Source organism: Pantherophis guttatus, chromosome 3, assembly GCF_059756535.1.
Source record: "Pantherophis guttatus breed Tessera chromosome 3, ASM5975653v1, whole genome shotgun sequence".
NCBI classification, from domain to species: domain Eukaryota; kingdom Metazoa; phylum Chordata; class Lepidosauria; order Squamata; family Colubridae; genus Pantherophis; species Pantherophis guttatus.
Window position 1 is genome coordinate 203,369,705 of NC_142065.1, and position 144,179 is coordinate 203,513,883.

At 42.0% G+C, this 144,179-nt stretch overlaps 2 protein-coding genes across 12 annotated transcripts in view; both read right to left on the reverse strand.

Moving 5' to 3' along the window:
* Positions 1 to 4,981: 4,981 nt before the first annotated feature.
* Positions 4,982 to 114,173, reverse strand: CYRIB (CYFIP related Rac1 interactor B). Of its 6 annotated transcripts, none has more exons than XM_087890889.1 (13): positions 113,698 to 114,173; positions 49,913 to 49,987; positions 40,097 to 40,130; positions 27,580 to 27,662; positions 25,744 to 25,865; positions 23,392 to 23,497; positions 22,831 to 22,967; positions 20,549 to 20,626; positions 20,334 to 20,450; positions 18,772 to 18,851; positions 13,571 to 13,697; positions 9,402 to 9,476; positions 4,982 to 5,137 (listed from the first exon to the last, which is right to left on the reverse strand). In XM_087890889.1, exons 4-13 carry the CDS (start codon positions 27,650 to 27,652, stop codon positions 5,078 to 5,080), a joined length of 975 nt encoding a protein of 324 aa, XP_087747015.1. In that variant the 5' UTR covers positions 27,653 to 27,662; positions 40,097 to 40,130; positions 49,913 to 49,987; positions 113,698 to 114,173; the 3' UTR covers positions 4,982 to 5,077. The 6 variants fall into 6 exon arrangements, with proteins under 6 accessions (XP_087747015.1, XP_087747017.1, XP_087747014.1 ...); XM_087890891.1 differs by having other exon boundaries at positions 49,951 to 49,987; positions 113,698 to 114,008; XM_087890888.1 differs by lacking the exon at positions 113,698 to 114,173 and adding an exon at positions 84,830 to 85,116.
* Positions 114,174 to 119,778: 5,605 nt separating this feature from the next.
* Positions 119,779 to 144,179, reverse strand: part of ASAP1 (ArfGAP with SH3 domain, ankyrin repeat and PH domain 1) — a 194,109-nt gene continuing 169,708 nt past the window's right edge. For 4 of the 6 annotated variants that reach the window (XM_060681834.2, XM_060681835.2, XM_060681836.2 and 1 more), the window contains 6 exons: positions 140,810 to 140,980; positions 134,698 to 134,764; positions 131,396 to 131,454; positions 128,949 to 129,400; positions 124,418 to 124,540; positions 119,779 to 122,887 (listed from right to left, as the gene is read on the reverse strand). In XM_060681834.2, coding sequence (XP_060537817.1) covers positions 122,813 to 122,887; positions 124,418 to 124,540; positions 128,949 to 129,400; positions 131,396 to 131,454; positions 134,698 to 134,764; positions 140,810 to 140,980 — 947 coding nt within the window. In that variant the 3' untranslated portion in view covers positions 119,779 to 122,812. The remainder of the gene's footprint in view (positions 122,888 to 124,417; positions 124,541 to 128,948; positions 129,401 to 131,395; positions 131,455 to 134,697; positions 134,765 to 140,809; positions 140,981 to 144,179) is intronic. The other 2 variants (XM_087890894.1, XM_034422309.3) reach the window with 1 other exon arrangement.

Here is a 144,179-nt window from a genome sequence, read left to right on the forward strand (position 1 = left end):
AATAAAATATAGGGTAGGGTAGGGTAGAATAGAATAGAATGGGATGGGATGGGATGAGAATTGGAATTAGAATATAGGGTAGTGTAGAATAGAATAGAATAGAATAGAATGGAATGGAATGGAATGGGATGGGATGGGATGGGATGGGATGGGAATAGAGGGTAGGGTAGAATAGAATGGAATGGGATGGGATGGGAATAAAATATAGGGTAGGGTAGGGTAGGGTAGGGTAGGGTAGAATAGAATAGAATAGAATGGGATGGGATGGGATGAGAATTGGAATTAGAATATAGGGTAGTATAGAACAGAATAGAATAGAATAGAATGGAATGGAATGGGATGGGATGGGATGGGATGGGAATAGAATATAGGGTAGGGTAGGGTAGGGTAGGGTAGGGTAGGGTAGGGTATGATAGAATAGAATAGAATAGAATAGAATAGAATAGAATAGAATAGAATAGAATAGAATAGAATGGGATGGGATGGGATGGGATGGGATGGGATGGGATGGGATGGGATGGGATGGGATGGGATGGGAATAAAATATAGGGTAGGGTAGCGTAGAATAGAATAGAATAGAATGGGATGGGATGAGAATTGGAATTAGAATATAGGGTAGTATAGAACAGAATAGAATAGAATAGAATGTAATGGAATGGAATGGGATGGGATGGGATGGGATGGGATGGGAATAGAATATAGGGTAGGGTAGGGTAGAATAGAATAGAATGGGATGGGATGAGAATTGGAATTAGAATATAGGGTAGAATAGAATAGAATAGAATAGAATAGAATAGAATAGAATAGAATAGAATAGAATAGAATAGAATAGAATAGGAGTAGGAGTAGGAGTAGGAATAGGAATAGGAATAGGAATAGAATTAAAATATAGAGTATAGAGTAGGGTAGGGCAGGATAGGAATAGGAATAGGAATAGGAATAAACTGGAAGAGACCTTGGATTACCATTCCAAACAAGTGATTATCCAGTCTCTTCTTAAAAACCTCCAGTGAGGAAGAAACCACGATTTCTGAAGGCAAGCTGTTCCACTGGTTAATTGTCCTCACTGTTAGGAAGTTTCTCCTTAATTCCAGGTTGCTTCTCTTCTTGATTAGTTTCCATCCATTGCTTCTTGTCCTGCCCTCTGGTGCTTTGGGGACTAATCTGACCCCCTCTTCTTTGTGACAGCCCCTCAAATACTGGAATACTGCAATCATGTCACCCCTAATTCTTCTTTTTTCGAGACTAGCTGAACCCAAATCCTGCAGCCGTTCTTCGTGCTTTAGTCTCCAAGCCTTTGATCATCGTAGTTGCTCCTCTGCATTTTTTCCAAAGTCTCAACATTTTATTTTTATTTTTATTTTGGTATGGTGACCAAAATAGGTTGATCTAGATTATATAGTAACCAAAATATTTTTATAGTCCTCAAGGCATGTCACAATGTTTGCAAGTTGAAAATTGAAAAATTTGACACTTCCTATAAAGAAAAAGAGCTGGTTAATTAAGACTTACTCATTCCTTTGGTTCCAGTGGAATGTAGCTCCGATTAATTTTAGTTTGATCAAAATGACTGCAGGAAGGAAGTCAGAAAAAGCATACTAGTCTGAAAGCAATTCAAAAAGTGCTATTTGCTTTAAGAAACTAAGAATCAAAATCATGCAAAGTATTAGTACTGCTTTATAAAATCTTAGTAAGACCACACCTCTGGAATACAGGGACTCCTTGGCTTACAACAGTTCGTTTAATGACCGTTCAGTTACAATGGCACTGAAAAAAGGTGACTTATGACCGTTTCTCACACTTACGACCATTGCAGCATCCTCGCAGTCAAAATTCAGATGCTTGGCAATTGGTTCATATTTATGACGGCTGCAGCGTCCCAAGGTCATGTGATCCTCTTTTGCGACCTTCTGAAAAGCAAAGTCCATGGAGAAGCCAGATTCCCTTAAAGAACCGGGTGACTAACTTAACAACTGGCAGTGATTCACTGAACAGCTGTGGCACGAAAAGTCCAACTGGTACGAAATTCACTGAACTATTGTTTCACTTAAGTCACAAAAAATTGGGGGCTCAATTGCGGTTGTAAATTGAGAGCTACCTGTACTGCATCCAGTTTTGGTCACTACAAAAAGATATTGAGACTTTTGGGAAAAAGTGCAGAAAAGACCAACTAGGATGATTAAAGGACATGGAGACTAAAACATGAAGAACGGTTGCAGGATTTGGGTTTGGCTAGTCTAGAGAAAAGAAAGACGAGGGATGACGTGATAGCAGTGTTCCAATATCTGAGGGGCTGCCAGAAAGAGGAAGGGGTCAACTTATTCTCCAAAGCACCAGAAGGAAAGACAAGAAACAATGGGTGGAAACTAATCAAGGGGAGAAGCAACCTGGAATTAAGGAGAAACTTCCTAACAGTGAGAACGATCAATCAGTGGAACTGCTTGCCTCCAGAAGTTGTGGGTGCTTCACCATTGGAAGTTTTTAAGAAGAAACTGGACAGCCACTTGTCCGAAATGATATAGGATCTCCTGCTTAAGCAGGGAGCTGGACTAGAATACCTCCAAGGTTCCTTCCAGCTCTGTTCTGATTGATTGGAAGATAAATCTATCTCAGCATCTACTTCTGTCCTACTATCACAGCACCATGGAGATTGTCCTGACATACGGCATTCTTGCATGGTATGGGAGCAGCTCTGTAGCGGACAAGAACGCTCTACAGAGAATCATTAAAACTGCCCAGAATATCATTGGGCTCCAGCTACCAGCCCTGGACGACATCTTCGAATTTTATTGTTTGAGAAAGTTGCATAACATTCTCAGAGACTCTTCCCATCCTGCTTACAATCTTTTTGGACTGTTGCCTTCCGGCAGAAGATACAGAACAATTAAAACTCGGACCGCACGTTTTCTGAATAGTTTTTATCCCAGAGCTATAATTGCACCCAACAGTGAACTAAAGGGCCACCATCAGTGAGCTGTTGGACAGCATTACTTGGTCTGTTGTGTGGATGTTTGGATGGTTTAGGGGTGGGGAATTGCGGTGGGTGGGAGTGTGTTTGGGGATTGTTATGTGTGTTGGACCTGGTCTTTGGGTGTTAAGTGAATTTCGTTGTATGGGTAAACTGTGTATACACGTACAATGACAATGAAGTTATTTAATTTATTTATTTATTTATTTCCCCTAAAATAAGACACCCCCTGATAATAAGACCAATCAGACCAATAAGACAGAGCTGCAAATCAGGTAAGATGGCAAGACGAGCCCCGTCTTGCTCCAAAATAATAAGACATCCCCAAAAATAAGGCCAAGCACTTATTTCGGGGTTCACCAGGGTCTTATTTTCGGGTAAACACGATGATCTAAATCCAGTTCCACCGACATTACAGGCAGTCCTCAACTTACAACCATTCACTTGGTGACCATTCAAAGTCATGAAGGACCTCCCCAAAAGATACTTATGGTTCGGTTCTGAAGTTTGAATGGCCGCCCCCTGACTCCGCCCGAGTTTGCAGAGTCCCGTGACTGCTTTTGTTGAAAACTAGGATTTTACTTCTGCTTTTCAGCAAAAATGTCCCATAGTGAATAATAAGTTCACTTAACAACCGCGGAATTCGCTTTACGAGTGTCCATTCACTTAATGACCATGATTTACTTAGGGACCGCCGTTCAAAAAAAAAAGTCATATAATCAGTTGAGTCACATGATGGTCCTCTTTATGACCATCCTGACTTACTACCGTAAGTGGAAACTCGACAGATAGTTCTCGACTTACAACAGTTCATTTAGTGACTGTTCTAAGTTACAAAGGCGCTGAAAAAAAGCGACTCATGACCGTTTTTTGGAGTTACGACCTTTGCAGCATCCCCATGGTCACGTGATCCAAATTCGGATGCTTGGCAACTGTTTCATACTTATGACGCTTGCAATGTCCCGGGGTCACATGAGATCCTTTTGCGACCTTCTGACGAGCAAAGTCAATGGAGAAGCCAGATTCACTTAACAACCAGGTGACTAGCTCATCAACGGCAGTGATTCACTTAACAACTGGGGCAAGCAAGGTCGTAAAATGGGGAAAAACTCACTTGACAAATGTCTCACGCTTAACAACAGAACTTTTGGGCTCAATTGTGGTCTTAAATCCAGGATTACCTGTATTCCTTTTTAAGCAATGTTCTCCAGGCACCTATTCATTACAGGCCCCTCCCTCTTCAATTACTGAAACAAACCACGCTTAGAAAAATGAAAGCTGATTTTTATTGTTGTTTCCACAGCCAATCCTTTGACACAAACATGCATACGTAATTTGGCTACGCACACACCAATTTTTTTTTTGTTGAAAAACATTAGTTATTAAACATACAACGTACATCCTTACAAAAATGAGTCAAAATGCAAACTTAACTTTTTTTTAAAAAAAAACCAAACGAACGGTTTTTACTAGTTTTTTTTAAAAAAAATCTTTGTGTTGGGTACCATTTGTACAAACACTGTTAATTTAAACAAATCTGCTTTTTTTTTTTTTTTGAAAGTTTTCCTCCCGGTTGCACATAAGAAAAGCTGCAAATAGAAAATGAAGTCACTGAGGATTTTTCTTTTTTCTTTTTTTTTTAAATAGCAGTAATAGGCAGTTTCGCCATGCACGAGAAGCAATATTAAATATTAGTTTTTCAAAAAACAAAAAGGAAAACAAAACAAAAAAAGAAACCACGTTTAAAAATATTTAGTTCAAGTCACAGAACTTTCTCTCATACAGAGAAATCCATAACGCAATGCAAGAAATTAGCTGCCATGTACAATGGCGACTCTGAAAAGTAAAACAAAACAAACAAAAAATAAATTTACCTTCCAGAGATGATACATTTCATTGATTTTGGCACAGAAAAGAAGTTATCAGCTTACCCAAGGACAAGAACGTGATTTTTTTTTTTTTAATGGAAGAGAGGACACGGGGAAAGAAAGTCAAAAGCAAGACTGAACAAGATAGTAGTTGCAATCACTTTTTTTTAAAAAAAAAATCTGTGCATCTCAGTCATTGCAGAATACTGTTTACAGCAGGAGCACACCTTGCAGGTAACTGTTATTGCAACATAGATTTAATTTGCTTGGAGGTAGTCTCATCGTTCAAATGTTTTGTTGTGTACCTATCGAGGAAAGAAATACACGTTAAGGTGATGCTTCGCCTTATTTATTTTTTATTTTTTTATAAAAATGTCAAATGAGCCTTGGTGGCGCAGCAGACTAAAGCACTGTTAAGTAACACCAGCTGCCTGCAATTACTGCAAGTTCAACTCTCACCAGGCTCAAGGTTGATTCAGCCTTCCATCCTTTCGAGGTAGGTAAAATGAGGACCCGGTTTGTGGGGGCAATAAACTGACTTTGTATAAAAAAGAACACCACTTAGGGAGGGGGGACCGAAAGCCCTACTAAGCAGGTATATACAAAAGTATGAAGGCTATTGCTTAACGCACTGTAAGCCGCCCTGAGTCTCCGGAAAAGGGCGGCATATAAATCGAACCAATCAATCAATCAATCAATCAATCAATCAACGTGTGAACAGTGTGGCACATTCCAGTACAAACAAAACTAATTGGATTAAACATTATTATTGCGTTCAATCAACTTGTGAAATTCCCATAACAATACACATCTATATTAGGTTACAGTCTTATCATTATTCAATTATTCCACCTATTTCTCATTATTACTTTCATTTTATCAAATAAAAATGTAATACATTAATATCCCCTTTATTTCTATCTCTTACTCTAGCTTTTAATCATATCACCCAGTTGTCAAGTTTCCGAAAGATGCCCTAATTCAAAAATTTTTTACTACTGGTTCTGTGGGCGTGGCATGGCTTGGTGGGTGTGGCTGGGGAAGGATACTGTAAAATCTCCATTCCCTCCCCACTCCAGGGGAAGGATACTGTAAAATCCCCATTTCCTCCCGATCAGCTGTTACTCGGGAGGCAGAGAATAGATGGGGGTGGGGCCAGTCAGAATTTTTACTACCGGTTCTCTGAACTACTCAAATTTTCCGCTACCGGTTCTCCAGAACTGGTCAGAACCTGCTGAAACCCACCTCTGATATCACCCTATATTAGAAATCTTTTCCTTTCGGGTTTTTTTTTTTTTAAGACTCAGATCAAGTACAGTTTGTAGTGCTGAGGCAGCCATAGCAACAGCACTTAGATTTATACATGCTTCATAGTGCTTTACATCACCCTCTGAACGGTTTATAAATATCAGCATACAACAATCTGGGTCCTCATTTTACTGACCTCAGAAAGATGGTCAACCTTGAGCTGGTCAGGATCGAACTGCTGACAGTGGGCAGAGTTAGCCTGCAATATTGCATTCTAACACTACGTCACCACCATGATGCTAAATAGTGCAATTGACTGTCTATCCATCTCTCTTCTCTCTCTCTCTCTTTCTTTCTCTCTATCAATCGTATTCTTTCTCTGTCTCTCTCATCAGCTCATCTTTCTCACCAAGGGACTCTGGGCGGTGTACAAATAACATAAAAACTGTACATAATTTTTTTAAAAGAGGCAATTAGAATTCCACATTAAAAAGTTGATTAAAGGGCAGGAGTTGTGGAACAACATATTCTCTGGATAAGAGTTATTTGACTCACAAATGCCAGAAGAAGACATGTTTGACAGAAACCAAACACAGCACTCCTGGAGAACCCGATACAATGGAAAAGCGTGGTGATGGAAAGGTTATGGTTTGGGGCTGCTTTGTGGCATCACGGGCAGCTTCCCATCAAAGAACCCATTATGAATCCTTCATTGTACCAGAGGATGCTTCAGGATAAAGTGAGACCACCTGTCAGAAAACTAAAGCTCAAACAAAAGGTGGCCTTGCAACATGATAGGAACCCTAAATCTTCTACTAAATCCACCTAAGAATGAGAAAGAAAGAAAGAAAGAAAGAAAGAAAGAAAGAAAGAAAGAAAGAAAGAAAGAAAGAAAGAAAGAAAGAAAGAAAGAGGGAGGGAGGGAGGGAGAAAGAAAGAAAGATAGAGAGAAAAAGGGAGGGAGAAAGAGAAAGAAAAAAGAGAGAGGGAGGGAGAAAGATAGAAAGAAATAGAAAGAACGAGAGAAAGAAAGAAAGAGAGGGAGGGAGGGAGAAAGAGAGAGAGAGAGAGAGAAAGAACAAGAGAGAGAGAAAGAAAGAGAGAGGGAGGGAGAAAGAGAGAGAAAGAAAGAGCAAGAACAAGGGAGAGAGAGAAAGAAAGAAAGAAAGAAAGAAAGGAAGGAAGAAAGGAAGAAAGAAAGAAAGAAAGAAAGAAAGAAAGAAAGAAAGAAAGAAAGAAAGAAAGAAAGAAAGAAAGAAAGAAAGAAATAAATAAATTCTGGAACGGCTAAGTCAAAACCTAGATGTAAAGCTCACTGAGGGTGGTTTAAAATAGGCTATATAATTGAGGACCCAGTTGTGGGGGCAATAAGCTGACTTTGTATAAATATACAAAAGGGTGAAAGCTATTGCTTAGCACATTGTAAGCCGCCCTGAGTCTACGGAGAAGGGCGGCATATAAATCAAATTAAATAATAATAATAATAATAATAATAATAATAATAATAATAATAATAATAATGCAATAAACCCCTCAAACATTTTTTTCGCACAGCTGGGGGGGAAAAGGGTCTGGAGAATGGAGAAAAATTCCTTTTAGTTGATCGGTGGATGGTTATAAGAAATGTCCACTTGAGATTACTTCTGTCCAAGGGGCAATACCAGGTATTAGAGCCATGGTAATTTTTTTCCACAGGGAAAAAAAAATGGCATATAGGTAGTCCTTGATTTACAACCATAATTGAGTCTACAATTTTAGTCATAAGTCAAAATGGTCATTAGGTGACCGTGCTTGATTTTATAACTTTTTTTTTTTTTTTGCAGCAGCTGTTAAGTGAACGTCGCAGCCATTAAATGAACACGATTCGTTAAGCGAACCCATTATCTCCAATATGGGGGTGTTTTTTTGCCGGAAACCAGAAATAAATAATGGTTTCTGGGGGAAAAAAACCCCATCATACATTGTAAAAAAAGGAAGTTTTTCAAGTCCCTCGTAACGCTGAATGGTCACCTAGTAACTGGTCATAAGTCGTGGACTACCTGTATCTATTTTATTTTTTGTTGAATGATGATCGCAAAGTGAGTTTTTCATAGGATCTTTTCGTTCAATTACATCATCTTTACACCTTTATATTCTGCTTGAATGAAAACAAAAAGATGTGATATATTTCCTTTTTTTTTTTTTTTTTAAGCACATGGATGATGTGCTTGCGAATTTATCTTTTTCACATGACGGCATCTGATTAAATTAGCGTTTACTACGCAAAATGTTCTTATAAACTTGGATCTTTCGCATTTGTACCATCTTAATTTTTACTGTGCTTTGTCCCTAAGCTCTAAACAGCTGTTAGTGCCAGAAATATACAATAGGGAATTGAGATATTTGATTGTGAATGTTTTAACAGCGGCTAGAATTGTGTTTGCGAAAAACTGGAAAAATGAGAAAATACCAACGCAAGATGAAGTTATTAAGAAAATTATGGAATGTGCTGAAATGAGTAAATTGACATTTGAAATTAGAGAACAAGAAGATAAACAATATCATAAGATATGGGATTTATTTTACCAATGGCTAGATAAGAAAGCATGGAAATGAAATATGAAACATGAAATGAATGTTATAAATATAATACTTGAAAATATTTTTTATGAAGCGGTAAAGCCATCGTTAAATAAATGATAAATGAGGATGTTTATTTGTTTGAAAATATGAGAAACCAAGTAACTAGCAAATTTGAATATGGAGATGAAGCACAAAAGATTTGTAACCAACCGACACACTGTTTGAAATTGTAATGGAAGATGGATTGATGTTTTATGTTTTGTTTAAAAAATTTTAAAAAATCAAAATAAATAAATAAAAATAAACAGCTGTTAGTGAGAATTCAGTCCAACATGGCTTGATCTCCTTGTTCCCTTTTCTACTTATTTGGGAGACAAAGTTGTCTGCTAGGTTTGTCAGGAACCTGTTGGATCTTCCACTTGGTGCAGAGTTTGTCCCCCCGTTGATGTCAGGGTAGTTAAAATCCCTCAGCTTTGCAATATGTTTGCACTACTGGTTAACCAGCAAATGAAAGAGGATGGAGGGCTTGCTAATTCTTACAAATCTGTTTCTTGGAAGCAAGAGACTCACAAGCCAGCAACTCTATTTCTTGGAAGCCAGAGACTCCCAGTCTCTTGCTCACAGTCAGCAAACCTCTGGGATTCAAACAGAAGGCATTCATTCTACATCAAGATGGATTTAAAACACACACACACACACACACAAACACACATCCAAAACGCAACGATTGTGCTTAACATGGGAGGGCTTGTTAGGTACCTGAGAGCATTTAGAAGGCCTTCTACGCTGTTTGGAGGCTGGTCTTTGAGAACTTTGATGCATCCTTTCATCTAGAGTGCCATAAAACAGGAAAAAACAAAATATAGCATTTCAACGAACGTCTAGACGTGATGCAGTAATTCCGTACCTGTAATTTCAGCGAACTTGATTCATGCAAAGACTTTTTATTGGATATTTTAGGAAATATCCAAACTTGGTCTCAGTGTAAGTCACCTGAATTCTTAAAATGGCAACTTAATAACAACAATAATAATAATAAACCCTGCCACCACAAAAAAAAAAAAAATCAAAGAAACTGTGGGATACATTTTCTCAAGCTCTGTCTAGTTCTGAACTTGGAGAGACCCATACATGTAAATGACTCCTGAATTATCCCATTTATTGTCTAAATTATTTATTTTTCTAAATTATCCCATCTGTTGTTTAAAGCAGTACTCTGAATGCTACATCACCCATGTGTTGTTCATATGTGCTGTTAGGAGAAAAACATGAAGGATAACATAAAAACCCAAATATGTTACATAAAGAACTATATTTTATGAAGACCTAGAGCAGGGGTCAGCAACCTGCGGCTCTGGAGCCACATGTGGCTCTTTCATCCCTCTGTTGTGGCTCCCTGTTGCTAGTCGGCTCCACAATTGATAGGGCTTTCGGTTAGGACAGGTAGAGGAAAAAGGATGCCGTGCTAGGAGGAGACTCTATGGTGGGGGAACCGGACTTCCGGTCAACAGAAGAAAAAGGACACCGTGCTACAGGGGTGGGTTCTAAATTTTTTTACTACCGGTTCTGTGGGCGTGGCTTATTTTGTGGGTGTGGCTTGGAGGTCATGTGACTAGGTGGGCATGGCTAGCTGGTCAGAGTCATTTCTGGAAGGTCCTCGCACTTACAACCAGTCCTTGCACTTACGACCCGACTCATTTGTTTGCTTTTAACACTGATCAGCTGTAGGACGGCCCTTTGAAGCCCCGCGGCAAGTGTTTAAACAGTTTTTTCCCCTCTAGTCATCAGCTGGGACTCAGGAGGCAGCAATAGATTGGGGGTGGGACCAAATAAAAGGTAAGAATAACGTGGGGGGGTGGGAGGGCGGGGGGGGGGGTAAGAACCGGTTCGGTGACGTCATATCGTCACCGCTACCGGCTCGGCCGAACCGGACCGAACCGGGAGGAACCCACCACTGCCATGCTAGGAGGAGACTATGATGGGGGAACCGGACTTCCGGTCGGCTCCAGAATTGAATGGGGGCTTCCGGTTAGGACCTTTGTTGCTCTTTGAGTGTTTAAGGTTGCCGACCCCTGACCTAGAGCAATAAAGAACACACAGAGGAAATAGGAAATAGCACACAAAGAAGAATCCAGGCAAGCAGCTTGAAGCAGCAGAGATGAAGTTGTGAAAATAAAAACTCAAAATCATTTGAGGCCAGCACACAACATTAAGAATAATAGAAAGGGCTACTTTGGTTATGTTTAAAATAAAGGGGATGGGGGGGATCAACATATCACCTATTCAGTGAAGAAGGGTAACAACTAATAAGGAAGAAACAGAGTTATTCCTGTTTTCATTCCATCTTCTCTAACCAAATCTATGTGTTCCACTAGCAGATTGTGAAGAGAAGTAGGAAGGGATGAGAATAAAAATTGAGACTGATAAAACTATGGTCATGAAATACCTCTTTATTTTGAATGAGTTTAAATGTCCAGGGCCAGATAAATTGAATTTCAGAATACTGAAGGAATCACCTGATGGGTTGGCCAAATATTTGGGTATTATTATTACTATTAAACTCCCTGGAGAACCGAAATCTCCTTATCTTCAAAAAGAGGAGAAAGGAAGGCCAAAGATGCAGAAAACTATAAATCCGTCATTTTGACACCAATGCCTTGGGAGATGCTATAGTAATAGATCTGTTTGTAAGCATTTTTAAAAATAATGAAGCCAGCACTGATTTGTCAAGAACAATTCTTGCTGCATCTCATTTTTCAAAAATTATCCCATTTTTTAATCAAATAGCTTCCCTAACAAATTATGGGAAGGTTGCATATTAAATATTGATTAGCACCCTTACTTGGTATCTCTCTCCAATTTGATGAGGTGGGTATAATTATTGATTATATCTATTTATCCATTTAATTGGAATGCTTTCCAGCCCAGACTTAATTAGCTTGCTAATCAGCATGTTGTAGGAACTTGGACCAAAGTCAGGGATAAAATCCAGCAGGTTCTGACAGGTTCTGGAGAACCTGTAGCGGAAATTTTGAGTAGTTCAGAGAACTGGCAAATACCACCTCTGGCTGGCCCCAGACTGGGGTGGGAATGGAGATTTTTCAATATCCTTCCCCTGCCACGCCCAAGCCATGCCCACCAAACCACACCACGCCCACCAAGCCACACCCACAGAACCGGTAGTAAAAAATTTTTGGATTTCACCACTGACTGAAGTGGTATAGAGAATGTGTCTCCCATTTGCAGTTGATACAAAATTGGATGGGAGAGTTCATATCTTAGAAGATGGAAGTAAAGTTTAAAATTGAGTTGATAGGCTGGAAAAATGACCTGAGTATAATGTGAAAAAAGTTCAGGTAGTCTAACTTACAACAGTTCATTTAGTGACTATTCAAAGTTACAATGGAACTGGGGGAAAAAGTGACTTATCACCGTTTTTCACATTTACAATCGTTGCAGTCTCCCCAACAGTCATGTGAACAAAATTTGGATGCTTGGCAATTGTCTCATATTTATGACAATTGCAGTGTCCCGTAGTCATGTGACTGTCATGGTTTTGTGACTTTCTGATGAGCAAAACCAATGGGAAAGCCAGATTCACTTAGCGACTGTGTCACTAAGTTAACAATTGCAGTTATTCACTCAACAACTGTGGCAGGAAAGGTCGTAACATGGGGCAAAACTGACTTAACTATCACGCCTAGCAACGGGAATTTTGGGCTCAACGGTAGTCGTTAAGTCGAGGACTATCTGTACTTGCCCCTTTCATATTTTTTCTAAAGGTTCTCATTCAGTGGCAAAGACTTCCCAAAAAATCTGAAAGGGAAGAAGTACTGTTTCCTTTTCAGAAGGGGAACAGTGTCAAGTGCTTCAACTAGGAAGCAAATTCCAAATGTCCTAGGATTGGACATTTATTTAATTAATTTATTTATTTGTCAACAAGGAAACAAGTAACAGTATAGACATAGACATGGACACATGAAAAAAAATTGGCACAAATAAAAGGAAATAAATAAGCAGAACACAACCATAAACACATAAAATGAGTACATATAAATAGGAACAGTAGGACAGGGGAAAAGATCGTGGAGAAGTCCTAGATTGCAAACTGAATTTGAAACCGTAGCCTGGTGTTGCAATAAAAAAAAAACACTTATTAGGCTGACTCAACAGAAGCATCGTTGCCAAATCACGGGAAGTAATTGTTCCCCTTTATTCTGCTTCAGTCAAATCCCGCTGGGCTCCGTTTTAAGGATTCAGAGAAATTGGAAGAGGCTAAGAGAGGTGCAATAAAAGGATCTTCAGGGGAGGATAAATCTAAGGGAGAATGAAGGAAGCATCCAGGGTTACTCTTAATAAAAAAAATATCCAAGGGTCACATGACAGCCCTCTTCAATTGAAGCCAAAAATTCTTAAAGTTGCAAAGGTTGGACAGTAAAAGTAAAGGTTCCCCTCGCACATATGTGCTAGTCGTTCCCGACTCTAGGGGGCGGTGCTCATCTCCGTTTCAAAGCTGGAGAGCCAGCGCTGTCCGAAGATGTCCCCGTGGTCATGTGGCCGGCGTGACTAAACGCCAAAGGCGCACGGAACACTGTTACCTTCCCACCAAAGGTGGTCCCTATTTTTCTACTTGCATTTTTTACGTGCTTTCGAACTGCTAGGTTGGCAGAAGCTGGGACAAGGAACAGGAGCTCACCCCGTTACGCGACACTCGGGACTCGAACCGCTGAACTGCCGACCTTTCGATCGACAAGCTCAGCGTCTTAGCCAATGAGCCACCGTGTCCCTAAAGGTTGGATACCCTGGCCTAAATAGTCCTTCCAATCTACAATTAGCCCTCTGTGTCCTCCCACTGTCCTTCCCCCTCCCCCATGCAGTCAGCAATGAAAAGGAACATTTCAAACTATCCAAGCAAAGAACTTACATCAATTTTTGAAGTTTTTGCAAAAGCACCCACTGGATGCACATGGTCGTAGAGGATTATAACACCCACCATTACCCTCAGGCAGAAGGATACGGTCTCCTCGTTTGTGAACCTGCTTCTGTATTCTCTGGAGAAACAAGAGACGACACAAAAGGACATTGGATTACCAAAAGCTGAAGCAACGTAGTTTTTAACAAACTTGCAAGTTCAGCTCAATAACTTCCCAAAACATGACCTACATTTGCCATGAGTGACTGTAGGACAGCCATTTATGAAGAGTCTTAAATTAAGCTTATCAACTATAACATTCAACTATTGTTATCCATCTTTCTTGGATGGATCCAGCTGTTCTATGAGAGCCCCGATTCAGCTCCTGAAGTTTATTTTTTAAATGCATTGATTCATATCTTGCCTTTATTATTTTTTGAAAACAACTCAAGATAGAGAACATATCTAAAGTTCCTTCTTTCTCCTATTTTCTCCATAACAGCCCTGTGAGATGGGTTAGGTTGGCCCAAAATCACCCAGCCAACTTTCATGCCTAAAGTGGGACTAGAACTCAGTCTCCTGTAATTGGCCCAAAATCAACCAGCTTGCTTTCATGCCTAAGGCAGAACTAGAACTCATAGTCTCCTGGTAATTGGCCCATGGTCGCCCAGTTGGCTCTCATACCTATGGCAAGACTAGAATTCACGATCTCCTGGTTTCTAGCCTGGTGCTTTAACCACTAGACCACACTGGCTCTCCTTAATTTTGATATTGTTCTCAAAGGAGAAAGCTGTGAAATAAGCGCTTGGCCTTATTGCCATGCGCTCAAAAACCCGATTTGGCTTATTATCAGGGGATGTCTTTTTTGGGGGGAAACAGGATATATATATAAAAGGCTTCAACTTTACACAGACTGTACTGTAGGCAAAACAGACAATTTCATGCTTTTTTTTAAAACTATGTAGGAGGTGAAAACATGTAGAAAACTACGGGACACCTTGGAACGCATCTCCAGTGTTGAAATATTTAACAGTATTCCCACAAGAAATAAACTGGAGAGTTTCCCCCTAAACGTAAGAGAATATTAAAACGGAAAGTGCCAAGATCTCTCTAAAGAAGAATGTAACTCCATCTGCTCTTTAAGCGGGGTTATTAGTTCTACTGGGAGGAGATGGGAAGCAGTCCTTATTTCCCCCTATGGCCGTCATCCCCTGATGAGACAGGGGCAGACGCAAAATGTATTACGGTTCTATTTTATCACTACTCAGGCCTCCTCAGGGTTCTCCTTCACAGAACTGTTGTACTTTTGCTGAGAATGGAGACAGAGGATAAGACGAAGAGGAGAATATCCCTGCTCCCTGCTAGGATTCCTGCCTCTGGCAAATCTCCTGCAGAACTAGGCGCTTAGAGCTCAAAGCATGGTTAGAGACCCCACACAACCACTTTACGGTCTGTTTTGGTTGCTCCCCTCTGAGAGGAGGTTTCAAAGTATTTCTAGCAGGACTTCCAGATTCTGTAACAGCTTGTTCCCTAGGCCATCCGTTTGGTAAACTCGCAAGATTTGTTTCTCTCGCCATGTTACAAACTAGACTGTGTTGTTTCTCCGTGTCATATAATAATATATGTGGGTATATGCATAATTGTATATGTATGTATGTATGTATGTATGTATGTATGTATGTATGTATGTATTTAGTCATGTTTATGTAGTGGTCATTGGAGGTGATGACGTCAGGAGCTGTATGCGACGAAATTTCATTTTAATGTAGGCTAATAAGTGTGCATTTATAGTGACAATAAAGTTATTCTACTCTACTCTAACCCCTGTCATCTTAACACACTACTTGGATAAACAGATCAAACTAAAAGAAGGAGCAACATGTTTGTGATCCAGCATTTTGTAAAATGTGAGGTTATATAAAACCACGGGAGAAAGAGACCTAAATACTGACAATATACCAAATACTGTTTCCCCCCTCCCTCCTTCCTTCCCTCCCTCCATCTCTTTTCTCTTTCTCCCTCAATCTCTCTCTCTTTCTCCCTCACACTCTTTCTCCCCCTTCTCTCTCTATCTCTCTCTTTCTTTCTCCCTCAATCTCTCTCTTTCTCCCTCAGTCTCTCTTTCTCCCTCACTCTTTCTTTCTCCCTCAATCTTTTTCTCCCTCCCTTCCTCTCAATCTCTTTCTTTCTCCCTCAATCTCTCTCTCTCAATCTCTCTCTCTTTCTCTCTCACTCTCTTTCTCCCTCACACTCTCTTTCTCAATCTCTCTCTCTCAATCTCTTTCTTTCTCCCTCAATCTCTCTCTTTCTCCCTCACACTCTATTTCTCCCTCATACTCTCTTTCTCCCTCTCTCTCTCTCAATCTCTCTTTCTTTTTCCCTCAATCTCTCTCTTTCTCCTTCAATCTCTCTCTTTCTCTCTCACACTCTTTCTCCCTCACACACTCTTTCTCAATCTCTCTCTCTCTCTCTCTCAATCCCTCTCTCTTTCTCCCTCAATCTTTCTCTCTCTCCTTCCCTTCCTCTCCCTCTCCCCTCCCCTTCTCTCCCATGGCTGGGAAAAGATCACACACACACACACACACACACACATTGCTACCCTAAAAGCAACTTCTGGGCTGAAAGGATTTCTTTGAGGAGAAGAGGAAGCTAACTTAAGGAAAATAGGTTTGGTCTCAGCCTTTGTTCTATATATGTTGCAACAACCTCAGTGGTTGGGAGAGGGATGGGAGGAGACTGCCATTCTGCAATATTCTGTCATTTTAGAAAGGTCCTGGCTACTTTAACACGAGTGCAGCTTTGTGTTTATCTGTGTGTGTGTGTGTGTGTGTGTGTGTTTGCAGGGACCAGAATAAATCGATTGGTTGACTTTACCCTTCTTTCTTTTACCGATTTTAATTTCTTTCAGTCTTTTACAGTTTTACTAATACCAATAAATTCAACGTAATGATGATGATCCTCACCTACTGATAAAAACCTCATTTAGGTTAATTGAAAGTTTACAAACTACTACTCAAATACTTCCTTGTCAAAGCAAGAAGGTTAAAATGGAAAAGGGAAGAAGGGAGGGGGGAGTCACCAAGCGTGTATTTTAGGCTATAAAAGGTATTAAAGTAATGTTAACTTCCGTCAGCGATTCTTCCAAAATCTTTCCTGGAATAAAAAGCCAACATATAAGAGTTGCTCCCGTATTTGTTAAAATCAAAGTTGGCTCTATTCTTTTGTGTAAAATAGTCCCTTAGGTTAGGACCATTACAGTGATACCTCGTGAGGGTCATACGATGGTCAATCATACAACCCAACCGATTTGATTTTACAATCCTTTTCTGGCACCTGCGGTTAAGTGAATGCCATTGGTCGTTCAGCAAACATCACTGTCGCTACACAAATCAATGGTTCGATATGGGTGTGGTTTTGCCGAAAACTGGAAGTAAAGGCCAATTTTTCAACAAAACCTTGTAAAATGCATTCATGTGACACTAGAAATGCAGCCTGGTTGCTGATTTCCCATGATCTCACATGATGGGGTGAGGGGAATCCAAGTGTTAGAACTTTGAATCCGGGTTCTAAGTATCTGCCAGGTAGATCTGTCAGAACTTTGAATGGTCACTAAGTGACCAGTTATTAAGTTGAGGACTACCTATATTTAACCTCTGTAAACTAAACACTCTTTTGGGTCAAGATAAGTTATCTAGTAAGTTCATCAACACGTCCATGTGCTTTTCTTGGGAAAGTGATGGAAGTTGTTGTTGTGACCTAGGCTTCCTGAGTCATTAAAACACACAAGTAATCCCAAAAACCTCTTTTATTGCAACAGCTGTGAATTATGTTCATTCACAGCTGAGTCCCAATTAGTTGCAAAAAGTCCTTCGGGATAATCACCAACCTTTATCTCCCTTGACACGCTGCCAAAGATCTATTTGGCAAAGCCACATGGAGTCCAGAATCAAACAAGAGATGCCGACCGGGAACAGAATTAACAACGTTGCTTTCCTGCAAAGGGCCCACGTGCCTTTGCTCCTCTTTTAAGCCTTATGGGAGGGGCCAATCATCTCCAGGCCTTACTCCCGAGTCGTCCCTTTAGTTTTAACTGTTCTTGCCTTCCGGCAACTCTGCCCATCCGCGCTCTAAGAACAGGCTCCTCCTGTTCCTCTGCCTCTCTGATGTCTGACTCTGGAGGCTCCAGAGTCCGCGCATAACTCCCAGATGGCCCTAGCCCCACAACTGCCTCTGATGCAGAGCCCTCGTCCGAGCCTTCCCCAGACTCCAGGACTGGCCCATGTTCTTCCACAGCCTCCTCATTGTCTGACTCCACTGCCAGCTCTGGAGGCTACTGGCAGACCACAACAGTTGTCTGCCACTGGTCTCCTTCTATTTTTGTTGCGTTTTACTTCTTGACTTCCCAAACTAGCTTACATCTCTTGGCGTTCCCCATCCAAATACCAACCAGACCTGATGCCACTTAGCTTTATGAATAAGTCCAGGGCCAGTTCAGAATAGCCACCTATTTGTGAACTGAAGGAATTAAAAATGATTCCCACATTTCCCCTTGTCTGCTCAGTTTAGACCAGGGGTGAAATTCAGCCGGTTCTATCCGGCTTGGGAGAACCGGTAGCGGCGGCTGTGGGAGACTCCACCCACCCGCATGGATGTCATGACATCACTTTTTGTGACATTTTAAGCCTCTGCGCATGTGCAGAAGGCTTGGCGCATGCGTGCACGACGGTTCGCACACATTTGTGAACCAATAGGGAAGGTAAGTGAATTTCACCCCTGGTTTAGAACCTGTGCATATTGGTACCGGTAGTCCTTGACTTAAACCACAATTGAGCCCGAAATTTCCGTTGCTAAGTGAATTTTGCCCCATTTTACGACCTTTCTTGCCACATTTGTTAAGTGAATGACTGCAGTTGTTAAATTAGTCACACGGTTGTTAAGGGAATCCGGCTTCCCCACTGACTTTGCTTGTCAGAAGGTCGCAAAAGGGGATCGCGTGAATGCTGCAACGGTCATAAATATGAATCAGAGTTGCCGAGCGTCCGAATTTTGATCGCGTGACTTCAAGGGACATTACGACGTGTGAAAAAGGAGTCATTAGTCATTTTTTTTTCAATGCCGTTGTTCACTTTAAACGGTCACTAAATGAACTGTTGTAAGTCGAGGACTACCTGTATGTGACAAATGATGATATCTGAAGGGATGGTTCTACTCACGGGGTTTCCAGCATGACTCTGCAAACGCTGGCCATGGTGCTTAAGCAATCTGTGGTGTTTTCTATAGGTAAATTCTTGTTCTGTGAATGGATGGTTAAAGGAAGAAAAAGTTAGTGAAATGTGACCGGGAGCATCGTTTTCGTCACCCCTTTCCTAATGGGAGTCTGTAATAGTAATTATGGTTAAGGATGGCCCAGAGGTTGTTTGAGCAATTTCTCCCGATTCTAAACCATGCAAGGCACGTAGGAGGAATATTCAGAGATTCTAAAGTGTTAACGGGTTTGTATACTACCTGGAGCTGCCTTTGAAGAGCATCCCAAAGCTTCCTCTGGCATAAAATGCATTGTGCCAGTGGAAAATGCACAGTCACACCTCGGCTCTGTGAGTTGCACCAGTTGGCAGTTTGCTGCTAGGTGCAGTTCAAGGCCTTACGGCTTTGACTTTTGAAGCCCTTATTAAAGCCATAAGATCTTATCTGAGGGATCATATCAACTACCCCGTTGGCATATGCAGCAAAAGAAACTCCTGGGACATTATTTTACCAAAAGTATAACTTTGCTGATAGATCCATATAGGCACAGTAGAAGCAAAGCCAGTTCTGAAGTTTTCGCGCGCAAAAAAAAATCTGCATAGTTAAAATCCCCATTTTCCACCCTCTAGGCCACCCACTATCCATTGTCCCCCAATCCAGTGCAATTTCTTTGTTTTGGGAAACAGTCAGCCGGCTCTCATCGTTTGACCTTGAGTTGTCGAGATTCTCCCAGGTCACAAATGGCACGCATAAAGTCTTCAATTCCTCCCCAGCAACCCATACTATTCCAATCTTCTTTTGGGAAACCATAGTGAACTTGTGAAGTCATTGTATGAGGCTAAATGAGGTTGACGGGTCCTAGGTGCCTCTCTGATTGTTTTGTTGTGGACCTATCATTGCTCAAATTAGGTAACATCATCAATGCTAGACTAGCACTGATGATGTTCCTTAGTTGGGTAATGAAACGTCTGTAAGAAAACAACCAAGCTCAGAGGGCACCCTCATTCAACCCTAAGCTAATACTATTCTCCTTTACCAATATCAAGGTAGGTGAAATGAGGACCCAGTTTGTGGGGGCAATAAGCTGACTTTGTATAAAATATACAAAAGAATGAAGGCTATTGCTTAATGCATTGTAAGCCGCCCTGAGTCTCCGGAGAAGGGCGGCATATAAATCAAATTAAAAAAAAAAAAAAACCCTTGAGATTCTTTTATATTATCATTTTTGTTCTCGTTCATTTTTGTTTTGTTTTTAATTTTGTGATATGGCTTTGTTATTCTGCTTGTAAGCAGCCCAGAGTAATTTTTACAAAATGGGCAGCTACACAAATTTGCGAAATAAATAAATAAAAACCCCTGAGCAACATTACACAGGTCTTGCTGTCCGTGAAGAACACTTCATAATATTGACAAGGTTTGACGCTTCCTCTCCACTGAACCCCCAAAATAAAATTTATGCGAATCAGTCACAAAAGACACAATTGTTTTTCCAAAGCTATCTGTGTTAACGGAAATTAATTCATGCACATACCTCTGAAACAAATTTTGTTGTGGCATCACTTAAGGTTTTCAACATTGGTGTCGCTTCAGCGTAAAATAAGGACATTCTATTAGCCAATTCATTGTTTACTTCATTTTCCCCTTCTGCCTACCAAAAGTTAAAATACATGTTTGCATGATTAAACGGGTCAAGGAGAAGAGAACACAGGAAGTCATTTTCTTCGATTCTACTTAAAGGTTACCTACTGGGACATTGTTGATTCTCATACGACTTAAGGTTCTTCTGTAATAACTGAAATCATTCTGAATTGCAGGATTTGTCATCTAAAAAGAAAAAAAGAAAAGGTCAAGATACCAAGAACTTCATGATAAAATTACATACAAGCCTGGGCAACTCAGTTTCTGGTACCCAAAATGACACTCACAGAACCTCCATGTTTAAATATATTAGGATAAAGAATGAATTATTAAAAATTAAAAGAGAATATATCTGATTAAAAATGGAGAAAATGGAATTTGAGGGCAAAAGAAGATACTGTTTATAGAAACAAGAATAGAAATATTAAGATTTGATTAAAAAATATGGAAAAAGAACACTTTGGCAGAAATTGTAACTAAGTAAAATATATTTGGATATGACAAATTGTATATATGATATGATCAATACTCTGTTTCATAAAATATGTGGGTGTGTGTTGGGAGGAAAAAAAACTAATAAAACCTGGCTCAAAAAAAAAAAGAAAAAAAGAACCTCCATGAAATATTGAAAAAAATTACCATATTTTTCCGAGTACAAGATGCACTTTTTTCCCTCCTAAAAGAGGCTGAAAATTTGGGTGCGTCTTATATTCCAAATGTAACGCCGCCCACCCCCACCCTTCAGCCTCTGTGCTGCAGAGATTGCCACCAACAATGGCTTGTGTTTTTAGGCTCCATATGCCGCGTTTTCAGCCTCCAAATTCTCTGTTTGAGAGCCCTTCAAGGCTGCAGGGAAATGTGCCAAAGCACATCGCTGCCAATCGCCGCCTGAAAATGCGACACGTTTGGAGGCTGAAAATGCGATGCGCGGTGCCCAAAATGGCTACCCGGAACAGCTGCTGCCTTCTCTTACCTCTTCACGCGTCGCTTGCTTTAGTCACTGGAGCTCCCTCCAAGGATCAGCTGTGCTTTTGAAGCTGTTTTTCAGCCCCAATGTGGCGCTTGCGAGTGAAGCGATCTTCTGTGCTTTGTCTCCTTTTCTAATTGCTGCTCCCTCCGATGATTAGCTGTGCTTTTGAAGCTGTTTTTTAGCCCCAACTAGCCCCAACCTCAAAACCAGCGAGTGAACTAATGTGCTGAAGCTGACCGGGCTAAGTACGCTAGCCAGATGAATACCTGGTAGGCAGAATTCCCCCCACACCTATTTTCCTCCCCAAAAACTAAGGTGCGTCTTATACTCTGGTGCGTCTTATACTCTGAAAAATATGGTAATTGCTAAATCAGGATCCCCATGTGAAAATACATGACATTTGAGGGGAGAATATGCCAGTTCTTGAGGCAATGGAATCCTGAAATCATGTTTAAGATTTGGGGAATGTGTGAGATTTTCTACCCTTTTCTACTTTCTTATCTTCTTATAGATAATTTGTATGCCTATCCATTATGAACACTGTTAAGTTTTGGTGACTCACAATCAAATTATTGCGATTTTATTAGGTGAAATGCCAACCTCTGCCTTAACTTGTTCAAAAGAGGGCAGAGTTTCTCAGTTGTAAAAGGTGGAGAAATTAGACATATATATTTGATTTTTTAAAATCCTGCCTTTATTACTTAATAGATAACTCAAGGCAGTGAACATACGTGATACTTTTTCCTCCTCCTATTTTCCCAACAAACCACCCTATGGGATGGGATGGATTGAGAGTGACCAACTCAAATTCACCCACCTAGCTTTCATGCCTAAAACAGGACTAGAACTCACAGCCTTCTAGTTTGGACCAAACTCCCCAGCCAGCCTATATGCCTAATAAATAAATATAAATAAAATGGCATTTCAAGCCCAAGCCACTTCAGTAGCATTGATGATCACAGTTCAGAACCTGATCATATATAAAGCTTAATCAATTGGACTATTAGAGATGCACCAAAATATAAATGAGCAAAAATGGTGAGTCTGGTACATAATAATTAGAATTACCAAATTTCTTCCTCTTCCTCTGAAGACTTACCATAGATTGCACTGAAGTGAGGGATAGAATGGCAAAACTTGAATGGCTCCTGATTTGATTCAGGTCTCTTATTGGTTGGTTATTTATATTCTTAATGTGGATTAATAACCCGACTCATCTAACAAAAGGTTCACAAGTAAATATGTTCTAAAAGAATCTGTTAGAAATCTATTATTTCTGCAAAAGGCGGAAATAGGAAGAAAGACATTTAAGTACCTCCTTATCTGTTTTAAACGCAATCTGAAAGGAGACCAAACCTCACAGCCAATAATGTGACTTGGTGATCAGCCAACCATTCAGGAATGACTCTGTTGTATTTACCTTCAGCTCGTCAAACCGAAGCGTGAAATGAAGGATTTCTGCAAACTGTTTAGCGAGAGCCTGCTCTCGCTCCAGATGCTGTGTAGGAGAATATGGCGTGCTAGTCAGGGCCCCGAGGAGACCTCGTAAAGCAGCTTCTATTTTGAAGGTGGAAAAAAAGAAAGACAGGCATATATCAAACACTGGGGACGTGTTGGTAACATCTTGGCATAATTCACAGTTACAAAAACAGGGTGCAGTTCAAGCATGACAAAATCCTTGGTGTGTTGTCTAAACAGTTAAGTTTAACCTGCCTGCAAAAAAATGGGGGGTGGGGTGGGGAGAAAAAACAAACAGGCCCACACTGAGAATTTACAACTCAAACACACACCAGCAAGCAAGTTGCCAAAATTATGTAGGGGTGTGATATTGTTCTTAAAAGTCATCTCCGACCATCTGTCATGCTAAAATGGATTTAGGGCTTTGCAGTTGCTAATCTAAACGTGTGTGAAGTGGAAATACAGAACTGGATAAAATAAACACTCTGAACTATTGCGGGCATCAATGAGCTAATGGTCTTACCTAGCCTCTGAGAAAATTCATAGAATTTCTTTAGTTTGCCCACTAGGGGGATAACTGCACCCCACGCCTTCTCTTGCAGTCTCTCGTCGGTGGGATGCTGTATTGCCTGAAAAAAAATTAAAACGTAGTTCATAAAAACAGGAGTTTCCCTTTACCCCTACCCTTTAATATGATCTTTTTATTGTTATTGATTGATTAGTCTATAGGCCTGTGAAGGGGAACCTATGGCATGCGTGCCATCATCAGCTGTTCTGGTTTCCAGCACGCACATGCAGGCCAGCCAGCTGATCTTCGCACATGCCGGAGCCCCAGAAACCCGAAGACCAGCTAGCTGGTGCCCATACATGTGCCAGCAACCTAATCTTTGGGTTTTCGGCGCTTCGGCGCATGCGAAGACAATCTGACTGGTGCACATGCATGAGCCAGAAACCAGAAGACCAGGTGGCTGGTGCATATGTGCAGCTGATCTTCGAGTTTCCAGGGCTCCAGCACACACGCGTGTTCTGGTTTGGGCACTCGGTGCTGAAAAGGTTCGCCATCACTGCTATAGGCCATATCAACGTACAAGGTTCAAACACGTATTACGAATAAAATCCTATACAAACTGTTTAAAATAAGAGTGGGATAAAATACAATAATTTAATACATAAATATATAAAATAGAATAAAATGACATAACACTGTATTTCTGTATCACCCCTGCAATCTACCCCAATCTTTAATACTATCTAATGACAAAGTAGAGGCATTGTTTTGTATGTTGTTTATACATTCCGGGGAAAGAGAAAGTTACAGGATTTATTTATTGGTTCAATTTATATGCCGCTCTTCTCTGGAGACTCAGGGCGGCTTACAATGCGTTAAGCAATAGCCTTCATACTTTTGTATATACCTGCTTAGTAGGGCTTTCGCCCCCCCCCCCAAGCGGTGTTCTTTTTTATACAGTCAGCTTATTGCCCCCACAATCTGGGTCCTCATTTTACCTACCTCGAAAGGATAGAAGGCTGAGTCAACCTTGAGCCTGGTGAGATTTGAACTTGCAGTAATTGCAGGCAGCTGGTGCTACTTAATAGCACTTTAGTCTGCTGCCCCACCAAGGCTCAAGGATCTAAACGTTTTCACTGTACACATCAGACTATGAGGTCAATAGCAGTTCTATGAGGATCACCTTTTACAAGTTTGTGATGCAAAGGCAAGCTGGTAACTGGTGTGTATTTACAACGGTTGCACAGTGCTCCATGGGCACGTGATCTCCATTTGCAATCTTCAGAGCCGGCTTCTGATTTGCAAAGTCGATGGGGAAGACAGCAGGAAGTCATAAGTTGCAGTTAGGTGACATCATGCTTATTGACTGTGGGTGATCTACTTAATTGCTGTTGTTAAGTTGGGAATGGTCACATGATTTACAATTTTACAGTCCACAGCCAGGAGTTTGATCTTGACTGGCTCAAGGTTGACTCAGCCTTCCATCCTTCCAAGGTCAGTAAAATGAGGATTGTTAGGGGCAAGATGCTGATTCTGTAAACTACTTAGAGGGGGCTATAAAGCACTGTGAAGCGGTATAGAAGTCTAAGTGCTATTGCCACCGTGTTTCCCCGAAAATAAGACCCAACTGGAAAATAAGCCCTAGCATGATTCTTTTTTTCAGGATGCTCGTAATATAAGGCCTACCCCCAAAATAAGTCCCAGTTAAGATCGTCAACCAGATGGATGCATTTAGTACTGTATTTCCCTGAAAATAAGACCTAACGGGAAAATAAGCCTTAGTGTGTCTTTTGGAGCAAAAATTAATATAAGACCCAGTCTTATTTTCGGGAAAACACAGTATTAGTGACATAATTGCCAGTCCTAAGGGCAATCTTTGATCCACATACTGATGGGTCAAAAGTGGGGGAAAGGAGATGCCTTAAATAAAGTGTTATCCTTAAAGGGAGCAGTGTGGTGGTGACACAACAAATGAGAAATAGATGTAATTTGTGTGCATGGAATTGATTGCTTACATGGAAAAGTATAAAGCAAACCCTTTGCGTGATTGCTAAAGACATCAAGACCAGTTTTTTTCAAACTTGGCAACTTTTAAGATGGGTGGACTTCAACTCCCAAAATTCCCCATCCAGCATAAAGCTGGCTAAAGTCCACCCAGAGTTGCCAACACTGTGTTGAAAAACACTGATCAAGACTCTTGACCTACTGAGTATGCTTGTAAGTATTATGTTAAGGCTGATAAACAAGCAATATAATCTAACATTTTCTCAGTTAAGATATCAAGAGGCCTTCACTGATCGCAAGGAAGCTCGTGGGCGCTAGGCTTTTAGAACAGGATTCCTGAATTGAGTATCCGACGAATTTTACCTCTCGTATTTCATGTCCAGCTCCTCGGTAGGATTGTAAATCTTCCAGGATTCCTTCTGCATCCTTTAACACTACATTTACCTGATTGTAAATTTCCTTTTCTGATTCTGTAGGTTGAGCATCTACACACAGGAGAGAATATCAGGTTGCGTATGGAGTCATCCAGTTTACAAATCTAAATATTATGCCCGTATTTTATTCCTAATTCTATCAACCATTCTCAACTTTAGTGGAATATCTTTCCACTGTGACATTCGATGACAATTTATTTGTCATCAAGATAATGTTTGTGTGGCTTAACTTTATTTATTTTATATTTATCAACCAGTGGATCTCTTTTATCCGTTACATTGGTGGTAGCCTTGGTAGATCTTGTTTTATCAGTTTACTTTCATATATCATTGCAAGAATCTTGCAGATTAAAGTAGATCAACTACATTTTGAGGCAATGTATTCTTGTGTTATGTCCCCACCACCAAATATAAAAATATCATCACTGATCAGCATTCTTGTGAAATTTTAGGTACCATTCGGAGTGATTTTAAGAAGCTAATAAAAAGAGATACTACATCTATTATAAAGCCACATGGGCATAGAATATATTCTAATTTCATTTAAAAGATCTTTATCCCAAATCAGGAACATTTAACACATTTCTCTGTTCTCTCGCAGTGCTTTTTGAAAATTAGAAGGCACTGAGCTGTATACTACTTTGGATGTGAAAGGAAGAAAGGATTCTACAGAGAATGGGAAACACCTCATTAAAGTAGCTGCATCTTTTCCCAGGGTCACACGGCTGCCTTTGCGGTGCAATCCAATAAAGATGGGTGTAGTTGAAGGAGTTATTACCTAGTGACATGACTGTACCACTATGTGCACCAAAGAATCTTTTCTCCTTTGAATCTGAAGGGCTGCACAGCCTTCATAAGGAAAACTTCTAAATGGAAATGCTTGTTATGGCCTTATTCAGGGGAGTTACGCACAGATGTTTTGCTTGCCCATCCAGCTGCTTTGCAGCAACTTCATTTTACAAGGAAGCCTCTTAATCTTGGGGTTTTGTTACATTCAAACTGCAAAACTGTGATTATTCAAAAAAACTAGTTTCACCATAAGCTTTAGGGCCCTCTTTTCTTTTGAAATTGGTTTCCCGGTTCTGATAAAATAGGACTTGCTAGCTTCGCAAGATCTGTTCCACTACAGTTGAATACAAATTATGGGCACCAACAAAATATTTAAACATGTTTATTATAACCTATAATTAATTAACACAATAACCCCTTTTTTCCTAAATGAATATTGTTGTCTCAGTGAATACTCCTAACACGTGCTCAGATTTTTTCATCCTTGTGTAACCCACTCTCATATAAATTAGCCAATAAAATTAGAATTAGAATTTTTTATTGGCCAAGTGTGATTGGACAAACAAGGAATTTGTCTTGGTGCATATGCTCTCAGTGTACATAAAAGAAAAGATACGTTCATCAAGAATCATAAGGTACAACACTTAATGATAGTCATAGGTTACAAATAAGCAATCCGGAAACAATAACAATATAAATCGTAAGGATACAAGCAACAAAATTATTCATACAGTCATAAGTGGAAGGAGATGGGTGGTGGGAACGATGAGAAGATTAATAGTAGTGCAGACTTAGTAAATAGTTTGACAATGTTGAGGGAATTATTTGTTTAGCAGAGTGATGGCATTCGGGATGTGAGTGATGGCAAAAGGAAACTTAATTTATGATTCAGGCATTGTCTAATAAGGTTCTTTTTCAGAAATACATAAAACAAATAGCCAGGGCTTATGATGCACAAGTTAAAAACAGTTCTCACTTTCAAAATCCAGGAAAAAGTTTGGTCCCTGTTCAAGGTCTGTGCATGTCAAAACTTTAAGAAGGTTCCCCATGTTAAGATGCCTGTTGAGACAAAAAGAAGACATATTTTCTTTAGGAAATATTTTTAGGAAAGACATTTTCTTTAGGAGGAGATGAATACATCGATATTCACATACCCTTGGGAGCTTAGTCACTCCCTATCAATGATCAACAGAGTGGACATATCACCTCCAAATTCCCAATGTCCTACAGATGACAGTTGGCTCTTCCATAACAAATGAAAGGCACAGGAATCTCATTCCGTTGAACTCTGATGAAAAACTAATTAAGAAGGTATCTAATTTCTTAAAGGTAAAGGTTCCCCTCGCACATCTGTGCTAGTCAATCCTGACTCTAGGGGGCGGTGCTCATCTCCGTTTCAAAGCTGAAGAGCCAGCGCTTTCCGAAGACGTCTCTGTGATCATGTGGCCGGCGTGACTAAACGCCAAAGGCGCACGGAACGCTGTTACCTTCCCACCAAAGGTGGTCCCTATTTTTCTACTTGCATTTTTTACGTGCTTTCGAACTGCTAGGTTGGCAGAAGCTGTGACAACTAACGGCAGCTCACCCCGACCTTTCGATCGACAAGCTCAGCGTCTTAGCCACTGCGTCCTTTTATATAACTTCTTTTATATAACTTTATAATAACTTTTATATAACTTCCATTTTCTTAAAAATGGAGGATGAACAAATAAAAGGTACAATGGGAAAAATGTTTTGGCTATAACATAGAACTAGAGAAATGGCAAAATTTATGGAAAAGAAACTATAAGTTCACAATAGCAACTTCTTATAAAGAAAATTTATATAAAAGGTTTTAAAGATGGCATTTACCACCTGCTAGGTTAGCTAAAATGTTTACAGATATGTCTAGTAAATGTTGGAAATGTAATAAAAAAAACCTGGCACAGTTTATTATATGTGGTAGACTTGTGTTAAAGCTAAAAAAATTGGCAAAAATACACAGATGGATAGAAATGATAATAGGGAAACATGTAGATTTCAAACCTGAACTGTTTTTATTAGGGATGGTATCAGAAAAAATTGATAAGTATGTAGTTAATATTATATGTCTTAACAGCAGCGAGGATTATTTTCGCACAATATTGGAAAAATGAAGAAATACCGCAAGATGAAGAGATAAAGAAGATATTAGATTGTGTAGAAATGGATAGACTTACATTGAAAATCAAACAGAAAGAAGGCACAGAATATTATCAAACATGGAACTTATTTTACCAATGGTTGGAAAAAAGGGGTGGAGAGTAAGTAGGGCAATTTAAATACCCAGACAACTTAATGTTTATTAAGCACTAAGAAATGTAATAAACAGAAAATAATAAAATTTATTTTTTTTAAAAAAGAACCCCATTCCGAATCCACTAAAGCCACAGACCACACAGTTTCCCAAGGATGATTATACTACTCTTCTTAGATTTAACAGATGCCTAGATTTGAAAGGGGACGCGGTGGCTCAGTGGTTAAGATGCTGAGCTTGTTAATCGAAAGGTTAGCAGTTCAGCGATTCGAATCCCTAGTGCCATGTAATGGGGTGAGCTCCCGTTACTTGTCCCACCTTCTGCCAACCTAGCAGTTTGAAAGCACATAAAAATGCAAATAGAAAAATAGGGACCACCTTTGGTGGGAAGGTAACAGCATTCCGTGCACCTTTGGCGTTTAGTCATGTCGGCCACATGACCAGGGAGACGTCTTTGGACAGCGCTGGCTCTTCGGCTTTGAAACTGAGATGAGCACCGCCCCCTAGAGTCGGGAACAACTAACACATGTGCGAGGGGAACCTTTTAGAGTTGAAAGAGGCTCTTTGAATTACTGAATCCAATCCCCTTATCAGTGAGCAAATATATTTTCCCTTTGCCCACAACTTATAGATTTGGCAGATCTGAACATCCAGGTCTTCCTTTCTTTGCTGCTTTCACATCATATTAACAACAAATTCTCATCATTCTTCCATACTTTAAAATAGGGCCCAAGCAGCTGAATGCCCTTAAAATGCTTTGGAGTATGACTTCCAACACAGCTGATGGAAACTGTAATCCAAAAAGCAGAAAAGTTGCTTATTCCTCAATCTATATCATCACAGCAGGTATCCAGCATAAGTATACAGTTATATTTTTTTTAAATACTAAAGCCTTTCTATTTGTTTTTTTTTCTCTAAGTGCATAGCTACACACACACACACATACACAAACACACACCATATATCTTCTTGAATTATCCATAGAAAGGGATATCAAGTTTATTATTACCTACAGTAGTGGCCAAAATTGTGGACGCCTTTTGGGAAAAGTGTATTTTTGAAGTTTGATGGCTAATAACACCACTTTTTTTTTTGGAGTTTCAAGATACTCATATTCCACTGCTGGAATGGCCTGGGAATAGCCCAGACCTTCACCTAATTGAAAATCTAGGGAGCCGACTAAAGAAACTTGTTAGTCAGAAGCGACCCAGCATTAAAACCCAGTTAACAGAAGCCATCATTCAATCTTGGTTTCACATTATAACAGCTGCAGTACTAAAAGACTTGGTTCACTCCATGGGAAGACCTTGTAAGGCTGTAATTCATGCTAAAGATTACCCAACTAAGTATTAACTGACATGGTGATAATTTCTGTATATCTCGTTTTTTCTATGGTGATCATTTTTGTATATCTCATTTTTTTTCTATGTGTTTCACTTTTCTTCTTTATACTGTAACTGCTATTCCAATAGCAAATTCTTCATAAAAGTTATTGCATTACATTCTTGATTAAATTCTTTCCATTGATATATAATTTTATGGTACTACTCCCACCAAAAAAGTGGTATTATTAGCTAGTTTTAGAAAATACACTTTTCCCAAAAGGGTTCCACAATTTTGGCCCCTACTGTATTTACATATTAATAACCAATAGATACGTTGAAGAGGAAAATATGTTTCTTTTAATGCAGAGAAGAAAGGTATACAACACAATTTTCAAAGAAAAACCCGTAATATCTCCAAAATTATGTTTCTCGGGTCATTTTACCACTGAACCAGAGTTGAATGGCAATATTTCCTTCTCAACAACTGGCTTTAATAATCTTCTGCTACCCAGAAAGTATTTATCATTTATTGAGAGAAATGTTAAGTGCAATCCAGTTTAGTCAGCAGCTTGTTGTACATTTCACTTCCGAAATGACTTTCCTTCACCCACAAAAAGTAGGTTTATTTTTCACAGCAAACTATGTTACGGGAAAGTTATGGCATTAAGATGGATGGCACCCCTGAAATGCTTCCTTTTTAGGTCTAAGAATCTTAAATGCCGACAATTTAACAAGATGTCAAGCCTATGCTTTAAGGTATCATGTTGAGACAGATGATATTCTGGGAAAATCGGCAGCGTGGAACTCGGATGCTGCAGGAAACCATCTGCTGAAAAAGCAATTATTGGTGCATGAATGAGGAAAAGCTTGTTTCCCCCTCCTTCCCACAGTTGTGGGGCAGACTGCATGCATTAAGGTTAAAAAAGCAGGAGGATGAGTTTCTAAAGCTTTCCTACATGAACTCTTAAGGTCAAAACAGTCGGGTGATTAATAAACCAGCTGCTATCCGAAATTAGAATCTTTCAACATCATGGAGCAACGTTATAGAATTAAACCTCGGATTCATTAGGGTTTCTTTTCTCTGAACTAACTACGCGCCAGTTCCCACAGCTTATGATGCAACCACAGTAACCATAATGTAATATTGATTGATGGGGCAAAAGGGGGAGAGAATCCCCAGTACAGTAATACACAAGCACTTCTAGTGGGCTTTTATATTAATAGAGCTCTCTATATTTATAAAGTATGGTCAGATGTAAACACAAAGGGAAGGAAAACACATTTCCCCACCAGCCCTACAATGAAACTACCTTCACTGAATGTTACTTATTGTCTGCTATTATTTAGGGGCCATTCTCTCAAGCTGCAACAGGTGTAGCAACGGAAGGAGGAGGATTTCAGCAACTCAACTGAGAAATCAATAATTTTACATGCCTTCTGCCTTTTAACTTTTACCACTCCAGCTGGCACTGAAAGGAAGAACAAACACTTCTGCCCTGTTTTATAGTATTGTTAACTCTACTGCAGGAAGTTACATACTCTAAGAGCTCTAATTGTCATTCATTGACAGAAGGCAAAATATATGAACGCTATAGCTCTGGTTTGACAAAACATACCGTATTTTTCGGAGTATAAGACGCTCCGGAGTATAAGATAAGTATTAGTTTTTGGGGAGGAAAACAAGAAAAAAAAATTCTGCCTCTGCCTACCAACATCCATCAGTATTCATCTGGCTAGCGTCCTTACAGCAAACAGCCTAGTCAGCTTTAGCACGTTTTCGCAGCCTGATTCAGCATGAGCAGCTGATTGGCGGTTGGATTGGCCTCCCGGAATACCGCCAATCAGCTGTTCCAGGCTGCGGGGATCGCCACAGCCCATCGCTACCTCCACGCGTCGCGTTTTTGGCCTCCGCGTGTCGCGTTTTCAGCCTCCAGATGCTCCATTTTAGACCTGTTCCTGGCTGCAGGGATCACCACAGCACATTGCCGCCGATCGCTGCATCTGCACGTTGTGTTTTCGGCCTCCGTGTTGCATTTTCGGTCTCCACATGCCCCGTTTTTGGTCTCCGCATATCACGTTTTTGGCCAGTTCCAGGCGGTGGGAACTGGCAGGGCGGCCGCCACCTAAAACCCGCCAAGAATGGGACATGCAGAGGCCAAAAATGTGACTCACAGAGGTGGCGACTGGCAGCGTTGTGCTGTGGCGATCCCCGCAGCTGGAATTGGACTAAAAAGGGATGTGTGGAGGCCAAAAACGCAATGCACAGAGGCGGCGATAGGTGGCAATGTGCTGTGGCGATCCCTGCAGCATGGAATGGGTCTAAAATGGGGCATGTGGAGGCCGAAAATGTGATGTACAGAGGTAAAAAACACGACGCACGGAGGCGGCGATCGATGGCGATGTGCTATGGCGATCCCCGCAGTCTGGAATGGGTCTATAATAGGGCATGTGGAGGCCAAAAACACGGCATGAGGAGGCCGAAAATATGACACGTGGAGGTGGCGATCAACAGCTATGTGCTGTGGCGATCCCCACAGCCTGGAATGGGTCTAAAATAGAACATGCGGAAGCCGAAAACGGGACGCGCAGAGGCAGAAAACAGCCAAGGGGTGGGGCCGGCGGGTGGGCAGGGCTTCGGCAACATTCGCTGTATAAGATGCACTGACATTTCTACCCACTTTTAGGGGTGGGGAAATGTGCATCTTATACTCCGAAAAATACGGTAATTATTTTCCTCTTTGGAATGAGAAGGTATTCATCTATTTTAATGCTTTCCAATTTAGCTATTTTTAGGCACTAATTCTCATTATCAGATGCTGTCTGATGGGAGATATTTACAGACCCAAATGCCAATGACCGTGTAATTCATACCATTGGTTGGTCCAGATTATACACCAAGATATCAGCCAACTCTGCTTCCGGCCCCCTATAAGAACAGACTGCAGAAATCAGTGGAAAATACTGTTTCCAACTTGACCTACTTTCGCGAAATTAGACACACGGAACGCTGCATTTGATTACAATGACTCGGCCCATTACAGCCTTATGGGATTGTCTGATGCAAGGGGCCATGTCAAAATCAGACAGGCAGAAAGCTGGGGCACATTTTCCAAACGAGACTTGCACGCATGGCCTTCCTGCTGGATGCATCTGACACATTTTAGTTTGGGCTTAATTCAGAGGAAAACGCAATGGAATTACAAGATGTAATACCAATTCTGAAGCATCAGAGAGAAGTCCCTTAGGGGTAAGAGTACATTAATAACTACCGTGTTTTCCCGAAAATAAGACCCTGTCTTATATTTTTTTGAACCCTGAAATAAGCACATGGCCTTATTGCCATGCTCTCAAAAGCCCGATTGGGCTTATTATCAGGGGATGTCTTATTTTGAGGAAAAGAAGGTACTTTATCCCCGACACGTGGTTCAGTGAATGATAACAACACCCCTGGTTCAATTTCAATACTTTTGGAGGAAAACCCCCAAGATAAAGAAATATTCTTCGAAGACTCAAAATAACGAACTGCAAAGCTATTCTACTTTTTCATTTGGAGAACCGATATATGAAGGTAGTATGGCAGCTCTTTTTCTAAAACAAGCACATTCACTCTATTTCTTCCTAAATGACATTCAAAACACAAGATATCAAAAGCTGGCTAGTACATTTGCATCATATACTAGGGTCCTTTAGATCTCTCCCTCTCTCACACCCATGTCTACAAGGATAATGAAGTGCAGTGTGGAAGGATTTAATACTAATGAATAGAAGAGACTGCCAAATGTTTAAATCACAGAAAACAACAGTGATCATGAGTCAGTTCCCATAATTTCCAATAATGGGTAAACAATGCACACAATAAACTAGATATGTGTTTTAATGTACCAATGGTATCCATCCATACAACCAACCAATGACATCCAATACATGTAGCTCTTGATTTATGACTACAATTGAATGTCGGAGCTGAAGAAGCTTCTTGGATGAGAACCTAAACGTCTTCAAAAGAAAAAAGAAGGAAGTCCAGTTGCCTCCTGTCTTTGGGATAACCATGACCTGGATGACTGAGAATCTCCACAGACTTTTAGAAATACAATTTGAGATGAACACCCTATGAATGGTGTGGTAATAAGGAATGGATTTCCAGAGGGAAAAATTGCAGACTACAGGAACCAGGAACACTACTTGGGTGACCCTAAGGACACAGATAAACCTCCAAGTTCTTCACAACCCCCTAAAAGGATGCAAATGACCAGCTGTCTGCAAGGAATATAAATCCTTCCATTCCCCCACTATCCCCCACTTTTTCTGTCAAAAAAAAAAGTGGTGATATTAGCTAGTTTTAGAAAATACACTTTTGCCAAAAGGTTTCCACAATTTTGGCCACTACTGTAGATAGATGAATGATGGATGGATGACCTCTTAATCACAAAAATCCCAAACCCTGAGGAGCTCCATAGCAAATAATACAGTGCAAGAATGAACAATGGACAAGGAATTTAATCCAGATATTGAAATAAGAGGAAATATTTGCTAGGCTTTTGTTGTGGTGGGGACTGAGGAAATAGGATTCAGCAACATTTTCTCTTTAGCAACTTCAGCTTTTTTATCTTTACCTGCCATGGTCAGGAACTGCAGAAGAAGAACCTATTTTAATGGTGAAAGAGCGGTACATGAAATTTCCAGCAAAATGATGAAAGGATAAATATCCACTCCTAGAACAAGCCCCAAAAACGAAGAAGAATGAAAGCTGCTCCGTTTCTAAGCTTGTTTGCTTACCACGCATTTCCCAACTTTGAATTCCAAATCGACCATCTGAAAGCAGGCACAACTACCACACTTCCATCAGTCTCTGGTAATGATCATCAAGCTTACCTAACAGGAGGAAAGAGCTACCTGTTGCATCGGGTTTCTTAGAAAGTAAAATCTAGGCTGTAAAATGTGTTGAGCATAATAAAGGAGAATATTTGTAGCTCAGGGTTGACATGAGGGGGTCTTTGGTGCTCCCTGAGCTTGCTTGTTTTCTTGCAGACGTTTCATTACCCAAACGAGGTAACATCATCAATGCTAGTAGAGACTGCTGTTTGTTGTCAGTTTATATTCTTAGTGGCTTGCCTGTTACGGTTGGTGGAGGTGGCCTTAGAGATTCAGCATCCAGATGTTAACTCCAAGGTTAACATCAGGCCTACAATCAAGTAAACTATACCCTAATCAAGAAGCTGCCAAAGAAGCCAACAGCAAACAGCCCAACCGAAAAATCTCTAAGACCAGAGGTGTCAAACTCAAGGCCGGGGGGGGGGGGGGGCAGATCTGGCCTGTGGGGTGCTTAGACCTGGCCCGCGGTGCCGTCCTGGAAACAGCGATGGACTGGCCCACAGTGACTCTGCCAGCCGAAAAAGTAGCTCGCAAGGGCCATGCGTGGCCCCCCCAAGTTCCCTCTTTGCTGTCGGAGGGTTGCAAGAGGCCGTCACAGATGAAAATGGAACTCGGGAGCCCATTTTCGCTTGTGGAGAGCTCGGACCACCACAGGTACCCCCCCAACACGAGTGACATGCTGGCCATGCCCACCCTGGCCCCCCGAAATCAAACACAACCCGATGCGGATTTCAATGAAATCAAGTTTGACACCCCCGTCTAAGACCAGCCCCCCCACACACACACTGATGGGCAACTCAGTAGAATATAAATTGACAGCAAACTGACAGCACTGATGAAGTTACCTAGTTTGGGTAATGAAACGTCTACAAGAAAACAAGCAAGCTCAGAGAGCCCCAAGGGCCCCTCATATTATTGAGCATTTTGGAAAAAAACAAGCAAATATTGTTCGCGCAACTCTTCATGCTTTTAATACTTCTTTAAATGTCTACATTAAAGGAGCCTTGGTGGAGCAGCGGACTAAAGCGCAATTAAGTAGCACTTAGCTGCCAGCTGCCTGCAATTACTACGAGTTCAAATCTCACCAGGCTCAAGGTTGACTCTGCCTTCCATCCTTCCGAGGTAAGTAAAATGAGGACCCGGATTGTGGGGGCAATAAGCTGACTTTTTATTAAAAAGAACACCACTTAGGGGGGCCCAAAAACCCTACTAAGCAGGTATATACAAAAGTATGAAGGCTATTGCTTAACGCATTGTAAGCCACCCTGAGTCTCCGGAGAAGGGTGGCATATAAATCGAACCAATCAATCAATCAATCAATCAATCAATCAACAAACAAACAAACAAACAAACAAACAAACAAACAAACAAATGCGATACTCAATGTTTGGAGAGTGTCAAAGAAACAGGGCAAAGGCTGATGCACTTCCTTTTCACTCCCTTGTGAAACTAGCAACCAACCACGAACCCAGGCGAGCATTTCCTCTTCGTGAACTGCACATAAAAACCTGGCAGCCATTCTGTGCCGTACAACCATCCCTTGAAGAAGTCGGCTATTAAAATTTGAATTGCAGAAACACACCCACCCATGCGAAACCAGCCGTCTTTGCAGCCCAGCTCTTGCAGGAATATGAATTCCAAAATCAAACACAACAGTAGCCTACTGTGGAAGATGAATTTGCCAAATTCTTTCTGCCACTACAGGTAGTCCTCGACCTACGACCATAATGAGAGCCTTGGTGGCGCAGCAGACTAAAAGCACTGTTAAGTAACACCAGCTGCCTGCAATTACTGCAAGTTCAAATCTCACCAGGCTCAAGGTTGACTCAGCCTTCCATCCTTCCGAGGTAGGTAAAATGAGGACCCAGTTTGTGGGGGCAATAAGCTGACTTTGTATAAAAAAGAACATTGCTTGGGGAGGGGGGGCCAAAAGCCCTACTAAGCAGGTATATACAAAAGAATGAAGGCTATTGCTTAACACATTGTAAGCCGCCCTGAGTCTCTGGAAAAGGGCGGCATATACAGTAAATCGAACCAATAAATAAATAAATAAATAACTGAGCCCATAATTACAGTGGTAAGTCAATGTGGCCATTGAAGCAAATTACTGCATGACTGGGACCCGACTTTTAAGGTTTTGTTTGTGATGGTTGTTTAAGCAAATGGGCCAGATAAGCGAATGCGGGGATCATTAAAACGAATCCTTTATACTCAGTGAGCAATATTTTTTTTTTGTCAGAAACTAGAAGCAATCACCAGAAATTGGCAAATTTGTCCCAAAAGTGCTTTTTTCAGGAGGCAACTGAACTTTCTTCAAAGAAAAAAACAAGGAAGTCCAGTTGCCTCCTGTAAAAGCACCTTTGAGACAGCCGTGATCTAGATGACTGAGAATCTCTACAAACTTTTTGCTATATAATTTGGGATGAACACCCTTGGAATGGGGTGGGAATAAGGAATGGATTTCCAGAGGAAAAATTGCAGACTACAGCATCCAGGAGCACTACTCTGGTGACCCTGAGGCACAGATAAACCTCCAAGTGCTTCACGGCCCTCTAAAAGGATGCAAATGACCAGCTGTCTGCAAGGAATATAAATCCTTCCATTCCCCCACTATCCTGTCAAGAGTTGAAGAAGCTTCTTGGATGAGGAGCGAAATGTCTTCAAAGAAAAAAACAAGAAAGTCCAGTGGCCTCCTGAAAAAAACACCTTTGGGACAATCATAACCTGGATGACTGAGAATCTCTGCAGACTTCAAAACTACATTGAAAATCAAGATTGTGTGACTATGGGATGCTGAAAAACAGCCATAAATCAACCCAGTTGGCAAGCACCCAAAATGCAACCACGTGTCCATAAGAGGTGGACATTGGAAGTCTGGAACTGGTTTATGAGTACCTTTTGGGAGATCATCTGTAACTTTGACCATCACTAGGCGTTAAGCGAGGACTACCTATATTTGTCTCCTAATTGGCAGAGACCATTTATATACGTTTCCACAGACTTACCGTTCAACGCTCTCCATTCTTTGCTAAAGGAAAGTACAACTATCAATATTGCAATATAATTTCATACACTATGTAGAACACTAACTCCTATCCCTCCCTCCAATAATTTCAAAGAGTTAAAAATGAAAAAACAAAACAAAACATAGACACAATTGTCTCTTCCTAAAATCAAAGTAAATTAAGCTACTGCAAGAAATACTGTTTAGGTCATAAGTTCCAGACATATTCATGGCTGCAAGGAATGGGAATAGTTGAACAAACATTGGGTGTCAGATGCAAGATAAAACAAATGTTTTGAGTCATTTGTGTATCTTGCGCTACACATCCTTGCTTATTCTCTTTTCTACTGCTGACATCTAGTGGCAAATTTTAAGTAGGCGGCTTTAGATTGGTGCAAGAAGCTAATGACTATAGAATAATATGTTCATTAATAGGGCTGTTTGAAAAGATATTAAAAGCAATCAAAGTGTCAGTTCTCTTCAGTGCGAATAAAGCATTACTGTTTTTTGAATATTTATGGCAATGAAAGCAATTCAAATAAACACAAAGCAGGAACCTTATAAATAATAGGCAAGAGTTTTATTTAGAGAGATTTAAAAATATTCCAAAATCACAGTTCATTTTTTTTGTGACTTCCAATGCTCTGTAATAGAATGGAAAACTGAAATTGTGCTATAGCTACACCTCTAGCATTCTTTTTATTATTCTGACATCAATGACATTTGCATTTGGACTAGGGGTGACATGATAGCAGTATTCCAGTATTTGAGGGGCTGCCACAAAGAAGAGGGGGTCAACTTATTTTGCAAAGCACCAGAAGGAAAGACAGAAGGGATGGAAGCTAATCAAGGAGAGAAGCAATCTGGAATTAAGGATAAATTTCTTAACAGTGAGAACAATTAACCAGTGGAACAGATTTCCTTCAGATGTTGTAGGGGCTTCATCACTGGAGAGTTTCAAGAAAAGACTGGACTATCTGAAATGGTATAGGGCAGTGATGGCTAACGTTTTTGCCATCACGTGCCAAAAACAGGGGGGAGCATGGGGGCGTTGAGCGTGCACGTGCCCACACCCATTATTCAATGTGCCCCGCCCCCGTGCATGCATGCGCAACTCCCTTGTGCGACCCCGCTTTTGGCACTTGATGGTCCGGTGGGCCCGGTAGGCCCATTTTTTTGCCCTCCCCAGGCTCCAGAGGCTTTCTAGGAGCCTAGGGAGGGCGAAAACGGCCTTCCCCACTCCCCCGAAGGCCCTCTGGAGGCCAGAAACGGCCCATTTCCCGACTTCCAGAAAGGCCCAAAAGTCAGCTGGCCAGTGCACGATGCAGGCTGGAGCTGAGCTAGGGCAATGCTCGTGTGGCCACAGATATGGCTCCGCGTGCCACCTATGCGTGCCATAGGTTCGCCATCATGGGTATAGGGTTTCCTGCTTGAGCAGGGGGTTGGACTAGAAGACCTCCAAAATTCCTTCCAGCTCTATTCTATTCTATATAGGATTCTATATAGGATTCATTTTTACTAGCATGTCAACTATGATAAAATGCAAACTAAGTTGCATTACATTTAGGTAAATAGGATTTACAGCAATTCCTAATATTTATGAGAAATCATACGTGATATCTTAAGATCAGCATCTTTTGCTTTTTTAAAAATGCATTGCAATAAATAACTCAATACTTAAAAGAGTCATGGAGAGTTCATTATTCTGTGTACTAAGAGCTGCAGGGAAAGCCATGTAAAAGAAAATGGAATTAAAAATGGAAGACGTGTTTATTTATTCATTTATTGATTAAGAAAAGGTATATGTTCATATGCATTAAGGTTGCATTATGTCTCACTTAAGAAAAAAGAACAATATTGCATTAACAACTGTTTTAAAATCAGCTTCCAGATACCATCCCCAAACCAAATTTAGGTAACAATCTTCACTGCAAAAACGAAACAAAGAACAAGGGTGCTTCAAGCAAGGGTGGTGGGAGAAACAAGCATTTACTGTGTAACAAAACAACATTCTCACCTTCAGCCAGTGCTGCTCTGTTTTTGTTCCCAATCTAAAAATATAAAAAGAGGAAATGAAGCCATGTCCAGTCAGTTTTCAACTAACACTTCATCTGTTTTTCCCCCCAAACAGAATATATTTTTAGTCACACCCAAGTCCCCTTAGCAAATACACTAAGGTCTAACAGAAGCTTCTATGCATCAAATATTAGCACATTTTCTATACAGCTGTCAATGTTCTAAATATAATTGCAGATACAAGTTAAAATATTAAAAAACAGGAGTAGATTTTTGCAGATTTTTCTCCCTCAAAAGAATACTAATCTGGCTGTGGAGGGGTGATTATGCTACAGTGCTTATCAGCCAGCAAAATTCTTATTTGGAATTGCGTTTGGATGAAATCTAATCACGCAATTACCGAGCTAAAGCAGAAGGTCTTAATGCTGATACCATCAACGCTTGGTCACATATCAGGATGTGAAACCAGCATATGAAATAAGGATGCAAATAAAGGCTAAGTCACTTCCCCTCTTTCTCCAACTTCACTGTCTGCAACACGACAAGAGACTTTGCTGGCATGTAGGGCACCTGTTATTTTTCATACAGTTCAAGCTTAGTATGCATCAAGGAGACTTTAAATGAGAGGAAAGTGGAAAAGTATGATTGAGAGGTGTAAATCAACCAGGGTAGATTTGATTTAAATCGAGTTGATTTAAATCACAATTTAAATCATGATTTAAATCACTAGTAAAAAGCTTGATTTAAATCAACTCGATTTAAATCATAATTTTTAAAGAGCAGCTGTCATCTCTTGCTACTCCTTTGACCCACTGTTGACTCACTGATAGTCCCAGTGTTGCAGAATATACAGCCTCATGCTACATAGCTAAGCTCCATTTCATGCTGAATAAACTAAATTAATGTATCTTAAATAGAAAACTATCTTACGATAGAAAGTTTTTTATTAAAATAAATTTGATAAAAATCAAAAAAATCCGATTTAAAACAAAAAAATCTGATTTTTTTGATTTTTTTTAAAAAAAATCATTGATTTTTATCCACCCTGAAATCAACTCATAACACACCAAGGTAACTATTTATACAGATGTTCTATGCCAGGGGTGTCAAACTCATCCGGGGGCCGGATTTGGCCCACGGGGTGCTTAGATTTGGCCCATGGGGCTGCCCTGGAAACAGCGAAGGACCGGCCCACGGTGCCTCTGCCGGCGAAAATGCGGTGTGGCCCTCCTGAGCTCCGTTTTTGCTGGCAGAGGGTTGCAGGAGGCCGTTGCAGCCAAAAACGGAGCTCATGAGCCCATTTTCACTGGCAGAGCACTCAGGCCACCAGAGACGCCCCCAACAGGGGTGACATCAAGCTGACCATGCCCACCCTGGCCACGAACCCCCCCCCCCCAGGTCAAACACAACCCTGATGTGGCCTACCGTAAATGAAATCGAGTTTGACTGCCCTGTTCTAAGCACATGGTGGGGCAGCCATCTAAAACATCTCAATTCACACGATCTAATATCTACTATATGAAGAACCATGGAGGTAGTGTATGTCTGGGAGAACTGATGAATGGCAAAAGTGGGTTAAATAGACAAACCATTTGTACATGGAGCTGGAACATCACATAGTAAGTTCTGAATTTCAGAAGCAAAGAACCATACAATATGGCCAAGAATCTCACTATGTATCCTGCAAGGGAATTTGGGCAGAAATCTGCTTGTTGGCCCTTCATATCCATTTCGTGACAAAAGAGAATCCGAATCCATTCAAATTTTCCCTCAGTACTTGCACTGTATCAACACTAGAAAGAATGCTGAGGCAGTAATTGAGTATGTGAAACATTAAGATTGAAGGAAGAGGTATAAAAAGCACTGGATGTTTCTTTAATCCAAGAGGAAATATTCCTATATATTAGCTGGTGCATTAAAAAGCCATAAATAGCAATAGCAATAGCAATAGCCCTTATATACCGCTTCATAGTGCTTTTACAGCCCTCTCTAAGCAGTTTACAGAGTCAGCATCTTGCCCCCAACAATCTGGGTCCTCATTTTACCGACCTTGAAAGGATGGAAGGTTGAGTCAACCCTGAGCCTGGTGAGATTCGATCTGCCAAACTGCTGGCAGCTGGTGATCAGCAGAAGTATCCTGCAGTACATGCAGTAAATGCTTTTAAAGGGTTTAAGTATCCTATCTATCTATCTATCTATCTATCTATCTATCTATCTATCTATCTATCTATCTATCTTTCTAAAAAGTTTGAATTTACTATTTAAGTTTAGGATCTGTTTTAAATATAAGGTGTTTGGAAAAGATTGATAGATTACCTTTGTTCTAATCCTTACTATAGCTATCAAGAAAGAGATGGATGAGGTAATAAGAGATTACTATTTCAGCTACCTCAAAAATATTTATTTATTTATTTATTTATTTATTTATTTATTTATTTATTTATTTATTTATTTATTTATTATATTTCTATACCGCCTTTCTCCCGTAGGACTCAAGGCGGTGTACAGTCAAGAAAAATATAGACACACAAACATCATAAAATTGCTAATTAAAATTATTACTTAGTTTGGTCAATTAAATAAAAATATGTTGTCCTACCTGCCATAAGAAATTTTATTTGAAGGTATCTGGATGGAACATACTGTATATTCTCCAGGAGTTCTCCTTGACAAAATGTACTATCAGGTTGATCGTATCTGGCTCTACACCTAATGCAATTTCAGATCTGGCACTGACACTGGGAAAACCATGGTCAACTTGATGGATGGGCCATTCTGAATGATTTGCAAGGGGCTTCGATATCACTGACCATGGTGTTAATTAAAGCTCAGCCATGTATATGTGCTTTACTTAACCCAAAGGTGCTTTTTCAAGAGGCAGCTGGACTTTCTGGTTTTTTTTTTCTTTGAAGATGTTTTGTTTCATGAGCTGAAGAAGCTTCTTGGATGAGAAGCAAAATGTCTTCAAAGAAAAAAACCAGAAAGTCCAGTTGCCTCTTGAAAAAGCACCTTTGGGACAACCATGACCTGGATGACTGAGAATCTCCATACACGTGTTTTACTTAAATGTTAGATAAGCTACCTGGTCTTGATGACTGCAAACACCTTAGAGCCGTGATGGCGAACCTATGGCACGTGTGCCACAGGTGGCACGCGGAGCCATATTAGTGGGCACGCCAGCTCAGCTCTGGGGCGCATGCGCGTGCTGGCCAGCTGATTTTCGGGCCTTCAGGGCCCACCAGAAGTAGGGAAACAGGCTGTTTCCTGCCTCTGGAGGGCCTGGGGGGGGATGGGGAAGGCCCATTTTTCTTTCTTACCTGGCTCCAGATCCTCTCTGTGTATCTGGGAACAGCGAAAACAGCCTTTCCCACTTCCTTGGAGGCCCTACGGAGGCTCAAAGGGCCCATTTCCCCACTCCTGGTGGGACAGGAAGTGACGTTTTTTCCTGTCCCCAGCCTCCAGAGACTCCTAGAGAAGCTCCTACAGACTCCTAGAGAGGCTCCTAGAGACTCGTAGAGAGGTTCTGGAGGCTGGGGACAGCAAAAAATGTCACTTCCTGTCCCACCGGGAGTTGGGAAATGGGCCTTTTCAGCCTCCGTAGGGCCTCCAAGGAAGTGGGAAAGGCTGTTTTCGCCGTTCCCAGATACACAGAGAGGATCTGGAACCAGGTAAGAAAGAAAAACAGGCCTACCAGGCCATCATGTGCCAGGAGCGGGGGGGAGGGGGTTGCGTACACATGCGCGTTGGCATGTGCGCTCGCGACCCTCCCCCGCCCCCCCTCTCCTGGCACGCGATGGCAAAAAGGTTAGCCATCACTGCCGTAGAGTGTTCCAGATATAGTTGCAACTCCAACATCAATCACAGACAATGACCAGGGATACGGCCTTCTTCAATTTCCCAGTCCAGGATTTTCAGCCCTAAGATTTCTTGGATGATTGTCTTCTGATACAGCAAAGACTATCTTGTCTCCCTCCATCACACTTGTTATAGAGAGCAATAGAGTGGGGATGAGCGGGAGGATGCAAATTTGGGGTTGGAGCTAAATACAGGGATTACTGCTCCTGTCATCTTATTTATGCAAATATTATGAATGATGATGTAGACCTAGGAATATTCAGGTTCAAAACTCCAACGATAGACATGGAAGCTCACTGAATGAAGTGACCAGCATTAGGCTAGCTATAACACAGGTCTGGTTTTGTGGGGAATATATATTTACGTATACATGAATTAATGGGCAAACTATCAGCCTTCTGAACTGAATCTTGGGCACCGAAGATTCTGTGGCTAAGATGCTGAGCTTGTCGATCGAAAGGTCGGCAGTTCAGCGGTTCGAATCCCTAGTGCCGCGTAATGGGGTGAGCTCGTTACTTGTCCCAGCTTCTGCCAACCTAGCAGTTCGAAAGCACATAAAAAATGCAGGTAGAAAAATAGGGACCACCTTTGGTGGGAAGGTAACAGCTTTTTGTGCGCCTTTGGCATTTTAGTCATGCCGGCCACATGACCACGGAGACGTCTTCGGATAGCGCTGGCTCTTCGGCTTTGAAACAGAGATGAGCACCGCCCCCTAGAGTTGGGAAGGACTAGCACATATGTGCGAGGGGAACCTTTACCTTATCAGCCTTCTGAACTGAATCTCGGGCGCAGAAGCTTTTCATCTGGTCCTAATTCTTTTTTAACCTCTTCTATTTCAAAGTGAAGAGCAAGAGATACTCCAGAGGGTTTTTTCCCTACCTATTATGCATCTCAGATCATTTTAAAGCATTCCAGAATCCAAATCACACAATGGCTCATGTATTAAGCAAGAAATCAGTTAAAATCTCCACTGCTGCTTGCAACTGGGAAACGAGGAAACGAGAGCCATTTGACAGTCCCTGTCCTCATGAGGACTGGTGGATGAACCCAATGTTGCTGACCCTTCAAGCTGCCTCAGTGCGAATTATGCTCTCAATTACCTAAATTTGTCAACTGCACACTCAGGTGCCTAGAGTGGCTCATTTTAGCTTGCTCAGTTTTTAACTTAAAAGTCGTTTGCAAGGCAACATATGCTTTGCCACAGAGAAGTGAGCACACAAGAAACAAAACTGCACACACCATCAAATAGTTCCCTACTCTTTACAGCCGGCAGCCCAATTAGACACACTTGCTGAATTCAAAGACCACCAACCGACAGGCACACATCAAATGTCCCCGCATTTTTATTTCATCAGAATGGCTCCATTAAATACTAAATCACATTCTGCTAGATCGTTGTTATACCCTGATAATAGAATCCCTTCACTGCACCTGTGAAAATTATAAATAATAACAATGCTCCTACAGACAAGCAGAAAATGTATTTCAGAAACCTCTGATTTTTGGAGAAGTGAGTTTCCTCCAACATGGAAAATAAGTCATAAAGGGTACTAGTCCATAAATAACAATAGCAATAGCATTTAGATTTATATACTGCTTCACAGTGCTTTACAGCCCTCTCTAAGCAGTTTACAGAGCCAGCATATTTCCCCCAACAATCTGGGTCCTTATTTTACCGATCTCGGAAGGATGGAAGGCTGAGTCAACCTTGAGCCTGGAGAGATTCGAACTGCCAAATTGCAGGCAGCCGGCAGTCAGCAGAAGTAGCCTGCAGTACTGCACTCTAACCACTGCACCATTGCAGCAAAAAGTTTTAAGTATTAATTATTAAGTATTAATTAAGGGCGTGGTGGCTCAGGGACTAAAACATTGAGCTTGTTGATCAAAAGATTGACAGTTCAGTGGTTCGAATCCCTAGTGCCGTGTAACGGAGTGAACTTCCGTTACTTGTCCCAGCTTCTGCCAACCTAGCAGTTCGAAAGCACGTAAAAAATGTAAGTAGAAAAATAGGGACCACCTTTGGTAACAGCGTTCCGTGCGCCTTTGGCATTTAGTCATGCTGGCCACATAACCACGGAGACGTCTTTGTACAACGCTGGCTCTTCGGCTTTGAAATGGAGATGAGCACCGCCCCCTAGAGTCAGGAACGATTAGCACATATGTGCGAAGGGAACCTTTACCTTATTAATTAAGTATGTATTAATTCAGTCCGAGTTAGTGTGTGCCAGGTATCCAGAGATGTGAAAGTCCAAGGGGGGGGGGGGAATCAGAAAAACCTCTTTCTCCAAATCCTTTACTTTTAATTTTATTAATATTTTTTTTCCTTACATCAGAGGTAAAAAACATATTCACATACAGTACTGCTATCCAGTTTAATGTTCCAAATGGATTTCTTCAAAGCTACGTGAAAGACAACTCACTGTGTGAGAACATTAAAAATTCTATACATGGAAGGCAACCTATAGAAAGCAGCTCCCAAATACAAGGGGCAGGAATCTATTTATAGGGTTGTTTCCATCCGCTGACTTTTGATCCAGAAATTGGGGGTGGATTTGCTTCTTCCCTATGGAAATAGGGCAGAGATTGGCAGCACTATTCATATAACTCTATCTGTAGTACAGGGCTGGGCAAGCTTTTGCTGACAAAGAGCCATATTTAACATCTTTTCTGTGGCTGGAGGGCACAGTGAGTGGTTTCATGACGTCAAGTGGGTGGAAATAAGATTTTATGGCAATTGGTAAGAGGAGTTTTGAAGTTTCTCTTTATTAAAAGCCATATTAAGCCAACTCCAGGGCTGATATCAGAGTTTCTGAGCAGCTCTTTCTTCTACAACAGCACTAGAAAAAGTGACTTATGACTGTTTGTTAAAAGTTAAAACCTTTGAAGCACAATCCCCACAATCATGTGATCAAAATGCAGAGGCTTGGCAACTGGTTCATACTTATGACCGTTGCAGCGTCCCAAGGTCATGTGATCACTTTTTGCGGCCTTCCGACAAGCAAAGTCAATGGGGCAGCCAGATTCACCTAACAGCTGTGCCACTAACTTAACAACTGCAGTAATTCATTGAACAACGGTGGCAAGAAAGGTCATCGAATGGGAAAGGTTGTAAAATGGGGCAAAACTCACTTAACAAATATGAGCCGCGGTGGCACAGTGATCAGAGTGCAGTACTGCAGGCTACTTCTGCTGACTGCCTGCAATTTGGCAGTTCGAATCTCACCAAGCTCAAGGTTGACTCAGCCTTCCATCCTTCCAAGGTGGGTAAAATAAGGACCCAGATTGTTGGGGGCAATAGGCTGACTCTGTAAACCGCTTAGAGAGGGCTGTAAAAGCACTGTGAAGCGGTATATAAGTCTAAGTGCTATTGATATTTCACTTAGCCACAGACATTTTGAGCTCAATTGTGGTCGTAAGTCGAGGATTACCTGTATTTAAAAGGCAAGAACCAGCATGTGTATCCTCAGCTGCTTATCCTAGTGTCACTTAGATATCCTGGAAGAGCCATTCTACTAATGCTTCTTTGCTACCCTGACAAGAGACAGTCTTAAACCTACCACATACACATGAACCTATTTGGGGTCTGCTTCAACATAAAAAACTCAGAACTGTTGGACCAAATCTTACATTTACTCATTTCTCTTCCCTTTGCTGTTGCTTCCTCTTTCTGCAAACCAAAGTAGCAGAGCTGAAAATTACCCTTTAAGGCAAATTTCCAGGGGCCACACAAACCCTAGATTTCTTCTCCAGATGCAATAATGTAAAACAGCCAATGCTGTGCTGTGGCAAAGTCAGAAACCACAACAGTGAGGCAGAGGGGGAAAAGGACATTGAAAACACTTGAGTCACATGTGGCCAGTAAAATCTTGCATTGCCATAGCTGCTTTACCTTTGGGGGAAAAAAACCCCACTATATCCCGTTCATTTCCCAGAGTGGAAAGTAATATTCTCTTCAACTTTTGGGAGCTACCGTGTCTCCCCGAAAATAAGACCCTGTCTTATATTTTTTTGAACCCTGAAATAAGCGCTTGGCCTTATTGCCATGCGCTCAAAAGCCCGAGTGGGCTTATTATCAAGGGATGTCTTATTTTGGGGAAAACAGGGTACGTTTTCTGAAATATGCTCAGGTATACATCAAGTGGCAACGCTGCATTTGGTTTGCAGCATAAACAAGCATTCACTTAACAAAATTATCCTCAAGGAAGATCTAGTTATCTAAGATTCCTAAACTAGAATAGAATGCAACCGTACAGCCAATAATTAAACTATAATTATTAGGAGCCTTGGTAGTACAGTGGTTTAAAGCACCCTGTTATTAAGACCAGCTGCCTGCAATTACTGCAGGTTCGAATCTCGCCAGGCTCAAGGTTGACTCAGCCTTCCATCCTTTCTAAGGTAGGTAAATTGAGGACCCAGTTGTGGGGGCAATAAGCTGACTTTGTATAAATATACAAAAGGATGAAGACTATTGCTTAGCGCATTGTAAGCCGCCCTGAGTCTCCGGAGAAGGGCGGCATATAAATCAAATTTTAAAAAAATTAAAAAAATAAAATAATGAAAAGGAAGTCCTACATAGGTAAACGACTCTAATTTAACCATTCATGCTTCTCAAAAAAAAAAAAAAAAAAGAATTGCAAGGAGATGTGGGAAGAAGCTCTCTAGTAAGATTGACATAAGGCAAATAGAATTATGTAGAATTGGTATAGCCTGATTTTTTTCTCCTTTTCAAGAAGGAACAATCCTGCCTTCTAATGCAGTGGTCCCCAACGTTTCCAGGTCTATGGACCAGCGGGGGTGGGGGGGGGAGGGAAGAGAAGAGGGGATGGTTTCATGTGTCCATCAGGGGTGAAATTCAACCAGATCAGACCGGCTTGGCTGAACCAGTAGGGATGATTTGAATCAGTTCGCCGAACAGGTAAAAAATCACCCCTAGTTGGCCTCACCCATGCCTGCCCGGTCGCCGCTCACCTCTTCCGGCCGCTTGCTCGGCCCTTCTGGCCACTCGACCCGCCCACCCAACCCTCCTTCCCAGGGACTACCTTAAAAGGACAGGCTGCAGCAGCTCCGCTGTGAATGGAGGGAGAAAAGTTGGATTCTCTCTGCCACAGAATTCAACGTTAAATGCAACAGAGAGAAGGGGCGTTGGTCCTACCTGAGACGCTCCTTCTCGTTGGGTGGAGACAGCAGCCATCTGCTGTACTACCAGCAGGTAGTACTCGGCCAATCAGCTTGAAGGACTGAGTCTGCCAATAAGATTAAATCCCGCCTTTGTTGTTGGGCAGGCCAGCTTTTGACTCAGTCCTTCAGTTAGGATTGGCGGAGGGAGAAAAGTTTGAATTCTCTCTGCCACAGAATTCAACGTTAAATGCAACAGAGAGTATCCGAACTTTTCTCCTCCATTCACAGTGGAGCTGCTGTAGCCTGTCCCTTTAAGGTAGTCGCAGAGAGGGAGGGGGCCAGGGGGGACCGTAAAGGGAGCAGCAGCTCCGCTATGAATGGAGGAAGAAGCATTCACAAAGGATTCACTATGAGCCCTTCTCCTGCTCATACACACATTTTTTCCTACCAGGTTCTGTAGGCGTGGCTTGGTGGGGGGGATCAGGTGACTGATTGAGCGTGACATCGAGTTGCCCATGCCCACTCAGTCACAGGACACCCTCCCACCAAGCCACGCCCACAGAACCGGTAGAGAAAATATTTGAATGTCACCACTGGTGTGCGCGTGTCGTTTGCGCAAATGCGGCCTTGTGTGCTCGCAGACTCGCCTGCCGCTTGTGCAGCCCAGTTCCTAATGGGCCGTGGCCCGGCACCAAGCTGTGGACTCGGGATTGGGGACCCCTGTACTAATGGGAATTGAAGTCTACACACTAGGTTTAATCCATAGCTTTGGTCAATATCTGAAGTCTTTCACGCGGATGGTTAATTTTTTTTTAATTGATACGAATATCTTGAATTTACGTACCAGGTAAACTATGTCTTGAAACTTCTATAGACACTTACTCCTTGCACGGAAGATCCACCAGCTGTTGTATGAAGCCTGAAAAAAATGGAAAAAACAATGAAGCACAGTAAAACTAAAACCATTCAGCTAAAGACCTGTCTGGTGTGTACTGTTGGCTACTTCAAATAAAATATGCAAGATGTCTATGCAGACTTACACAGTAAAATCCCCACAATTAATTGATAGGTAATGAGCATACTCAATGGAGGACAGAGGTCTTAATTTCTGTACTGTACAGACACGTGATAAACCCTCAAAGAGATTTACATTAGATAATGTTTTGTTTATTTTATCGAGTGTCAAAACTGTGAAGATAATATGACCCTGATACAGATTCTGCTTTTGAAGAGTTTATGTATTTGACTGTTGTAAGCAGGGTGGATTTGATTTAAATCGAGTTGATTTAAATCACAATTTAAATCATGATTTAAATCACTAGTAAAAAGACTTGATTTAAATCAACTTTATTTAAATCATGATTTTTAAAGAGCAATTGTCATCTCTGCTACTCCTTTGACCCACTGTTGACTCACCGATAGTCCCAGTGTTGCAGAATATACAGCCTCATGCTACATAACTAAGCTCCATTTCATGCTGAATAAACTAAAGTATTTATGTATCTTAAATAGAAAACTATCTTATGATAGATTTTTACCTCAAAAGTTTTAAAATTTATTAAAATAAATAAATTGATAAAAATCAAAAAAATCTGATTTTTTTTGATTTTTTTAAAAAAAATCATTGATTTTTATCCACCCTGGTTGTAAGTACCTGGTACTTTTTTTCTGCTGCCTCTTTTTATCCAGAAGGATAAAAAGCAGTCCAGAGAGAAGAATTACTTCCTCGTTACAAAAGGAAGGTGGAGTACATTCACACAAGGTCACTGAACTTGAATGCTTCACAGGAAGGAAAGGAAAGTTATCTGAAATATTCATTGTCACAGTAGCTGACAATCTTCCATGACATATATTTTCAGAATCACAACTATATCATGCAACCACATCTAAAAGCACAGATTTAAGACAATATACCGCACCATTTCACAATTGTGCAGTATATTATCTTAAATCTGTGCTTTTAGATGTTCTTCCTATACAACAAGCTTTCCCAGTTTGCCATGATAAATGTGCAAAGACAATAACAATTAAAAACTGGATCTTTAAAGAAAAAAAAACAACACTAGAAGATTACCTTAAATTTATAATACAGGACACTAGGGACTTGCTATATGAATGGGAAATCTGTATTTTCTGCCATGTTGCCTCTACTGCCCAAACAATTCATTTAAGGCAGTCGCTTAATAAAATACTTAAAGCAGGAGTGTCCAACCTCGGAACTTTAAGATTTGTGGACTTCAACTCCCAGAATTCCTCAGCCAGCTAGATTAGCCCAACTCTCTGCCTGAAAAAAATAATCATCTCAGCTCTGCGGTTCTCAAATTTGGTAACTGCCAAGATATACACACTTCAACTCCCAGAATTCCCCAGCTAGCAAGAATTCTTGCAAGTTCACACACCTGGAATTGGTTCAGTTTGGGAAACATTAAATTTACTCCAGTACCAATCAGAAAAAAGAAATAAGCTGGCTGCTCCCAAGAGTTCTCAAAACCAAATCGTGGTCAGAGAAAATGTATTCAACGCATTTGGCGTGTTAATATAATTACCGCATTTACCAATAAATCTAGTTCACTTTTTCTTAAAGGACATTTAAAGATGTTTTCTCGCTTAAAGATCAACATAATTCCCCCACCGAAAAAAAGAAGAAGTTGCGATACAATATTTTATAATGCAGCATTTCACTGTAGAATCTCCCAATTCTAGAATTGTAAGGCTCCATTCTCAATGTCATTTCTAGAGGGGAGACGAAAGTGTAACCCTCCAAATTCTGCTTCACTGCAATTTACCGTACTTTTCAGAGTATAAGACGCCCTTTTCCCACCCTAAAAGAGGGTGGAAATGTCGGAGCGTCTTATACACCGAATACAGCCATTTTTGGCCTCCCGAAATCCCGCCCCGCATGTTCCATGTTCACGATAAACGGGCCCGTTTTTCGCAAAAACGGGACACGCAGAGGGTTTGGGAGGCCTGCAGATTGCTCCTGGGGGCTGGGGAGGGCAAAAACGGGATGCATGGGGGGTTTGGGAGGCCAAAAACAGGCCCATTTTTCGTGAAAACTGGCCCGTTTTTCACAAAAATGGGATGCACAGAAGGTTTGGGTGGCCTGCAGAATGCTCCTGGGGGCTGGGGAGGGCATAAACTATTTTTTTTTCTTGTTTTCCTCTTCGAAATTTTGGTGCGTCTTATACTCCGGTGCATCTTAATAGTGTGAAAAATACGGTAACTGCAGTTAGCAGCCCCCATTAACATGCCAGGGTCAGTGATCTAAGTTTAACCAGTTTCTGGAGGGACGAATATTCCCCACCCTGCCTTACGGGAACCAAGTGGTTGCCATTTGTTGGTAACTGAATCCCACATTATTCCAGTAATGTTTGAATGACTGGAACACATGGGTATATTACCCAAGGCAGCAAGGGCTGGGGTGGGGGGGATACAGCCTATGAATAATAGCCGTGCAACTGCATTACTCAGCTAAAGTTGTTGGCAATCCATATCCAGATGAAAAGTAGCAACCGTGACAAGTGGAAAGATCAATTAGGCCTTGTTTTCACCAGTTTTAAGTCTGACACCGTTCAGTCCGTTTGCTGGAGACTTTATTATGACGTAAGCTTTCAGGAACCTGTGACCGTTTTGCCAGCTGCATGGGGTGTATTATGCTGAGAAAAGAGCTTATGTGCACTAGGGATATGCACAAACAGTTCAGGAGGTCGCTGGTGGTTTCTAGCAGAAGGCAAATATGATGGCACCAGATTGAGTTCCGTCTAACCCCAAATCCACCCTTTTTACTTAGTCCTCTACTTATGACCGTAATGGACTCCATCAGTTGTAAGTCAGGATACCCACTTTCCCACCCCGATTACACAACGTACGCTATGGCAGTCATTAAGCGAAACCCATGGTCTGCGATAAGCATTTTTGCCGGAACACAGAAAGAAATGCCAGTTTCCACAAAAACCATCATGCAGCATGTTCACATGACCATGGGATGCTGCAAATAGCTTTAAAAATGCAGGCCAGGTGCTGAGCGCTGAAAAATCATGTGACCTGGGGTGGGGTGGGGGGAAGAGTCACAATTTCATACCGGATTTTATCAGTGGTGAAATCCAATTTCTGTAATGACCGGTTCTGTGGGTGTGGCTTGGTGGGCGTGGTGTGGTGTGGCTTGGTGAGCATGGCAGGGGAAGGATACTGCAAAATCCCCATTCCCACCCGACTCCAGGGGAAGGATACTGCAAAGTCCCCATTCCCTCCCCACTATTGGGAGAAGGATACTGCAAAACCTCCATTCCCACCCCACTCTGGGGCCAGCCAGAGGTGGTATTTGCTGGTTCTCCGAACTACTCAAAATTTCCACTACCGGTTCTCCAGAACCTGTTGGATTTCACCACTGCATTGTATGTACCTTTTGGGGAGGGGGGGTGTCTGCAGAAACCTCAAGGACTAAATGGATGGTTGTAAGTCGTAAATTGAGGACTACCTGTAGAGGGTTCCTACCTGGTAGACTTCCACCCATCAAGATACTGCTTGAACAGTGGATGACTCTGCAGGATAAGGCACCTTATTGGATGTCTCCAGAACACCTGGAAGCAGACATTTGCAGCCGAGGCAGTTTCTGCCCTTTCCATGAGAAACCTTTTTAAGTGCAAAGATACTCCCAGGAAAAAAACAGGGCTCCAGGATCAGGCAACCTTACAGTCCCAAAGGTGTTTTTTCAAGAGGTCACTGGACTTTGTTTTTTCTTTGAAGACGTTTCATTTCTCATCCAAGAAACTTCTTTAGTTTCCCGGGACATCTGCCTGCTGTTGGAAGTGCGGTTACAGTAATGGAACTTATTTTCACCAATGGTGGACCTGCCCGCAGACGGTTAAATATTGGAAAAAAATACGGCAATGGATTTTGGAAATTACACAGATTAATTTCGAATTAAGGCCCGAGATTTTCCTATTGGGGGGCAAAACCTTTGAATGTTAAATCAGATATATGGTTCTTGCTGATTCACATTATTACTGCAGCAAGATTAGCGTATGCGCAGGAGTGGAAAAATCAATACTTACCGATGGATTTGAAAATAATATATAAAATTAATGAGTGTGCGGAATCAGATAGATTAACTAGATTGATCAATGGTAAAAAAGATTCAGAATTTTAAAACGGTTGGAAACTATGATACGATTGGGTCCAGAAAAGATGGGATGGAATAGATATATGATGATGTATATATATGATGGTAAATATGTATGTATAAAGGAATGACTTTATATTTATGGACAATGTAATCACATTATACCATGGTGAAAGGATTGTATATTTTATTTGTCTATTGGTGTATAGAATATATTAATAAAAATTATAAAAAAAAAACAACTTCTTTAGTTCAATTCAATTCTCGGATGAGAAGCAAAACGTCTTCCAAGAAAAAACATAAGTCCACTGGCTTCTTGAAAAAGCACCTTTGGGACAACCATGACCTGGAGGACTTAAGAATCTCCATAGACGTCTGACTTTACAGTGGAGTGGTGGAGAAACTGAGGCCTCCGAGTTCCAAACAAACATTTGTGCTCATCAGCTACTGCGATTCGAGGTTGAAGGGCATAACCACTAATGCTCACAGGAGGATGGGACAATCTTGGACAGCATCTATCCGGAATGGAGAAGGATCTCCTGCTTGGGGAGGGGGCTTGGACTAGAACAGGGGTCAGCAACCTGTGGCTCCGGAGCCACATGCGGCTCTTTGGGCCCTGTGCTGTGGCTCCGTCAGGTGATCCCACCACTGGTCGGCCCCACCCCTCACCCTCCCCTCCCAATCACTCACCTGGCCTGAGAAGGTAAGATGGAAAAATGGCCAGGGCAGAGACAGACAGATACAGAGGGAGGGGAGAGAGAGAGACATAGAGAGATACAGAGAGAGGGAGAGGGGAGGAAGGGAGAGAGAGAATGTCAAAAGGGTTTTGTGGTTCCCGGTTTTTTTTTAACTGGTTCTCTGCCCTAATGACTGGCTAGATAGGCGTGGCTAGGGGGGGTCCTGTGACTGGTGAAAGTAAGCGACATCGAGTTAGCCACGCCCCCCAGGTTTTGTGGCTCCCGGTGTTTTCTTTTCTGTGGGAAACGGGTCCAAATGTCTCTTTGAGTGCTTAAGGTTGCAGACCCCTGGACCAGAAGACCTCCAAGGTCCCTTCCAACTCTGTCATTCGTATTCATTGGGTAAATATTTCCTCCCAGCAGCAGCTAAGGTCTCCAACAGTCCAAGCCCACCAATCTCAACCTGGAGCAGCAAACTTGCTTCTCCACCAGAAGAAAGACAGCCCCTGTTTGCTAAAAGCCAACAGTGTGGAATTCTATGTTCTGCATTACCTGAGTGGAGGAAGGTAAAGGGGCAGACCCATTCCACTCCAGACTGCCCGCGGCTCCTCAAATTTCCACAATCAACTTCCATGGCTTACCTAAACAAGTAGTCCTCAACTTACAACCCCCGTTGGGACCAGAATTTCGGCCGTTAAAGCACTGAAGTTATTAAGCAGGTCATCATGTGACTGGCGCCGATTTTATGATCGTTTTTACCGTGGTTGTTAAGTGGACCACATGGTCATTAAGCAAATCTGGATTCCCCAATCGAGTCTGCTTCTTAGAAGCTGGCTGGGAAGGTTGCAAATCACGATCATGTGACGGAAAGACACTGCAACCTGTCATAAATGCGAGTGGGTTGCCAAACGCCCACATTGTGATCATGTGACGGTGTGGGGACGGTTGCAAATTTGAAAATGGGTCTTAAGTCGCTTTTTCTAAGGCTACTGTAACTTTGAACCATTTTTTTTTAATTTTTTTTAATTTGATTTATATGCCGCCCTTCTCCGGGGACTTAGGGCGGCTTACAATGAGTTAAGCAATAGCCTTCATACTTTTGTATATTTATACAGTCAGCTTATTGCCCCCACAAACTGGGTCCTCAATTTACCTCCCTTAGAAAGGATGGAAGGCTGAGTCAACCTTGAGCCTGGTGAGATTCGAACTTACAGTAATTGCAGACAGCTGGTGTTAATCACAATGCTATCAGTCTGCTGAGCCACCAGGCCCTCATTCATTCCTTTCACCGTTGTTAAAGGAATGAATGTAAGTTGAGGGCCTTCACCCAGAGCCAAGAATAATAGTGTTTAGCCCCAATCTCGGACCCTGAGAGTTAATTTTAAAGCAACCCCTTAATGGCTAGGCTGGAATTTATTTTCTGCCAAGATATCCTTTTGCCTTGGAGGAGGTAATTAATTTGAAAGGGTTGTTTGTTGTCTTGCTGGAGAGATCAAAGCTACAGAGCCAGCCTATTAGTAACCTCCCCTCACATTCCCTTCAATTAGCATACCTCCAGGGCAAAGTAGATTTACATTGGGGTACTTAATTCAAGAAAGGTAGCACGAGAGGAGGAAATTTGGTTGCATAATCAGAGGGATAGAATAAAGAACTCGTGAAGTATTAGTACCGCTTTATAAAACCCGAGTAAGGCCACACCTGGAATGCTGCATCCAGTTTTGTTCACCACGGTTCAAAAAAAAAAAGATGTTGAGACTTTGGGAAAAAGTGCAGAGAAGAGCAACTAAGATGATGAAAGGTCTGAAGACTAAAACATACGAAGAACGGTTGCAGGATTTGGGTTTGGCTTCAGATGCATGCTCCCTTTTCGGCACTCATTGCCGACAGGGTTCGCCATCACTGGTATAGGGTCTCATGCTTGACCAGGGGGGTAGGACTAGAAGACCTCCAGGGTCCCTTCCGGCTCTATTCTGATTGAAAGAGAAAAGGAATTTCTTCCTATTCTTCTTTGTTATGCTGAACACCAGATACTTGGGCTACCCTAATGCCTTTGTTGATCTGTTTAGTCTCCAACTTCTGGGTGAAAAGAAAGGAGCAAGAAACTTACACTGTTTCCCATGATGGAAAAACCACGTGAAATGGTTTCAGGTGTTTGTTTCGATGAGACAAAACCAGCTTTTTGAGTTTGGGTCTATTCAACCACAGGCAATCTGAGAGCGGAGATTTCAACGTGCCCATGTATTTTGTTTTCAGCACTGTCATTTTTGAATTACAGCACCGATGTACACCTAGAGAAGTCTTAGGAGAGGGCAGCCACCATGAGGTCAGCAGGATACCCGAAGACAAAGATGCCAACAGTAATAGATATCTAGAGAGCTAATCACAAAATAGCTGCTGGCAGTGACAGACATTCCTGCAACCGACAGCCTAATCCTTATGAGAGAGCATTATTATCTTGCGTTTGCTGAAGATTTTAACAGCTGAACCTTGGACAGAACTTTCACTGTCTGGCACTAAGCTTTTAAAAGAACAAATTCAGCGTGGATTCACCCTCTATTCATAGCCGATTGCGATCAGGAGCAGTGTTAAAATACATTTATTTATGGTATTCCTATGTTGCTTTTCCGTTGGTCCAAAATTATTTGCTTAATGATTAAAGCAGAAGTGTTCAAGTTTGGTAACTTTTAAGACTAATGGACTTCAATTCCCAGAATTCCCCAACCAGCTGTGCTGGTTGGGGAATTCTGGGAGGCGAAGTCCATAGATCTTAAGGTTGGACACACCTGGATTAAAGCATATAGATGTTCACATATATAGGTAGCTCTCGATTTATGACCAGTCACTTAGCAACCGTTTAAAATTACAACAGACCCTGACCTAAATATTAAGTCCTTTTCCTGCCATATTTTGGGCACTCGGCAACCAGCCAAGATTTATGGCCATTTGCAGTGTCCCACAATCACAATATTTCATCCAGAAACTGGTCTTTGCTTCCAGTTTCCAGAAAAAAATATGCCCGTTGCAAACAATGGGTTTGTTTATTGACCACCACAAAGAAAGTTGTAAAATGAAACAGGGTAATGTGATGACACGTTTTACGAACATCAGGACATACAACTGAAATGTCTTACACTTATGGTTGTAAGTTGAGGACTATCTGTAGTCCTCAGTTAGCAACCGCATTTGAGACGGATAACCTGGTTAACGAAAATGAAACTGCATATTACCATCTTATTTTAATGTTGGTTTGCTTTACAGACCCTGCATAAGTTATAAATTCAAGGGCTGCTTGCAAAATGACTTTTTCATCACCAAAACTGCAAATGGTTGCTAAATGAGACGGTTGATAAAACAAGGATTACATGTTAATATTAAAACAGTTATTACACTGATTCTTAATCGTAAGTGACTAATTAAGGAGCAAAGAAGAAATGCAGAGTATGGCATACATTAGATGAATGTATTGCAAGTATATATTAATAATGAATGTATATGTCTGCAAAAAAATAATCTCCTTGTGACCCCTAATTAATTTTGCTTTACATTCTAATTAAGAAATTGAGGTTCTGCAAACCATATCAAAATCATCTAAAAATCATGAATGTCTAATTAGTGAACTACCTAAAAAAACTTTCTAGAAACACTTTTAAAGTGTTAAAAAGAAAAAAAAAGCACTACAAACATCCAGGAACAGCAAATTTAGCTCTCTCTGATGCTGCTCATTATCAATAGATCTTTTACACACATTCTCCCTCTCCCCATTTCCCCCCACACACACACATTCTCTCTCTCCCCTGAGGGAAGGGGAAAGGATGACCATCTCAATTTGCAAACACTTGAATAATGAGTGTTCTCCAAGCATGATAAATGAGCACACGTTTGGTTAAAAAAAAATACTTACAACCCACTCAGAAGCTGAGATAGATTATCATCATCTTTACAGGACCAAGAAATGAATATAAAACACAATTGCAGCGACATTTGATTATCAGGGGGGTGGGGAAATCCATAATGTGTAAATATCATTATATTATTATTAGGGTTGGTCAACCAGTCAGCCAGATGTTTAGACTGGATTTGGCAGTTTTAATTGTCCACCTATGGAGTCGACAGGCAGATGTTGTTTGACAAAGTTGAAGATATCGTTACAGATGTAAACTGTTCCGAGTAAAGCTGCTGTTGTGACCCCCGACTCCCGAGCCTGTCCTAACAGAGGAAGAGGACTCAGAAGGTGATGGGGAGGAACTGACAAGGCCTCCCTCTCCAAGACCCTCCTCTCTGGCAATGCCTCAGGTTCCATCCGAAGGCCAAGAGGAACAGCCTGGGATATGCCAGGAGGAAAGCATATTGGAACAACAACAGATAGGGAGCGAGGATGATGAATCCTGGCCTGATCCCAGGCAGCGTCGGAGGGAGAAGCGTGCGCAGCAATGAAAGAGGCGTGGGAGGGCCAGAGATTGAGCTGAGTCACTGAGCCACACCCCACAAGGAATAAAAGTGGGTGTGATTGCTCTTCAGGCTTTGTGACAGTCAAAGTTAAAAACCTGAGAGTCACATCGCGTTACCTAGAATCTGGCTTGTATATATTTGGATCGGACCTTGGCTAACTCTTGCTTCGTGGATTACTTTTTGCTACTGGACCGGACTGAGGATAAACTCTCTCTGGCTTACTGTGAGTGAAAACTGACTTGGCAGGCATTATGCAGTTTACTGCCAAAACTCTTATTTGCAAGGGTTTCTAGTCTGATTGCTTTAATAAAAATTTGGCAAACGTGCCTGGTTGTGTGTTTGCCTGTGTGGGGACGGGGGACAGAACAGCTGCCTTTTGCAATTGATTGATAGGGACTTTGTCAATTGTTCAAATGGTGCTCAGAAGTTTTGAAATTGCACCCAAGGCGCCTATTACTTCAGGTGATCCTCGCTTTACGACCACAATTGAACCCAAAATTTCTGTTGCTAAGTGAGACAGTTGCTGTGAGTTTTGTCCCATTTTACAACCTTTCTTGCCCCAGTTGTTAAGTGAATCACTGCAGTTGTTAATAACACATTCCCCATTAACTTCGTTTGTCAGAAGGTGGCAAAAGGGGATTGCATGATCCCAGGACATGGCAATCGTCATAAATACGAGTCAGCTGCCAAGTGTCGGAAACTTGATCATAGGGATGCGGCATAAGTCACTTTTTTTCAGTGCCGTTATAACTTTGAATGGTCACTAAATGAACTGTTTTAAGTCGAGGACTACCTGTATTGCATTTTCGCTTTCTTTTGCCAGTCATTCTACTTCTATTTGCAAATGATTTATCATTTGGGTGCCTTAGAGTCAGTCTTTACTTGGCAAGATTTTGGAAATGCTTTCATTGCCTGCTTCCTAGAGCGAAGATTGACTGGTCCAAGGTCACCAATTGGCTTTGTGCCTAAGGGGTGGTGGTGGTTAGAACTCAAAAATCTCCAGTTTCCAGCCTGATGCCTTAACCACTACACCGAACTGCCTCCCAATACCTTTATGAAGAGCAATTAAAAAGTCCTGCAAAAATCTTCATCAGGCAGAATGTTACCAATAACATGGGATGAGAAAACCCATGAATATTCAAGAGTATGATCCAGTGGTGGGTTCCTCCCGGTTTGGCCGAGCCGGTAGCGGTGACGATATGACGTCACCGAACCGGTTCTTGGCCCCCCCGCTCCCCCGCATTATTCTTACCTTTTATTTGGCCCTACCCCCAATCTATTGCTGCCTCCTGAGTCCCAGCTATCGGCTAGAGGGAAAAAAACTGTTTAAACTCTTGCCGCGGGGCTTCAAAGGGCCGCCCTACAGCTGATCAGTGGTAAAAGAAAACAAATGAGTAGACCAGTGCCTGCAAAAATAAATAGATAAACCAGTGCCTGCAAAAATAAATAGGTAGACCAGTGCCTGCAAAAATAAATGCGTAGACCAGTGCCTGCAAAAAATAAATGGGTAGATCGGTACAGCTCTGCAAGCAGTTAAAAGCCTGGTAGACCAGTTCCTCTGCTAAATCCTAAAGAATTGTCACATGATCATCAAGCCACCCCCACAAAATAAGCCACACCCACAGAACCGGTAGTTAAAAAATTTAGAACCCACCCTTGGTATGATCATATACAAGGCAAGAGATTTAACATCAGTATGAATATGGAAATTGCAGACAGAACACATTAGACTTGTACATTCTTTAGTGTCCAGGTCCACAGATTACGTAAACAATCATAGGTGATATTGATATAATGGAAAACAACAATGGTTTAAGAATCACAAAGGAGATTGGGGATCGGCGGCGCCTTTCTTGGCAGATGCTAGTAAATGTGTGGCTTTACGATAGATATGAGATTAAAATTAACGTGAAACAGAAGGTTATATGCTTCCCATGCTCCCATTACTTCTGGTATCAGTGATTAGAAGATGTACAAAGTCTACAATTATACTGAAGCAATGGATGGAAACTAATCAAGGAAAGAACCAACCTTAGAACTAAGGAGGAATTTCCTGATAATTAGAACAATTAATTCATATAATAGCTTACCTCCAGAAGTTGTGGGTGCTCCATTGCTGGAGGTTTTTAAGAAGAGACTGGACAACCATTTGTCTAAAATAGTATAGGGCAGTGATGGCTAACCTTTTCTGGACTGAGTGCCCAAAGCGTGTGCGTCCCCCATGTATGTGTGCCCCCCGCACATGGCCCGTCCCCCAGCATGCGTGTGTGGGCCCCCCACACATGGCCCCCATGCATGCACCCGCCCCCTGCATGCATCTCGCCTCCCATGCATGCATGTGTGCCCCCCCTGCATGTGCCCTGCACATGCATGGCAGAGACCCGATGACCAGCTGGCTGGTGGGAGGCGCGCGCGCATGTGCGGCGGAGCTGAATTGGGGCGACAGCTCACATGCCCACAGAGAGCACTTGTGGCACGCGTGCCATAGGTTCGCCATCACGGGTATAGGATTTCCTGCCTGAGCAGGGGGTTGGACTAGAAGACCTCCAAGGTCCCTTCCAATTCTGTTATTCTGAGTTATCTTACATATAATGGAGCAAGAATAACGATCCATTATAATTTGTAGGAAATGCATAGGAAAAAAAAAAAAATGCTCTAAATGCATATTTCAAAGCCTAAACAGGAGCTATTTTGTGAATAAAATGAAGTGAATAAAATGAAAGTTAATGCTCAAATAATTGAAAACATTATGTGCAGTCCTGTTGTACTTTCCGTCTGCAAACCATCTCAATTATTTCTTGGCACACGCGTGAAGTATAAGCATCTGTCCTCTACCTCACATGCTGAGTTAGCATCAGGCTTTGATAGGTGTGCTAAAAATGCTTCATCAGTAAATGTAGCCTTGGCCAAATATATTGGGGGGGGGGGAACCCAAAGAGATAGCAAAAAATGAGAGAGAGCTTTGAAAATTAATCTTGCTATCTGCGGAAATCAAAGACAATACCCAAGGCAAGCCAATTACAAAAAAGTTAAGTTGTGCAGCTTTTTACCTGATTTACCAAATTAAAAAGAAAAACCCACAAGGTAAATTTCTCATATTAAATATATTTATATTTATATTTAGCTGATCTATATTATATATTATATCGCTGATTTATATTTTATATATATATATATATATATATATATATATATATATATATATATATATATATATATATATATATATATATATATATATATATATATATATATATATATATATATATTCTCCGGAGACTCACTGATAATAAATCTATGATCCTCTGAGTGAGGAATGGTAAAAGTCCAATTCTATTTTTCTCTTTTTTGCAATGATTTTAAGGGGCAAAAATGGCCCACAAAGTAATGTGCTGTGTTGTGTTGTATTCTGCATTCTATTCTCTCTCCTCTCCTTTTTGTTGCCTCCCTCACTTAGTTTTAAAAAAAGATCCAAAAATTTACCTCATTTGGGTCCTTCTTTCATCTACTTTTTAAAAATTGCTCTTGGATCAAAAGAATTTATTCAGTCCTGCATGCGCACTTACTTCTTTCTTACTGGTTGGCTGATACAGATTTGATAGTGAATTGTAAGCTAAGGCATAATAATGCTCAGCTTGGTTTGTTAAGTAAACCACACCGTGCTAGGTTCAGACATCATACTAAGCCCTAAGCTTATATTTTAATTTAATGTATGAACCCAGTTCCAGAATAATAGCTGGAAGGGACCTTGGGAGGGGATCTAGTCCAACAATAGAATTATCACAACAGTTGTAGGCCTGCTTAAAAAAGAGAAATTTAAAAGAAATTTACAGCTGACTATCAACCGAGTTTGGATTCCCAGATGATGATAGCATTGAGCATTTTTACAATGATGCTATTGCATTAGTTGCAAACTTTCTCAAATTGGTCAAACCTTGGCAGATGTTTTCTATTATATCACAACCTAATTTCTGTAATTCATACTATAAAAACTGCACAAGTTTCAACTGGTAAAATTTGGCAGCTGGTCTGTTAACCAATGCAAGATATTCAGACAGCGTTTCACTCCAACCAAAGTTGGGAAACTTGCTTTGTTACCAGCATTTTTAATACACATTTACAGTATAGAGTTGGTTTGAACCTCTAAAGCAGGGGTCTCCAATCTTGGCAACTTTAAGACTTGTGGATTTCAACTCCCAGAATTCCTCAGCCAGCTTTGAAGTCCACAAGTCTTAAAGTTGCCAAGATTGGAGACCCCTGCTCTAAAGTCCCAAATGACAGAAAACTGATTGAATAAGGTCCACCCAAACTCAAATAATGAATTTAAGCAGTCCTTCAGGAGAGATCAACGATGCTTTTATTTTCAGTGCCCAAAGTGTTTTCTCCTGAAGTCTTCTTCCCAAGAATCAGGGCCCCAGGGCAAAGTATGCCTCATAAAAGTACTAGTAAAAATAATACGACATTTAAGTTCACATCTTGGAAAAGCTGACATTACAGATTCATGTCCATGCTTGCCTTATGATCATAAATGCACTTTTCCCGTCAGGTTGCAAACCATGGTATTATCAGATGCCTTTCTAAATTATCCTTACAGTGATTAATATCTAAGTGACAAAATGGATACCGTGGCGCAGTGGTTAGAATGCAGAATTGCAGGCTAACTCTACCGGCTGTCAAGAGTTCGATCCTGATGGGGCTCAAGGTTGACTCAGCCTTCCATCCTTCGGAGATCAGTAAAATGAGGATCCAGATTGTTGGGGTGGGGGGGGAGAGGGATATGCTAACTCTGTAAACCGTTCAGTGAGGGCTGTAGAGCAGGGGTCCCCAAACTTGGCAGCTTTAAGACTTGTGGACTTCAACTCCCAGAATTCTCCAGGCAGCTGGCTGGAGAATTCTGGGAGTTGAAGTCCACAAGTCTTAAAGCAGCGATGTTTGGGGACCCCTGCTGTAGAGCATTGTGAAGCGGTATATAAGTCTAAGTGCTATTGCTACTGTAGGTGTGAGTCTTCAGATGTTCAGAAACCTGTGCGAAATGTTGCTTGGAAAGCCTTTCGGATATCAAGTGATACTTGAGATTGGCTGAAACTGATCTTTATGGATTAATACTGCATACTTGGTTTATGCTTCTCAGCTTGGCTTCCATTAACTCACTGTTAAATAAGAACTAGGAATAGGGCCGAAATATCTAACATGTTTTTCTGCTAGCTAGAAATCTCATGTCATCGTGTGAAAAAATATCATGCAAAAGCTAAGGATATTCTCATATTCCCAAAATGAATGAATGAATGAGTGTGTGTGGGTGCATCAGGGGTGGGTTCCATTTACCTTTACTACCAGTTTGCAGCGGGATCGCGCATGCACAGAAGCTTCTGCGCATGTGCAGATCACCAATGATGATGTCGTGCCAGGTGGGCGGAGCCTCCCACCGGTTTTACTACCAGACAGTAGAACTATAGAACCGGACAGAACCGGGAGCAATTCACCACTGGTGTGTATGTGTGTGTGTGTTCTTTCCTAGGGTTGAGACAAAGTGAACAACCGAAGGTCATTCAGTTGGCCTCATACCCAACGTAGGACTAGAACTCAAGGTTTCCCAATTAATTTTGTATTGGATGTAGAAAGCAACACAATTTCATCCTATATAAGAATAAATACACATGATATCAAACAAACAAAATATAGAATACCAGTATGGATGGCAAAAATCGAGATGCATTTGAAGTAAGCTATCTATTATTATCTTTTTCTCTCTCGTGTACACCAAGCCTCCACTCGACTATGAATAGATATTAAAAAGAAGGAAACTAGCATACTCAGGGGAAAATGCAATTTTAAACATGGAATTATAACCTGGAATTCTTAAGGATACTGAATGAAAGGCATTCCTGCCTTTCATTAGGGCAATGGGAAATCTTCCATTGCAAATAGTTTGTGCACTCATAGAGAGATGTTTTAATAAAGATTTTTGCATGCCAAACAGTTTGTTAAGAAAGCACTTAAGCTATAAAGTTGCTGCTGCAGACAGAACAAAAGATACAAAGATTGATTTCTAAGAGCCCACTTGTACATTTTGCAGGCAAAATGGCAGTTTTACCTGCAAAACAGGACATTTCTTGGAAGTTTCACACTTGAAATGGTTCCAGAGTAAACGTTTTGCATGCCCCAATCTTCAAATATAGATTGGATCCTGAAATACTGTAGTTGCAATCTAGTCAACCAAGTTTGTCACTTTTTCCTCTTCGCTTTTTTGATCAACCTTTATAGAACATAATCGACTCTCATTGTAGCTGTCGGATTTTGAAACATATATATTTTTATCATGACTTTTGTTTTGCCTGCAAAATGTACAAGTGGGCTCTTAGAAATGGGCAGTTGGAAAAGTTCTAAGCTCAAAATGGAGATTTTTGGGGTTTGCAACACTCTCGTTTCCAACTTGAACCCCTACCCTAAACACTCAATGCTGACAATTTTTCACTTGAAACAGCGGTTTTTGTGCTCAAAACAAAGGTCCATGCTGGTTTTGCATACTCATTATTGGACAATCTCGCAGGTATCTTATCCTGTGCTGTGCTTCTAACCAAGGCATATTTATTCCATAGGAAATACATTTTACAACCATAGCATCAGTGATCTTAATCACTGAAACTGACACCTCATGCGGTATGCAAATAAAAATAAATAACTTTTAAACGAAAGAGAAGTCTGTAAAAATAATAATAATAAAACATTCCACTGTGGCTTTTAAGACTGGAAAAGGCTACCTACCGATAGAGTGTATAATCATCTCAAATGCGGCTGAACGTTTTTCAGGCGAGCAAGAAATTTCATTGAGTAACAACTACACAAGCCCAGTTGGTTTGTTTCAAGCTTCGGCTACATTCAGTTAGTGCTTCCTTCCTTCTACTGGGTTGAGTCATATCCTCAGGTTTAGTTTCTTTTTAGAAAAAGGGAAATAAATCACACTAAGAGGCCAGGGCTGCAATCCTAGCAAGAAGCTTCTTTCCAGGGTATGGTGATAGATAGATAGATAGATAGATAGATAGATAGATAGATAGATAGATAGATAGATAGATAAGAAAGATAAATAGATAAGATAGATATATTAGATAGAAAAATAGATTAGATAAGATAGATAAGGTAGATAGATAAGATAGATAGATAAAATAGATTAGATAGATTAGATAAAATAGAGAGATTAGATAAGATAGATAAACTAGATAGATAAGCTAGAAAGATAAGATAGATAGATAGAGATAGATAAGCTAGATAGATAAAGATATAGATTAGATAGATTAGATAAAATAGATAATAGATAAAATAGATTAGATAAAATAGATAGATAAGATAAACTAGATTATAGATAAAATAGATAATAGATAAGATAGATAAAATAGATTAGATAGATCAGATAAGATAGATAGATAGATAGTATTATCCCTCATTTTTATTAAAATTAATATAACATTAATACCCTGTTTCCTCCAAAATAAGACATCCCCTGATAATAAGCCCAATCGGGCTTTTGAACACATGGCAATAAGGGTTCAAAAAAATATAAGACAGGGTCTTATTTTCAAGAAAACACGGTAGTAAATTAAAATTAATATAAACGTTATTAAGGAAAAATGACAATTGTACCCCCAAACATTTTGAAAGTACTGAACTAGCAGTTTACAGCAAGACACCAAAATTACACTATATTTCTACAATGGAGTTCTGCCAGGATAAGAACCTTTCTGTCTGTCAATAAGTTCTCATCCACAAATTCTACATCAATCTGATTATAAATCTGATTTATGGGAAATGTTTTAACTTAGGCAAGCTTTGAACTAAATTGTCCCTTTGACCCAACAAAATACCTTAATGTATTAGGTTTAGTATTATTTGACATATGCTAAATAAACAAACATAACTTGCCAAGCAAGGACACATTTTGAACATAAATACATCTTTGTGATCATGTAAAAATGTGAAAAGTTAAATCATCATCACTGGGTAAAAATATATGAGTTCACATTCTACACTAACCCTTAACATGGTTTGCTTTGCCTTAATGTGATGTTTAATCTCAGTCTTTATGTTTTGTAAGCCATGATTTATGATCTAGCACAGTATTAAAAAAAATTACTGAAACAATTATTTTTGAAGTTAATTTGCTTATTTACTTATTTTTCAGACAGATATTACTGAAAATAGAAAATGCATTGTAATTATGTTAAGCACTGCATTTTAGCTATGTTACTTGTACAGTTTTTAGAAAACTATCTGTATACAAGCTCACGTTGTAAACATATTGTTATGTCCTTCCTTCCTTCCTTCCTTCCTTCCTTCCTTCCTTCCTTCCTTCCATCCATCCATCCATCCATCCATCCCTTTGCTTTCCTTCTTTCTAGTAGCAACAATGGGTTTTATTTGTACTAGTTTTTAAACAGTTAGGAATTCATTACAATAAAAAGGGAAAATAAGTTTGAACTATTCAAGGATCTATGCAAAGTTCTGCATTTTACTACTGTTTTCTTGACATTTCCTGCATTTTCCTGACAACATGCTACAATTGACAAACTCCTGTTTACATGGCAGAGGTCTTGGCGACCCTTTTGGTATTACGGTATTAAAGATGAGATGGTAAAGAGAAGAACTCTACATTTATTTCAAAACAATATTGATCCAGGAATCTCAAAGGTGCTTTTTCAAAAGGCAACCAGACTTCGTTTTTTCCTTGAAGACATTTCGTTTGTCATCCCAGAAGCTTCTTCAGTTCTCACTGAAGATCAGTCAGAACTGAAGAAGCTTCTTGGACCAGAAGCGAAACGTCTTCAAGGAAAAACCAAGTCCGGGTTGCCTTTTTGAAAAAGCACCTTTGGGACAACCATGACCTGGATGACTGAGAATCTCCATAGACATTAATCCAGGAAAGAAGCTCTCTAAGCAATGGGCTTTCTATGCTCAATTGTTTCATTTGGTTGTTGTTTTTTTTAACATCTCTCAAAAAACCATTTGAAATGCTGACACATGAAGAAAAGAGTGGGCTCACCTGACAAGAATTCAGTACAAAAGAGTTCAGTACAATAAAAAAAAAAAAAATACTGCTAAAAGGGAAAAATCACTGAAATTACAATTTTATTGTAGGTCTGTTAGCATTCTCTCCATAAGGAAGGCTGAGCGCCAAAGAAATGAGGCCTTTGAACTATGGTTCTGGAGAAGATTCCTGCGAGTCCCTTGGACTGCAAGCAGCGGTGGTTTACAGGGGTTCGGGAGAACCTCTAGCTAAGATTCTGTGCAGTTCAGAGAATCCCCAAATCCCACTCCTGGCTGGCCCCGCCCACCCCGCCCCTCCCAGGAGTCCCCACGCGGGCCGTTTTCGATGCAGTTAAGTGCAGGACGTGCGCGGATGCTCAGGAAGGGCAAAAAAAGAACCTACTGGAAGTTTGTGAAGGCCAAAAACGGCCCCATTTCTGGCCTCCAGAGGGCCTCCGGAGCCCAGGGAGGCCATTTTCGCCTTCCCAGAGGCTCAAGGAAAGCCTCCGGAGCCTGGGGAGGGCAAAAACACACACACACACCTGCCGTGGTGCAGGAGGCCGATTAGGCCATGCCCATCATGGCCACACACCCCCAGCAACCGGGCAGAGAACCCCTTGCTAAAATATTTGAAGCCCACTCCTGACTGCAAGGCGATCTAAGCGGTCAGTCCTAGAGGAGATCAACACTGACTGCTCTTTAGAAGGCCAGATCCTGAAGAGGAAACTCAAATACTCTGGCCACCTAATGAGAAGGAAGGACTCACTGGACAAGAGCCTCATGCTGGGAAAGATTGAGGGCAAAAGAAGAATGGGACGACAGAGAACGAGGTGGGTGGATGGAGTCACCGAAGCAGTAGGCATGATCTTAAATGGAACTCCAGAGGATGGTAGAGGACAGGAAGGCCTGGAGGAACGTTGTCCATGGGATTGCAATGGGTCGGACACGACTTCGCGACTAATAAGGATTCTACATTTCAAAATAAATGCAAACATTTTTGACCAACTATGTTTACACAAATTCAACAAGCATGCCCAGATTATAACTTTGAATGTATTGTTGTGTTTTTACTATTAACAGAGAGAAATCAAAAGCCTCACAAGCCATTGAAATCCTATTACGGACTTACCCACTTGGGCAAAATTTTGAAGAAAAGATAGCACAAAGTTCCCTCACTCAGACAGAACCCCAAAAGCTATTTTGGTTGGATGTTGTTACCTGAAAGTGGCTCTCTAAATAAAACCAAGTTCTTTTTAAGAAATAAGGATCTGCAGAATCTACAGTCATAAGATGCAGTGCCAGTCATCAAAACTGCATCTCCAGATGATCAGACATTTTTCCACTAATGGACAAAGCTGTCAAAAAGCACGTAGTCCTTACAGCAAAACGGAACCACTGTCTTTAGCACACGTCTGATTATTCAAACCTTGGGATAAGCAGGATCGTGTTCCACTTGTGAGCTCCTAAAAGCAACTTTCTGAACACTACAAATAGTCCTCGGGTTATGATGGCAATGGGGACAAGAATTCCTGCCGCTAATGCCATAGGACCAGATCGCTTAGCGATGGCAATCCCAACAGTCGTGATTGCCATTGTAACTCAAAGTTGTGAACTGGGAAGCAGTGGGAATTCCAGTTAAGGAACATGGGGGTGCCACAGGAGTGGGGGGGTAGCAATGAGGTGGGGGGGGGTTAGTGGAGGTTGAGGGAGGCCAGGGCAGGTCCTGGGAATCCCGATGCTTCCCCATTGACTTTCCTTGTGCGAAACTGGCAGGGAAAGTCACAGAGATCATGTGGTCACAGCTCCTTTGATGTCATAATCATCGTCATGCATCTAAGCACCCAGGTCATGATCACGTGATTGTGGGGTTACAGCAAAGGCTGAAATTTCAAGGAACTGGTCCTTATATCCATTTTTTCAGCACTGCCGTAACTTTGAACAGTCATTAAATGAATGGACATAACCCAAGGACTACTTATACAGTGATGGGATACAGAATGCTAACTTAGACGAGTTTTGTTCTTTTGAATCAATAAGACTACAACACTACTCATACCTTCCAAATTTTTAAAATTTGATTTCCCACCAAAGCCTGTAGGCTAAATATGATAATGTAGGACTATATTTATCAGTGACTTGAGTTATAAAGCAAGTCAATCCAAATGCATTGGCAAAATACAGTTGTCCACTTAGAACATGGTTCAGCAAGGCATCTTGCACCATCTTGGTTGTCCCAAAGGTGCTTTTTCAAGAGGCAACTGGACTTTCTGGTTTTTCTTTGAAGATGTTTCGCTTCTCATCCAAGAAGCTTCTTCAGCTCTGACTGGATGGTGGGGAAAGGAAGGATTTATACTCCTTGCAGACAGCTGGTCATTTGGTTTGAAAGAGGGGTCAAAAAGGCCATCTTTGTCAAAACTGAACAGCCCTCTCTCAACAGAATATAATAACTTTATTGTCACTTCAAATGTTCACTAATCGGCATACATTAAAATGAAATTTCGTTGCATACAGAGATGGAGGGATATGACATCATCTTATCTTCAGTCTACAACACAAACCTTTCAACAGTTCCAAAAAGCCTCCACAGGTGACCCTGAGATGACCCAGATAAACCTCCAGGTGGACCCTCAAAAAAGATGCAAATGACCAGCTGACTGCAAGGAATATCAATCCTTCCATTCCCCACCATCCAGTCAGAGCTGAAGAAGCTTCTTGGATAAGAAGCGAAATGTCTTCAAAGAAAAACCAGAAAGTCCAGTTGTCCCTTGAAAAAAAGCACCTTTGGGACAACCATTTATTTATTTATTTATTTATTTATTAGTTCCATTTATATGCCGCCCTTCTCCGAAGACTCAGGGCGGCTTACAATGCTTTAAGCAATAGCCTTCATTCTTTTGTATATACCTGCTTATTAGGGCTTTTGGCCCCCCATAAGCGGTGTTTCTACAAAGCTGGCTTATTGCCCCCACAATCCGGGTCCTCAATTTACCTACCTCGGAAGGATGGAAGGCTGAGTCAACCTTGAGCCTGGTGAGATTTGAACTCGCACTAATTGCAGGCAGCTGGCAGCTAAGTGCTACATAACAGCACTTAGTCCACTGCACCACCAAGGCTCAACCATGACCTGGATGATTGAGAATCTCCATAGACACTGTCTTGGTTCACTCAAAATGTTAAAATAATGCAATAATTTCCGTTATTCACTGAAAACATAAATTCCATTTTACCCATTATCCATTTTAGTATATACTTCGATCCTGCTCTTATTTATTACGGCCCACCCTTTCCTTATATTAATGGAACCCTTTATAAATGCCATTTTTCTTCATTAGCAGCATCCCCTATATTTAGGATGTTTTTCCTACCAATCTCATTAACAAGGCAATACAATGTCCCAGTTCCTATTTGATAAATATAGCCTTTAATACCATTTTTTTTTTCAACTGCCAACTGCCTACACTTGCTTCAAACCCACAGGAGGGATGGCAAACCTTTCAGAATCGGATTCCTGCCCTTAATTCAACTGAAATCTTCTAAGATAATAAGGGTATCGCAGTCAGCTTGCTGTGGAAATGGGTGGGAAGCTATCCCTGGTGAACGTGGGAGTTCTGCCTTAATTTTGCAGTAGAAATTCGCTTCAGTTGGAAGGGGAAGAATTTAGGAATCTGGTGCTGTCTTTAAGGAAGCAACTCTGCAGTGATTTATAATCCTTGGAGACAGCTGGTCATTTGCATCCTTTTTAGAGGGTCATTGAAGCACTTGGAGATTTATCTGTGTCCTCAGGGTCACCTGAGTAGTTCTCCTGGTTCCTGTCGTCTGCAATTTCTTTTTTTTTTTTTATCTCTGGAAATCCATTCCTTATTCCCACACCATTCAAAGGATGTTCATCCTAAATTGTATAGCTAGAAGTCTGTAGAGATTCTCAGTCATCCAGGTCATGGTTACCCCAAAGATAATAGAATAATAGAATTATTGGCCAAATGTGATTGGACACACAAGGAATTTGTCTTTGGTGTTTATGCTCTCAGTGTATATAAGGAGAATAAATACATCCATCAAGAATAAAAAGATAAAAAGATACAACTCTTAAGTGATATCCAAGATTACTAATAAGCTATCAAATCGAACTAGGAAACAAAAACGATATAATTGAAAGATACAAGCAACATGGTTATAGTAATAAGTGGGAAGAGATAGATACTAATAAAGAAGAGAAGAACAATAGTAATACAGTCTTAGTAAATTATATGACAGTGTTGAGGGAATTATTTGTTTAGCAGAGTGATGGCATTCGGGAAAAAACTGTCCTTGTGTCTAGTTGTTCTGGTGTGCAGTGCTCTATAGCGTCGTTTTGAGGGTAGGAGTTGAAACAGTTTATGTCCAGGATGCGAGGGGTCTGTAGATATTTTCATGGCCCCCTATTTGACTTTTTGATGCAGCTGTCTGCAAGGAATATAAATCCTTCCATTCCCCCACTATCCTGTCAGAGCTGAGGAAGCTTCTTGGATGAAAAGCAAAACGTCTTCAAAAGAAAAGAAAAAAAAACAAGGAAGTCCAGTTGCCTCTTGAAAAAAGCATCCAGTGATTTCCAAATCCATCCCAATCTCCAAACTTAACAAGAGCTATTTCACTCTGACTCAGCAAAGCCTTTTATGTATACAGGAAGCTTCCTCAGAAGCAGCCACTTCTCTTATTTCCTAAACAAATCACTCAGCTGCCTCCACAAGCATAGAAGGAAATGCCAAAAACTGGACTTGGCAATTTTTGCCCTTCCAAAAATGCGCTGTGCTACTGAAAAAAAGAGCAACTTTAATACAGTCTGAGCACTGAGGCGGATTATTTTTTTCCGTCGTTCAAGGGAGTTCATAGAGAAAAAAAGGTTATTTATCAACTACAGCAACGTATGACCGCTTCTGTTGCTAAGCGAGACATTTGTTAAGTGGATTTTGCCTCATTTTACGACCTTTCTTGCCAAAGTTGCTAAGTGAATCACTGCAGTTAAGTTAGTAAAACGGTTGTTCAGTGAAACTGGCTTCCCCATTGACTTTGCTTGTCAGGTCACAAAAGGAGATCACGTGACCTGGCACTGGAACCGTCATAAATATGAGTCAGTTGCCAAGCGTCTGAATTTTGAATGCTGCCATGGTTGTAAGGTCATAGATTCTTTTTTCAGTGCCACTGTAACTTCGGTCACTAAATGAACTGTTGTAAGTCGAGGACTATACAATTGTATATCCATGTGCAACATCATTGAGGGCTTTATGATGGTGACTTGTTTTCCCAATTATTAGTGGTAGGGTTTGTGGGTTGTAGTGCTGGAATGATGGGTTAGATCAGGGGTCCGCAACCTTAAACACTCAAAGAGCCATTTGGACCCATTTCCCACAGAAAAGAAAACACCGGGAGCCACAAAATCCTTCTCGTGCCTGACTATTTCTTGAGCGGCCACAAAACTAGCATATGTAGTTGAATTAAACATTCTGTTTTTTTCTGAAACTTTTCTTGGATTTATCCATGGTTGGCCTATTGGGGGTTGAAAAGCTCAATAAATTGCGTGCCGGCGGGTGTCGTACATTGGCGGTTGTGACAGATATTTTGAGTGACAGGGAGCCGCAGTAGAGGGGTGAAAGAGCCACATAGCCGTAGGTTGCTGACCCCTGGGTTAGACAGTTCTTTACTGTGTCTGAACAAGGTATACAGGTAGTCCTTGATTTATGACCACAATTGAGCCTAAAATTTCTGTTGCTAAGGGAGACATTTGTTAAGGAGGTTTTGCCCCATTTTACGACCTTCCCTGCCACAGTTAAGCGAATTGACGCAGTCGTTAAGCCAGTAACATGCTTGTTAAATGAATCTGGCTTCCCCATTGATTTTTGCTTGTCGGAAGGTCGCAAAAACGGATCACGTGATCCCAGAACGCTGCAGTCATAAATCTGAGCCAATAGCCAAGTGTCTGAATTTTGAGATACTGCAATGGTCGTAAGTATGAAAAACGGCCACGAGTCACTTTTTTCTGTGCCATTGTAACCGTCACTGAATAAAACGGTTGTAAGCATAGGACTTCCTATAGTTTTCATATGATTTTTCTCTGATAGGCATCTCGTACGTATATTTGAGCATCAACTGAGCCTGATAATGAGATAAGTCTTTATGCAGGAATTTGACTGAAGGCCATCCTTACCTTACAACAGGGGTCTCAAACTCGAGGCCCACAGGCCACATCCGACCCACGGGATGCTTAGATTTGGCCCGCAGGGCCACCCTGGAAACAGCGAAGGACTGCCCCGCAGTGCCTCTGCCAGCAAAAACGGAGCTTGGGAGGGCAGAAGGTCGCAGGAGGCCGTTGCAGCCGAAAACGGAGCTCGGGAGCCCATTTTCAATGGCAGAGCGCTCGGGCCACCACAGACGCCCCCGACAGGAGTGACATCGAGCTGGCCACACCCACCCTGGCCACGTCCACCCCGGCCTCTTGAAGCCAAACACAACCCTGATGCGGCCGTCAATGAAATCGAATTTGACACCCCTGCCTTGCAGGAATATAAAAATCACCTGCCACCTTGGTTGTGCTTTTGTCTTGACGCACAAAAAATTAAGCTGTACCTGGAAGCCACACAAAAGACCCCCTTCTGCCGTGTCTCCAATTCGAAACTGATTTTTGCAACTGTTAAGACCTTTCAGTTGTCTGCAAGGCAAAATACCGCAGCAAGGAAGGAGGCGCGAGACGAGAACAACTCGTCTCACTTCAGCTATCATCCCAGACATGTTTCACAATCCCAACTGGGGATCGTAACGTTTCAAGAGGAACCTGTACAATTAAGTTGTGAAGGGGAGGGTGCGTATTGGCTCTGTTTGAGATGTAAATAGTCCTCGACTTGCATTTTGTTTTGTGCCTGTTCAAAGTTACAACGGCACTGGAAAAAAGTAACTCACAACCGTTTTTCAAGCTTACAACCATTGCAGCCTCCCCATGGTCATGTGAACAAAAATCGGATGCTTGGCAACTGGTTCATATTTATGACGGTCGCAATGTCCCGGGGTCAACTTTTGCAACCTTCTGGCAAGTGAAGTCAGTGGGGAAATCGGATTCACTTAATAACCGGGTTACTAACTTCACAATTGCATCGATTTATTTAATAACTGTCGTAAAATGGGGTAAAACCCGCTTAACAACTGTCTGGCTTAGTAACAGAAATGTTGGGCTCAATTGTGATCCTAAGGCGATGACTATCGATATTAGGTTCCTTAATATTATTTTGCTAAGTTGGGACATGTATTCCATGGAAAACAGTTATACCTGATCACCTTAGCACCAGGTTTTTAACAAAGCTCAAGTTAACTTAAGTATAAATTAGACTCTGGGATATGATCCCATAAGCCTGAAAAAAGAAAAATGTAAAATCTGTATGCTGAGATTGTTAAAGCATACAAAGGTTGCCAGCCTAGGAAGCCAAGTGTTTCTGCACGACTACTGTGTTTTCCCAAAAATAAGACCCTGTCTTATATATTTTTTTGAACCCAGAAATAAGCGCTTGGCTTTATTTTTGGGGAGGTCTTATTATTTTGGGGCACGTGGAACAAGATGGGGCTCCTCTTGCTGTCTTACCTGATTTCCAGCTCTGCATTTAAATATTTTCGGGGAGGGCTTATTTTTCAGGGGGAGGCTTATTTTAGTGCATGCGCTCAAAAGCACGATTGGGATTATCAGGGGATGTCTTATTTTTGGGGAAACAGGGTAAATAAATACATTTCTCATCCAGTCTTACAGGAATAAGAGTCTCACAGTAATGAATGTACGGTCAAAACTTTCCTAGCTCCTGTAAGAATTACAAAGATTTATTATCCAAGTTCACGATGCTTCTAATAGTATTCTAAAAATTCTAAAATTGAATTCTGAAAGAACCTTTCAGGCAGCCCCACGTTAATTAATACATTAATTCAGAAACCTTTGTGGATCAAAGGGCACATTAATAGTTACATGGAATGAATAGGACCCTGAGAAAGGTATATGCACATCCTTTCAGAGTGAGAGTGTGAGGACTGTGGTAGTAAATCATGTGTTTGGCAGGAAATACAATGCAGGAAGTAGAGGGTTACTTACTGAAGATGTCTACCACCAGTGAACCTTAAGTGCAATACACATACACACACAGAAATGTGTATGTATATGCAATTGTGCGCTGATTTAACAGATACAGTGTTTGCATTTAAAATTTGGTCTCATGAGCCAACAAGTAAATGATAGTTTCCCCTTAGCAACCACAATTGGGATCAACAATTCGGTCACTGAGCGAAGCATGCAACTGTGTTAAGGATCTTATTTCAGCATTCTCGTTTTATAGAACTGCAAAGGTTGCAAATGCCAGGGCTGGTTGTAAAGTTAGTTTTCCAGCACCATCATAACAGGGAAAGATTGCAATCAATTAAACAAGGATTATCTATATCCCCAGATTGCACAGGACTTGGTCAATGACAATCAGTCTATCCTAAGTGCTTAGTGGATTTCATTCTTGAGACTTAATCCTTTACTAGTCTGTCCGCTGACCAGACCTTAAACTGTTCCTAGCATCAATAACATTCTGATTTATAAATCTAGCTTATAGTTGAAAGCATTTTTCGGAAGGCAAATTCAACATCCCTGTGCAACTCACAAGGTCCTCTGAAATTGATCTGTCTGTGATAAAATGAGAACTCTTAGCACAAATTCAAAGAAAGTTGAACATAGTTTTCTACAAGGCCTACAAATGGAGTTATAGTTGCATATGCCTTGTATTCTAAAAAAAAAAAAGCACATTTTTCAGACAGAAAACATGTTGCAAACACACACACAACCGGTATATACAATTAGACTGTGATATTCAAAGGAAATTCAGTATAAATTATACAGAATTTCCACACCTGTGAAATTTAATGCAGGATAGGGATGTATTAATGCAAAATAAAATTACAGAATTGATTTTAAAATTGCTGGAAAGGCTAGTTCTACACCTGTCAGGCATAGAAAAAAATAGTATCCTCCTGCAGTGTCTTTATAAAATAGTTTATACTTACATTTATTGTATAAAACAACATACTGCAGTTAGATCTCGACATTATTTTACTAGGTCAATATAATTAAAAGAGGGGAAAAAAGGAATATTACTGCTATTTACTAATCATTAAAAATTACGGCAAGTATGTTCCTGGGAATCATTAAAGCAGCTGGAATAGCTACTAAAAATTGCATAATAGAAAAAAAAATGGACTATATTGATTTCCATTAAAAGAAGACTTGACAATAACAGTACTTCAGTCAGCTAATTTTTATGCATAAAGTGCCACGGTCTCTGATGTTTTTTATAATGATTTCAGAGTAATCAGAATAATAATAGCAGTACAGACATTTGGGGTTTTGTAAACATAATATAATATTAAAGCCTTTCAAATTCTTTTTTTGTCCAAAAAACCCAATCCTTCATTTGGTACCGTTTCCCCGAAAATAAGACATCCCCTGATAATAAGCCCAATCGGGCTTTTGAGCGCATATGCTAAAATAAGCACCCCCTGAAAATAAGCCCTCCCCCAAAATATTTAAATGCATGCACAGCCGGTCACTGCCATTTCATCTGGTTAGGGAGACAGAGCTGGAAATCAGGTAAGGCAGCAAGAGGACCCCCTTCTTGCTCCACACGTCCCAAAATAATAAGACCTCCCTGAAAATAAGGCCAAGCGCTTATTTTGGGGTTCAAAAAAATATAAGACAGGGTCTAATTTTCGGGGAAACACGGTATGCTTTTTCACAAACAAAGAAGAAAAAAACTGAATGCTGAAAAGTGAACGAATGAATGAATACCACATGATAGTATTAACAATTTGAAAACAAAAATGTCAGATGGACATGGTATCAGTTATGCACCACCAAGCAATGAAAAAGTCAAAGAAACTAGGGATTTTCTAAGCTGCTCATCCAGTTATGTTGATATCTTGAAAGGTATCTGTGGGTTAGTAGCTTCCACATCTGCAAAGTGGCACCTTAGCATAACAGATCAAGATATTTTGTCACTGTACGGATACAAGGAAAGTAGTTTCTTGGGACTCTTGCAAACAGGAACAGTACAGACTCAAGTTTTAGCCCAAAGCACTATATATTGACACTTCCTTCAAGAAGAGAATATAAAATGAAAATAGCTATTTTTACTAAGACCTACGTATATATAATAATAGCAAGGTTATACAGAAGCATTTTCATTTTAATGAGCTGTTAATAAATCCAGATGTATTTCAGACTTCTAATTAACTTGCTCTGCCAATAAATTGCTGTTCGCAATTAAGTTTAGTTTCTGAAAGATAATGGCAGAGATAGAAATCGAACTGCAAATTATTGATTGATAATACAGTTACATGGTCATTAGGAGACATCTTTGTTTGAAGATTAGCTATAGAATAAATTAGTGCTACCAAGATTATGTACAATAAATCAAATAGGAAGACAGAAAAACGAAGCGCTAAACTCTCCCTGATTCATATATAACTCAATAATATCTTTAAAAACTACTGCGTTAACTATCGACATTATGACCATGAAAGAAGCATCAAAAAAACTGCCACCCTGAAGCTGGGTAAATTTACTTTTGGAGTAAGTTCTACCAGCTTTATTTCCAAATCCATCTTGTTCAGTCACAGAACTGTACAAGAGAAAATTCAATCAATACTTCTGGAACTTTGTGCAAGAGCAAGAGTTTTTAATTATACCTTGAGCCCACTTCAGGATTCTATTATCTCTGCTACGTTATTTAATATCTTGATGAAACCATTTAAGCGGGATCATAGGTCATCAGTACGCAAATGACTCCCAGATTTCTCTTTCATCTCGAGGAAACAGCTGTGCTTCTATTTGCCCTGAGCCCCGTTTCTGGATGGAGTTGATGAGGACAAATTGAGCAAACGGAGTCATAAAAAGCAAGCTAAGTCAATGGTCAGTGGGTCAACTACTAAAATGAATGGCATTCAGATGAAACTATGGAAGGTCAGTGCCCACTGAAAAACCTCAACTGTGAGGAAGACTAATGGATCTAGTGCTAGCTTCAATGGCTTTCGAGTTATTGTGTACAGTTTAGTAATCTTTGCACAATTAGACATGCTTTCATAACCTCCCACCTGTCACATGTGGGAATGTCTTTAAATAAAGTTCAGAAATTACAGTTTGCCTAATAAAGGGCTGCAAGATTACTACCTAGCATTGGGGGTTATGACCGTATTATATCAGTTTTTAGTAACCATTACAAGTTACAACGGCACTGAAAAAAAAGGACTTATGACCATTTTTCACACTTACGACCTTGTAGCATCCCCAAGGTCATGTGATCAAATTCTGGATGCTTGGCAATTGGTTCATATTTATGACAGTTGCAGCTGTCATAAAGGGGGGGTGTCATGTGATCAAGTGTCATTTTTCTCACTGTGCATTTGGGAGTGAGTTAGGCACCTCATTACTCACTCTACATTTCTCACTAAGTATGTTTAGAGAGACGCAACTTACACATTCTCAAAACGTAGCATCTAAAATCTATATGGCATGTTGTGGGCAACATAAATCTTTCCAAACTCAGCGTATAAGCGGTATTATATAAAATACAGGTGTTAAAAAAAAAAAAGACTCACATTCAAGAAATTGTAGCGGAAAAACTGATTAATGCATGTTTAAATTGGACACACGTTAGAAAATAAATGCAGAGAACTAACATGAGCAGGAAATCCATGAAAAATTTACCACAATCTGTTACACTACAAATGCTTTTCTTAGAGCAGAGGTCTCCAACCTTGTCAACTTTAAGACTTCAACTCCCAGAATTCCTCAGCCAGCAAAAGCTTTGCTGGCTGAGGAATTCTGGGAGCTGAAGTCCACAAGTCTTAAAGTTGACAAGGTTAGAGACCCCTGTTTTAGAGCAGGGCAAGACTAGGCAGTATCTGACAAACAGAAGTATATTGTCTCTAATATCCAATTATTACAAGTTTATTCCACGAAGCTCTCTGTTGTATTAGAGCAGTGGTTCTCAACGTGTGGGTCACGACTTCTTTGGGGGGGGGGGTCAAACGACTCTTTCACAGGGGTCACCTAAGACCATCGGAAAACACATTTTCAATGGTTATAGGAATAATTTTATGGTTGGGGGTCACCACAACATGAGGAACTGTATTAAAGGGTCGCGGCATTAGGAAGGTTGAGAACCACTGTATTAGAGTCTCCAAAACTAGCAATTCCCGTATCATGGGATACTGTAATTCATGGAAGGATAAAGAAACAGATTGAGAGATGAATTCTACATTCAAAATAAGATACATGCTGTTGTCATTTAAATAAAGATAATTAGTATATTTAAGGCAGAGGTTTTAGACGTATTCTTCATCGTTCATTTCAGCACATTAATACTCAATGTGATATTGTATGGTGCATTAAATCGAACATATTTAAGATATCCGTATGAATAACAAGGCAAAAAGTAAGCATGACATGCAATACAGAAAACTAACAGGCAACTTTAAGGAAAGGGAGCAAATAGCCTTGAAACAAGACCAGAGATCTACACATGCAAAGAAAAATAAGGATGATATGTGGGATACAGAAGTCAGTTCTGCAGAGGTTCGTATCTTATGCAAATGTACTCTCAGCTTGGTTTATGTGATGAGTTTATCCACAATGAACTCATTTTTCTGGCCACAAAGACTCAATTCACACAACACCCTAGGCTTAGATGGGGTTAGCTAATTTGCAAGATCTTATAGGTTCACAATCACTTGAAAGTAAGTAAATATAGCAGGAGTGATAACCAACAATAAAGATGATCTAGAAAAGTGAAAGAACAGATGGGCAGAAATTACTATGTCCGGTAATAAAACCTAAGCAAAACAAGGAGTTCTCAAACAATGGGAGAAAACTATGCAACAATTAGAAAAAAATGTGAACCACAACACAGTTGTCGGCCTAAGAATCTGCAGAATGACAACATCCCCCAATCTGTAATTTTTCTTTCATTCATTCACTCAACTTGTACAGCCGCCCATCCTAACAAATGACTCTGGGTGGGCGAAGAAGCTAAAATAAATTAAAATAATTCCAATTGCAGGTATGAACATTGAAATACACACCGTCCAAGAAAGATATCACAATCCACAGTGGTTAATACAGCCAGGAGACAGCCCTTTCATGCACTAAGACTGGGACACAGAAGTAGGTTTTTAAGGCCTTATGAAAGACCACCTGGGTGATAATGAGTGCAGGTCAAGATATAACCTGGTCTTAAAGTTGTTTAGAGCCATAAATGCCATTGGGTAAACACTAAGCATGTTTACCTGTTCGCCTTCAGTTGCTAACTGAAGCAGTGCAATTGCTTTATGTGGAAAGGTGAATGCAGCACCTGGCCATTATATTCTGTGCTAAGGGCAGGTTTCTGATCAAATACAAGAACTGCTCTAGGTAAAACCCATTACAGCAGTAGTCCTCGACTTATGACCACAATTGAGCCCGACATTTCTGTTGCTAAGCAAGACAGTTCAGTGGGTTTTGCCTCGTTTGACAACCTTCTTGCCACAGTTGTGAATCACTGCAACTGTTAAGTTAGTTAACACGGTTCTTCGCTGAATCTGGCTTCTAAATAGATTATGCTTGTCAGATGATTGCAAAAGGGGATCCACATGATCCCAGGACACCGCAACCGTCAGCTGCCAAGCGGCTCAATTTTGATCATGTGAGCACAAAATTGCTGCAATGGTTGTTAAGTATGAAAAACGGTCATAAGTCACTTTTTTTCAGGGCCATTGTAAATTTGAGCAGTCACTAAATGAATGAGTGTAAGTCTGTAACAGGTGGGGAAAGCTAAGAAATCATTGTCTCTTGGGGAGATGGGTGGAATATAAATTTAACAAACGAATAAAACTAAATCCAGATGGGTAACCTTGGGCCAGTCATTCTTCCTCAGCCCTAAGAAGGAGGCAACAAAAACCCATTTCTGAAAAACCTTGCCCATAAAATTGGAGGGACAGTAGGAAGGAAGGAAGGAAGGAAGGAAGGAAGGAAGGAAGGAAGGAAGGAAGGAAGGAAGGAAGGAAGGGACACAGCCAAAGCAAAGTGGGGGGAGAGAATGGAAAAAACTGTACAGGTAGTTCTCGACTTACACCCACAAGGGAGCCCACACATTTCTGCCGCTAAGCGAAACATTTAAGTGAATGTTGCCCCATCGTACGACCTTTCTTCTTACAGTTGTTAACTGAATCATGGCAGCCGTTAAGTTAGCAACACCCTTACCAACAACCATGCAACTAATTGAGCAACCGCAGTGGTTGCCTTGTCCACTGTGGCAAGAAAAGGTAGTACAATGGGGAAACACTCTCTTAACCAGCATCTCACTGAAAAGAGCGACTTACGACCATTTTTCACACTTATGACCATTGCACCATCCCCACCTGATTTCCATTCGAATGCTCGACAACTGATTCACATTTATGATGGTTGCAGCATCCCTGGCTCACGCGATTTCCCTTTTTTGAAAATATTTACAGATCCCTCACATCCTGGACATAAACTGTATTAACTCCTACCCTCAAAATGATGCTATAGAACACTGCATACCAGAACTAGACACAAGAACAGTTTTTTCCCAAATGCCATCACTCTGCTAAACAAGTAATTCCCTCAACACTGTCATACTATTCACTAAGTCTACATTACTATTAATCTTCTCATCATTCCTATCACCATTCTCATCCCACTTATGACTGTATGACTGTAACCTTGTTGCTGGTATCCTTACGATTTATATTGACTGTTTCCTAATATGATTTGATTGCTTATTTGTTCCCTATAATTATCATGAAGTGTTGTACCTTATGATTCTTGACCAATGTATCTTGTCTTTTTATGTACACTGAGAATTCCTTGTGTGTCCAGTCACACTTGGCCAATAAAGAATTCTATTCTATTTTTGCGACCTCCTGACAAGCAAAGTCAATGGGGAAAGCCAGATTCCCCTAACAACTGTGTGGCTAACTTCACAACTAGCAGCCATTCACTTAACAACTTTGACACACACAAAAAAAGGTGGCACCACGGGGTTTAAGGACTCTCTTAACAAATTTAACAGATTAACAGAGTTGGAAGGGACCTTATAGGTCATTTAGTCCAAGCCCCCACTCAAGCAGGAGACCCTACACCATTTCTGACAAATGGCAGTCCAATCTTTTCTTGAAAGTCTCAAGTAATGAAGCTCCCACAACTTCCAAAGGCAACTTCTGTTCCACGGGTTGATTGTTCGCACTGTCAGAAAATTTCCTCCTTATTTCTAAGTTGAATCTCTCCTTGGTCAGTTTCCATCCATTATTCCTTGTCTGGCCTTCAGGTGCTTTGGAAAAATAGCTTGACCCCTTCCTCTCTGTGGCAGCCCCCGAGGTGGGTTTTCAGCAGGTTGTGACCAGTTCTGGAGAACCGGTAGCGGAAATTTTGAGTAGTTCGGAGAACCGGTAGTAAAAATTCTGACTGGCCCCACCCCCATCTATTCTCTGCCTCCCGAGTCCCAGCTGATCCGGAGGAAATGAGGATTTTGCAGTAACCTTCCCCTGGAGTGGGGAGGGAATGGAGATTTTACAGTATCCTCCCCCTGGAGTGGGGTGGGAATGGAAATTTTACAGTATCCTCCCCCTGGAGTGGGGTGGGAATGGAGATTTTACAGTATCCTTCCCCTGCCCGCACACCAAGCCACGCCCACCAAGACATGCCACGCCCACCAAGCCACACCCACAGAACCGGCAGTACAAAAAAAAATTGAAACCCACCACTGGGCAGCCCCTCAAATATTGGAACAGGGCTATCATGTCTCCCCTGGTCCGTCTCTTCACTAGACCAGGGGTGGGCAAATGTGGCTCTTTTACAACCTGTGGACTTCAATTCCCAGAATTCCTGAGCCAGCTTGGCTGGCTCAGGAATTCTGGGAGTTGAAGTCCACAGGTTGTAACAGAGCCACATTTGCCCACCGTTGCCACTAGACCAGCCATGCTCAGTTCCTGTTTTTCTCACTCAGCAACCTAAACCCTGGGCTCTGTCGCGGTCGTAAGTCGGGGACTACCCGTAAAAGGTGGAGGGGCTCTATTCAAACCCGGGGGGGTGTGTGTGGAGGGGAGGAATTCATTGGAAAAAAAAAAAAGCCCCACCCCCCCACCCGTTTTGGGGAAGAGGCCAAGCGAGGCAACCACGAGGAGGAAGAGCAGCAACAGAAACCACGTGGAAGGAAGAGAAGGCAGGGAGGGAGGGGCCAAGGAGCGGTTTCCAAGGGAACCGCGCGTGAGGGGCTCGCGCCGAGGGGCGGGGCCGGCCCATGTGCCGCGCGGGAGGGGCCGAGCGCCTCTGCAGAAGGGAGCCTGAGAGGAGGGAGGGAGGGGGGAGGAAAGCGAGCGCGGGGAAAAGGCTTTTTTTTTTTCTCTCCTCCCCTTCCCGCCCTCCCGCCCTCGTTTTCCTCCAGCGCCTACTCACCGCGCTATTCCCCCCTCCCCCGAAGCTTGAGGGGAGGGACTCAGGTGGGCAAAGCGGAGCCGCCGCCGGAGCCGCCCGCACTGACCAGGCAAGACAGGGTGTGGAGACGAGGACGGCCACCGCCGGGCGTGCGTGCGTCACGCGCGTGCGCGTCGAACGAGCCGGATATATAGATATATATATATATACCGGGAGGCGCAGCGCAGCTGCCCGGAGAGAGGGTGGCGTGCGGTTGTGGCGGCGGCGCCTCTTCGAGACACTGCGCATGCGCCAGAGCCGGCAAAAAAAGAGGAAGGGGGTAGAAAGAGAGAGAGAGGGAAAAAAAAATCCGAGTTTCTCTGTGCTTCCATCAGGGTGAGAAGTGGAGTCGGGCGGGCGCCAAAATATAAAAAAAAAAACCAACCACGGGGGCAAATCCTGTGGCTTGTGGTTCCCCAGGCTCTCGGGTGTTGAGCCGTTTCGGGTCCAGGTAGAAAAGAGCAGAGGAATCCTTCTTTTTTTTTTTTTTTTGGACCCTGGATCGGGCGGAGTGGCTGTCCCTCAAAAAAAGCCAGGACTTAAGTGGCAATTTTTTGGGATTGGGTGGGTGTCAGTTTTGAAAAAAAGCGTTATCAACCCTTCAAAACACAAGAGATGCTTCCTCCAGACCCTATGAAAAGGAAGGACTCTGGAGAATCCTGGACCTGATCCATAGTTTGCTTTAACCGTGGTTTGTTGAATAAACCGTGGTTTGTTGAATAAACCGTGGTTTGTTGAATAAACCGTGGTTTGTTGAATCCTTATTGCATGTATTGCCTGTATATACATGCAATAAGCATAAACCAGAATTGGTAAGCCAGGGTGCGAATGACCAACAGTTCCCAACCTAGAGAAGGGAAGGTGCAGGAAGGAAAACCAAAAGAAATATACTTTCCCCCACGATGATCTATCCTTAACCTATTTCTTCAGATCTTCCAACAGTATCTAAAATTTCACAAGGTTGCCAGATTTTGCAAGATTTCAAAATCGTGCAATGGGGCGACTTTTCCCAATGAATGCTTAAGTATCGTAGACGGTGGGGCAGGTTGCAGAGGCACTGATGTCCGTCGGTAGTCCTTGACTTATGACCACAGCTAAGCCCAGAATGTATGTTGCTAAGTGAGAAATGTGTTACTTAAAACACATTTCTCACTTAGCAACATACATTCTGGGCTTTTGCCCCGTTTTACAACTTTCCTTGCCACAGTTTTTAAGTGGAAACCACGGCAGTTGTTAAAGGAGTAACACGGTTGTTAAGTGAATCTGGCTTTCCCCATTGACTTTGCTTGTCAAAAGGTCGTAAAAGGGGATCAGAGTTTGCAAACTTCTAACAAGCAAAGTCAATGGGGAAGCCAGATTCATTTGACAACCTAACTTAACAACTGCAGTGATTCATTTAACAAATGCGGCAAGAAAAGTCGTAACGAGAGCCTTGGTAGCGCAGCAGACTAAAGTGCTGTTAAGTAGCACCAGATGCCTGCAACTACTGCAAGTTCAAATCTCACCAGGCTCAAGGTTGACTCAGCCTTCCATCCTTTCAAGGTAGGTAAAATGAGGACCCGGATTGTGGGGGCAATAAGCTGACTTTGTATAAAAAAGAACACCACTTTGGGGGGGGGGAAAGCCCTACTAAGCAGGTGTATACAAAAGTATGAAGGCTATTGCTTAACACATTGTAAGCAGCCCTGAGTCTCCGGAGAAGGGCGGCATATAAATCGAACCAATAAATAAATAAATAAAGTAGGGCAAAGCTCACTTAACCAATTTCTCATTTAGCAACATAAAGCCTGGCCTCAATTGTGGCCGTAACCTGGCCTCCCCATTGATTTTGCTTTTCAGAAGATTGCAAAATATGATCACATGAGCCTGGGTGGGACACTTTATGCCACTGTCATAAATATGAACCCTTTGTCAAGCATCTGAATGTAAATCATGTGACTGTGGATGTTGCAACGGTCATAAGCGTGAAAAATGGTCGTCAGACTTTTTTTCAGTGCCGTTGTAACTTTGAATGGTCACTAAATGACCTGCCGTAAGTGAAGGAGTACCCCTAGTAGGTTGGGTTAACTTCGCATAGGAATAAAGATAGCCAACATTAGGGCAACACCCATAAAGAATTTGGCTATTGCTTTAGGGCAGGGGTCAGCAACCTGTGGCTCTGGAGCCGCATGTGGCTCTTTCATCCCTCTGCTGCAGCTCCCTGACACTCAAAATATGTGTCACAAACGCCAATGTGCAACACCCACTGGCACGCGATTTACTGAACTTTTCAACCCCCGGTAGGCCAACCATGGATAAATCCAAGAAAAGAAAAGTTTCAGAAGAAAACAGAACGTTTAATTCAACTACATATGTTAGTTTTGTGGCTGCTCAAGAAACAGTCAGGCACGGGAAGGGTTTTGTGGCTCCCGGTGTTTTCTTTTCTGTGGGAAATGGGTCCAAATGGCTCTTTTGAGTGTTTTAAGATTGCAGACCCCTGCTTTAGGGAGTAAAATGTACAGGTAATCCTCAATTTACGACCACAATTGAGCCCAAAATTTCTGTTGCTAAGTGAGGCATTTCTTAAGCGGGTTTCGCCCCGTTTTACAACTTCACAGCTGTTGACTTTGCTTGCCAGAAGGTCGCAAGGAAGACCCTGGGACACTGCAACCGTCACAAATATGAGTCGGTGGCCAAACCGCCTGGATTTTGATCCCGTGATATGCAATATGGGGATATTGCAATGGTCGTATAAGTGTGAAAAATGGCCACAAAGTGGCTTTTTTTCAGTGCCATCGTAACTTCCAGCGGTCACTAAATGAACTGTCGTAAGTCCGGGACTACCTTTATTGGTTCGGCCCCTATTCCATGGTGAGCAGCAGCTGTTAGTTATAGCTTCTTCCCTACAGAAGGATGCAGCTATTTCCTCCTTCAACGAGTCCCTCCGTTAACACGCCCTGCAACAGTCTCTCCTTAGGGCTTTAATCCGATTAGTATCGCAAAACCCTGGTGGGGTTTTATTCTTCTGAATGGCCCTGTCACAACATTGTTAGAAGCGCCAGAAGCGAGAGTCTCGGGTCAGCCTCGGGCTGAGGTTCTCATCGGCCAGATGGCCACGCAGGTGGAGGGGCTGGGTGGGAACTGGGGTTGTCGCCCAACACGCCAGGAGGACTTTGAGTTTGAAAAGAACTTAAACAGAAAAGAGGATTTCTGCATCTCGGGGTTTTTATTTTTTTAAAGAACTGCCAAGCTTTAGAAAGAGGCCATCAGCTGTTCTTCTGCATTGCCAGAACATTAATTCCACCCTACTGGATGATGGGCTTAGTCTTGGTTGCAGACAGGAGTGTAAAAAAAACGATCAGGGACTCAAGAGGAAAAGCCCATCGCAAATCTCATGAAGGTGACTGTGCCTTTATTAAGAAGCCTAGCTTCTTAATAAACAACTAGACACAAGGACAGTTTCCCCCCCATGCCACCCCATGCCATCACTCTGCTAAACAACTAATTCCCACACACTGTCAAAACTATTTAGTAAGACTGTATTACTATGATTATCCTCGTCTTTCCTATTACCTATCTCCTTTTCTACTTACGACTATATAACTTTGTTGTTTGCATCTTTACGATTTATATTGTTTTATTTAGCTTCCTAGTACGATTTATGTTGCTTGCTTATTTAAGTATCCTATGGCTATCACTAAGCGTTGTATCTTATGATTCATGTTGGCTGCCCAATCAGAACACAGCCAAGCTCCCACCCAATCAGTTCACACCCCCACTGGCAGTTAAAAGGAAGAAACAGCTGCGATCACACATTGATCCTAGAAGCACGAAGCCGAAAACACCAGCCTGAAGATGACGAATGAGACTTCGTCGAAACGTTGCCAACACACCTCCAACTTTACGCAGGAGAAAACCCGAATAATCAAAGACCTACATACAAACACCCGCGAAAACCTCAGAAAACACACACACACACACACACACACACATATATATATATGCTGTTGTTTGGCTTCATGTTCGTGGCCGTGCTACCTCTTCATGGTGGGTGTCAGTCTGCTTCATGTATGGATTGGAGGGGTTTAAAGGGGCTAATGATGCAGCTAATGAAGCCAAACAACAGCAACACAGCTCACCAGCTCAAATCCCCCTGCTACTCAGACTAACCCAAGCACAACCAAGCCCCCACCTAAACAGAACACACACCCAGCCAATCAGAGCACAGCCAACCCCCCCATCCAATCAGAGCACAGCCAAACCCCCAACCAATCAGAACACACCTCCACCCAATCAGAACATAGCCAAGCTCCCACCCAATCAGTTCACACCCCCACTGGCAGTTAAAAGGAAGAAACAGCTGCGATCACACACATTGCTTCTAGAAGCACGAAGCCGAAGACACCAGCCTGAAGATGACGAATGAGACTTCGTCGAAACGTTGCCAAGAAACCTCCAATTTTACACAGGAGAAAACCCGAACAACCAAAGACCTACATACAAACACCCGCAAAAACCTCAGAAAACAAATACACACACACACACACACACACACACTGTTTCCCCCAAAATAAGACGTCCCCTGATAATAAGCCCAATCGGACTTTTGAGCGCATGGCAATAAGGCCAAGCACTTATTTCAGGGTTCAAAAAAATATAAGACAAGGTCTTATTTTCGGGAAAACACGGTGGATATATAGAGAGGAGGGGAGGGAGGGGGGAGGGGGAGAGAGAGAATATGAATGTATATGAATATATGTATGTGTGTGTGCATGTATGTATATATATGTACCGGTACATAAGTTTCTTCAGCTCTGACGGGATGGTGAGGAATGGAAGGATTTGTACTCCTTGAAGACAGCTGGTCATTTGCATTCTTTTTAGAAAGTCATTGAGGCCGTTTGGAGGTTTATCTGTCCTCAGAGTTACCTGAGTAGTGCAAATGGGTGTGGATAAACCTCCAAGTGGCCTCAATGACTCTAAAAGGATGCATATGACAAAGAGTATAAATTCCCCACCATCCAGTCAGAGTTGAAGAAACTTCTTGGGATGAGAAGTGAAACGTCTTCAAAGAAAAACCAGAAAGTCCAGTTGCCTCTTCACCGTACATCTTTGGGATGTACGGAGAAAGACCTCATGCTGGCAAGAGATAACGTCGACGTGTTCCAATACTGGGCGAATATCATTTTGTTCTAAACCTATTTATATATATATTTTAAAAAATATACTATATTGCTATGATCTATTTGATACCTATTATATCTGCTCAGAGTTGAATGTTATGTCTGTAATTTTTAGGTGCTTCCAACACCAATGAAGAAGCTGGAAATTTGGTTGCCACTTTCATTCATCAGAAGTTGGCAACATTTTTGCTACTGTTTGCTGCAGTATCAGCAAAAACCTCAGTGAATGCATGTTTATTGAGAGTTTGACTTGTGCAGATGTTTTGGCCAATTCTCACCAATGCTTGTCAGGGCCTGCAATTATTCTGACAAACGTCTCCCATGCAGCACAACTTAAGGACTTCAAAGCATGAACTTTCTACCAGTTGGGTTCAGGTGTCACATGAGGCCACATGAGCTCTGTTTGAGGGGCCTTTGGTGCTCTCTGAGATAGAATAGAATAGAATAGAATTTTTTTGTTGTTGCTGGCCAAGTGTGATTGGACACACAAGGAATTTGTCTTTGGTGCATATGCTTTCAGTGTACATAAAAAGAAAAGATACGTTCGTCAAGAATCATAAGGTACAACACTTAATGATAGTCATAGGGTACAAATAAGCAATCAGGAAACAATATCAATATAAATTGTAAGGATCCAAGCAACAAAGTTACAGTCATACAGTCATAAGTGGAAGGAGATGGGTGGTGGGAACGATGAGAAGATTAATAGTAGTGCAGACTTAATAAATTGTTTGACAATGTTACGGGAATTATTTGTTTAGCAGAGTGATGGCATTTGGGGAAAAATTGTTATTGTGTCTAGTTGTTCTGGTGTGCAGTGCTCTATAGCGTCGTTTTGAGGGTAGGAGTTGAAACAGTTTATGTCCAGGATGTGAGGGATCTGTAGATATTTACACAGCCTGCTTTTTGACTCGTGCAGTATACAGGTCCTCAATGGAAGGCAGGTTGGTAGCCATTGTTTTTTCTGCAGCTCTAATTATCCTCTGAAGTCTCTGTCTGTCTTGTTGGGTTGCAGAACCCAACCAGACAGTTATAGAGGTACAGATGACAGACTCAATAATACCTCTGTAGAACTGGATCAGCAACTCCTTGGGCAGTTTGAGCTTTCTGAGTTAGTGCAGAAAGAACATTCTAGGTTCTTTTCTTGCAGACATTTTGTAACCCAGCTAGGTAACATTATCAGTGCTAGTAGAAAATGGGGTTTGCTCTCAGGTTATATTTATAGCGGCTTGTCCTATCAGTGTTGGTGGCAGTGGTCTCGGCAGTGGTCTTGGTTTGGGGTGTTTACTGTTAGCTTGTTTGGCAGTTCCTTGATTGCGGTATTGTTTATTTCTTGATTGTTGGTCTAATAGTTAATCTTGATCTCAATCTATGCTCATTTGGTTGTTGATTGCTGGTGGGGAAGTGTTTTGGTCTTTTCATTCTCTTTTTGGCTTGCTGATTGCCTCTTTTGCAGTGTATGTAGATGTTGTTTGTGTCTATTTGTCTGTCAATGGCCAATTTGCGAGAGTACCAGGTTTGTAACCGAATAACTCAGTTGGAAGGGACCTTGGAGGTCTTCTAGTCTAACCCCCTACTCAGATAGGAAACTTTATACCAGGAGCGTCAAACTCACATCGTCACGGCGGTGTCACGTGATGTATCGGGACTTTTTTCCCCCTTCGCTAAACTGGGCGTGGCCATGGCCAGTGCGTGACATATCCGGCCCACGGGCCAGAAGTTTGATAGCCCTGCCCTATACGATTCCAGACAAATGGCTGTTCAGTCTCTTCTTAAAAACCTCCAGTGATGAAACACCAGCAACATCTGGATGCAAGCAATTCCACTGATTAATTGTCCTCACTGTTAGGAACTTTCTCCTTAGTTCTAGGTTGCTTCTCTCCTTGGTAGTTTCCATCCATTGTTTCTTGTCCTGCCTTCAGGTGCTCTGGAGAATTGATCCCTCCTTATTTGTGGCAGCCCCTCAAATAATGGAAGAGTGCTATCATTTGTCCTTCTCTTGGTTAGACCAGATATATCCACCTCCTGCAACCGTTCTTCAAATGTTTTAGCCTCCGAACCACTAACCATCTTTCTTGCCCTTTCTAGAGTCTCAACATCTTTTTGATATCATAGCGACCAAAACTGGATGTAATATTCCAAGTATGGTCTTGCCAATGCCTTATAAAGTGGTGTTGACACTTCATGTGATCTTGATTCTGTCCCTCTGTTTATACAACCAAGGATTGTGTTGGCTTTTTTGACTGCCGCCGCACACTGCTGGCTCATATTTAAGTGATTGTCCACTAGAACTCCAAGATCATTCAGCGAGATCTTGAGCTGTATCGAACACACCCTTATCAGACTAATCTGTTGAGAAAAAGGAGTCACAGATTGTGTTTTCCACTCCATTCCTCACAGCCGCAAACAAGGACAGAGAGGTTTTGGGGCTGGAATGTGGCTCGTAAGTCTAAAAAGGGCTGTGTTTTTTTTTTTTAAACTAGGCAACTTTAAGATGTATGGACTTCAACTCCCAGAATTCCCCAGCCAGCCATGTTGCAGTAAAATGGTGGATGAAGAGCCCTCAGGGAGTCAGGAGACCAGTCCATACATCTGAAGCAGGGGTGAAATCCAGCAGGTTCTGACAGGTTCTGGAGAACCGGTAGCGGAAATTTTGAGCAGTCCGGAGAACCAGCAAATACCACCTCTGGCTGGTCCCAGAGTGGGGTGGGAATGGAGATTTTGCAATATCCTTCCCCTGGAGTGAGGAGGAAATGGAGATTTTGCAATATGTAATTTAACACCAGCTGTCTGCAATTAAAGTAAGTTCGAATCTCCCCAGGCTCAAGGTTGACTCAGCCTTCCATCCTTTCTAAGGTAGGTGAAATGAGGACCCAGTTTGTGGGGGTAATAAGCTGACTTTGTATAAATATACAAAAGGATGAAGGCTATTGCTTAACGCACTGTAAGCCGCCCTGAGTCTCCGGAGAAGGGCGGCATATAAATCAAATTAAAAAAAAATATATCCTTCCCCCACGAGTGGGGAGGGAATGGGGATTTTGCAGTATCTTTCCCCTGGAGTGGGGTGGGAATGGAGATTTTGCAGTATCCTTCCCCTGCCATGCCCTCCAAGCCACGCCCACCAAGCCACACCATGCCCACCAAGTCACGCCCGCAGAACCGGTAGTAGAAAAAAATTGGATTTCACCACTGCCCCTCACAATTAGTTCCAACAACAACTGAATGAAAAACTGCTGGTGGCTTCTACCGCTGCACCATAGAGAGTATTTTAACTTACTGCACCTATGTATGGTTTGCCAATTGCACAGTGGCAGATAGGACAGCGCTCCAGAGGGTCAACGTCATTGCCCAGAGGATCATTGGTTGCCCCCTCCCCTCTTTGGAAGAGCTTTATAGCTCCCGCTGCCTTAAGAAAGTTCAAAACATTCTTAAAGATCCACCTCATCCGCATTCTTTTTTTGAACTATTACCATCTGGCAGCCGGTACAGGACAATAAAAACAAATAGGCTGAAAAACAGCTTCTATCCCAGGGCAGTAACCACATTGAATTCTACTGTATAGTGCAATATCGGGTTTTCAATTTCAATTATATAGAATGTAAAGGATGTATGTTTGTGTTTTTATTTTTATAATTATAACGTACACTGAAGACGGCATTTAATTTCGTTGTACCGTATGCAGTGACAATAAACTAAAGTAAACTAAACTAAGTGGAGGCTGGTTGGCTGGATATCCTGCCAAGCTGTTCCCCCGGATTTGCACCAGTGAGAATGGGCAGTGTCCGGGCACAAATTTAGTAAATAAAATCCAATAAATAAACTGCAAAATTATTTCTGCACTGGGATCGCCCTTATCAGATGGAACCTAGAAACCTTCAGAGTAAAATGTTTGAGCGGAGAAATTCTAAAAGATCTTGCTACAGGCTCATGACATGCTGGATATGGCTAACTTTACCATAGTTCTCGCAAACCATTTTTGAGAAAGAGATAGGTTGGGATTCCCGTTTTTCTTTCTGTCACTTTTTTCCCCTTGGCAGGGACGTTTCCTGCAAGCTTGGGGACTAAATTATGCACGCAATGCTTTCAAAGCAATGCAGCATTGTCTTTAAAATGCTGAAAGTGCCTTTTTGCAAAGACCCAAGGTTTCACTGTAATTTAAATTTTCCTCTATTCTCTTAAATTGGGCAACGTCTCAGGGACTGCAGCACTCAAATTGGACAACTTAAAACAGCCAAGCCTTAAGCCTTAGAAATTTCAACTTCCAGAACCCCTGATGGGAAAATCATTCAATTGGAAAGTGTTTTTTTTTTAGAAGCAGCACAGCTATTTCTACCATCATACCATCAGCATTGCTCCTGGAAGCACGAAGCCGAGAACACCAGCCTTAAGATGACGAATGAGACTTTGTCGAAACGTCGCCAAGACACTTCCAATTTTATGTGGGACAAGATTTTTATGCAGCCCTAGTTCACTGAAATCACAATCCACTAGTTTCTAGGCTTTTTTCAGGTAGCCAGCAAGCACCCTGCAGGAGTCTCCCAATGTCTCCCAATGGGTAGCAGGGTAGTACCGGTAGTAAAACCGGTAGGAGGCCCCGCCCCCCGCCCCGGATGTCGTCATCAGCGATCTGCGCATGCGCGAGCGAAGCAAGCATGATCCCATTGCAAACCAGTAGTAAAGGTAAGTAGAACCCGCCCCTGATGTATGTGTATATATGTACCAGTACATATATAGCATGTATATGTATGTATGTGTATGTGTATATATTATACAGTATATGTGCATGCCTGTGTATGTATGTATATGTATATATATGTGTGTGTGTATGCATGTGTGTATAAAATGTATTATATAATTTATAATATATTTATATTCTGTATATAAAAGGTTTTTTTGTTTTGAGAGTGGGCATCAGAATTTCATTTTTTTAATGTGTGCTACTGCGTTCACAGAAAAAGTATCAATAAAGGTTATTTTATCTTACCCCAAAATGCATAGCTAAATATCCATGGAGATTCTCAGTCACGTCTCAAAGTGCTGAAGAAAAGCTGAAGAAGCTTGTTGGATGAGAAGCGAAATGTCTTCAAGGAAAAGCAAAGTCTTATTGCCTTTTGGAAAAAAAAACACCTCTGGGATATTGACAGTATGGTGACTAGTGACTGATTATGGTAAGGCAATTCTTTAACCAGCCCAAGGAAATCACCTCCGCTAGAAAGTCAGTTAGCAAGTCAGAGGGATTTGATAGATAATAGCAATAGCTCTTAGACTTCTATACCGCTTTACAGTGCTTTACAGCCCTCTCTAAGCTGTTTACAGAGTCAACATGTTGCCCCCAACAATCTGGGTCCTCATTTTACCCACCTCGGAAGGATGGAAGGCTGAGTCAACCTTGAGCCTGGTGAGATTCGAACTGCCAAATTGCAGGCAGCCAGCAGAAGTAGCCTGTAGTACTGCATTCTAACCACTGGGCCACCGCAAAAGGACAGCACCATTTATCTGGCTCTTACAGCCTAAAGGCAAATAAGGTATTCAATAGATCCGCTGGCAAGAAAGCAAGCCCTTTTTGGTGACTGTCCCAAATTGATTTATATTCTCTTCTCTTCTCTTCTCTCTCTCTCTCTCTCTCATCACAACTTTCCCCCTTGTCTTCTAATGGGAAAGTAATGAAGCCGAGTTCCTTGCCCTACCACATTTATCCTTCATTCTAAAAGATAAATGGGATTTTAAAAAAGTAATATTTCAGCCAGGCAAATGTGATTACTGAATAAAGCAGGGGTCTCCAACCTTGGCAACTTTATGACTTGTGGACTTCAACTCCCAGAATTCCTCAGCCAGCATGCGCTGGGAATTCTGGGAGTTAAAGTCCACAAGTCATAAAGTTGCCAAGGTTGGAGACCCCTGAAATAAAGGACTTCTTTAAAGCCATCCTTTCCAAGTGGGGGGCCCTTTAGGTGTGCTGCTATTACATCTCTGGAGTTACCTCTCTCCCATCACCCCCAGCCAGGTGGTGCACGGGGTTGAGGACAGAATCTAAATGTTACTTATTCCAGAGGAGATGCCTGCTGAACCTGCAGCCAGCCTGTGATGACCCAGGATTTGACACAAAGGCAACACAGCCAGAGAACCTGTATGAGTCCCTTTATTATCACCAACTGTGCCCCCAATGTCCCTTTCAACTCTCCGGCCTGGAGAGAGCTCTTCCACCAACCTGTAACAGCTTTTGGCTGACAATACTTCAGTCCCAAACGTTGTAAGCAGAAAACGTCCAATGATAAATCCAACAAGGTAAGATAAGGTAATTAATCCGGCAGGGCAAGCAAGATAAGGAGTTCCAGAAGTGAAGTAGCACGGCAGTAAATCAAACCAGTTGGGAGGATGCCAGGAACTCAGATAAACAGTGAACACAAGATGAACTCAGCGTTTGTTCTGGACAACTGCCTCTCCCATTTGCCTCTCCTTTAAACTCCATCCCCAGGTGTGCCTTGTGAAGGGAATCGGGGCCCTTTCCTCTCTTGTAAGCCACGTTGCTCTCTTCTCCATTCTTCCCTGTGCTGCCTAGGATGAGGAGGGGGTGGGCCTTGGTCTTCATCTGAACCCCCTCTCCCTTGTTCTACCTCTCCCCTGCTCTGCCCAGACTGACTTTGCCCTTCCCCAGTTTCTTCCCCAGCCAACGGAGCCACTCTCTCGCTCTCTGTCAGCTGTTCATCTTCCCCTTCCGATTCAGACTCCGACAGGGGCATGACACAGCCCACGGAATACAGTTTGGCCATTTTTTGACCACGTGTGAAACTAAAACCAATCAAAATCACCCTGTAGGAGTTAGCATAATGTGGGAAAGTAGAAACGATATTTATTGAACAAGCTTTAATGAAATCAACATTAATTTAGAGTGATTTGTGAACAGGGACAAGTGCAGTACTCCAGTTAAACACGCCCCTTTCCATAATATTCTCAAATCATCCATTCTCCCATTTTTCCATTTTGTTCCTATCAATGGACAGCCAGATTTCTGTGTCACACGAAGCGTTCTGATAATAATGTCGATATCAGAACGTCTAGGATTTCCAGACCAGGTTTCAATTACCCAGCCACCATTGATAGTGCCACTTGGGAAACCTGAAGAGCAGCATCCCATGGTGCTGGTGGACTTGGAATTTGGGGAGATGACAACAGTTCAAGCTGGTGGATTTGGAATTTGGGGAGATGACACAGCTCTATCCTTTATCTCCTCAGTTAGCCTTCCTTCCTTCCTACTTTTCCTTCCTTCCTTCCTCCCTCCCTCATTTTCCTTCCTTCCTCCCTCCCTCCCTTCCTTCCTTCCTCCCTCATTTACCTTCCTCCCTGCCTCATTTTCCTTCCTTCCTTCCTTCCCATCTCATCCCATCCCATTGTTCTCCCTTCCTTCTTTTCCTTCCTTCCTCCCTCCCTCCCTCATTTACCTCCCTCCCTCATTTTCCTCCCTTCCTCCCTCCCTCCCTCATTTACCTTCCTCCCTGCCTTATTTTCCTTCCTTCCTTCCTTCCTTCCTTCCTTCCTTCCTTCCTTCCTTCCTTCCTTCCCATCTCATCCCATCCCATTGTTCTCCCTTCCTTCTTTTCCTTCCTTCCTCCCTCCCTCATTTTCCTTCCTCCCTCATTTACCTTTCTCCCTGCCTCATTTTCCTTCCTTCCTTCCCATCTCATCCCATCCCATTGTTCTCCCTTCCTTCTTTTCCTTGCTCCCTCCCTCCCTCATTTTCCTTCCTCCCTCCCTCATTTCCCTTCCTCCCTTCCCATTTCATCCCATCGTTCCCCCTTCCTTCCTTCCTTCCTACCTTCTTTTCCTTCCTCCCTCATTTACCTTCCTCCCTCCCTCATTTTCCTCCCTTCCTTCCTTCCCATCTCATCCCATTGTCCTTCCTTCCTTCCTTCTTTCCTTCTTTTCCTTCCTCCCTCATTTACCTTCCTCCCTTCCCCATTTTCCTTCCTTCCTTCCCATCTCATCCCAACCCATTGTTCTCCCTTCCTTCTTTTCCTTCCTTTCCTTACTCCCTCCCTCCCTCATTTACCTCCCTCATTTTCCTTCCTTCCTTCCCATTTCATCCCATCGTTCCCCCTTCCTTCCTTCCTCCTCCTTCCTCCCTCTCTCCCTCATTTACCATCCTCCCTCCCTCATTTTCCTTCCTTCCTTCCCATCTCATCTCATCTCATCCCATCCCATCGTCCATCCTTCCTTCCTTCCTCTCCCTCCCTCTCCCCCAGGCAGAGAGAAGCCTCTTCAAAGATGGCGGCAAACGCATGCATTTATCCGCAAACCGTTTGTGGAAATGAAGATTATGGTGTAATTATTATGAGCCTTCACTTTACAAAATCCCACAGTCTGCCAGGCATGATTTTAAAAAGTCGCCATCTTGATTTTTTTTTTTAAAGTCCACACCCAGAAAATACCCCAGCCAGCCAACCTCCCATTTGCAACCAATAGCATTTGTGTGTTTTTATAGAAACCCACCCACTTCTACCACAGATTATGCAGAAAGGGAACAAGTCCGTTTCCTAAAACTGGAAACTTTTTGTTTCCACTTACTATCACTTCGTGTCATACAGTTAAAAAAAAAAAAAAAACCCCCACCAAAGAACAGGGAACTAAAGTCACACGTTGCCAGTAGGGGAAACTTCCACTTAATGTGGTCTGGAATAATCATCTGGTTCCTTCTTTGGAGAAATGAGATTTCTGTCTTAAAATATACTGTAACTTCAACTGATGATGTGGAATAGCTAAGATGTGGTGTGAAGGACGTCTGGGAGGTTACAGAACAAAGCAAGGGAGAGAAGTTTCCCAAAGAAGCCAGACTAGCAAATTGGGGATAATGGGATTTGTAATCCAAACCTTAAATTGGTGCAGACTCTGAGCACAGGATTAAAACACACCGTCTCCCTTCTAGGTGTGTCAACCCACATTCAGAGCTATGATTCGTGCCCCTGCTTTGAAGTGTCCACACACACACCCATTAACACTGTTGCCGACTGCAGGTGCTGGGAATTGTAGTTCCGTAGCATTTCAGGTGCTTCTTTCTTAAAATATAACTCGAACTGATGATTTGGAATACTAAGATGTGGTGTGAAGGACGTCTGGGTGATCACAGAACAACGCAAGGTGAGAAAGATTCCCAAAGAAGCCGAACAAGCAGGTTGGGGATAATGGGAATTGTAATCCAAACCTTAAATTGGTGCAGACTCTGAGCAGGATTACAACACACCGTCTCCCTTCTAGGTCTGTCAACCCACATTCAGAGCTATGATTCGTGTCCCTGCTTTGAAGTGTCCACACACACACCCATTAATAGCCTTGCCGACTGCAGGTGCTGGGAGTTGTAGTTCAGCAGCATTTTAGGCGCTAATATCCATTCCTGCTTTATTTGCCCTGCAGGATTTTCCAGGACGAAATACAAGCAGTCCGGATTTAAGCTGAACTTGCTTCTCTACAATCACCTTGGTTTCACCTTTTCCTACGGCCTGCTCACATAAAAGGTTATGGAAGCAAATGGAGGGGAAAAATATTGGGTGGTTGGAGGAACCCAATTTGTAGCTACTCTAGCCAGGAGAAGGAACTTGAAAAGCAGGGCACACCCCAGAAAGCAGCTGTTAGAATACCACCTCCAAGGCTGTTCCCAATAATAGCAATCGCAATAATATTTAGACAGGTCTAGGATAATTTGCCTCAGCCAACTCCCCTTGGCCATCTCGCCATGGGACAATTCAACACGGGGTTCAACTCAAGAGAGGGACAAGTGAATTGCAGCAGGCCTTGTCTTGCTTTAAGTTTGAACCGTCTCAAGTTAGACGTCCTCAAGGCTGGGGTGAGCTGTAATTCTATTTATCCCTCTCTTGAGTTATCCTGCATTGAATTGTCCCATGTTGAGTTGTCATGCTGTGATAATTTGGCCGCGGCAAGTTGTCTCATTCTACATTTAGGCTTCTCTTATCACCCCATAAAGGGTATTAAAGGGACGTGGTGGCTCAGTGGCTAAGACACTGAGCTTGTCGATCGAAAGGTCGGCAGTTCAGCGGTTCGAATCCCTAGTGCTGCGTAACGGGGTGAGCTTCCATTACTTGTCCCAGCTTCTGCCAACCTAGCAGTTCGAAAGCACGTTAAAAAATACAAGTAGAAAAATAGGGACCATCTTTCGTGGGTAGGGAACAGCATTCCATGTGCCTTTGGCATTTAGTCATGCCGGCCACATGACCACGGAAACGTCATCGGACAGCGCTGGCTCTTCGGCTTTGAAACAGAGTCAGAAACCACTAGTATATATGTGCGAGGGGAACCTTTACCTTTTATCATCCCATAGTGCTTTACAATGTAGAAGCATTATTTGCATATTGGCCCCAACTATCTGGGTCCTCGTTTTACCAACCTTGGAAGGATGGAAGGCTAAAATCAACCTTGATTCAGTCAGGATCGAACTCCAGGCTGTGGGAAGATGTGCCTGCAATACTGCTCTTTAATGATGGTGACACCATGACTCAACAAACTGACTTTGCTACACAACTGGTATCAGACTGCTTCCTGTAGATCCCCTACAAAGTGCTTTGGGTGTGATTTAAGAAGGTGCTTCAAGGATACGAAGACAACGCTTGCCCTCAACTCTTCAAAGCAAGCACATTCTTTTCCCAAGATTGGCCCCAGGAGAAGACATAGCTGCATTCATTCATTCGTTCGTTCGTTCATTCATTCTTCATTTGTTCGATTTTGATGCTACTGAACCTGACTCTGGGTTCTAGATACATTGTAAGACACACAATGTAAGGAACAGCATAAAAACAAGTAAGTAAGAAGTATTAATACCACCTTATAATGCCTTGGTAAGGCCACACTTGGAATACTGCATTCAGTTTTGGTTGCCACCATGTAAAAAAGATGTCGAGACTCTAGAAAGAGTGCAGAGAAGAGCAACAAAGATGATTAGGGGACTGGAGGCTAAAAATAAGAAGAACAGTTGCTGGAACTGGGTATGTCTGGGTATGCCTATTTCGCCCCTATTTGGACCGAGATGCCCTACACACAGTTACTCATGCGCTAGTCACCTCCCGTCTTGACTACTGTAATGCTCTCTACCTGGGGCTGCCCTTGAGGACCACTCGGAGGCTTCAGCTGGTGCAGAATGCGGCCGCGCGGGTTGTGACAGGAGGGTACCGATACTCCCATGTTACACCTCTCCTGCGCGACTTGCATTGGTTACCGGTTGCCCTCCGGGTGAGATTCAAGGTGCTGGTGATGACCTATAAAGCCCTACATGGCTTAGGCCCAGGATATTTGTCGGACCATCTGCAGCCAGCAATGGCTCCCCATCGCCCGGTGCGTTCTCACAGGGAGGGCCTTCTTCGGGTGCCGTCGGCTAGACAATGTTGGCTGGAGGCCCCCAGGGGTAGAGCTTTCTCTATGGGCGCACCCACTCTTTGGACTCAACTCCCCCTGGGGCTTCGGTTGGCTCCTGACCTTCGCACCTGCCGCCGTGAATTTAAAACATGGCTGATCACATCGCCCAGCCTGGACTGAGGGGTTTTTTGATTATTTTAATGGGTTTTAATATATGTTTAAATTATATATTTATACATTTATGTATTTTATGCATGCATATTTATGTATTTTACGTTTTATTGGGTTTGTTTTATTTGTTGTGAGCCGCCCTGTGTCCTACGGAGATAGGGCAGCATACAAATTATATTAAATAAATAAATAAATAAATAAATGTCTAGTTTAATGAAAAGAAGGACTAGGGGAGACATGATAGCAGTCTTCCAATATCTCAGTATTGCTAAGTTGGTGGAAGATTCATTTATTAAACGAAGCACACACAGCATATTCCTACTAGGCCCTAAATGCCAACATGATACTTTAGCACTGTAGCAATAGCAATAGCACTTAGACTTATATACCGCTTCACAGTGCTTTCCAGCCCTCTCTAAGCAGTTTTACAGAGTCAGCCTATTGCCCCCAACAATCTGGGTCCTTATTTTACCCACCTCGGAAGGATGGAAGGCTGAGTCAACCTTGAGCCTGGTGAGATCCGAACTGCCAAATTGCAGGCAGTCGGCAGTCAGCAGAAGTAGCCTGCAGTACCTGCACTCTAACCACTGCGCCACCGCGGCTCTTATGAATCCATCCAGTGTTTTCTTTCCAGCCAACCCCTTTCTAAACCGCGAAATCGCTTAGCGGCTACAATTCAGCCTATGACAGATGCATCCTTCGATAAGCGAGCAAGCGAGACAGGAAATCCCGGGCCCAGCATCTGGTCTGACATAAAGAGGATAATCTGCTTTTTATTCAGACGAAATCTAACCAGCTCAGTCTACGATAAAAGCGGCTAGGGCATGTGGCGGATGCTAACACTTGGATAATTGTCGCCAGCTTCTTAGACAGAAGAAACCTTTGGCTTAAAGTCTCTAATAACTGGGAAGGAACTCTGTGCTAATCAGTCCTGCTTAATAGATTTAAGGTAGCACGTGACAAAACGACAGGTAACGACTGTAGATGGCCTGGAAGATTTCAGTTAAAAATTAAGGTCAAAATTCCCCTGACAAATTATGTTTTAATTTTACGCGTCCTTTGGAAAACTAGGTGAAACCTAAACCTCATATCCCCAGGTTCCTAGAGCATCATGAATTTGTGAAACATTTTACAATCTTGTTTTTTGTTTTCCATTCTGCTTTTCATTCCAATATCAGATAAATAGGATAAATTAAGAGCTAGAATTGTTTGCATCTCTCTCTCCTTCTCCCTCTCTCTCTCTCTCTCTCCCCTTCTCTCTCTCCTTTTACAATATCTTTATTAAACTTTAAATGCAAACATTAAAATGCAAATTAGCATGAAAGGGAAAAGGAAGGGGAATATAACACAACTTCTGAATGCAACTTCTGTTCCATTGGTTGATTGTTCTCACTGTCAGAAAGTTCCTCCTTATTTCTAAATTGAATCTCTCCCTGATCGGTTTCTATCCATTATTCCTTGTCTGGCTTTCAGGTGACCTTGGAAAATAGCTTGATCTCTTCCTCTCTGTGACAGCCCCTCAAATATTGGAACACTACTATCATATCTCCCCTGGTCCTTCTCTTCACTAGACTAGCCATGCCCAGTTCCTGCAACCATTCTTCATATGTTTTAGTCTCCAGTCCCCTAATCATCCTGGTTGCTCTTCTCTGCAGTTTTTCTAGAGTCTCCACATCTTTTTTATAGTGTGGTGACCAAAACTGGATGCAATATTCTAAGTGTGGTCTTAATAAGGCTTTATAGAGTGGTATTAGTACCTCACATGATCTTGATTGTATTCCTCTGTTAATGCAGCTTAGGTTTGCATTCGCTTTTTTGGCTGCCACTGCACACTGCTGGCTCATATTTAATTGGTTGTCCACTAAGACTCCAAGATCCCTCTCACAGTTACAATAGAATAGAATAGAATTCTTTATTGGCTAAGTGTGATTGGACACACAATGAATTTGTCTTGGTGCATACGCTGTGGAGTACATAAAAGAAAGGCTACATTTGTCAAGAATCATAAGGTACAACACTTAATAGGGATACAGTCATAGGGAAATAATAGAAATCTTAAGGATACCAGCAACAAGGTTACAGTCAGGGCCGGATTTAGATGAAAAGAGGCCCTAGGCTATTCCACTTATGAGGCCCTTTCACCTATAGCGAAAGTGTAATTTTAATTTTGCTAACAATTTGAATGTAGGCCCCTCTTGATCTTGAGGCCCTAGGCTGAAGCCTAGTTAGCCTATAGGAAAATCCGGCCCTGGTTACAGTCATACACTCATAAGTGGGAGGAGATGGGTGATAGGAACGAAGAGAAGATTAATCGTAATGCAGACTTAGTAAATAGTTTGACAGTGTTGAGGGAATTATTTGTTTAGCAGAGTGATGGCGTTCAGGAAAAAACTGTTCTTGTGTCTAGTTGTTCTGGTGTGCAGTGCTCTATAGCATCGTTTTGAGGGTAGGAGTGGAAACAGTTTATATCCAGGATGTGAGGGGTCTATAAATATTTTCACAGCCCACTTTTTCACTCGTGCAGTATACAGGTCCTCAATGGAAGGCAGGTTGGTAGCCATTGTTTTTTCTGCAGTTCTAATTATCCTCTGAAGTCTGTCTCTGTCTTGTTGGGTTGCAGAACCAAACAAGACAGTTATACTATTACTGCTATTGAGCCTGGTTTTACCCAGTCTATATGTGTACTTTTGGTTTTTCTTGCCTAAATGTAAGGCTTTACTTTTCTCTAGATTGAATTTCATTTTGTTAGATAGGGCCCATCTTCATCAGTGCCAACAACTATTGATATTTTATGGTTGGTTTTAAAATTTGATACGGATTTTTAAATTGATAAGTTTTAAATTATGGGCCAAATTTATTTAATTATTTTAAATCTATTTTTAACTTTATGTATAAATGTTTTTTATCTTGGCTGTTCACCGCCCTGAGTCCGAAAGGAGAAGGGCGGTATAGAAGTTTGAATAAATAAAAAAATAAAAATAAAATATTACCTAGTTAGGTAATGAAATCTCTGCAAGAATATAACCAAGCTCAGAGAGCACCAAGGACTCCAAGCCCCAATTGGCTAAATCCAACCTCCCCGCCTAGGCCAAAACCGAACATTATAGTTTAGGGCACTATATGAAGCCAGCCAGTGTCAATTAGGAGCTCTGGTGGCTCAGCAGACTAAAGCACTGTTATTAACATCCACTTACATCTGCTGCCTGCAATTACTGCAAGTTCAAATCTCACCAGGCTCAAGATTGACTCAGCCTTCCATCCTTTCTAAGGTAGGTGAAATGAGGACCCAGATTGTGGCGGCAATAAGCTGGCTTTGTATAAAATATACAAAAGTATGAAGGCTATTGCTTAACGCATTGTAAGCCACCCTGAGTCTCCGGAGAAGGGCGTCATATAAATCAAATTAAAAAAAAAAAATTACCATTAGCCAAGTTGTGTTCCCTTTTGGAGCTAAAATACACCTACAGAAAATGCATTTGTCCCCAGTTCCCACAGCTTTCAGAAAGGTTGATTTAAAGTCCACAAGAGTCATGCTAAGTTCTTTTTTTTTTTTTTTTTCCTTTTCTCCATTGTCTTCAAGCCTCTTTTAGTTCCTCGGCCTTAAAGTCTTAACTTTCCTTACCGAACCAGCCCCACTCATTCAGCGAGATCTTGAGCTGTATCGAACACACCCTTATCAGACTAATCTGTTGAGAAAAAGGAGTCACAGATTGTGTTTTCCACTCCATTCCTCACAGCCACAAACAAGGACAGAGAGGTTTTGGGGCTGGAATGTGGCTCGTAAGTCTAAAAAGATCTGTGTTTTTTTTTGAACTAGGCAACTTTAAGATGTATGGACTTCAACTCCCAGAATTCCCCAGCCAGCCATGTTGCAGTAAAATGGTGGATGAAGAGCCCTCAGGGAGTCAGGAGACCAGTCCATACATCTGAAGCAGGGGTGAAATCCAGCAGGTTCTGCAGGTTCTGGAGAACCGGTAGCGGAAATTTTGAGTAGTTCAGAGAACTGGCAAATACTATCTCTGGCTGGCCCCAGAGTGGGGTGGGAATGGAGATTTTGCAGTATCCTTCTCCTGGAGTGGGGAGGGAATGGGGATTTTGCAGTATCCTTCTCCTGGAGTGGGGAGGGAATGGGGACTTTACAGTATCCTTCTCCCGAAGTGGGGAGGGAATGGGGATTTTGCAGTATCCTTCCACCAGGAATGGGGAGGGAATGGGGATTTTGCAGTATCCTTCCACCAGGAGTGGGGAGGGAATGGGGATTTTGCAATATCCTTCTCCTGGAGTGGAGAGGGAATGGGGATTTTGAAATATCCTTCCCCCAGGAGTGGGGAGGGAATGGGGATTTTGCAGTATCCTTCCCCAGGAGTGGGGAGGGAATAGAGATTTTGCAGTATCCTTCCCTTGGAGTGGGGAGGGAATGGAGATTTTGTAATATCCTTCCCCAGGAGTGGGGAGGGAATGGAGATTTTGCAATATCCTTCCCCCAGGAGTGGGGAGGGAATGGGGATTTTGCAGTATCCTTCCCTTAGAGTGGGGAGGGAATGGAGATTTTGCAATATTTTTCCCCCAGGAGTGGGGAGGGAATGGGGATTTTGCAGTATCCTTCCCCTGCCATGCCCACCAAGCTACATCACCCTCACCAAGCCACGCCCACAGAACCGGTAGTAAAAAAAAATTGAAATCCACCACTGAATTCTGCAGATCTACCTGTGTTTGCCCCCATTCAAACTAGGTTATTCTTTCATAGTACATGCAGATTATCTGCTCGTAGCAAGGCGGGTACCCTGAAAACCTATTTTGGCCAATAGGCCACCAGCACTGCCAAACCCTGTTTTATCCTTACGCATTTTCCTGCTGTTTTTACACAAGCCACGATCTTCCATCCAGATACCCAGCTTGCACATCAACAAACTATTGGCCACACCCAGCCTATTAAAAGGTATATGCCATGTTCAGGTAGTCCTTGCTTAGAACAGAATAACCAGAGTTGGAAGAGATCTTGGAGGTCTTCTAGTCTAACCCATTCCTTAGGCAGGAAACCCTATACCAGTGTTGGCTAACCTTTTCGGCACCAAGTGCCGAAACGGGGGCGCGTGCCGGAAACTGGAAGAGCAGCCACTGGTGCGCATGCGTGCTCCGGGAAGACGATCTTCCGGTTTCCAGCATGCGCAGGCACGCCGGCCAGCTGGTCTTCACATGTACACATGTGCCAGAAACCGTAAGACTGCTCTTCTGGTTTCCAGTGCTCCTGCACACGAGAAAACCAGCTGGCTGGCGCGCTGGAACCCGGAAGAGCAACGGGCGACAACTCGCGTCCCCGGAGAGATGGCTCTGCATGCCACTTCCGGCATGTGTGCCATAGGTTCGCCATCACAGCCCTTTACCGTTTCATTGACAGAACGATGGACAGCCATTCATTTCATAACCGTATAAAATCACGACACTGAAAAAAAAGGGACATGACCATTTTTCACACGACCGTCGAGGCATCTCTGTGATCAGGTGATCGAAATTCAGGCGCTTGCCAACCGGCTCGTATTTATGTGTCCTGGGGAGGAGGGGGGTCACGTAATCCTCCTTTAGCGACCTTCTGACTAGCAAAGTCAATGGGGAGGTCAGATTCACGGAACCACCTTGTGGTTACTAACTTAACAACGGCAACGATTCGCGTACCAATTGTGGCAAGGGAAGTCGTAAAATGGGGCAAAACTCACGTAACAACTGTCCTTGCTGAGCAATGGAAATTTTGGACTCCATTGTGGCTGCAAGTCGAATGGCCTCTTGGACCTTCTGAAATACCGAAAAGACCTGGGTTTGTTGACACATTTGGGGTCAACAGACGAGCACGCAGCCATGGGGCTGGTTAGCACCAGGGGTGAAATGCTACCGGTCCGGTCCGGTTTGAGCAAACCAGTAGTGATAAAAACTACTGGTTTGGGCGAACCAGTAGTTTCCAAAAAAAGCTACCGGTTCAGTCGAAAAAAGTTAAAAAAAAAGATACCAGTTCCTCCGAACCGGTATTTCTGACGATCAGCTGTGTGGCACGGGTTAGCTTTGCTAGAAAGCAGGAAATTCTGCTTTCTTGCGAAGCTAATTCGCACAGCATAGCTGATCTCCCCCACCCCCATGTTCTACTTACGTTCCCAAGCCTCCTTTTGGTGCGTACTGTGTATGTGTGCACACGTGCACTGCATGTTTGGTGTGTACTGCGCATGTGCATGCAAGCGTGCATTTGGTGCGCAATGCGAATTCGCATTGCAAACCGGTTCAGATTTCACCCCTGGTTAGCACCTTAAAGACTCTTCCCTGCCTTTTTAATTTTGCATTTAAATCTTTCTACTCTTGCTTTAATGGCCTCCTAACATAATATTTGTATATATAGCTTCTATGTGTTTTATGTTCTATTTGCATGCAGCCCAGACTCGCTCTGTGACGGAGATGGGAGGTTTCTAAATTTGATATATAAATAAAATGTAGCTGCCACCAATGATGCATTCAGCAGAAGAATCAGGGATGTCTTTCCTTAGCTGGAGGAGAATTGCTGGATGCTGCTTTTGGGTGTGATTTATATATACAAAGGAGCAGCTGCAGTAATCATGTTTTGCAGTAGTGGGTTGCCCCCGGTTCGGATCGGTTCGCAAGAACTGGTAGTAAAACCGGCGGGAGGCCCCACCCACCACCCCGGATGTCATCATCGGCGATCTGTGCATGCGGACAAGGCGCGCGCACGAGCGAAACGAGCATGTGCGGGCAATCCCATTGCAAACCGGTAGTAAAGGTAAGTAGAACCCACCCCCGATGTTTTGTCAAAACGGTGAAATGTGCAGTGCAACCGCATGATAGAGGTAGTCCTCGGCTTACAACAGTTCATTTAGTGCCCATTCGAAGTTACGACGGCACTGAAAAATGTGACTTACGACCCTTGTTCAGAGTTACGACCTCTGCAACAGCCACATAATCATGTGATTAAAATTCAGATGCTCGGCAACTGACTCGTATTTATGACAGTTGCAGTGTCCCAGGGTCACTGGGAGATCCCCTTTATCTGACCTTCTGACGAGCAAAGCCAATGGGGAAGCCAGATTCACTCAACAACCGGGTTACTAACTTATCAACTGCAGTGATTTACTTAACAGTAGCAAGAAAGGTTGTAAAATGGGCTAAAAACTCCCTTAACAAATGGTTTCACTTAACAACAGAAGCTTCGGGCTCAATTGTGATTGTAAGTCGAGGACTACCTGTAAAAGCCTCGCCTCTTCCATACTTGGGTGCCCCATCAGAATGCATTAACCAAAAGTGTAGCGCTCACCGTGCAAATTTCAATACAGGTTGTCCTCAACTTACAACCATTCATTTAGTGACCGTTTAAAGTTACAATGGCATAGGTCAGTGATGGCTAACCTTTTTGCCATCGCGTGCCAAAAGGGGGGGGAGTGCGGGGGGTAAAAGGTTACCGGTGGGTCCGGTAGGCCTGTTTTTTGCTCTCCCCAGGCTCCAGAGGGTTTCTTGGAGCCTGGGGAGGGTGAAAACAGCCTCCCTCCCTCCCAGGAGGCCCTCCAGAAGCTGGAAGCGGCCCATTTCCCAACTTCCGGTGGGCTTGGAAGGCCTGAAAATCAGCTGGCCAGCATGCACATACACGCTGGTGCTGAGCTAGGGCAACGTTTGCGTGCCCACAGATATGGCTCCTGTGCCACCTGTGGCTCTGGCATAGGTGATACGTTTTTCCTGCTTATGACCGTTATGACTGTTGCAGCATCCCCATAGTCACACAATCAAAATTCAGAGTCTTGGTAACAGACTCATGTATCCATGGTGGATAAAAATCCATGTTTTTTTTTAAAAAAATAAAAAAAATCAGTTTTTTTTTATTTAAATCGGATTTTTTTGATTTTTATCAGTTTATTTTAATAAAAAAACTTTTGGGGTAAAAATCTATCGTAAGATAGTTTTCTATTTAAGATACATAAATAATTTAGTTTATTCAGCATGAAATGGAGCTTAGTTATGTAGCATGAGGCTGTATATTCTGCAACACTGGGACTATCGGTGAGTCAACGGCGGGTCAAAGGAGTAGCAGAGATGACAGCTGCTCTTTAAAAATTATGATTTAAATCGAGTTGATTTAAATCAAGCCTTTTTTACTAGTGATTTAAATCGTGATTTAAATTGTGATTTAAATCAACTCGATTTAAATCAAATCCACCCTGTTTACAACTGACAACTGACTCACATTTATGACCGTCGCTGTATCCCAGGGTCACAGGATCTCCTTTTGTGACCTTCTGACAAGCAACGTCAATGGGGAAGCCAGGTTCAATTACTAACAACCGGGTTAGTAACTTAACAACTGCAGTCATTCTTAAGGGGAAAACCTAGCCTTGTACTTAAAATGAAACTCATTTAGAGGAACTTCTTGACTTACAATCGGTCGCTTAGTAACAGTTCCCAGTTATGACCTACCTGAAAAAGGGACTTACGACCCAGATGCGAAGAGATGACCAGGTTATGCCATTACTTAGTAAAGAAACATAATTAGTAGCGGAACATGAAAGACGGGTGAAAAGAGCCCCGTTTTTCATACAGGAAGTGCTTTTGACACTCTGCAGCCTCTAGAGTCCTTTCGTTATCGCTTCATCACTTTTTCCCAATAGAAAAAAAAATCACTTAACTTGATTTCTTGAACTCTTGGGGATTCTTGCCTAACCGATTCCAATCCTGATGAAAATATATATTTATGTCAAATCTAGACAGATATCTAAGTGTACCCTGTTTTCCCCAAAATAAGACATCCCCTGATTATAAGGCCAATCGGGCTTTTTGAGCGCATGGCAATAAGGCCAAGCGTTTATTTCAGGGTTCAAAAAAATATATATAAGACAGGGTCTTATTTTCGGGGAAACACAGTATTGCCTTGGGAATAAGTCTGGTTGCACTTGGCCCAAAACTGTAGAAGTAGCCCCTTGACTCACAATATTTGTTTAGTGACCGTTTGAAGTTACTAAGGGCACTTTAAAAAAAAGTGACTTCCAGCCAGTCCTCACACTTACAGCATCCCCGTGGTCATGTGATCAAAATTGAGGTGCATGTCACAACTGACATGTGTTTACGCTGGTTGCAGCATCCTGGGGTCATGCGATCTATGTTTGCAACCTTCCCAGCCGGCTTCCGACAAGCAAAGTCAACGGGAGAAGCCTGCTTTGGCTTTTACAAGCACGTGGTTCATTTAACGACGGTCGCAAAAAAACAAAAAGTCGTGCAATCAGGCACAGCTCTCTTAAGAACCGCTTTGTTTAATTAATTTATTAATTTATTGTCATATTTATATGCCGCCCTTCTCCCGAGGGACTGGGGGGGCGGCTCACAGAATAAAACAACCCAACAATAAATAGAATTAAAATGTTAAAATCCGATTTAAAAACCCCAAATCCCCCAAATTAAAATGCACGGCAGATTTATTTATTTATTTATTTATTTATTTTATTTTATGTCTATACCGCCCTTCTCCTGTGGGACTCAGGGTGGTATACAGCCAAGATAAAACATAGCATATAAAATTTTTTTAAAAAAGAGCCATGTCTTCTTTTTTTTTTTTTAATTTGATTTATATGCCGCCCTTCTCCGGAGACTCAGGGCGGCTTACAATGGGTTAAGCAATAGCCTTCATCCTTTTGTATATTTATACAAAGTCAGCTTATTGCCCCCACAAACTGGGTCCTCATTTCACCTACCTTAGAAAGGATGGAAGGCTGAGTCAACCTTGAGCCTGGTAAGATTCGAACCTGCAGTAATTGCAGGCAGCTGGTCTTAATAACCAGCTTAATAACAGGGTGCCTTAAACCCCTGTACTGCCAAGGCTCTTCAGGTTGGCGCGGAAGGTGCGGAGGTCGGGGGCCGTCCGGAGCCCAGTGGGTAAACCATTCCAGAGGGACGGTACAACCGCATAGAACGCCCTCATCCTGGGGGCCGCCAGCCGACACTGTCTGGCCGATGGGACCCGGAGGAGGGCAGTCCTATGTGAGCGCACTGGGCGGTGGGAGGCCGGTAGGAGGTAGTCCTGCAAGTACCCTGGGCCCATGCCCATAGAATTCCCGTTTAAGCAACGGAAATTCTATTCGCAAGTGTGGTTGTAAGTCAAAGACTACTGCTCGTAAGCCACTGTAGTCTGTGTTTCTACAAAATTCTTACGTACTAAAATGAGGACCCAGATTGTTGGGTTGACTCTGTAAATGGCTTAGAGAGGGCTGTAAAAGCACGGTCAAGCGGTATCTAAGTCTACCATTGCTACTTCCGCTTATTCAAACAAGCAAAGTCCGAGCACCAGAAGTGTCTCCAATACAGTTTTTCTTGGTCAAAATAATCAAAGCACTTTCTCCTTTATAGGGTTTCCCTTCCTGAGCCCAGGGTTGGACTAGAACAGTGGTTCTCAATCTGTGGGTCGCGACCCCTTTGGGGGGGTCAAACGACCCTTTCACAGGGGTCGCCTGAGACCATCAGAAAACACATATTTTCAATGGTTTTAGGAATAATTTTATGATTGGGGCTCACCACAACATGAGGAACTGTATTAAAGGGCCGCGGCATTAGGAAGGTTGAGAACCCTTGGACTAGAAGATCTCTAGGATAGGGTAGAAAAAATAAAACCGGAAATAAATAAATTAAGAGGAGATGCAAGATTATTTCCAATCTAAAACATCCAAATTGACAAAGTATTACTTATATATTAACTTATAAAGCAATATATATTCTGATGATGATCAAAACATATATGTAAAGTTTGGTGTGGGTAGGTTGGTGGTGGGAACTTGTTTGTCTTTGTAATGTCTTTGTAGTTTTTGTATTGTCTTTATATCTCTGTTTAAAACTCAATAAAAAAAAAAGAAGAAGATCTCTAGGATCCCTTCCCACGCTGTATTCTACCTTCTATCCAACACACAGCCATAGGATTTCTCTTGCCACCCTCCACCCAAATCCTAACCCTCATCCCAATGCCGCTCAGCTTCCCCCAACCCAAGGCAGCTCAACCGGTCAATGTTGAGCCCACCCACTCACCCTTTTCTCCGTTCCAGGCATCTTTTCCCTCCCTAACTACAGGGCGCTAGATTCACACAACCCCTGAGCCCACCATGCGGCGGCGGCGGCTGCTTCCTTGAGTGGCTCGGGCTTTTGTCACGTCAAAACAACCCCAAAGGCATCACACAACCGATTCTACACACACACACACACACCGGATCCGCTGGCTGAACGGGGGTGGGGATCGAATCCAAAGAACCCCTCTGCAGATTTACCCCAAATCCCCAGATCCTCTCCCATCCTTCCTTCCCCACTCCCACCCAAAACGAGGAATTTCCCACACCCGGTGCGAGATGATGGACCTTTCCCCGGGGGGGGGCGTTGCGACCCCCGCCCCCAAAAAACCACCCCTCCTTGTCTTCATTCGCACTGAACGAGCCGCTTTTATCCAAGCATCGCCCACCTTTGCGCCTGGCTCCCTCCGGACCACGGAGAAACCCTCTCCGCCCTGCCCGCCCCCCAGCCCCGCACGCCCCGATCCCGGACCGGATCCGGACGACCACCGGAGCCCCCTCAACCCAACCCCACCGCGTGCGGGAGCGCAAGGCAGGCGGGCAACGTTCCCTTCTTCCTCCGCCCCGCCAGCGGCGCGCATAGGGGGGGATCGGAGCGAGGCGCGGCGCTGGTCTCTTGGAGCTCTCGGCTCACAGCATGGCCAGGAAACGGGGCCAGCAGCCCGAGCCCCATTCAAAAAAAAAAAGCGGGGCTTTGGCTCCAGAAGCGGGATCGGACACAAAGCACAAGGGGTCGGGGCGGAGCGGGGGTCCCGCTTGGAGGCAAGGCGGCTCCCCCTTTGGAGTCCCCTCTTGGCAGGCGCCTGGTCGCCAAATGCCCCTTTCTGGATCTCTCCATCCCTCCCTCCCTTCTCTTTGAAGGAAGGCGATCGGGCAAAAAAAAAATTAAGATTAAAATGAAACGAAGCAAGAGAAAGAGGGAGTTTATCCCCAAAGGCATCAAGCCCACATCCCCGCCTCCGCCCCACTGCAGTGGGGTTCCTCCTCCTCAGCCCCCCACCCCCCCAAAGCCATCGGATTGGAAGCCCCTCGATGGGATCAGCCCCGGATTCCAAAGCCGCTCGGGGGAACCACTCACCGTTCGCTGCTGCTGGGCGCCCAGATCCCTCGCACCAGGTTCGGCGGAAAAAAAAGCAGGCGGGCTATTGCTTGGAGATCCACCCGCCGCCACACACACACACACACGCCACCAGCCCCAGGAGGGAAAAAGGGGGGAAAAACCCCAAAATGCAAAAAGAGAGAGAGAGAGAGAGAGAAGGGGGACCAGATTCCTGCAGCCTCTTGCGAAGGCAAGCGGAGCTTCCGGGTTGGTCGACGACCTAACGTCACTTTGCTACAGGTTTACGAGGAAGAGGTGGCGGCGGCGAGTAGCAGGCGCCCGCGAGAGACAGCTATAAAAGGAAGGGATCGGGGAAAGGAGGGAGGGCGGAAAAGAAAATGGGGAGGGGGGGAGAGAGAGGGAGAGAGAGGGAGGAAGGGAGGGAAAGAAAAAAGGGAAGGAAGGTTGGAGGGAAAGAAGGAAGGAATGAAAGAGAGAGAGAGAAAGGGAGAGAGAAAGGGAGAGACACAGAGAAAGAAAGGAAGAAAGAAAGAAAGAAAGAAAGGGAAGGAAGGAAGGAAGGAAGGAAGAAGAAAGGAAGGGCACAAATAAACAGAAAGAGAGAGAGAGAGAGAGAGAGAAAAGGAAGGAAAGAAAGAAAGAGAAAGAAAGAGAGAAAGGGAGAGAGAGAAAGAGAAGAAAGAAAGGGCACAAACAAACAGAAAGAGAGAGAGAAAGAAAGAAAGAAAAGGAAGGAAGGAAAGAAAGAAAAAGAAAGAAAAGACAGAGAGAAAGGGAGAGGGAAGGAATGATACAGACAAACAGAAAGAAAGAGAGAGAAAGAAAAAGAAGGAAGGAAAGAAAGAGAAAGAAAGAAAGAAAAGACAGAGAGAGAGAAAGGGAGAGAGAGAGAAAGAGAAGGAAGAAAGGGCAGAAAGAAACAAAGAGAGAGAAAGAAAGAAAGAAAAGGAAGGAAGGAAAGAAAGAAAGAAAAAGAAAAAAAGACAGAGAGAAAAAGGGAGAGAGAAAGAAAGAGGGAAGGAATGATATAGACAAACAGAAAGAGAGAGAGAGAAAGAAAAGGAAGGAAAGAAAAAGAAAAGACAGAGAGAAAGGGAGAGAGAGAGAAAGAGAAGGAAGAAAGGGCACAAACAAACAGAAAGAGAGAGAGAAATAAAGAAAGAAAAGGAAGGAAGGAAAGAAAGAAAGAAAAAAAGAAAAGACAGAGAGAAAGGGAGAGAGAGAAAGAAAGAGGGAAGGAAGGAATGATACAGACAAACAGAAAGAAAGAGAAAGAGAGAGAGAAAAGGAAGGAAGGAAAGAAAGACAGACAGACAGACACAGACAGAAAGAAAGAAAGAACTCCCCCTCCCATAGTTTAGCTGCTCCCCCCCCCCTCCATAGCTTAGGTTCCACTTATCCTCTTTGCAAAAACGCCAGGTAAACCGTATTTTTTATTTTTTATTTTAGTAGAGGAGGGAACCAAATCTGGAGAGACGCTTGCAGGATTGGAGTCCCTGCAGATGGACATCTAGCAGTGTGAGGTGCCGCGAAGGTTTTTGCACCAGGCGCCAAACGGGTTGCGAGGTTGCAGGCGACCATTTTTTGTTGTTGTTGTTGTTTTTATTGTTGTTTTGGATGAATGTTGGCAAGACGTTGGTTCCGAGGGGCTCAGCTGACCCCACGTGACAATCCGAAATAGGGAGCCAAGATTAGAATGAGCTCTACTTCGCACTTTGTTTAGGACAGGGGTCCCCAACCTTGGCAACTTTAAGCCTTGACGGACTTCAACTCCCAGAATTCCCCAGCCAGCAGCTGGCTGGGGAATTCTGGGAGTTGAAGTCCGCCATGGCTTTAAGTTGCCAAGGTTGGGGACCCCTGGTTTAGGAGACCTGAAGTAATATGGGTAGGTATGTTGTATGACAACCCTGATCCGTGGACTGGCACCAGACCATGGCATATTAGAAACCGGGCCGGGCAAACAAGCAAAGCCACATTTGTGGGATGCGGGCAGCACATGAAACCACGGCCCCTCCGGTCCACGGAAAAAACCTGTCTCCACAGAACTGGTCTCTGGTGCTCAAAAGGTTGGGGGCTGCTGTTGTATGAGGCTAGCAGAGGGAGAGAGTTATATAAAGATCCGGAGACGTTAGCCAACTGAATTAATCCAAGCATTGTTCTAGACCAGTGTTTTTAAACCTTGGCAACTTAAAGACGGTGGACTTCAATTCCCAGGATCCCTCCGTCAGCGCGCTGAGGTTAGCATCAATCAAAGTTGGGTTTTTAATTGATCTGATGAAACATACAATGTGAATGCTATTTCTAGCATTGGGGCTATCGCAGTGATGGCTAACCTTTTTGCCATCATGTACCAGGAGGGGGGGCAGGGGAGGGTCGCGCGTGCATGTGCCCACGCGCATGCGTGCGCAACCCCCTCCCCCCGGCTCCTGGCACATGATGGCCTGGTAGGCCCGTTTTTCTTTCTTACCTGGTTCCAGATCCTCTCTGTGTATCTAGGAAGGCAAAAACAGCCTTTCCCACTCCCTTGGAGGTCCTACGGAGGCTGAAAGGGCCCATTTCCCAACTCTCGGTGGGACAGGAAGTGACATTTTTTGCTGTCCCCAGCCTCCAGAACCTCTCTAGGAGTCTGTAGGAGCCTCTCTAGGAGTCTGTAGGAGCTTCTCTAGGAGTCTCTGGAGGCTGGGGACAGGAAAAAACATCACTTCCTGTCCCACCGGGAGTCTGGAAATGGGCCCTTTCAGCCTCCGTAGGGCCTCCAAGGAAGTGGGAAAGGCTGTTTTCACCCTTCCCAGATAAATAGAGAGGATCTGGAGCCAGGTAAGAAAGAAAAACGGGCCTTCCCCACTCCCCCAGGCCCTCCAGAGGCAGGAAACAGCCAGTTTCCCTACTTCTGGTGGGCCCAAAAGGCCCGAAAATCAGCTGGCCGGCACGCACATGTGCCCCAGAGCTGAGATGGTGTGCCCACTAATATGGCTCCACGTGCCACCTGTGGCACGCGTGCCATAGGTTCGCCATCACGGGGCTATCGGATCTACCTTGCAAGAATACAGGTGATCGCTAGAGGGCCAAAGTCCTGGTACTCTTTGCTGCCCTCTAGTGCTCCTAACGAGAGGACGTAGTGGCTCAGTGGCTAAGACGTTGAGCTTGTCATTTGAAAGGTCGGCAGTTCAGCGGTTCGAATCCCTAGTGCCTCATAATGGGGTGAGCTCCCATTCCTTGTCCCAGCTTCTGCTAACCTAGCCGTTCGAAAGCAGGTAAAAAATGCAAATAGAAAAACAGGGACCACCTTTGGTGGGAAGATAACAGCGTTCCGTACGCCTTTGGCATTTAGTCATGCCGGCCACATGACCACGGAGACGTCTTCGGACAGCACTGGCTCTTCGGCTTTGAAACGGAGATGAGCACCGCCCCCTAGAGTCGGGATCAACTAGCACATATGTGTGAGGGGAACCTTCACCTTTACCTTTAGTGCTCCTAACGAGCTTTTGAAATCAAAATCTTCAAACAAAACAGGTATCCTTAGTGATGCTTTTTGCTCTCTCCCACCCCCACCCGAAAAAAACTTTCCTTTCTCTCTCACGAAATTGTTAGATTTATTTACCTTCATTACACCCAAACCAAGAGATTCACTCATATGTTGCCATATGATTGAAAAAAAGCTATTTATTTATTTATTTATTTATTTATTTATTTATTTATTTATTTAATTTATTGGTTCAATTTATATGCCGCCCTTCTCCGGAGACTCAGGGCGGCTTACAATGCGTTAAGCAATAGCCTTCATACTTTTTGTATATACCTGCTTAGTAGGGCTTTCGGGTCCCCCCTAAGCGGTGTTCTTTTTTTTTTTTATATACAAAGCCAGCTTATTGCCCCCACAATCCGGGTCCTCATTTTACCTACCTCGAAAGGATGGAAGGCTGAGTCGACCTTGAGCCTGGTGAGATTTGAACTTGCAGTAATTGCAGGCAGCTGGTGTTACTTAACAGCGCTTTAGTCTGCTGCGCCACCAAGGTTCCTTTAAATTGCATTAAGATCTGACATACCCATCCAAATGTTTTTGGAGGTTGTAGGAAGGGATTTGGGTGTGTGTGTGTATGAAAATTAAAAAAAATATGTTCATATTGATTCTGCAGAACCTCTCAGTATTCTCTAAAGCAGTAATCACAAAACACATCTGTCAGTTGTCCAGTTGGCGAATCCAGAACAAGAAACTCCGGGGACATTATTTTACATTATTTTTATAAACTTTACTGAATAAAGCACTAACCACACCGGTGGTGAAATTCAATTTTTTTTACTACTGGTTCTGTAGGCGTGACTTGGTGGGCGTGGTATGGCTTGGTGGGTGTAGCTTGGTGGGCGTGGCAAGGGAAGGATACTGCAAAATCTTCATTTCGTCCCCCCCCCACTCAAGAGGAAAGATATTGCAAAATCTCCATTCCCACCCCACTCTGGGACCAGCCAGAGGTGGTATTTGCCGGTTTTCCGAACTACTCAAAATTTCCGCTACCAGTTCTCCAGAACCAGAACTGAGTGGAACGACTTGCCTTCAAAAGTTGTGAGTGCCCCATCACTGGAGGCTTTTAAGAAGAAGACTGGACGCAGCCACTTTTCTGGAATGGTAAACTCTCTCCTGCTTGAGCAGGGAGTTGGACTAGAAGTCTTCCAAGGTCCCTTCCAACTCTGTCGTTCTGTTATTCCCCACAGAGGTCTGTAACTGTTCCTTTCGATCCAGAGTTAAGATTTGGTGGATCCATTTAGCACAGGAAGGGAGGGCAGGTTGTGAGCGAAGGTTAGACTATGGCAAGCGTTTCCCCTTTGCATATTTTCTGTTTATTATTTTGATGTTGCCGGCTTTGCTTATATTTTGGGCAGGTTTATTTTGACAATCTTGCTCGTCAGGTCTTCTGAAACGGGAGCGTGCAAATAATAAACAAATAATATACTTGCAGAGCCAGTTTGGTTAGCGTAAAAGCGGTAGGCTCTAGTCTAGAAGCTGTGAGGCTAAGAATTCTAGTCCTGTGTGTGAGGCACAAAGCCAGCTGGGTGGATCTTTGGCCAGTCACTTTCTCTTAACCCTAGAAGGAAACAATGGTAAGCTAGTCTTCCTACCCCCAACCCCCCTCAAAAAAAAAATCTTGTCAAGAAAACTACAAAGACTAGTTCAGGCAGTTGCCAGATGTTAAAAAAAAGAAAGATTCGAATCTACAAAGAAGCTGCTCCCACAAAGAAGAGTGGGTTAAATGATTTCCCAAAGCACCAGAAGGTGAGACAAGAAACAATGGATGGAAACTAATCAAGGAGGGAAGCAACCTGGAATTAAGGAGAAACTTCCTAACACTCAGGATAATTAACCAATAGAACAGCTTTCCTCCAGAAGTTGTGGGTGCTCCTTATCACTGGAGGCTTTTAAGAAGAGACAGTACAACCACTTGTCTGAAATTGTATAGGGCAGGGGTCTGCAACCTTAAGCACTCCAAGAGCCATTTGGACCCGTTTCCCACAGAAAAGAAAACACCCGGAGCCACAAAACCTGGGTGGGCGTGGCCAACTCAACATCACTCACTTCCACCAGTCACATGACCTCCCTGGCCACGCCTACCCAGTCGGTCATTAGGGCAGAGAACAGGTTGTTAAAAAACACCGGGAACCACAAAACCCTTTTGACATCTCTCTCTCCCTCCCTCTGTATCTCTCTCTCTCTCCCCCTCTCTCTGTATCTCTCTGTCTCTGCCCTGACCGCTTCTCCATCCCCCGCCATCGCCCTTACTTTCTCAGGCCAGGTGAGGAGTGACTGGTAGGGGAAGGTGAGAGTTGGGGCCAGCAAATGGTGGGATCACCCGACAGGGAGCCACAGCAGAGGGCCCAAAGAGCTGCATGCGGCTCCGGAGCTGCAGGTTGCTGACACCCAGTATAGGATCTCCTGCTTGAGCAAGGGGTTGGACTAGAAGACCTCCAAAGTCCCTTCCGACGTTTGTTATTCTGTTATTTGTACTCGGAAGCCCCATGCAGACGTATTCTATTGTGACTTAATTCCTATCTATTTCTGACCGCAGAAAGATCCGGTTGATAAAAAGGCCATTGAGAGGTCTGGAATCAACGGAATACATTTATTTAAAAGCAATTTTAAATATTAAAAAAGTAGAAATTAACACATACAGTACTCAAACGGTCACATTAAACACATAAAGGAAACAAGTGTACTGATGGAGGAGGAGTGTAACATTCAAGGGAGATTTCAGTATCATCTAGAGCAGAGGCCTCCAACCTTGGCAACTTGAAGTCTGCGGACTTCAACTCCCAGAATTCCCCAGCCAGCTTTGCTTTGCTGGATGGGGAATTCTGGGAATTGAAGTCCGCCAGGCTTCAAGTTGCCAAGGTTGGAGACTCCTGATCTAGAGTACAATAAGATTTTTTTTTTTCTTCTACAGGTGGTTGCAGTATGTCATAAAAAAATAAATAGCAATTGCTGTTCAACAGTAAGATAACACATCATTTTCCAGAACATACTTCCCTCCCTGGGGGAAAAAAAAAGACCAAAACAAAACTCAAAAAGCAAGCAAGCTTTCCAAATATATCATGAAATGTACAAAATTGCAGATAAGTGGCCCTAGAGTTTAAATAGAACCTTGTACTTAAAACTCAGCCTTATATATATCATACATTGCATCTTAATTATCCTATATGGATTCTAAATCAAAGAAGTCAGCTCTTGGGTTCCGGATGGAACTCAAATTTTATTTTAAAAAATCCATATGCTACTTCAAAAAGCTTACAAAATAATAGACATTTGACTCTACATCATTTTACACATCTTTATAGGTTTGCTTTTATCTTCTTTTTTTTTAAACATGGATTTTGAGTTTATTTTAAAAGACAATTGAGAAAGTGGATGAGTTTTCCCCTTTAATGGACTGGAAGGACATTTAACGAGCAATATGGAGTGCTAACTTGTTCTTGTTCCAGCGTTTGTATAAACAGCATTAAGTTTATTAAACTTAATTTAATTTACTTTATTAAAAACACTGACATTAGCAAGCAGGCTCACTCATTCATCTGATACCTTTGAACAAAAAACGTCCGTGACCTGGAAGAAGCAATGCTTTGAAAAGCCACTTTCCAATAAGAGCTAAATAATTGCTTTGCTTTCTTTTATGTTGAGTTCTTAAACTGATTGTGGTTTTTTTTTTGCATGTTAACCACTCAAATAAACATTGTTTTAAAAAATAAATAAATAAGCCCATATGGCTTTGGCTATGGATGATTTGTAAAACTCTTACTTAATGTTTATTTGATTTAACGTGCAATTAATTGGAGCTCATGCTTGGAGTGAAATGCATTGTTTTGAGATGGAATTTCAACAGACTGCTCTGGAGGAAATGAAACTTGGTCTTTTGGCAAAATAGCTTTTTTTTTAACCAGTTTCTGCCCAGTGAAATGGCAAAATGTGATACGACACACTAGCTCTACCCATTTCTCCCTCCCAAAAGCCATATTTATCTGTTCTGAAAATGTTTAGGCAGAAGTCCTTTGGCCCAGCAATTCTCTGCTGTTTATCAGACATCTTTTGTAGGCTTCCATGCAAATTTGTAAAAATCATCATCGTCATAATAATGTACTGTTGCTTTAAGGGATCAGCTCCTTAAATTGCAAGGAGTGGCACTTTTCTTTCAGGGTCTTGCAGAAATCTCAGAGACAACCTGATTGTGTAGCAGAGAGGTGTGGCCGTTGCGCAAAAGCCCAAAGCCTTCTCCCAAATTGTGTTTGAAGCATGCACAATTTTAACAAATATGTAGCTAAAAGGAATATGTCCTTACTACCTTGATTAGAAAAAAAAACCCGAATGAATTGAAGCTGCAGTCATGATATTTTAGCAGTCTAATAATCACATGTCCAAACAGGTCCTCCCTATATTATTATTATTATTAAACTTTGTGGCGGCCAGACTCTTGGCATTCTTCAATTCAGGGAAGAAAACTACTTCCAGATGTTCTCGTGGCTTCTCTTCACAGCTGCTATTTTTCAGGAAAGGGTATTTTTTTTTAAAAAAATTGTTTCGCTAATGATTTTGATTTCTCCAGGCAGTAATACGAGAACGATACTGTGACTCGAATACGGTATGGCTTCGGTGGAAGGAAGGTTTGAAATCTCCCCATAGCTTAATGAACCAATTAGCTCGCCAGCTAAAACTCCGATCAGCTGATATTTCGATCGGGGTGGTAAAAGAGATCACTCCCCGAAGCTGCCCTACTTGAAACCGAAGAGACAAAAGCTGACAAAGCTTGTTTGCCTGAACAGAGACTATAAGCAGAGATATGAAGAAGCCATGCATGCAGGAATGTACTTTTATACGGAGACCCTGAAAAAAAAAACCTACAGCCAGGAATCTTGCGTTGGTTTCCTTTGCGAGACGGAATAATTTTTTATTGAAGACTTTTGAGATGGAGCCCAGTGAGGTAAAAGACCAAAGTTACAGAATACAAACATGAACAGTTGGCTTATGCACCGTAAAAATCCTACCGGTTGTACCTGTAGCATTAGTGCATATTTCCGTTCGTTGGATGGATACATCGGAGACACACACATACACATATATATATATATTTCTAAATGAATACCAAGGAAAGGGGATTTCACAAGCTGTCCACGGTGCAGGTGGGGTAGCCATCAACGGACATCAGCCGTTCCTTTGGTGGGGGAAGAGAAAGGCTGCTAGCTATCTACTTCCGAGAATACTGATGTATTATTAGGGATGGTAAATTCTGTACAGCTGAATGGGAGTGAACGGGACTAACGGTTTATTTAGAAAGCTGGCAGTTCATACACACAGACAATTTTTTTTTTTAAGTGCTTGATGCCAAGAATGGCTTGAGCAACCCAATAAGGCATGCCAGCTCCGACAATGACCATAATACTGGCAATGGCAAAGGAACACCTTCTATATACAATTACAGGTATGACGAGCCCTTCGTACGGGCAGGACCGATTTCTCGTTAACAGCAGTTATATATATATACATCAATATCCACAATTATGCACAGAATTGCAGGGATGCAGCAGCTGTCTTGCTTCGTGCTTAAAGCCTGACTTTGCAGGAATGATGTGCAATGCTCAAAATTTCTGGCTGGAGTTAGTCTGATAAAATGTGGACGAAGGAGACGGGGAAGACCCCTTTCCGTTCCGGCTTTCCTTCGATGTGGCCGATCTGCAAATAAAGAACCGAGGGTGTGAGGCATAATTTGGCAGGAGGCACTCTTGCAAGGAGGAAGTGTTGGAGAGGCGTCCGCCGTTGTGTATAGGTAGTCCTCGACTTATGACCACAATTCAGCCCAACATTTCTGTTGCTAAGCGAGAACAAGTTTGTCAAGTGGATTTTGCCCCGTTGTACAATCTGTCTTGCCACAGCTGTTCAGGAATTTACAAGGTCTGGCAAACATAAAGATTACAAATTGTATGGATAATGGGTGCCCCAAAGGGCCTGGTGGCTCAGCAGACTGATAGCATTGTGATTAACACCAGCTGTCTGCAATTACTGTAAGTTCGAATCTTACCAGGCTCAAGATTACTCAGCCTTCCATCCTTTCTAAGGTAGGTAAATTGAGGACCCAGTTTGTGGGGGCAATAAGCTGACTTTGTATAAATACACAGAAGTATGAAGGCTATTGCTTAATGCATTGTAAGCCGCCCTGAGTCTCTGGAGAAGGGCGGCATATAAATCAATTAAAAAAAAAAAGGTGCTTTTTCTGGAGGCAACTGGATTTTCTTTCTTTTTTCTTTGAAGACGTTTCGCTTCTCATCCAAGAAGCTTCTGATCATTTCTGTCTTCAAGGGATATAAATCTTTCCATTCCTCACCATCCAGCCAGAGCTGAAGAAGCTTCTTGGATGAGAAGCAAAATGTCTTTTTTTTTTTTTTTTTAAATTTGATTTATATGCCGCCCTTCTCCGGAGACTCAGGGCGGCTTACAATGCGTTAAGCAATAGCCTTCATTCTTTTGTATATATTTATACAAAGTCAGCTTATTGCCCCCACAAACTGGGTCCTCATTTAACCTACCTTAGAAAGGATAGAAGGCTGAGTCGACCTTGAGCCTGGTAAGATTCGAACCTGCAGAAATTGCAGGCAGCTGTGTTAATAACAGGGTGCATTAAACCACTGTACTACCAAGTCTTCAAAGAAAACCAAGAAAGTCCAGTTGCCTCTTGAAAAAAAACTACCTTTGAGACAACTATGACCTGGATGACTCAGAATCTCCACAGATATTGATAATGGGGTTCATGTCAAATTTCCAGGGCCCCTGTAAACCCTAGGTTTCTTTTTCCAGATGCAATAATGTAAAACAGCCTATGACAGTTGTATGAGGCCTTGTACTTAACAACACCACAGTATCCGTGTGGTCTTGCGATTCTCATTTTTTACCTCCCCTGACAGCTTTCTACAATTAAGTCAATAGGAAAACAGGCATGAGGTAAAAAAAAAAAAATGGCAATCACGTGACATCCTCCCTTAATGACCCACTGTGGTTTATTTAATGACATCAGCCAAAAGTGCCGGAATTCCCATCGCTGGGCAGTGTGATCATGTGATGTTGCACTTTATGACTATGTCCCTTAGCGATGGAAACTCCAGTCTCAATTATTGCTGTTTAATGAGGACCATCTAGTATACTGTTATGTATTATATCCTCAAAAGTTTGTTTTATTTAACTGTTAAAAGTAGAAAAAAAAATACTTACCCACCACTCTTGATCCTCCTCTCCTGTTACGATTATAATTTCACCTTCCACAAATGTAAGCTCATCGTCGTTATCAGCTTGGCAATCGTAGATTGTCTTCACCCTCCTGACTTTATTCTTTCCCTGAATAACAAAAATAAACAGGTGCCATTTTAGCTAAGGCAGAACAAAAATTGTTATCCGAATAGAATAGAATAGAATAGAATAGAATAGAACAGAACAGAACAGAACAGAACAGAACAGAATAGAATTCTTTATTCGCCAAGTGTGATTGGACACACAAGGAATTTGTCTTGGTGCATATGCTCTCAGGTGTACATAAAAGATACATTCGTCAAGAATCATAAGGTACAACACTTAATGATAGTCATAGGGAAATAGTGAATATAAATCTTAAGGATACCAGCAACAAGGTTACAGTCATACACTCATAAGTGGGAGGAGATGGGTGATAGGAACTATGAGAAGATTAATAGTAGTGCATAGTTTGACAGTGTTGAGGGAATTATTTGTTTAGCAGAATGATGGCGTTCGGGAAAAAACTCTTCTTGTGTCTAGTTGTTTTGGTGTGTAGTGCTCTATAGTGTCATTTTGAGGGTAGGAGTTGAAACAGTTTATGTCCAGGATGTGAGGGGTCTGTAGATATTTACACAGCCCTCTTTTTGACTCGTGCAGTATACAGGTCCTCAATGGAACGCAGGTTGGTAGCAATTGTTTTTTCTGCAGTTCTAATTATCCTCTGAAGTCTGTGTCTGTCTTGTTGGGTTGCAGAACCAAATCAGACAGTTATAGAGGTGCAGATGACAGACTCAATGTTTCCTCTGTAGAACTGGATCAGCAGCTCCTTGGGCAGTTTGAGCTTCCTGAGTTGGCGCAGGAAGAACATTCTTTGTTGTCCTTTTTTGATGACGTTTTTGATGTTAGGTGTCCATTTTAGGTCTTGAGATATGGAAGAACCTAGAAATTTGAAGGTCTCTACTGTTGATACTGGGTTGACTAGTATTGTAAGAGGTGGTAGTATGGGAGGGTTTCTCCTAAAGTCTACCACCATTTCTACGGTTTTGAGTGTGTTCAGTTCCAGATTGTTCTGGTCGCACCACGAGGCTAGTTGTTCAACCTCCCGTCTGTATGCGGATTCATCGTTGTCTCGAATGAGACCAATCAATGTTGTGTCATCTGCGAACTTCAGTAGTTTAACAGATGGATCGTTTGAGATGTAGTCATTGGTATACAGAGAGAAGAGAAATGGAGAGAGCACACAGCCTTGGGGGGACCCCTGTGCTAATTGTACAGGTATCTGATGAGATTCTGCTTAGCTTCACCTGCTGCTTCCTTTCTGTTAGAAAGCTTATGATCCACTTACAGGTGTGTTCAGGTACCGCTAGCTGGTTTAGCTTAGTTAGAAGAGTGTCTGGAATGATGGTATTGAATGCTGAACTAAAGTCTACAAAGAGGACCCTTGCGAAAGGCCTTTGGAGATTCAAGATGTTGTAGGATGTAGTGCAGAGCCATATTAAAAGCATCATCTGTTGATCTATTTGCTCGGTATGCAAATTGCATGGGGTCTAACACCGGATCCGTGATGGTTTTCAATGGGAGAGCACTAGCCTTTCAAAGGTTTTCATACCTACAGATGTTAGAGCAACTGGTCTGTAGTTATTCAGTTCCTTGAATGTGGGCTTCTTCGGCACTGGGATGATAGTAGAGCGTTTGAAGCAAGAAGGAACATAGCACATCTCTAGCGATTTAGGTTGCTAATTGTAAGCAGAATGGGACACTCTATCATAGCCAACTCGCCACGGCCAATGAACCACAGGATAACTCACTGTAGGACAATTTAACAATTCTATTTGATTATTTAAAATAAATAAAAGCATATTTTAAGTTTTGCCATTCACATTTCATTCTGTCCCTCCTTTTACATCCTTTCTTTAATGATTCTATTTCTATTTCTATTCCATTTCCGCAATATCAGTTGACTCTTGTCTTGCAGCGAGTTGGCCCACAGCGAGTTGGCCATGAGGAATTAACAGATGAACAGAGTTGGAAGCGATCTTGTAGGTCATCTAGTCCAACTCCTCTGTCCAAGCAGGAGATCCTACACCATTTCTGACAAGTGGCAGTCCAGTCTTTTCTTGAAAGCTTCCAGTCATGAAGCTCCCACAACTTCTGAAGGCAACGTCTGTTCCATTGGTTGATTGTTCTGTCAGGAAAAATTCTCCTTATTTCCAGGTTGAATCTCTCCTTGGTCAGTTTCCATCCATTATTCCTTGTCTGGCCTGCAGGTGCTTTGGAAAATAGCTTGACCCCCTCCCTCCTCTCTGTGGCAGCCCCTCAAATATTGGAATACTGCTATCATGTTTCCCCTCGTCCTTCTCTTCACCAGACTAGCCATGCCCAGTTCCTGCAACTGTTCATCGTATGTTTTAGCCTCCAATCTCCTAATCATATTGGTTGTTCTTCTCTGCACTCTATTTCTAGAGTCCCAACATTTTTTTTATAGTGTGGTGACCAAAACTGGACTTGTCATAGATCCAATTGTAAGACTAATGAGCCTATTCAGATGCAGTCAGAAAATCTAGGGCAGGTTTCTATGCCACAGAGATGAGGCTGGTCCTCTTGTGAGTAGGGAGTTGGCAAAATCTTTCCACTTGATGATGTAATTGTCTCTTTCGGAACAGGGATAATGCATAACAATCCTTGCCTTTCTGATCATCTAGAAACCTAAAGATTTCTTGCTCTCAAAGCCATCACATTTTATAGGTATAATTTATCACATAGTGAAGGTGTATTTCTGAAACACTGAATTCACACAGATGCCAATAAATGCGTTAAACCAATTAAACATACCTGTGCTTGGAGATATACAAATCTGGAGAATAATTAGTCCTGCTAAGCATCTGTTTGCCTATTTGTTTTAGGATTAAAGCTAGTCCTCACCTTATGACCATAATGGTTCTGTTACTAAGTGAGACAGTTGTTAAGTGAGTTTTGCCCCATTTTACGACCTATCTTGTCATGGTTGTTAAGTGAATCACTGCAGCAGTTAAAGTAACAGGGTTGTTAAGTGAAACTTGGTTTTCCCGGTTTGTCAGAAGGTCACAAAAGGAGATCACATGACCCCGGGACACTACGACCGTCATAAATATGAGCCAGTTGCCAAGTGTCTGAATTTTAATCACTTGACCATGGGGAATGCTACAATGGTTGTTAAGTGTGAAAAACGGTCGTGTCACTTTTTTTCAGTGCTGTTGTAACTTCTAATGGTTACTAAATGAATGGTTGTAAGTCAAGGACTAGCTGTACGGCACCATCAAAGCTGACCCCAGCCAGAGGATAGAATAGTGATGGCAAACCAGTTCGACACTGAGTGCTGAAAAGACAGCCTGCGCGTGTGCGCGCAGCACCGAATGCCGAAAAGGGAGTGCATGTCTGGCCCGCGACCAGGAAGAGGAGCTGCCCAGGGAGCATGCACGCACCAGAAAATGTACCTCTGGTTTACGGCACATGCATGCGTGCTGGCCAGCAAGTCTTCCGATTACTGCCGCGCGGCGTCAGCTGACCGGCACGCATGCTCACACTGGAAAACAGAAGACCTGTTGTGACCCAGGCCCAAGTAGGTATTATCAGACACAATCAGTTCGAAACAAACAGATTTTATTAGAACAGCTGAGAATTAACTCATTCTCAGCGTAGTCCAAGCTAATTCAAACCAAATTCTTCATAACACAGTGCTTCGGCCTTATCACCAACCTTGGTCTACTTTGGCAACCTGCCAAAGGCTTTTCTTGGCAAAAGTTCAGAAGCAGAAGACGCCGACAAGAAATAAATGCAGCAAACAAGAAACAAATCTTTCAACGTTGTTTTCCGACAAAGAGCCCAAGAGCCATTGCTGGTCTTTTAAGCCTTATGGGAGGGGCCAATCATCTCTTGGCCTTACTCCCGAGTTGTCCTTTTTGCTTTAGCTGCTCTTGCCTTCTGGCAGCTCTTCTCATGCATGCACTAGGAACAGGCCCCTCCTGTTCCTCTGCCTCTCTGATATCTGACTCTGAAGGCTCTGGAATCCGCGCATTGCTCCCAGATAGCCCTGGCTCCATCTCTGCCTCCGACACAGAGCCCTCATCCGGGCCTTCCCCTGACTCCAGGACTGGCCCATTGTCCTCCCCAGCCTCCTCACTGTCCAACTCCACTGCCAGGTCTGCAGGCTGCTGGCGGACCACAACAAGACCAGCTCTTCTGGTTTCCAGCACTCCCGCACACACAAGGGCCAGCCGATCATCGCGTGCACATGCATGCCAGAAACCCGGAAGAGGAACGGGTAACGCTGCGTGTGCCAGGCAACATGGCTCCGCGTGCCACTTTGGGCACACATGCCAATACGGGTATAGAGCAATTCACAGAAGTAGTGCAATAATAAAAGACAAAGAGAGACCTAACCCACAGAATCATTAAGAGTTAGACATGACTGAATTGACATCATCATCATCACTGCATGGTCCACAACATCGAAAGCAGAAGCTATTCTACCTACCATGTTTATTTTTCTAGGAAGTGGCACAGGGGTTTCAGCTGATCCGGGGGTCGTATCTCCAGAGTCTTCAGATGCTTGTTTCTGGACAATCTCTTTCGATTGTATCTTTGGGGAAAGATCCATATTGGGTGATTTCTGATTGGCCTCGGGAGGCTGAGATCTGGGGGATAGCTCCCCACCAGGAGATTTTGCCAACGTTTCTCCTAGTTGTGGCTTTGGAGGGAGATCCTTCATTTGCGGTTTCGGAGGTAAGTCGGCTAGTTGGGGTTTGGGGGGCAGGTCCCCCAGTTGGGGTTTGGGGGGTAATTCTCCTGGTTTGGGGGCTAAATCTGCAGGCTGGGGCTTCTGGGGCAGATCGATACAAAGAGAAGCCGACTTTTGAAAGATTTCCGAGTGGTGGCTGGATTTGTCTAGTGAAGGAAGGTGAATCGTTTCTATTTTTCGTAATGCCACTGAAACAGAAAGCAAAAAAACGATGTGAGAATTTCAGATGAAACCTTTCTCGTTTCCTTCCCGCTTTCGTTAAAACAAATCCCACCTGTCTCCAATGCAATTTTATGACTGCCACCTTATTGAGCAGAATATATTGATTTATATTGGGACCGCTGACAGCAGAAGAAGAAATGGTAAGCATGCAATCTCAAAAGCCCAAATGTAATATATACGGGGAGGAGGGGTAAGAGAAGGAACACCTGTGGTTCTTTTGTTTATCCTTTCTTCTTTCTACAGCACAATGTTTTATTTATTAATTTTTTCTTGCAAAGATATATAAAAAGAGAGAAATGTCTATTGTTTTTTTTTTTTAATTTGATTTATATGCTGCCCTTCTCCGGAGACTCAGGCCGTCTTACAATGTGTTAAGCAATAGCCTTCATACTTTTGTATATTTATACAAAGTCAGCTTATTGCCCCCACAAACTGGGTCCTCATTTAACCTACCTTAGAAAGGATGGAAGGCTGAGTCAACCTTGAACCTGGTGAGATTCGAACTTGCAATAATTGCAGACAGCTGGTGTTAATCACAATGCTTTCAGTCTGCTGAGCCACCAGGCCAGGTTCTTTTGTTTATCCTTTCTTTTTTTTACAGCACAATGTTTTATTTTTTATTTTTCTTGCAAAGGTATATAAAAAGAGAGAAATGTCTATGGAGATTCTCAATCATCCAGGTCGTGGTTGTCCCAAAGGTGTTTTTATTTCCAAAAGGCAAATGGACTTTCTTGGTAGTTTTTTTTTTTCTTTTCTTTGAAAACATTTTGCTTTCTCATCCAAGAAGCTTCTTAGAAACCGAAGAAACTTCTTGGACGAGGAAGCAAAACATTTTCAGAGGAAGAAAAGAAAGAAAATTGCAGTTGCCTTTTGGAAAAGCGTCTCTGGGAAGAAGAGAGGAAGGATTACTTCAAACCACAAAATCTTACCAACCAAAAACTATGGAAGGTTAAAAAAAGGGAGGGCGGTTAAAAAGAAGATTTCAAAATGGATCTTTAGCAGTCGCCCTTAAATTAAGCCTTAGTCGCATGAAACTTTTAGTCTCTTAACTGAGAGAATTTAAAGAGAGGATGTAAAGAGAATTTAAGGCAAAATTCTACTAGTTGCATTCCTACCCACTGGCTCTTAAAATAGTTGAATTATTGGAGAGCAGATTGCAAGATAGTTTTATTCAGGGGTGGGATCCAAAAATTTTAGCAACCGGTTCTCTGCCTAGTTGCTGGGTGGGCGTGGCCATGGTGGGTGTGGCCAACTCGGCCTCCTGCACCACAGGGAGGAGTGGGGGGGGGCTTTTTGCCCTCCCCAAGCTCCAGAGGTTTTTCTCAAGCCTCCAGGAGGGCGAAAACGACCTCCCCTGGGCACCAGAGGCCGGAAACAGATCTGTTTCCAGACTTCCGGAAGGCCTGTTTTTCGTCTTCCCAGAGCCTCTGTGCAGGCGCTGCACTTACCTGGCATCCAAAATGGGCTGCGTGGAGACTCCTGGGAGGGGGAGGGCAGGGTGGGGTGGGTGGGGCCAGCCAGTCCTTGCAACTACCGGTTTGGCGAACCAGATGTAAAATTAGCATCCGGTTCACTTGAACCAGTCCGAACCGGCTGAATCCCACCCCTGGTTTTATTTCAAACTATCTTTCAGTGCAATTCTACGCCTCTCTCTCTCTCCCTCCCTCCCTCTCAAAGGCAGACTTTATAGGTCTCCTACATTCATTCACTATCCTACCTTAGATTGTCGAGGGCTTTTTTTTTTTAATGAAAACCATTCAGCATAATACATGCTCAAACAAAATCCCCCTTGAGTCAACTTCAATAGTTCTTAATAATGAGGTTCTTTCATGGTATTCCCGCCTCCCCCCCCCCCCCACCAGGTTCTCATTGAACTTATAGCCCTGGGATATTCTTGCAGTTTCCCATTCCAAGACTAACCTTGTCTGACCCTGCTTAGCTTGTTTCGTGATCAGCCTTACCTTTTTGAGGTAGTTTGGGAAGCACTCTTGGGCCCAGGGCAGTCTTAGCAGTCCCGGTGCTGATGAAGAAATACACAAGGGGTTAAATTCAATCATCATCATCATCATCATCATCATCATCATCATCATCATCATCATCATCAATACCCAAAGGGCTACCCTGCTATTTAGAAATTCTAAATTTACCAGACTTGAACATTTTGACTCTACAAAAAAACACCTTACTCGGAACAGCTTACATCCTCTGACGATACCTTAACAGTTCCTAGGTCCTTGGTTAGGACTCGAGCTGCTGAACTATTAACCAGCCTCAAAGGCTGTGAATCTCACTAAAGATTAACTACTACTACTACTACTACTACTACTACTACTACTACTACTACTACTACTAATAATAATAATAATAATAATAATATGCATTCACATATTCATTTAATATGTGAATGCAGCAAAGTTGCACAAACTGATTACAAAGCTAGACACAACCGAGTTGTTAAATTAGTCCACTGGTCATTATGTAAAAAATACGACTTTCCTGTATCCAAAAAGTCATGGGAACATAAAGTGGAAAAAGTTATAGACAATGAGAAGGTGAAGATCTTGTGGGATTTCGAATACAGATGGATCGTCACTTGGAACACAACACGCCAGATATCACAGTTGTCGAAAGCCGAAACGTACAATTTATTGACATCGCGGTACCAGGAGATGCCAGAGTCAAAGAAAAAGAACTGGAAAAAATCACAAAATATTGCGACCTGGCCATCGAAACTACACTGCTATGGATGAAACATGTAACAATGATACCCATTGTCATCGGGGCACTTGGTACCATGTCCAAGAATTATATAATATACATCAGCAAATTGCAGCTTCCTGCAATAACACCAGCGGAACGGCAAAAAACTGCGCTACTTGGAACATTGTACATCTTAAGAAGGTACTTGGTTGATACCTAGGATGCTGGCAGCAACCCGTATCAACCTAAATTAGCACCAGTCAATGGTATTTGTGATGCCTTTTTGAATGTTCAGTTGACTTAGTTTCATATTTAATGAATAAAGATAATAATAATAACAACAATAATCCAGCATGGTTATCTCGTTTGCTGTGTATACTGTCATTTTTGTGTATATAATAATAATTATTATTATTTTTAAAAAGCCATTAAAATATATTTTAATGTAAGCATGTGTATTAATAGTAGAATTACACGGCTTGGATGATTGGAAATAACATGAATAGATTTATTCTATATGTTTAAATGATTGTTGATTGGTACTAGAAGTGCACATTGAAACACTGAACAGGTTCTGTCAAGTTCGCCTGATTCGCCAGTTGCGGCCCTTTCTTAATCGGGATTCCCTGCGCACAGCCACTCATGCCCTCGTCACCTCTTGCCTGGACTACTGCAACGCTCTCTACATGAGGCTCCCCTTGAAGAGCACCCGGAGGCTCCAACTGGTCCAGAATGCGGCCGTGCGGGTAGTCACGGGACCAGCATGGCGCTCCCATACAACACCTCTCCTGCGTGAGCTGCACTGGCTTCCAGTGGTCTTCCGGGTGCGCTTCAAGGTTTTGGTTATCACCTTTAAAGCGCTCCATGGCATAGGACCTAGTTATCTTCGAGACCACCTGCTGCTACCGACGGCCTCCCATCGACCTGTGAACTCCCACAGAGAGGGCCTCCTCGGGGTGCCATCAGCCAAACAATGTAGGCTGGTGACCCCCCAGGGGGAGGGCCTTCTCTGTGGGGGCACCTACTCTCTGGAATCAGCTGCCCCCAGAGATAAGGAGAATCCAAGACCTCGGTGCCTTCCGCCGTGCCCTTAAAACCTTCTTTTTCCAGCAAGCCGGGCTGGCCTAACACTTTTTAAAATGTTTTTAATTGTTTGTTATTGTTTTTAATCATGGGGCCAAATTTATATATATCTTTTTAATTGTATTTTAATGTTTGTAGTTTATGCTTTTACTTGGCTGTTCACCGCCCTGAGTCCTCAGGGAGAAGGGCCATATACAAATTTAAAAATAAATAAATAAATAAATAAAAATGAAAGAATGAAGGATGAAACTTTAATATAAATAGATGTGAAGAGCTAAATAAGGGAAATATGAATAACAAAGCAGGTGAAAGATGGAAGGTAGAAAAGAAAACGTCTTTGAATATTACGGTGACATGGAAAAACAAAGTTAAAATAGAGATAAAAATAAGAGGGGAATAATATTGTATTTCCCTAAAAATAAGACCCTGTCTTATATTTTTTTGAAACCCGAATTAAGAACTTGGCCTTATTTTCAGGGAGGTCTTACTATTTTGGGGCACGTGGAGCAAGATGGGGCTCCTCTTGCCATCTTACCTGATTTCCAGCTCTGCGTTTAAATATTTTCAGGGAGGGCTTATTATCAGGGGATGTCTTATTTTCGGGGAAACAGGGTAGTACATATATATTATTAGGTATGTTTAAACAATATGAAACAATGAAATGTAATAACTATGAGTAATAATACCATAATTGTATTAAAATGTATGATACCCAGGTATCACACTAATCACGCATTGATATATATAAATAATATAAAATAAAAAACTTGAAATTAAAAAGAATTTTTTTTTAAAAAAAGTCTCATATTTGGAATAGATGCATCCACCAGCATGGCCAAGGTAAACATTTTCAGACTGAAAATCTTAACAGTGTCATTTATTATCATTTTTACCCCGCTTACTAAGCAAACCATGCAGTCTTTAAGGTAATCCAGCTTCTCCAATTGACTTCGCTTGTCGGAAGTCACTTAAGGAAGGTCACAAACTCCGATCGTGAGACCACAAGACACTGCAAACTTTGTAAATGTGGGTTGGTTGCCTGGGGTCCTGATTGCGGTGCGACTGCGGGGATGATGCAGAGTGGTGGGTTTTGGAAATGCTTACCACCGGTTTGCTTTGCGCACTCACACGTCTTCTGCGCATTTGCCCGGCCTCGAAAACCTGGCTAAATAGGGTGTCTTTACGCCCGGGGCAGATGGGCAGCATAAAGATGCCCCCACCCACGGTCGCCACTACTGGTTCGCTCGAATACCGGCTGAATACCACCTTTGATGGTGCAACAATTTAAACCACTTTTTCCAAGTGGAAGTATGAAATGGCTAGAAGAAGCTAAGAAAAAGGGGATAGGAATGCATGGCTGTTGTGTGTTTGTAGGTGTGTATATAAAATCCTTCACAATATGAAAATTGTATCTACTTTTACACAGTCTGTGTGATGACAGTTAAGTATAAAAAGTAACATCAACACATAAATATCTCACCTTGACTGTTGAGACATCCCTTCAAACTTATTTGCCGTTTTGGTGGCTGGTGGACCCAGATCATTACCTAAAAGTAAGAATATTGAACATTAAATATTTTAAATGTAGCAGCTATGACTTTAAATGAATAGAATCTGTAGTAGACGTGGTATAAAGATTTGGATATACATTCTTTTTTTAAAAAATTTAAATTTTTAATTTTCAATTTACATAACAATAAACATTTTTAACAGTACTGTGTCATGTGTCTCTTACAGGTGTTTACATTTATTTCTATACATTTTTGTTTCTCTGTTCTAATCAGTTATACCACTTATCTCACACCTCATAAAATTCTGCTTCTTCCTTGCCTTTCATTTCTAACGTGAGCCTATGCATCTCAGCACATTCTAGTATCTTGTATATAATAATCTCATTGGCTGGTATATTTTCTAGTTTCCAACATTGAGCATAGACAATTCTCACTGTTGTTACTATGTGTAGAATAACGTATTGGAGTTGCTTCTTGATCTTTCGGTTAATCGTTCCTAATAAAAATAATTCAGCTTTGAATTCAATTTTTTCTCCTGTTATCTCCTGCAGCCATCTCCTTATCTATTCCCAATATTTTTTTTTGCTTTGGGGCATTGCCACCACATGGGATAAAATGTTCCATCCATGTGCTTGCATATATATTCTTATCTATAATGATTTAAAGCAAAAGATGCATTGCTTTCCAACACATTATAGGTAGTCCTCAACTTACGACAATTGAACCCAACATTTATGTTGTCAAGTAAGACAGTTTAAGGGAGTTATGGCCCCTTTTTACAACTTTTCTTGTCACAGATGTTAAGTGAATCTGCAGTTGTTAAATTAATAATCCGGTTGTTAAGTGAATCTGGCTTCCCCATAGACTTTGCTTGCCACAAGGTTGCAAAAGGGGGATTACATGACCCTGGGACAATTGCAAATGTCGTAAATATGAACCGTTTGCCAAGTGTCAGAATTTTGATCATGTAACTGTGAGGAGGCTACAACAATCATAAACATTGTTTATACAATTATGTTTGTATACACAAACATAAATGTGAAAGACAGTCATAAGTCACATTTTTTTTTAGTGCCACTGTAATTTGGAACGGTTACTAAAAAAATGGTTGTAAATTGAGGACTATCTGTAATTTGAGACAATAAAAATCAGACTGCTAATGATGAAAGAATATTCAAAATGAAACACTCAATTCAACCTAATTGTATTTCATCTACATCACAGGTGTCAAACTCGTGGCATCACGTTGCCGTTACGTGACTTCCCTTTTTTCCCCTTCGTGGAGCTGAGGTGGATGGGGTCTGCGCATGACACATCTGTCCTGCGGGCTGCCAGTTTGACACTCCAGATCTACATCATTCAACACTGACTGCATCTCAGAGTCTGTCTATCATGTCTCTATCTTTGTATCTCTATCTCTATCATCTATCGTGTTTCCCCAAAAATAAGATTATAAAAAAACATTATATTAATGTTTGCTCCAAAAGACACATTAGGGCTTATTTTCGGGAAAATACAGTAAAATGTGTCTGTCTGGCTGACGATCTTAACTGGGGCTTATTTTTGGGGTAGGGCTTATATTATGAGCATCCTGAAAAATCATGCTAGGGCTTATTTTCCGGTTTGGTCTTATTTTTGGGGAAACACAATATCTATCAATCATCTATCAATCATCTATCTATCTATCTATCTATCTATCTATCTATCTATCTATCTATCTAATCTATCTATCTATCTATCTATCATCTATCTATCTATCTATCCATCTATCATATTTATCTTATCTATCAATTGATCAATCTATATCTCTATTTATTTATTTATTTATTTATTTATCTCTATTTATTTTTCTATCTATTTATTGCATTATCCATCTATCCAACTTTATGCTCCAACACTGGAAGTTTTTAAGTTTTTAAGAAGATGTTGTGTGAAGTGGAGTAGGGTTTCCTGCCTAAGCAGGAGGTTGGACTAGAAGACCTCCAAGATCCCTTCCAAATCTGTTGTTCTGTTCTGTTCTGTTCTGTTCTGTTCTGTTCTGTTCTGTTCTGTTCTGTTCTGTTCTGTTCTGTTCTGTTCTGTTCTGTTCCGTTCCGTTCCGTTCCGTTCCGTTCCGTTCCGTTCCATTCCTATTTCTTTGTCTATCATTATCCATCCATCAATCCATCCACCCATCCACCCAACTATCAAATTTGTCTAGCTATAAAATTTGTTGGCTGCCCATCTTACCATAAGGTAACTCTGGGCATCATACAGTCATAAAAAAAATCTACATTAAAACATAAATTGAAACCAAATATTAAAATTTAAGGACATGTGGGGAAGGCGGGGGTAGAATGGGGGGGAGGTGGGACCTGTTGTTACTCGATCAACCATTTCCACTGTTAAGAATTAAAATTTGACCTCACACTTGCTTTCAACTTTGTCGCAATTTTGTCCAGATACAGAAATCATTGTTTATGTAATGGATGGATAGATATTTTTAAAAAGTATAAGAAACTTCTTTTGTATTTTTCTTTCACTAAGCACTGACTACGTCATGGCACTTTCATATTGTTTTACAAGAACTTGCAATTCAAAGTATTATTAGTTTCTATTGCAGATCTTCAAAAGTCCTGTTTAACAAGGCTGCATAATTACTCAGATTTCAGGGGAAAACACCTACAGAGTGTATGTGGGAATGCATATTGCACCCATTGGCAACTCCTTCAATCAAATATGCCCACTCCTGGGATTCCACAACCCCCAATCATCTTCTATTTACATAAAGTCTTTATTTCTGTTTTACTAGACCAGCTACAAGGAACGCATTCAAACTTTCAGAGAGAAAATGTATTTGATTCTAACTAACACATTTTGAATTGGCTAGGATAGCTAGAACTCCAAAGCAAATGTCCTCTGTGATTGATTTGATCAGTTGATTAATTTATAGGTTGCCCAACTCCATAGACTTGAGTTAGCCTTGGATGTTGTAAATACAAATGGTTTTTGGAGGGCAAATTATCCAGAAGTACTAGAAATGTGCACTACGTTCCCTGCTGATTTAGACTGTCTAAAACTGTAATCCTTTTCTTCATCTAAGCTTCCATAATCTAGAGAGTGAAGAGTAGGAATCAGAATGGGGAGATCTCAAGAAGTTCAGACCAGTCAAAATGCATGGAAGTCAAGGCGGAAGAACTATTAGAAGATGATACAGAGAGATACTCTTAAAGAAAATGGCCTTGACAGTTAGAAAAGTTGACAAGAAAGTGGAATACTCCTGAATATTAGAGATAGGAAAGGTATAAACTGGTGCTTAAAAAGGTTGTGAACCCTTTTGAATTCTCAATATTTATTTTATGAATACGACCTAAAGCTTGATCTGTTCTCCACCAAAATCGTAAAACAACAAAATTATACCAATCAGTTAAAAAATATTGTATTTTAATTTATTTATTGGGGGAAGATGATCCAAAGCTACATATTTGTGTTTTCTTTATCTAGTTTTAGGACTTCTGTGGAGAACAAACAATGTTTTAGCTCATGTTTATGTACAAATATTGAAATTATGCACACATTTTAAAAGGGTTCACGAACTTTTAAGAACCCCTGTAGAGGGTGTTGAAACTCATCTTGTACACACTCACTCCTCCATTTCTAATGAAAGTGTTGCTTAAAATTCAAAACCTACACAAAAAAAATTACAAACAACTGAGGTCATAAAACAGACAAAATACAGGTGATCTCATTCATCACATGAAAACTGCAGATACACTAACACCCAAAACAATGCACAATACAATATCTGCGTATTCCATTCTTCCCCTCACATGTCACTGTTACTACAGATTCAGAAGCTGTCTTGTAATTCATAGTTAATTTTATTTTTGATCTTTCTTCTGTTGTTTAATTATGTTCAGGTTTGATCTAGTGGTTAAGGCACTAGGCTAGCTAGAAAGTGGGAGACCATGAGTTCAAATTCCACCTTACACATGAAAGCTAGCTAGGTGACTGTGAGCCTATCACCAGGAGAGTGAATTCTAGTCCCACCTTAGGCACGAAAGCCAACTGGATGACTTTGGGCCAATCACGCTCTCTCAGCCCAACTCACCTCACAAGGTTGTTGTTGTGGGAAAAATAGGAGGAGGAGTTTTAAGCATGTTCGCCACCTTGAGTTGTTTTTAAAAAACTATAATTTAAAAAAATGTAATTTGGTAGTCAAAACAATATATAATTCAACAGATTCCTGTTCAGCTTTTTTGCGCTTCAGGGAAGAACTACATTCTGTATAAATCTAGAAATATATTGGGCTATCATTTATATGTCACCTGCACTGATGTATAAGAAGCTTGAGTATGTAGCAACTACTGATAACCTTATAGAGAGATTTTTATTTTTAATCTGATATAAAGTCCAGTCATCTACAGTGCCACTGATTAAACATTTCAGCCTTTACTATGTTTTGAATCAATGATCCATTTCTATTAAATTTCAGTAGTCCTTTAGAACCACTTTTTAAAATGTCGAACATAAATCAGCTGCTAAGAGTTTTTCAGTCTACTAATCTTTATGCTGTTGGACTTCAAAACCATTTACAATAAAGTATGTGGTTCAAACAATCCTTAGACCCTTTTTTAGAGCTAAAATTAAAAACAGATAACCTAATGCAGAGAATCATAACTTAATCAAGTAAAAATTTAAGGCCTCTGAAATGTTCTGGAGCTATAACTGAAACATCCTGTTTTCATTAATCTCTTTTTTAGCATTATAAAATGCTAATTTAAAGCATTTTCCACACAACAGAAAATTCATGTGTTAGAGTAAGGTCAAAGCTGGATGACAATAGGTTTCCTAGGATGTTTCAAAACTGACTGTTGTCTCGTATCCCAACACAAAATACACAGTAGTGGCCAAAATTGTGGAACCTTTTGGGAAAAGTGAATTTTCTAAAACTAGCTAATAACACCACTTTGTTTTGGAGTAGTACCATAAAATTATATATCAATGAAAAGATAATTTAATCAAGAATGTAATGCAATAACTTTTATGAGGGATTTGCTATTAGAATTGCAGTTACAGTATAAAGAAGAAAAGTAAAACACGTAGAAAAAATGAGATATACAAAAATTATCACCATGTCAGTTAATACTTAGTTGGATAACCTTTAGCATGAATTATGGCCTTACAACATCTTCCCATGGAGTGAACCAAGTATTTTAGTTCTGCAGCTGTTAAAACTGGATTTTATTGCTGGGTCGCTTCTGACTAACAAGTTTCTTTAGTCGGCTCCATAGATTTTTCAATTGGGTTAAGGTCTGGGCTATTCCAGCAGTGGAATATGATTATCTTGAAATTCCAAAAAAAAAAGTAGTGTTATTAGCCATAAAACCTCAAAAATACACTTTTCCCAAAAGGTTTCCACAATTTTGGCCACTACTGTATACTAATTCAAACACTGTTACTTTAACAAACTTCCGGGCAGTCATAAATTTCTATCTATCACAAGTTTCAGGGGGAAAAAAAGAGCTATAAGACTTTGGAGTAACTCTAAAATGTCAGTAGCAGCATCTAATTTACAATCAGAGGTTCCAGCTCAATTAAAACATCATATCCAACTATTGTTGGTTCTAAAGTTGTAGAGAATTGCAACCATGGCTTGAACTTTCAAATGTTAGGCTATTTGTTTCTTTTTTACTTGTTTCCATTTTGCATTTGTTTTTATATTCTTCCAGGTAGGAGGACTTCAGATACAGAGTAACGTAAAGGTTTGTCAAGACGTCACATCAAGCCAACAGTGGAAATCATATTTCCCAAAAGATCAAACCATAACACGGGACACCAGTTAGAACTAGGATCCCCTACAAGCTGGCAATTTAATCTCCAACTACAGTAAATCATGATGAGGATATAATCAACTAACAGTCAGCGTTAAATTGCCATTAGATAAGAGTTAATGGAATTCAAGGGGGATCTGGATTTGAATCCTTTGTGGGAACGTAATGATTCCAGGCTGGTTCCTCTCTTGACTCCATCCCCAGCCTCTACCTGTCCTTCTCCTGTAAGTGTTGAAACTAAATCAGTATGAATATTATTATAACTCACCCCAAGACATTTGGGCCTTATTCTGGGGCCCATGTGGTTGTGGGCTGGGTGGGTCTGATAGGGTTCTTTTGTGTCCAGGGGGTGGGGGAGGGGGCTTCTTCTTAGACAGGGTGGAGCTGCCACTAGAGGCTGGAGTGCTTAATGGGAGAGTTGAAGGAGGGCATGTTGGACCTGTGGAGATAAACAAATATCTTCTTATCAACACAAAGATGGGTTAACACTAATACAGCACACAGGAAAGTCAAAATCAGACAACAGAAAAATACACCAAAGGACTGGGGGGGCGGGGATCAACAATTGGACATTCCAAAAAAATGCAAAATTCTTTTCCTACAATTAACTTTTCCAGCAATTACTGTGATGGGAGAAGCAGATACACGCGTAGAGACATACACACGGTTTCAGAGAGAAGGTAACACAAAGAAATTTAAGATATTAAGGTGCAGGAAGAGAAGTTTACATATAATATCAAGTAAATCCACTGAATCCAATCTGGGTCGGTCACCGGGACTAGAGTTTCACCGTATTTTTCAGACTATAAGACGCTCTGGACTATAAGACGCACCTAGATTTTGGAGATGAAAACAAGAAAAAAAAATCTGCCTCTGCCTCCCAGCAATTTGCCTCCTTGCAGCAAACAGTAAACAGCGTGGTCAGCACAGCCTGATTTAGCACGAGCAGCTGATTGGCGGTTGAATCGGCCTCCCGGAATACTACCTATCACCTGTTCCAGGCTGCGGGGATCACCACCGCCCATTGGAGCCATCGCCGCTCATTGGTGCTGTCACCTATCGCCGCCTCTGCGTGCCCCATTTTTGCCCTCCGTGCATCCCGTTTTCAGCCTCCACACGCCCCATTTTCAGCCCGTTCCAAGCAGCGGGGATTACCGCCGCCTATCCCTGCCTTTAACGGGCCAAAAATGAAGCATGCGAAGGCCGAAAATGGGATGCATGGAGGGCAAAAATGGGGCACACGGAAGTATCGATAGGTGACAGTGGTGATGGGTGGTGCCAGCGCCGATAGGCAGCGGTGATCCCCGCAGTCTGGAACAGCTGACAGGGGGTATTCCGGGAGGCCAATCCAACCACCAATCAGCTGCTTGTGCTAAATCAGGCTATGCTGAAGCTGACCACGCTGTTTGCTGTTTGCTGCAAGGAGGTAAATTGCTGGGAGGCAGAGACCGAAGGGTGGGGGCCAGCATGTGGGCGGGGCTTCAGCAACATTCGCTGTATAAGATGCACAGACATTTCCACCCACTTTTTTTTGGGGGGGGAAGTGCGCCTTATACTCCGCAACGTACGGTAATCTTCTGAACTTTCAGATTCATGTTGTAGCCCATCCTCACAGAACTTTGCTCTCACCAGAATGTGTCTCGTGCATTCTGGTGAGAGAGATGTTCCCTTTGGGTGGGCTCCCGCATGAGTCCAAAAGCTCGGAAGACAATATTTCTGGTCCCAGTGACCGACCCAGATTGGATCCTGTAACATTATCATTGCAACATTATACAGGGACATGTATATTTGCCTTCATTCATAAATCAACGGGCTTATATTACACTTAAACCCATTGTGAAATGTCTTTGAATATTAGTATTCAAAGACATTTCATAATAACATTCATTAGAATATTAAACCCATTATTTCAGCAGATCTACTTAAGAATAACTGGGTGCAATATACAAATATTCATACATTTAGGAATACAAATATTAAACAAAAATATCATCTCTGGCCTGAATCTTAAATTTTGATAATAGAGCTAATGCAGAGAGTGTATTATTTAAATGGCGAATATGTCGCATAAAAATAATCTCCACTATATTAAGTCTCATCAGTAGAATAAGTTAGTTACTATTGTAAATCCCATTCATTAAAGTTGGTCTTTTATAAATATGATTAAGACTAGATCTGACTCACTGTTTACCAATAAAAATATTCATCAACATTGGTATGAGTAAACCTAAGCAATAATTTAATTTATTATATCTAATGTTAAATCTAAAAGAATAGTGTCGACAGCCAAAAGTACAGATTTAATGCAGTAAAGGTCCCAAGTTCAAAACACTAACAAGCCAAGGAGAACAATGATTTATCATTGTGAAATAGAGACTACTCTTGATTATGCATTTATCTATGTTGAACATCTTTTGAATTGAACAACGTATCTTTAACAAATGGATTTAGCAAGGTTTAGTCTTGGAATAGATACCTTTTAACACTGTTATATCTGTTGTTTGTTTTTATATTAATTTCAGATTATTTATATTTTTGCTTTGACTCACTATTCCTCTAGAAAACAACTGTAGGATTATAAGCAAATACATCATCATCATCATCATCATTAATTTTATTATTATTAGTCTTTTAATGACCCCGTAATCCCTTGCATTGGGGTGGAGTTGGGGCAACTGAATGGAGCTGAGTGTTTACTGGCCAGATGCCCTTCCTGTCGCCAATGCGGAGTTTGCAGCAGAGATATTTTCATTGTGCCCAGAGAGAGAAATATCTGCCTCTACCTAGGATCAAACTCACAGCCTCCTGACTGTGAGGCGAGAGCTCCACCTCTAGGCCACCATACCACTCAAGCAAACATATGAATGAAATAGATCTAATGAAACTATTCGTTTACTAACTATACTAACTAACAACACAGCATAAAATCCTCTTTCATTCTATTAAGCTTGATTAACACCCTGATAAAGAAGTTCAAGTCAGGTTAGGCAACCATGGTTTGTTAACCGTAATCACCAGCTTCTTTGCACTGTCAATTAAACTAATTTATTTGAAACAAGGCAATGCTCTAGAGGGAGCATAAATTAATTGATAAGGGGGGTTTTCACCTCTTTTAGGTGTCTGTCATAGTTGGACATGACTACAGTGGACCTTATATAGACACTTCCCTTTAGGGCCACCATAAAGCAAGAATTTATGAAATTCTTTTATCATTTATGAAAAAGATGGAAAGCTATGGGTTCGAATCAGTGATGATATTCAAAAATTTTCCCTACCGGTTCTGTGGATGTGGCTTGGTGGGCGTGGCTTGGTGGGTCATGTGACTGAGTGGGCATGGGCAACTTTTTTTTTTTTACTTTAGCATTTTTTAACTAAAAAAAGTTTTAAAAAAGTTCCCACGATTAGCTGTGACAATCGGCTGTGTCGTGTGATTGTAGGAACCTTTTTTTAACTATTTAAAGCATTCTTTTACTATTGGTTTGGGCAAGTAGGTAGTAAAAAATGCTTTAAAAAAGTTTTTTAAAAATTCCGACGATCAGCTGTGCCAATCAGCTGTACAGCGCAATCGTCGGAATCTTTTAAAAACTTTTTAAAGCATTTTTTTACTACCTATTCACCCGAACTGGTAGCATTTTTTA

Bases quoted from the DNA above. Each gene is read 5' to 3' on its own strand.
- CYRIB (XM_087890889.1), bottom strand. From the start codon at position 27,652: ATGGGGAACCTTCTTAAAGTTTTGACATGCACAGACCTTGAACAGGGA. The intron at 20,627-22,830 runs GTAAATACAACA...TTTTCTTTTTAG, and splicing joins TTCGGTTTGACGAGCTGAAG to ATGACAAATCCTGCAATTCA. The intron at 9,477-13,570 runs GTAAGTTCTTTG...ATGGCACTCTAG, and splicing joins CAAAAACTTCAAAAATTGAT to ATGAAAGGATGCATCAAAGT.